Below are 142,982 nucleotides of genomic sequence, written 5' to 3'. Positions count from 1 at the left end.
AGATTTTAAAAATATTCAGGTAATTAGGCACTTTCTACTGTTTTTTTTTGAAAAGCTCTTTGTTAAAATTGGTGTTTAGTACCGTGATTTAGAATAATTAAAAATAACTGTAACAACAAACAACTAGTTCCTATTAATGTAGCCTTGCTGTTTTGGAATTGTAGTAGAAAGTATGGCTTTGTCTTTGTCTAAGCAATGTCCAAATAGTGTTACACTTCCGAGCCAGGCTGCTATGGGTGTTTTGTTCTGAGATAAAGTGCGTTCCTGGAGATCTGGTTCTGAAATGGGTCACTGTAAGGTGATCCCTCTTCTCTTTGGACATCAATAGACACCATCGAACGAGGGGATGAAGTTGGTGAGACATTATGTGTCTTTTTATAGGGAGTGTTGACTATGTGGTGGTGGTTTCAAAGCCTGTACTTACCATAGCACTGATTAAGCACTATCAAGGGGGAAGGCAAGAAATTATTAGTCTTTTTGCAAATGGGATTTTTAGATTTAATGTGTGCTGGCTTCTTTACCTCTCAATGAAGGTCACAGCTTAACAGACTTTTCCTGTCATGCAAGGATCTTTGCTCACTTGCATACATTTCTTTAGCTAGGACTTTAGGTAACTAGATTTTCAATTTTCCAACATGTCATTTGTTCTGTACACTAGGTGTTAGGTTCATATGTCTGAAAACACAGTCGTATTCTTAGGTCATATTCTCCTTCCCTGTGTTAACCAGGGGTCGTATTTCTGGTATCCTCAACTATTCTGTGCACCACAGACTCTCACAGGTGGTCCATGGAAAGCTTCTGTGTTTTACTTCAGACCATAATCTGGAATTCTAGTTCACTTTTATGATCTATTTATTAGAACTTTGCCTATCTGATAGATTAAAGGAATTTTAATAGCTATAACCATTGAGTGTTTTCTGTGTGACAGGCACCATGTGAGGCACACAGCACACACACATTTATTCTTTGAAATGTGTGCGGTAGGTGATTATTACCATTTTACAGAGGTAGCAGATAAAATTAAGAATGATAAAGTAACATGGCTCTGATCATATAGTGTAATAGTTTTTGTTGCAGCAGCATATAACCCTCACATTTCAGTGACTTAATACAAAAGGCCTTCCTTAGGTCTCAGTCATATGCAGCTCTTCTGGGCTCAGCACATCCTGTCCTGACTCCACATGTCTTGTTCTGGGGCTGAGTGCAAGGGGCAGCCACATTATTGGAGCATGCTGTTCTCAAGGCAGAGAGGAGCGGAAGCTCAGGGGGGCAGAGCCAAACCATATAAGCGGACATGGTATGGAATGTCCACTTAACGTTGCATGGTCAAAGCAAGTGTAAGGTCAAGCCCCAAGTTGGGGGTGGCAACTTTACTTACAGGGAAGAACGGACTGGTAGGGGCAAGGAGGGAACAAATAATTGTGAAAATATTAAGTGGTCGGGACAGAATCTGAATATAAAACAGTAGAACATAATGGGGAGGGGGTTTTGGGAGTGTCGTTTTAATATGTGAAAGAATGAAGAGAGACGAGACTAACAGAATGACAACAGTAAAAAGGAGGATATAGAAATGTGTCATAATACATAATTAGAAATCGATCTTGATAATGGGTCTGAGTCATCACAATTAAGATTATATCTGATTGCTGTTAAAGATAAGAATCCATAAAAAACTGTTAAAATCAAAATGCTTTTGGTTCTTCAAAATTATCTTAAAAATTAAATTAGAATACAGTTCCAAATGAGATGCTATTTGTGAAAGTCCAGTGACAAATTCGGGGGGTGGAATTTGTGTTTTCATTTATTGCTCTTACAAATGAAACTCTGGGGAGACTTGAGTTTTACAGTCCGTGTTAATGTGGAATAGGAAGACCTTACCGCTTATTGCAGTTACAAGAATGAAAATGAAGTGAGTTTTCTAGAATGTATTTTTAGGAAATGGGTTACTCATTTGCACATGGTTCATAATTTACAAAAGGGTGTAACAATGAAAAGTCTCCTCCATTGTCTTCCTTGAATGCAGCCAGCCACTGGTCTATAGGCATGTGGGTGTTTACAGACAAACTCATATTTAAAAGCTTTTTATTTTCTGATGTGTGTGTGGCATTTCATTGCATTAGATACACTATAATTTATTTCAAATCATTCCGTTAATGACCATTTTGCTTGTTCCCAGTGTTTTATTGCACTACTAAAAACAGTGATACAATGAATAACTTTGTATATATGTCATTTCACATATATGGATATTTTAAAGTAAATTTCTAGAAATAGAATGACTGGATTATTTGGTCAAGAAGTAAATACATTTATAATCAAATATACATATGTATTAAATCTACTTTTGTTATATGTTTTCCTGATTGTTTTCTTAATTGAAAATTAGAAAATCCAGAGAAATGAAAAAAATAAAGCAGGCCTCATCCTTCCAAAAAAGAAAAAAACAAAAATCAGTCATAATTGTGCTGATAGAGATTAACACTATTAATACCTTGATGGTTATTATTCTGGACTTTTTTTGCTGTGTGTATGTAGTTCTTTTATTCGTCTTGATGCCAAAACGAGGGCTGAGTACCACGCAAGAGAAAAAACAGGCATCTCCTTAATTTCATTTTTATTAAAAAAGTTTGAAATAGTAAATGCTAATAAGTTCATTTTGAATTTGAAAGATGGTTTTGGAAAAATAATGGCAAATGAGTTAAATGAGAAATAGGGGATAATACTTCTTTTTTTATTCTTATTTTATATCTGTCATATAAACTCATTCTTTGCTGCAGACCTGAGCAATTTCTTTTTAAGGCTCTAGATTTGATAAATAAGAATGTTAAGGGATGAAAATGGAGACAGCTGTACTTGAACGACAACAACAAAAGAATGTTAAATAGTTCATATTAGTTTTCATATGAATTAATTGAACAGAAAGTTTTTAAAAGCAGGTAAACTTTTAAAAATTTAACTCCATGTGTAAACATTGAGAATTTTTGTAACTCTGCTTGCAGAAGTCCCGTTATATCTGATCTAGTTTAAATTATTGGTTACTGTCACATCATTTCATTATTTGTTTTATTTTCTGAGACTCCAACTAGAAATGAATTCCATGGGCTCAGGATTCTCCCCTATTGGTTTTTGTATTTCCCTTGCCTGACGTAGACTTGGCATGCAGATCTTGAGAATGCTTATGGAATGAATGAAGTAACCCAGTAATCTAGGTACTCTGGATAGCTTTGCTATGCTGGAGTCCATTTTTGGGAGGAAGGAGGGTCTCCTGCTATCTGCAACAGCTACAAAAACACCAATTCCCTAGGAGTTTGTTTTGCAGCTCTTTACCATTGCCTGCATTACGAATCCTTGTTGTCAATGTTACCATGACTACCTTAATTTTTTACTTGCATGTTATGTGTCCTCGTACTAATGGCTTTTGTTCATTAATAAGTATGGCGTCTATTATCATCTGAGAAACAGGCCTTTCAGAATATTTCTTTTCAAACTCCACTCCATTTTTTCCCATTTGGAATTGACTTTTCCCCTTTGGGTAAGACGAAGAGATTTGAAATGACTTACCATTGAAATATGAGAATACCAAGTTCACATCCTGAAAGGTCTCATTTTGTAAATGTGTACTTTTTTTCAGGAGGAGGCTAAACAGATTCAGAATCTGCAGAAAGCAAGCACTCGTGGAGATTCCAGGGAGGATGAAATCTCTCCTCCACCCCCCAATCCAGTGGTTAAAGGCCGCAGGCGACGAGGTGCTATCAGCGCTGAAGTCTACACTGAGGAAGATGCTGCGTCATATGTTAGAAAGGTCATTTTGGTGTTTAAACGTTTGGGGCAGTGTTTTTGGGATCCACATGGTAGTTCTCTAGTTTCCTTTGATGAATGCATGCATGGTTTCGAATAGTAAAACATAAACTTGATAGGTCGTACACCATCCTGTGTGGTTCTTGGGTACTGTGATACCACGCCACCAGAGAAAATAACTGAGAGAGATTGTAAAACAGTGAATAACTGCATTTTGGGAGTCTTTCTTTTCCATGCTGTTTTGCAGTAGTAGGAGGCAGTATTCCTTTTTCTCTTGAATAAATGGTTTCAATTTTTTGACATCCTGTAATTCATGTTGTGGCTTTTTAACCTTTTATCCCATATATAAGCTTTATCCTAACTGGCTGTTCCTTAGAACCTGCCTGCCATTTTGAGTTATGCCATTAGCTTGAAGTGGGAAGAGAATTGTCCTGACTAGAGGCTGTGGAACTAATAGTACCTCATCACAGTTAAAAAAAATGGCTATCAAAAATGTCCAGTTTTATATTAGAATAATGACCTTGGTCAAGGTGATTTTGGTTTATTTATTTGTAGACCGGGAATCAAATACCATCCTTTAAATACCAGCCCACAGGTCTGGCGGTAGGCAAGGGGATTAATTAGTTGATATTTGTTGAGTACTTTATTGGATCAAAAGTAGTATGTGTGTGTTATATTGAAAATATTTAATTCAAGGTAGTCGTTTAAATATCATAATGTAGCTTTTCATTTAATTGCATGCAGGTTGCAAACATGAAATGTTATTTGACTTTCTATTCTTGTCTAGGTTATACCAAAAGATTATAAGACAATGGCTGCTTTAGCCAAGGCCATTGAAAAGAATGTGCTGTTTTCACACCTTGATGATAATGAGAGAAGGTAGGTACAGGTTCTTTGTCATACTGTCTTCCTGTATAGCTGTGGTCCCAGACTAGTCTTATCATTGTTGCACATTTTAAGGCTCATTATTCACCTGATGACAATCCCTGCTGAAAATCTAGGAGCTTGAATTTTAAGGTTAATGTTTGAAGTCCATAGAAGAGGCACATGAAATGTAACACGAGGCCTTCTGTCTCTTGCAGTGATATTTTTGATGCCATGTTTCCGGCTTCCTTTATTGCTGGAGAGACTGTCATTCAGCAAGGTAAGGGCTGCTGCTCTTGTGGCTTGTAGTATTATTCTGGGAGAGGAGACAAGACAGGAGGGTTTTTAAAAATGGAAGTTTGTTTTCCTCTTTCAGCCTGCCAGTTTGTGTTGTACTGCGGAATTTTTCTATTTTTAAAACTAAAATTGTCTGAGCCAAAAGACACACTTTCTCAAGGGACTAATATTTCCCTACCAAATACAATTTTGTTTATAGTAACTGTTAAAGGAAATTCTTGCATTTTTATTTGAATGTTGAATGGAATTTTAGAATCATATATCTTATATATTCTTTATATTATTATTAACCACTTACAAAGGAAATAAGCAAAACTCTATTTTCTTTATCATGTAGCTCATCTATTTATGAGGTTTTATACCTTCTAGTGATTCTTAATGTTTTTGCCTATGAGTACTAACACAGATCTAATCTTTTGGGTCTGCTCCCCAGCCCCCCCTTTTTGCCTTTGTTATATACTCTTGATATTTTCATGGGTCTTTATTACCCATATTATTTTCCCATTTGGGATAATCAGATATTTTGTTAGTTATAATTTGGGTTGGTTCTTATTTTGTTGTTATAGGTGATAGGCAGTTAATATTTTTATACACATACATGGCTGCTTTTTAAGTTACTTTTTAGAGATCTTTTTTCTTCATGAGGTGACTGAAAATTTGACCAGTTTTATGATTTTAAAAATATTGCTGGAGTTTTTTTTCCTGAAAGATTGTGTTAATTTATAACATATTCTCTTTTTCATAGCATCACTATAACATAAGTTTATTATTTGTATCAGTTGGATAGGTTTTTTTTCTTTTGTGTTTCTTTAATTTGTAAAATGCTTCTAACTTTTTTGCTCTCCCCTCCTTCAGGTGATGAAGGGGATAACTTCTATGTGGTTGATCAAGGAGAGATGGATGTAAGATTTAATAAGAGCAAAAATATGTTGATAATCTTAAAAGTCAATGTATTGATATTTATTGCCTTTAAGTTTCTGAAGGGCTACTATAGCCCTTGTATGTCAGATTTCATCAATACCTTTTGCCAAATATTTTAATGATACAGAAAAACTTTTTAAAGGTAATTTCTTTAGGTAGGAAAGAGTTCAGAACCTGCATGGAGCAGCGGTTAAGGCGTGTGTGCATGTGCTGTCGAGGGAGAGGAGTGGGGGAGGCTCTAGGTGCAGGCATCAGGGAACTGGTGCAGCTTTCTCGATTCTCGTAAGTTTTGCTTACAGATGAAGTGGGGATATTAATGGCATTGTTCTCAGGGTTATCAGACAGTTCTGTGCCTTACGCTAGTAAATCGCTTATTAATTAGCACAGTGCTCAGCCCAGTGCTCTGTAAGCATATGTGGTTTTTACCAATGCTTGGTCCACCTTTTTGTCCTGATCTGTCAGTACAGAGTAACTTTGTCCTGTCAGGTGATTAAGCCAGGTAAATCACAGACCTTCTGAATTTATTGAACTCATTGTCAGAAGTACTTTGCTTTGTACTGAAAATGTAGTATATAATATTTTAAAACAAAGTTCAGGGTTCTGACCCCTGAAAAAGATTTGTGGGTTTTTAATACTTAGGTGTTTATGTATGTAGAAGAAAATAATTCTTTGTCATTTGTATTTTAGGTCTATGTTAACAATGAATGGGCAACCAGTGTTGGGGAAGGAGGGAGCTTTGGAGAACTTGCTTTGATTTATGGAACACCTAGAGCAGCCACTGTCAAAGCTAAGACAAATGTGAAATTGTGGGGTATTGACCGAGACAGCTATAGAAGAATCCTTATGGTAAGACCATGGTTTTTGGAGTGTGATTTGGACTCCCTGTCTATGCCACTAGTATTTAAATTAAATAATATCACCAAAGTAAAACAAGAATTACTTTTAATGATTAAATGCTTTGCATTAAGCTCAGTTTAGCATTATTCATTGTACCATTTGAGACAGTGATCTTTTAAAACAAAAGTTGGGCCAGGACTAACATGGAAGACAAATGTGGTGTATACAATAATGGTCTGCTCACGTCTGGAACTCTCTCCATTTGCTGATTACAGACAGTCTCATAAGTGCTGCTTCTAAGTGCAAAAAGTTATTTAAGGCCATTAAGAAGTAATCAGCTTCCCTTAACTGAAAGTGGGTTATTGGTGTAATGCAAATGTCACCTTTCCTTTCGCTGAAGGAACAAACAAAATAGTAAAACCATTGGGACATTCTGCTGATATAGTCAGACTTTTGGGAACTTTGCAACAAATTTATCAGGTAGCTCTAGATGTTTAAGTCCCAGCTGATGGCATTAGTCATCTTGAATGGTTTTCTAAATTTGTGTGGTACCCATCTGGCTATTTGAGAATATGCAGTTAGATGTACTTTGAAAATTTTCTGTATTTGGGGATGGATATATATGTGCATCAATATTTATAAATATATAAATTGCCAAGGTAATTTATTGTGTAAGGATTTTTTATTAGTAGAGGATGATGTGGTCCCCTTTTTCTGCCAGACAGATGTATTGAACAAAATTTGCGGATAAGACAGCTTGGTAAAGCTTGGTGCTGTGGCACTTTTTTTTGGAAGGGAGGGTCTATAAGTGGTAGCAGTTTTTTTTTTTTTTTTAATTTGTGGAAGATTGGGGTAATGTAGAAGGACCCCGAACTGGAAATACATTCAGCTATAGCCATATATATTTATTTTATTTTTATTTAAAAAAAATTTTTTTTGAGAACTGATTATTTACTTTTTTTGCATCTCACTAATTGGTGGTGTGAGGAACTGTCTTTGGCCATGTACTTAGGGTCCCTTTTAGGAGGAAGTTGCTGAGAGCTTTTTATTGAGCTAACAGAGGGGCTTACCATCTTTACCATGGAGAAAAATAATCATGTATCAGGAAGCAGCAGCAACAAGCTATGGTTTCTCTTTTAATTTACTCAAAACTTATTACTCCACAGAATTATGTGATAATTACACATTTTTTTGACTCACAATGTATAACTCTTTTTTAAATAGGGAAGCACTCTGAGAAAGCGGAAGATGTATGAAGAGTTTCTTAGTAAAGTCTCTATTCTAGGTGAGTTTTGGAAGATTGCATGGAGAATTATTAAGCTGAAGTGTTAGCAGTACTTAAGCAGAATCTAGTGTATTTCATAAAAAGTACACTAGTTATAAATTCTTTTTTCACTAATAATGTAAAACTCATGGAATATAGAGTTAAAAATTTGATTAAGTTAGAAGTAATTTTAAAGTATTTTTAATTTGCTAGTATATGACAAACCTCTTGATTAAAAATGATTGGACCTGAGAAAAGCTTTCTGGAATTTTGTGCTACTCGTTTCTCCTGGAGAGACAAAGGCTAAAAGTGTCGTCCTTCTGAGTATGGACATTTACAGTCATTCCTCCTGTCACTTCTGTTTCTGGTGCTCTATCTGTGAGATTTTTGGTTAAGGAAAGTGAGTATTTCCAATAATGTATTTCCTCTGTAGAGAGATTAGGTGTCATTTGCTGGCTTTTTCTGAAAACAATGCTATAAGTTCTGTTGAAATTTTGGGGATAGTCTCTGTATTGCTAGAACCTGTTCTTCATTGAGGGAGGGGATAGTGATTTTTATGAGGTAGAATGTCTTCTGCCATTGTTTTGTTACAGTGAATTGATTTTATTCCCCCTGTTAATTGTCCTTTCTCTGAAATGGTTACATTTGCTTAGTGTCTTGAGTGTTAACTTTTGTTCCCAAAGGCCAAACTATTTTTTAGTTCTTGTTGGTTTGATAAATTAATTCAACTGAAGATTTAGATAGATAAATTATTTCTCTGAACCTCTGGAATAATATGGTTGGTGACACTGCTACGTCTGGGTTCTGTAATTGCAGGTTGAATTTACACTGAAGGCAGTCTAGGAATACTTAGTGACTCTGTTTCTGTATTCCTTTATCATTGGGCGTGGTTAGTTTAAATCTGCCTGGCCATGGGGGCTGCTGAAGTCAGGGTCTGAGGGTTGTCCGTTAGTAATAGGGTCTTGCTGAGACCAGAGGTCATTGAAGACAGGCACCATTTCCCACCTGAGACACTACCAGAGTACTGAATGGACATGGCTGTATGGTTGATTCTCTTTATACTTTTTGTTTTGCCAGTTTTAGCAATACCAAATAATGCGGAGAAATTCTTTTGATTCTTGCCTTTCAGAGTCTCTGGACAAATGGGAACGTCTCACAGTAGCTGATGCATTGGAACCAGTCCAGTTTGAAGATGGGCAAAAGATTGTGGTGCAAGGAGAACCAGGGGATGAGTTCTTTATTATTTTGGAGGTAAAGAACTCTGCATTTGACACTTTTTAAGAAGTCATGCACCGTAAGAGAAAAAGGGATTAATTCTGATGTACACCCGTAGATTTAAAGAATATCTGACAATTTTATTTAAAAATTACCTTTCACTTTGAAATGCTGCTGTTTGGTTCTCTGTCAGGCCAACACATTTTAATTAGTTTGAGTCAGAATTCTGGAACAGGCTATTCATAAAGAGCGAGCCAGAATCTGACCTACTGAAATTAATCATCCTCGTGCAAGCTAAACAAACTATGGCATAACAGACTGTAATGATTCTGCATCATCTTTGTTAAAATCATGTGCTTGGGCCATTTGGCAACCAAGGCTCAAAGGCAAGGATTTAAATTTTAAAAGTTACTATGTTTTATATCTTCACAGTCTGTGCAAATGTATAGCAGATACTCTTGACTGACAAGTAGATCCAGAAAGTGAATTTTCTATGACTGTGGCTCAGTAGATGCTAATTGATATTATTTAACCCAGGGGCAGGGTGGGGGAAATCAAAGGACTCTTTCTGTGAAGGGCCAGCTGGTCAGCAGTTGACCAGCTTGTGAGCCCTAGAGTTTCTGTCGAGAAGACTCAACTCTGTTGCCATTGTGCAAACACTTCGGTAGACACTGTAAAGGGATTGGTGAGTTGTTCTTATGAATTTACCCATAAAAATGGGTAGCAAGCTTGGACCCCGCCTCCTCTAGTTTGCTGATCCGTCTGAATCCTTCAGGTACAAGTACCAAGCACCTTAGCTTGATGTGACAGCCCCCTAGCAGAGGCTGCTGAGTAAAGAGGAATTAAGCTCATGCAGTTACTCTCAGCAGTCCACTTTTACCCTGTGAACACAGGGGATGTGAAATAACTGTGGAATCCTTGTTTTCCCAAAGTAGCTAAATTGTATAACATATTAAAATGCCACTGGTGATTTTATTCTAGGGGACAGCTGCTGTGCTACAACGTAGGTCAGAAAATGAAGAGTTTGTTGAAGTGGGAAGATTGGGGCCTTCTGACTATTTTGGTATGTAGATTTCCTCAGAATGAATATGTAGTTTAAGTCATCTTTCAGTGTGATACCGCAGTACCATAATTTGTCTTCTCTTCAATTTTATTTTTTAATTGCAATCTTTACCTTTTATAGAACTAGTGTGAAATTTTGACCTTTACTGAGTTAATAATTTAAGTTGGTGATTGTCTCATCTATCAGTTGGTTTATTTAAGCACAGGTGTGATGTGGCCTGTACTGAATTATTAAGAGAAATACGTATTTCTTTTCTCTTTCTCAGGAGTGAGGCTGTAAGGAAATGTTTCCCATAGAAGTGAGCCCCCTCTCACGCCCCTCTTTCTCCCTTCTCCAGGCGAGATAGCTCTGCTGATGAATCGTCCCCGTGCAGCCACGGTGGTGGCTCGTGGCCCTCTGAAGTGCGTTAAGCTGGACCGACCTCGATTTGAACGTGTTCTTGGCCCGTGCTCAGACATCCTCAAACGAAACATCCAGCAGTACAACAGTTTCGTGTCACTGTCTGTCTGAAATCTGCCACCTGTGCCTCCCTTTTCTCTTCTTCCCAGTCCGTGCTTCACTCTTGCAGACTGCTTTATTTTCCCTATTTGCAGCACTATGTGGCCACTGGCATCGCAGCTTCTTGTCTGTTTGTATTAAAAGTTGCTTTTATTGCACTGTTTTTAATTTGGAGCATTAACTGAATGCTCAGACGCAGTTAAATAAATAGAGAGTTCTTCGGAGACTTCGCTGTTACTGCTTCTCTCTGTGCAGTGTTAGTGTTCAGCCTGGGCAGTGTGTGCTGTGCCGTTTGGTGAGGGCAGATCCCGGCACCAAATGCATTACCATGGAGTAAGGGTGTAACAGTGCGAGATTTTTTAAGTGATATGATTTTCCAGTTATCATAAATATATTTTACACTGTGGTCATATATGCCATACTTGATAGAATACATGATTTCTCATTAAGCTCTAAGGTTTAGGAAAAACGGATATAGAATAACTTTAGAAAGCTATCTGCCTGTATTTAAACTAGATTAAGGGTGGAAAAATGCCCATTTTTGCTAATGATCAGATGGATATGATCTGTTACTTTTTTTCCTCTTTAACCAGATTTTTGTTTGTTAAGCTAATTTGCCTGGTATTGGTTATATCTTGTTTCTGCTCCAGTTCTGAAATCCATTTAGGGGTGGCTATCTATAGCTGCCTTTTAAGTTTGAAACGGAATCATAGGCTGCAAATATTGATTATGATTTAACTACATCTGCCTCAGCTCACAAATTCTGATTAGACCGTCATTTATCCAGCTAGTGCCAAATACTGATCATCAGATGCTGAATTGAGAATAAAAATTTAAGGTCTACACTCTTGGTTGTTAACTTGGAGCTTTTGGTCAGTGTCCACCTTTCTGTGGACTCCAGGACAGTCTCCTGTGTGCATTCAGCACTGACTCCAGGAGGCTGGATTTGCCGGCAGCAGACAGACTGTATGGAACAGACATCAGGAAAAGGGAGGTGCTGTTGCTAAAGGGAGAAATGCCGGGTGGACAGAGTTCATCGCTGGGGACTCTGCTCCACTAAATTCACTGGGGCAGGGGATTTGGGAAGAAGTTTCCTACTTTGGTTTGACCTTTCCCCCCGCTTTTTTTGCATCAGCTAGAATTTATGGTGGGTTGGGGGTGGGGTAGAATGTGTCTGTGTTGTTTCAAATTGGTCTAAAAGGCCACTCTGCTGAAAAGTTCTGCTTTCCTCTCTAGCATTTATTTCTCTGGCAGGCATTTTGTTTTTCTAAAGTAAGCTTCTGTTCTGAGTCTTAACTGTATCTCAGTATTTTCCAGCCTTATCAACCTTATGTGTTACATTATTCCATGTGCACCAATGATACCCAACAGTTTATTTTTATTATGTTACTTTTTTAAACAAAATATCACAGTTCTGTAATGTAGGCACTTTTATTTTCATTGTGATTTCTGTGTAATGTAGGGCTGTAGTTGGGAGTGACTTGCAAGCATTTTTCCGTTTACGCACCTGGCTCTGATTACTAATCCCTTCTCCTACCCTTTCCCAGGTTATTTAAATTGGCCATGGTAGATTTTTTTCCATAGATTTGAACAGTTTTTTGGGTTGTTACTACTAAGTTTGGAGTATAAATCTGGGAAAGAGGTTTTATCTACATCTTAGTGTGGGAGAGAAAGCCACCTTATTACACATTTTTTATGTTTAAAAATAATCTGTATTAAATGACAGTTTTCTGATCTATACTTTATGTTTAGCTACCTTTTTATATTTAACAAATTAAAAATAAAAGTTATATTCCTGTTAGCATAAAGCTTGATTTGATCTTTGTTTAATGCCAAAACTGTACTTAAGTGAGTTATTTAGAATGCCATAACTTGCGGTTTCATATATGTACATAATCATGTTCATGTATATTTAGATACAAACAATGCTTCCTAAATGAGTTTTGCTCTTAGGTCATTTGGCTTGCTGTTTACTCCCTTTTGTAGTTTTTAATCTACGAAATTTTAAGGCTAAATTTAAAAATTATCACATTTAAAGCTTTATCTTTGTGCAATCTGATTATATGTGAGATATCACTATTGGCATAATTTGTCTTAGTTGATAATCAGGACTTTAGAAGTCATCATTTCTGGGCTTGCTAAGTGAATTTCTCAGATCTGTTGTTCTAGAAAGTATAGGTGGCCAAAGGACCATTTTGTATTGTTGCCTGGTTACTAGTCTGATTATTCTGTGCGTGCTAACATACTCTATTCTTTTTGTTATAGATTGTCTTAATGGTAGGTCAAGTAATAAAAAAGATTAAATAATTTAAATTCTTAAATGAATTGGTTTTTATTTCCTTTCTCCTTTTCTTCTCCCTCCACCTCTCCCCTTGGGATCTGCCAATCTGGTGGGCAAGAATGAAAATCAAAAGATTTTGAAATTCAAAGTGAATTTTGGGGTTCATGTTTTAAAAAGAGTCAGTCATGTGTTTGTTTACAGTGACTTTCAAGTTGGTTTGTCCAAGACTGAACCTGAAAACCTTGCTTGAAGTGGAACTGAGGAGTCACAGCAGATCTGTCTGTTCCCATAGCGGTGGGAGGGAGAAATCAACTCAAAATATGTGGATTTCCTTTTTATTGAAGACTGGTTCTCTGGCTTTGGAACTTTCCCAGGCTTAATGGGGAAACATTATTTCTGGGTCAGCATACTCTAGTTTAAATTTAATAGTCCCTTAGATATGTAGGTGTGTTTATATATTTTACATATATAACATCTTATTCCTGACGTCTGTTCCACAGATTTCTGGGGAGTCAGATGATTAAGTTGTACTCACTAGTGTATTAATTTCTTTACATCCAATGAGTTGGAGATACGCTGTGTTCTAGAACAACCTTTAATTTGCATTGCTTTGTAACAGCTTGTCTGGACTCAGTAATCCCTTCCTTCAGTAATCCCTAACTCACTGGAGTGGGAACAACAGAGCCAACAGGGTACAACTAAAAAATTTCCTAGGTTGACCATACTGGTTATAGTTGAACTCCCTCTCTAAAACACTGGCTCACTGAGAATTGTTTTTTTGTTTTTTAATGCCTTAACTACTAACATTTAAAAATTGAAGTAACATGATGTCAGTTTTCTTGGTACTGTTTTATCTCCAACCACAAATTAATAGCTGAACCCTTTTGGTAAGCCGACCTTGAGCAGCAGTTGCTAGGTCACCATTCAGTACATCCCCCAAAGTAGCTATCATTATAGTTAGTAATAAAGGCTGTACATAGGAGAATTTAAAAGCGGGGGAGGTGTGGCTCAGTGCATTGAGCAGGGGCCTGCGAACCAAATGGTTATCAGTTCAGTTCCCAGTCCGGGCACATGCCTGGGTTGCAGGCTGGGTACCCAGTGCGGGGTGTGCGAGAGGTAGCCATACACTGATGTTTCTCTCCCTCTCCTTCCCTTCTCCTCTGTCTGGAAATAAAATCTTTAAAAATGAAAGGGAGAATCATAAATCTTTCTGCTTATCCTATTGAACTTTTACACAGACACCAGTGTTATGTACTGATAAAGTTAGAGTTTGCTTATTGGCATAAGTTCAGAGCTGTGACTTAACTCTTATTCTGCTGTGATTACCAAAACTACTAATGGGTATAATACTTCCCTTTTGTGAAAGTTATGCCAGTTGAACTCAAGTAGATATGTGATTTTAAAATTCACCACTAGATGGAGAGCTTTTTTGTCATTTTTGTTAATCTCAAAATGAGTTGCAGTTTATTCTTGTTCACAGATACTGTAGCGAATTGGGGGTGTTTGTCCATTTGGCTAACATTTATTTGGAACCCCGAAATCAGTGCTCACAGCCCATCACAGTCACTTCAGAACGTGAGCGGTGAAGACTCCGTCTCCCAGCATGCATGGGCCCCGCCGGGTCTGGCTGAGCAGGGTGATGCTCGGCCTGTTCGGGCTCTCGGACTAGAATCAGATGTCTCTTTCGTGGTCTATTTGGTGCCACATTTTTGCATTTTTGTGCTTTCTGTTGGTGATTTTGCTGTTTAAAATGGCCCCCAAGTGTAGTGCTACGGTGCTGGCCAGTATCTCACAAGGTAAGAAGGATGTGGCGTCCCTTACAGAGTAAGTGAGTGAGTTAAATAAGCCTCAGGCATGAGTTACATGCAGTGCTGTGGAGCACATGCTTAATGAGTCAACACTGTGTTAAGGTCTCTTTAACGTACCTTAACACATAAAACAAGATTATGTATTAACTGGTTGACAAAAATGTATCTGGAGGCTCACAGGAACCTAAACCTTCGTATTTTCTCTAGGGAGCAAATGGTTCAGTATCCATTAATTTAGTGTCTGGTAACTTCACAGATGATCCAACTACCACAAATAAGAGAATCAACTGTATTTTTTACTCTTCAAACACCAGTGTCCTGACTTAAAGGATATGTGAATTCTCTAAACGCCTTTTCTCCGCCAAGTGACATGCTCCAGAAGTCCCTTTCACTGTTTAGTTTGCTATCAGTAGTAACAAGAACAACTTTTACATAGAGACAGGAGGATTTTTACGTCATGGGAAGTTGAACAATGGTCCAGAAGGAACATGGTAGAAGAACTTGATAGTTCTAAGAAGAGAGTCATGTTTTCTGCTGTTTTTGACAAATGATAGAGCCTTAATTTTGCTGTTAGTGAAAACTTAATGGAACATTTAACATAAGTGGATAGTTAGGTATCTGGGTACTCTACAGATTGTGGTCAAAATCAGTTCTCTCTCTGTAAAGTACACCAAATTTGTATTCTAGGCCATTGGAAAACCAGTGTGTTGTCACAGGAAAGGCCCTGCGAGATGGAGCTGCAGCTTACCTTTATGAGGCTCTGCACTTCGGAAGTCCCAGACCACTGTGCTCTTCTGCGAATGTCTTGCATGGACATGGCTCCTCCTGAGTGAAATTCCCTGGTCCCTCCAAAGGGCATTACTGGCCTGAAGCAGGCAAACAGGTCATGACGTGGGAGGCCCTGGGGTGCAGCACTTACCTCTGTAAGGGAGGTCTCTGCAATTCAGGGTCCTCTGTTAATGAGCTGACTTTTGTTCTTTACATAATTTCAGCCCTGGCTGGGTAGCTCAGTTGGTTAGAGCATCGTCCCTATACACCAAGGTTGCCAGCTCGCTCTCTGGCCAGGGCACATAGGAGAATCAACTGATGAATGCACAAATGAGTGGGGCAAAAAATCGATGGGGTGTTTTTTCTCTCCCATCCTCTCAAATCCATCAATAAAAATTTTTTTTTGAAAGCAATACAACTTCATAAATTGGGCAAGACTCTGCTGGGTGTCTGTGTTGCCGTGGGAAGAACACTTGGGAGTAGGTGTGAGTCCTCGAGCTGTGTGGTTTGCATCAATCTTGGCGTGGTTTTCCTTCCGTGTGCATTGGATGTAGGGGACTCTGTGTGTTCGGGAGGACTGGGAACCTGCGTGTCCGTCCTCATGTGTGGTTGGAGCCCAGGGAGGGGTGGAAGAGGGACGTGAGGTTCAGGGGCAGTGTGCTGTGGGGCGTCAGGGTGGGGCAGAGACTCCCTGGTCCAGTCTGCGCTGTCTTTGGGCACACGGCAGAAGTGGAGGACTTCCCTAGCTCTTGACCTTGTACCTGTAAGTTGATATATAACCAGGAGTTTTCACTTGTTGACCGACTCAGCACTCCATAGCATGCCTACTTTCCTGGCATTTTGTGTTTTTAGTCATGGATTACGGAATAAGAAACAGCCTCCTGTTAAAGGAGTTTCAGACGTCAGCAAGTCAGTAGGTCGAATATGGAGGCGACAGGGAATCCCCGATAGACCCACTTCTGAGGGAGGTTTGCAAAGTAAGCTTGATTTAGTCCTTTTTGAGAAAACTGCTGGCAAGGGCATCTAGCCTGCCGGACCTCCAGATGGCCCCCTGCTGCTCTTGGGGGGCAAGTGGGGCACAATTCCGGGATCTTGGGGGGGATTGTGGTTACTGAGCTGGGGCGGGCCCTGGCCCTCCCCCGCCTCAGTCTGGGCTCATGTAGCTGCTGGGCCTGGGTCTGTGCTGTCCCACCTTCAAGGCCACCCCTGTTCCCTTTCATTAGAATTCTTCCTGTTATTGGGTGCTAATTTTGACATACTTGATGTTATTTTGATTGATATTTAGATAGTCTTCAGGTTGAAATATCCCTTTTCTGATATCCTGAGCAAATCCCTGTTACTTTTACCTCTTGTAATAACATTTCTTAGAAATTACTCTAGAGGACCAGTCAATAGTGATTATCGCTCTCAGGTTGGGCCACGTTGACTAGAATATAAGTAGAAAATGTGAAGTTTACTTTGAACCAATTTGAGAGTTAGTAGTTTTAGATTTCTTTGTTTGCTTGCGATATGCCAGATGCTTTATTGGGATTGGGAATTACCCTTGTAGGTACAAAGAATCTGGAGGTTTAGTTAGGTGTCCACTGGATGTCCTTTTATTTTTTTTGTAACAGTGAATACTCTCTTCTGGGAACAAGGTTTCCAAACCTTTCAAGCCTGCCCGTGTACCCAGATTTATCCTGATTTCTCAGTGGGCCCAGGAGCTGGCCTGTGGCCTTGGCGAAGCCGTGCTTCCTGAGCAAGAGGGAGCCAAGGCCGTCCACTGGAGAAGCAGCGTGCCAGGGAGGAAGGGCCGGTGAAGCCCACTTCTGCTCTTTCAGAATCATCCCAATGCCCCGCCTGCTTCCCGAGCTCATGCCCCAAGACCTGCCACGTCCCGGGGGCGCGTGAGCACGCAGTGGTCCACACTCAGGTCCACTGCTGGCTCCAGGGGTAGTACCTGCAGCTGGACGGGTCCAGCCCCTAGCTTGCCACATTAGCCTGGCCAGAGTCTGGGGCCGGCTGTTCTGCTGGGTCACTGGCTATGACGCTGTGTTCTCCGTGGGCCTCCACACAACCCTGCACTGTCCTTAGGATGATCTGGAGTCTCCGGTCCAAGGCGAGGAGGTGGGGCTCTGTGAGGATGGGGGCGAGCTGGTCCGCCAGCAGTGACTCCCGCATCACGTCGCTGAGTCTGTACTCGGCTTGAGCCAGCAGCTGCAGGTGCAGAAGTGTTTTCTTTTTTATCCTGGGAGGGCAGAGTCATAGGGACCACGTAAGTCAATGTAAAGAAAATAACTAACTTCCTCCACAAGAAGCCGTTGTAGCTGATGTTCTGAGAGCCTCTCCCTGAATGTCTTAAGCACACCTCAGTGGAAACCAGGTAAAAGGAGTGACTGAGAGATGACCCAGTATTCTGCAGCCCTTTTCCAGTGGCCTTTTGGTCAAAGGCCTGCAGAGCCATTTGTACTCTGCTGGTTGTGATGCCACCCAGTAATGCTGGACCTCGAGCATCTGACATTGCTAAGGAAGTCTGAAGTGATAATGGCTTTCCAAGGAGATGTAAAGCTACAAGAGGTTTCCTGTAGCGAAAGTGATGGCGGTTGCCACCTCAAAAGCCTGGTGACAGCCTCCCAGTTGCTTCTTGGCAACTTTATATACTTCTCGGTGTCAGATTCTCAAACCAGAGGGGTGAAGCGGGGGTGGGGCCAGCCTTGCCTTAAGGATTTTGATTTCACACAGAAACCTTACTTGGACTCAGAGGCCTAAGCAGCCTCGTCGTCCAATTTTGGTCATACACGGCCGGCCCTCCTCGGGAGGAGAGGAAGGGTGGCGGGAGGGGAGCTCCTGTGCGTGAACCCAAGAGTGGATGCAGACAATTCAGGCTTCGTTCTGAGTTCCAGCTGAAAGTGAATGAGATGATTTTGCTAAGTGTGAGTCACAGATTTCTAATGAGCTCTAACTGCGGCTGAGCAGCTGGGCAATTTCACAAGCCTGGTGAGACCAGGGAGACAGAGAAGTAGGTCAGAGGTCCTCCAGAGAAATGGTGGCCGAAGGGTTCAGTACTTCTTTCAGTCTGACATGGGCTTGTGGGACTGGAGTCAGAATTTTACTTAGCTGGTGATCAAGTAGTGATATTCATGAGCTTATGTGAGCACCGGGCGAAGCAGAGGACTGATTAGTCACACACAAGACAGGCTCTGCCAGAGTGGGTGATTATTATCTGAGTGGGCTAAGGATTAAAGTTAGTGATTGAAAGGCTTTTTTTTTTTTTTTTTAAGATCCTAATTCATCCCATGATGAAAGATGAAAGACTCTCAGCTGTCCTTGGGGAAAATTCCATCAGTGGTAATTCCTGTCATTCCACCCACCCATGTCCTAAACCAATGAAAACTGAGTAAGAGCCTCAGAACTTGGTTGCAAGCAGGATGGAGTGTCACAGTCATGACCCGTGCTTGAACTGAGACCTCACCTGCAGCACTGGGAGAGTGGCGAGAGGATGGAGATTTCGTCGTGGGAGTGTCGTCCAAACCTAGAAGACACAGGTTTTCGTGGGTGCCAAGCAGCACCCCCCTTCTGAATGGTTCTCTCCCTCAGGCTCTTTTTTGAAGCACAGCTCAGGGTAAAATGCCAAGGATCCTGGCAGCTGCCCCTGCAGCCCCGTCCTCAATTAGGTCACAAAATTCTCTGTCTAAAGGAATTGAAACCAAGCAGTCATTCACCCGTTCACTCATTCACCAACTGCAGAGGGCCAGACACTGAGGACCCGCCATGTGCTCTGTCTCCAGGAGTGAACCTTCCAGTAAAAAAACCATGGAAAAGTCCAATCTATTTCACTGGTGCTCTTGGGGTTGAGGAGACACAAGTAGTAGTTTACACAGATCAAGAGAAAAACAAGTGGGGCAAGGAGACAGGAAACATGACCACAAGCTCCTCATTCTCGGGCTGCTGGTTCCCCTGCGCAGCTGCAAGGGGTGCGGCAGGGCAGGGGGAGTGGTGGGACACTTACCCTCTGGCGTTGTCAAGGTGAATAAGGAACCCATCATCCCCAAATTTGGTGAACATCTCATAATGGTGACGGTCCATATTTCCTGTAAAGGAGGAGGACATTGGAGATGAGGCCCCTAGGCCAGGGGGCAGGTGCTCCTGACCTCCTGTTTTCTCTCCAGGGCATGGAGGCCTTTTAACAGTTCAGACAGGTGTCTGAACCCAGGGCCACAAGCTGTCATTTCCCCAGGGTGATCAGGGACATTGTTGAGGGAGAAGGAAGCTAAACAAGCCAACAAACCCTTGGGTGGACTTTGCAAACCTAAGGCTTTCACTGTTTTCCCCAACCCCCGGGCCCAGGACTTGAACACTCCGCGTTGATATTGGGTTTCCTCACCTGAGCTCCTCAACTGAGGCTTGTAGGAGGCAGACACAGTTTAACCTCCCACAGGGTGTGAGAGTGAGTGGGGTGGGGGCTGTGGGACTTCAGATCTGCACATGTGTGTGCTGGCTGCCTTCAGAACTCTGTCCCCCTAGTCTTCCCCGGTCCCCAAGGGACTCAAAGGCAGATGACCAGCCCCTTTCCGAGGCCTACCCACTGCCCCCGTTCATTGGGCACTCTGCTCTTTCCTTCCTGGTTTCCCCGCAGTTGATCCAGGGAATCAATGAGTTCAAACCTGAGGCCTAAACCTGAGGCCCGCTTGGGCCTGGCTGGCTCATATCTCTGCCTTTTGGGAGGAGAACATGCTCACTTCTGTCCTCTGGGACCTCTGCCACTGCTGTGGCCATGGGCAGTGTGGGGTTATTCAGTCCGCGTGGTCCGGGCTGCAACGTGCCCAAGGTCAGGGAGACTCCCAGACCCACAGCAGAGCCCACTCTGCCAAGAGCCCCGGGCAGGGGACCTACCGATGAGGAAGTCGAAGATGGCCATGTCGATGATGTTGAGCAGCCGGTTGCTGCTGTTGTACGGGTAGATCTGCTTCACGGTGTCGCAGTAAAGAGGATTGACCTCCCACCTGAGGGGGAGAACCAGTCCTGGGGCTGGAAAAGCCAAGATGGCAAGGTGTTGGGGGCCCTCCTCACACCTGTCCCCCCACCCCGAAACCCCTGCCTGGCTCACCCTGCCCTAGGCATGCAGACGGTAGCTGGGTACATTCGGGTGGACCCTGGGCAAAGACATGGGAGGCCGCAGAGTCCACAGGGTGAGAATTTTCTGGGTCCTTTGAGGACATGTTTCCTGAGTATCTGCTGTGCTGGGTGCCACACCGATGGCCAGCACACCACGTGCCCGAGGGGCGATGATGGGGCAGCCGGGGGCAGCCTGGCTACGTGTCCCTGACCTGCTTTCTCTGCAGCTCCTCTCACTGAGCCTTGGGCCCTACAGCTCTCCTGAGATATCCCTTGCCCCCCATAAGCCACTCTCTGTCTCTCTCACACATGTTCCTCTGTCTGGATCCACCCCACCTCCCTGGGCCATGGCCCTTTCCATTGGGTGGGCTCCTAGCCTTCTCAAGTCCCTTAGGATCTGTCCTGTCCTCCAGAACTTTGCTTCTCTGGGTTACTAATCCTCATGAATAGCACCAGGAACCTATTCATTCAGTCAACTACCATGCACCAAGTATCTACTGTGTGCCAGGGGTGTGCTAAACCCTGGGATGTGACAATGGGGTCCTTGGCTTCACGGGCTTACTCGGGGGGACCAGTGTCTCCTGTGGGCCCTCAGTGCTTCTCTGTATCACAGCAGGTGTTGCTGCGTTTGCAGAATCTGGCTATTCCTCTGACCCCAGCTTGACCACAGAGCTTCTTGAGTGTCTTTCATTTCTGTATCCCCCAGCACCTAGTGTTGGGCACATAGTAGGCTCTTTATAACTGAATAAATGAACTAAGGGGAGAGTAAACACAGGCCAGCTGGTTCCAGGATCTATATGCAATGAGGCAGAGGAAAACTGAGGTAGCTTTTGGGGTCCAAAAGCCAAGCTAGCCACAAGTCCTTGGTGTGGGAGACAGGGAACATGTCATTCTCACATTGCTGGGGTCACTCTCAGGGACTAATGTGTGTGGCCATGCGGCTGGGGGCCAACTCACTCCTCTTTTCCCGCCAGCGTGTAGGAGCGGATCCAGGGGTTGGGCACAGACAGCCTGGGGGCCAGGTTGAGGGACGGCAGGAACGCGGAGAGGGAGCCCTCCAGCAGGTGGGGGTTGCCACAGACAGCGTATTCGGTCTTGCACATGTAGGGGCACTTGGCGAAGAAGCACACGTTGCTGGCTGGAGCATGGGGCAGCGGAGAGGAGGCGTAAGAGAAGGGCCTCAGAGGCAGACCACCTTCCTGCCCCAGGAAGTCCGCTGGGAGGGCAGGGGACCCCCGAGCTTTTCCAGATGGCGAGTGCTCTTAAACCGAGCATCCTGTGCACCAATTTTCAAATGTCCCAGAGCAGAGAAAGTTCCCAGACCAGCTCCACTGCCTCCTGTCCATATGACCAGTGTGTTCTTTGTCCAGATAACGCCTGATTCCAGGGAGGTCGGCACTGTCATTAGGTGCCCGCCTGGTCTCGTTAGCATCTCATGTACGACCTTTTCCCACCCCCAGCTCCTCTTGTGTGAAGCTCAGGGGGACCAGGGTGGGATGCTGGATGGCGGCATATGCCCGCCCCAGCAATGGACGTTGCCACTGGCAGGAGAGACCGCTGCTGAACGCAGCGGCGGCCATGTTGGCCTGCTGTGTTCTTAGACCCAGAAGATTGCTTTGGCCAGTACTCTACCTGGGGAGACAAAGAAAACACTCTGCAGGATTTCATTCTTGGTGACCTCTAGGATTTCCTTGGTGACATTGACTAGCCTCCCTGTTGTTGGTGGTACCCGTCGGAAGTCCAGAATCCTGAAAGAGAGCGAGCCCTAGTCAGATCTGAGGGACAGCCAGGAGTTCAATGGTCACCCATTAAAATGGACTGGCATTTCTGACCACACTCAGCTGCGGGGGTCCACGCAGGGCTGAGTGGATGGTGTCCAGGGCAAACCTACATTGAAAGGGGTGGCAGAAGGGACAGAAGAGGATTTCTCATTCCATCAAGCCTTTTGGGCAAAACTTCTACCATCCAAGCTGTGTTCTAGGTTAGAGCTTCTCATATTCTAATGTGCATATGAGTCACACAAGATCTTGTTCAAATGCAGGCTCTGATTCAGTGGGGCCAGGGCGAGGCTGAAAGGCTCTCAGGTGGTGTTCACGAAGGAGACAAAGCGCCGGTAGGAAGACATTCCAGGGAGCTCCCACCTGGTGTCTTCCCCAGCATCCCTTCTTGAGACTGGCCCTCACTGTCAATGCCCTCTCCATGGGGCCAGACCCTACCTGTCCAGGTGGAAAGCTGCGATCTCAGCATTGTGTCTCTGAAAGTCAATGAAGTAGAAGAAATCTGCGGGTGTCTCCTCATCTCGCTGCTGTCTGAAAAGAAGGAAGGAATCATGCCCTGGACACAGACTTCACCTGGGAGCCCGAGAAGACAGCCGATGAGCGGGACCAGGGGGGAAAGGAAAGTGCACTTTCGTGCTTTGAATGTGTGCTAAGGTACACATCGTTGATGGAGTGACAAATCAGGTGTGGCTGGTCACTCCCCGAGCTAGGAGACTTGCTTAGTAAGGACCCAGGCTTCCTGAGAGACACTGCCTTATTGGCATCCCCAATACCAAAACTCCTTAAGAACTTTGGTGACAGTGGCTGACTGTTAAAAAGCCCAGCAGCTGAGAGGGAAGAAATACAGACCTTCTGTCTGCAGACAGAACAGAGGCGAGGGAACTGGCTAGTGAAAGCAGAACAGGGGAGACCCAGATGCTCAGGACTAAGAGAGGTGGGGTGCAAGACAGGGCTTTATAAAAGCAAAAGTGCCCTAAAGGTGCAATTCCATGACTGAGGTTTGAAGGACAGAGAGTTATGGGACTTAGGGTGGTAGGGAGGAGTAACTGGACTGTCTTGTCCCCTCTGAGACACCTCGCTGGGTCATGAGAGTTGGCCAGCCAGAGGGTTGAGGGAGGAGGCCGGTGTAGAGGATGTGGATTTATATACGTTTTTAACTCGAATAGACTCCTGAGAAGCTTCAGCCTGCCTGACCGTGGTGGGCCGGCTGGGCGTGTCTGATCAGGAAGGTCCTTCCAGTCACGAAGCGCATCGAGGCTCCTGGCCTCAACGCTAATAAACATGGAGGGATGATGATCTTTGAATAATTTTATAATCTACAGTTTGAGATGACACCATAGGTGCAAATGCAACTTAAATGTAAATAAACATAATGTCGCAGAAAGCTGAAAACAAGCAGCACCAGCCATGGGAACAGTGGAGTGCATTTCTGAGTGCTGGTAAACACAGGGAGGGGCTGCCCCAAGTCGGGCTTCTATTTTGAAAGGTGTGGCCACTTGTTAAGCCCAGCCTGGGCTGGACCTGCCTCTCCTCATCACTCACTGGTTTTGGACCAAAACTCCCCCAGGGCTGCCCAGGCTGGACCTGAGGCAAGGAAGGCAGTCACTTACCTCATGGGTTTGAACATGGCCTTCCCGAAGTCTGAGAACCTCAGAACCAGCTTGAGGTGGACCCCACTGGGTTTCACAACTGTCAGGGGGACAAGGGGGAATTAACCACGCTTCCGGGGCAAAGTTCAGGGCCCTGACCCTTTGGTCATTCAATAAACCCAACCAATTTCATCTGTTTTTTCTAAAGACTGGAATTTGCTTTTTGAGGCCTGCAGGGTAAATTCCATCCCATTGGGTGGAGGGGAGTGTGCCCAGGAGGTCAAGGCAATAGCTTTCCTGCTGCTATGGGAACAGGGCCGACAGTATGGGTTTTGCCCAGACAGGCACTCACAGAAAACCCCAGAGAATGTTTCTCGAAGAACTGACTCCTTCCTCTTTGCACTTCACTGGCACCTTGTAGCTTCTGAGTACGCCGTCTGCTATCTTGCATTATTAGACTAGTTTGTCTGTATATCTTCCTCTGTAAGACTGCACATCTGGGCTGGGACAGGGCTGGGGGCACAAGGCACCTAAGATGCCCTCACATGACCCTGACCAGTGCGAGTTGCCTCCTGACCTGTCGTGTCCCGGGCACCTCAATGGCCCACCCTGTCCCAGCACCACTGGGAGCCCTGTGAGGGTCACAACAATGTCTCACTCACCTCTATGTTCTATAAAATGGCAAAAGGTGATAAACCTCTGTCTTTCAAACCTTTAACACGTCATGACACACAGAGAAATGTCTGGTGTGTGTTCGGTCCACTGAGGTGAGTGGATGAGGCTACTCATGGCCGGTGGTGACTGGTCTGGGGGCCTCGAGGCCGAGGTCTGGCCTGGCCACTCTGGGGGCTGTGTGGTGCCCGGGCACAACTGTGCCTCCTTCATGACACCCTAGGAGGGGGCAGTGCTGCATTTCACACCTGCATTTGATTCTATTAATCATTGACCCCAGAGAGGGGGTGTCAACCTCGGCTGCATTAGAACCACTAGGAACGGTTTAAGAGGCTGATGCCCAGACCCCTCCCTTTGCAACTGAACCGAAACCTGGGGTGGAGGCCAGCCTTTGCACTTTGTAGACTCGCCAGGAGACTCTGAAACGTTGCAGGGCCTGAGAACCACTGTCCTCAACTGGTGTTTCAATTACTGCTTGAATACAACTACTTGTACAACTGCTTCTTGAATCTGCAAGTGCAGTCTACTCCCTTGAGGACTTTGTTAACATCAGAATCTGATTCAGAAAATCAGAGGGGGGCTGAGAGTTTGTATTTCTAACAAGCTCCTCAATGATGCAAGGATGCTGCCCAGACCACCCATGGAGCAGCAGGGACTTTTCTGTGGTGTGGGTGGGTGGGGAGAAATGCTGACTTCTCGGAGATTAGGCAGAGAGAGTCATGTCCCTGCAACTCCCAACCAGGACCCCCATGGAGGGGCCGATGGGCCCTTCCCATTGCTGTCAGGTCCAGGGCTCACACAGCTGTGGTCGTGAAGGGCTGGGTGGAGCCAGGGCCACATCACTTACTCTGGGTGCAGTCACACGCCCCAAGCAAGGCTTTCTCGTCCTGGCTGTAATCTGTGGAGGAGACGGGCAGTAAGAACGTTCAGCTGTGTCTAGCAGGGCCAACAACCTGGGGCCCTGGATTCTGGCCCAGGCATTAGAGGGGCCCTGTGAGGCAACCTGGGGCCCTTCCTTGCCCATTCAATAGGGGGGCTCCTGGAGCCTTGGCTGGCTGCCATCTCTCGCCTTGCTTCATCTCAGGTCCCAGGCTCACTAGCCCTTCAGTGGACACTCCAGCAGCACCTGGTTGGGAGCCTGATGCTGGCTGTTTCTCTGTCGCTTAGACTGTCACAGTGCTTGACTGCACAGACTGGGAGACGGCAGGCCTGTGTTTGAATCCCAGGTCCACTACTGGCCTTGGCCAAGTTGTTTAACCTCCGAGTCTCCGTTTTCCCATCAGTAAAGTGGCAACGATAATGTGCACGCCATAAGCTCACTGTGTAAGACAGTTGCCTGGCTGAAAAAAGCACTTGTGAGATGCTGGTGATCACCTTGCCTTATGTGGATGGACATCTCCTTATGGGCTGTGATAAGACTGTGGTTGTCAGAACTCTTTCAAAGGGAAGCGGTCAACGTCTATAGTTCTTTCTTCCTCCCTTCCTTTCTCCCTTTCTCTCTCTTTCCCTTCCCTTCCTGTTTCTTTTCCTTTTCTTTTCCTTTATCAGGAGTCAGAGTCAACCCTTTACTATTTCACCCCAGAGCCCAGGTGGTTTACCCAGCCTTTCAGGGGACAGCCAATCCATCCTGTGTGATCCTGGGGGACCTCACCTGCACTGATAGTGGGAAGGTGGCTCATGTCCTGGAGGAGTTTGCTGACGACGGGACTGGACCGGGGGTACAGCCCGTGGCGGTTGATTCCCAGGTGGAACTGGACCCAGCTGGCCTCGGGTCGGAACTGCAGCGGGGGGTCCAGGGAAGTAAGGTTCAGCTGCTGTCTGTATATCTTGTGTCGTCTGAAAGAGCAGGAGAGGTTTCTATTTTTTTAACTGGAGGAACATGAATGCAAAGACCTGCCAAGATACCTTGTCTGGACTCATTCATTCAACAAGAGCATTAAGCACCTACTGTGTGTGGCAAAACAGCTACATGGCCCTCGGAGAGCTTACAATCTAGGCAGTGAACAAGCTAACAATTAATCCAATACCATACACAATACAAAATACCTAATACAAATTGTGACAAATATTGTGCAGGAAAAGGGCAGATGTTTAAAAGTAGAATTAGGGACCTCATATAATCTGGGATCTCAGGAAGTGATCCTGAGTGTCTTTGTGCATTTTCCCATTAGAAAAGTCTCTATCTTTTCAAAAAATTATATTTTATTGATTATGCTATTACAGTTGTCTGGATTTCGCCCCCCCACCCTCCACCCAGCATCCCCATTCCCTCAGGCAATCCTCACACCATTGTTCAGGTCCATGGGTCATGCATATAAGCTCCTTGGCTACTCCATTTCCTGTACAGTACTTTACATCCCCATTGCTGTTCTGTAACTACCTATTTGTACTTCTTAATCCCCTCACCTCTTCACCATTCCCCTACATCCACCTCCTATCTGACAACCATCAAAATGCTCTCTGTATCCATGATTCTGTCTCTGTTCTTGATGGCTTAGTTTGTTTTTTAGATTCAATTGTTGATAGAGTTGTATTTTTTTTGCCATTTTATTGTTCATAGTTTTGATCTTCTTTTCTTACATAAATCTCTAACATTTCATATAATAATGGTTTGGTGATGGTGAAATCCTTTAGTTTTCTTGTCTGGGGAGCCCTTTATCTGCCCTTCAATTCTAAATGGTGTTTCCTGGGTAGAGCGATCTTGGCTGTAGTTCCGTGCTTTTCATGACTTTAAATATTTCTTGCCAATCCCTTCTAGCAAAGTTTCTTTTGAGAAATCAGCTGACAGTCTTATGGGAACTTCCTTGTAGGTAACTAACTTCTTTCCTCTTGCTGCTTTTAAGGTTCTCTCTTTATCTTTAACCTTTAGCATTTTAATTATAATGTGTCTTGGAGTGGGCCTCTTTGCATCCATCTTGTTTGGGACTTTCTGTGCTTCCTGGACTTGTATGTCTATTTCCTTCACCAAGTTAGGGACATTTCCTTTCATTATTTTTTCAAATAGATTTCCAATTTCTTGCTCTTTCTCTTTTCCTTCTGGCACCTCTATGGTGTAAATGTTGGACCTCTTGAAGTTGTCCCAGAGGCTGCATACACTATCCTCATTGTTTTTGGATTCTCTTTTCTTCTTGTCATTCTGATGGGTTGTTTTTTACTTCCTTATGTTCCATATCATTGATCTGATTCTTGACTTCATCCACTCTGATGTTGTTTCCCTGTAAATTACTCTTTATTTCAATGAGTGTATCCTTCATTTCTGACTGGATCTCTTTTATGCTGTTGAGGTCCTCACTAAGTTCCTTAAGCATCCTTATAACCAGTGTTTTGAATTCTGCATCTGATAGATTGCTTATCTCCATTTTTTTTTACCTCTTTTTCTGGCATTTTGATCTGTTCTTTCATTTGGGCCATGTTTCTTTGTCTCCTCACTTTGGCATCCTTCCTGTGTTTGTTTCTATGTATTAGGTAGAGCTGCTATGACTCTATGTGTTGGTAGTGTGTCCTAATGTAGTACGTGCCCTGTAGGGTCCAGTAGAACAGCCTCCCCTATCACCCAAGCTGGGTACTCAAGGTGTGACCTTTGTGTGGGCTGAGTACATCCTCCTCTTGTAGTTGAGCCTTGGTTGCTGTTGGCAGGTCAATGGGAGGGATTTACCCAGGCCAGTCAGCTGCAAGGGTTGGATGTAACCACTGACCACCAACATCTGCCCTCTGTGGAGGATCAGCTGTGGGTTCGTGGTGCTCTGTCATGGTCTGTAGCTGTCAACTGGGTACACTGGCCTTGGGGTTCCCAGGTGGTGCAGGCCAAGGTCAGCCCCCACCTGTGTTTTGCCCAGGGCCACCCGGCCTGAGCTATAAAGCAATCTGAGATGGCTGCTACTTGTGCTGGGCTTGGAGGTTCCCACGTGAAGCCAAGCTGTGAATCTGGGCTGACTGCTGCTAGTGCTGGGCCAGGGACTCACTGAGGTCAGCTGTTGCTTGTTAGAAAGGATTTAAGAAGTTGTGAAGTGGGAGCCCGAGACCAGCCATTCATATGGAAGAGCAGCTTGGGTGGGCCCATAAGTTGGGTGGGGTGGAGTCTCTGGGGATCTCCAAGTCAGGTCAGTGTTAGCCAGTTTGATAGAGTCTCAGATATGGCACCAGCAAGGCGGCTCTGTGTGGGGAGGGTTTAGGAAAGGGACAATGGCCTCTGTTTGCCTTGATGTCCGACTCTTCAGTTTCACCCTGTATACCACTGATGCCTTTCAAGCTGCTACCCCAGTGCTGGAGCTCAGAGGGAGTGAGTCTGGGTAGGTGAGTCCATGTGTGGGTTCTTTAAGAGGAACTGCTTGGGGCTCCAGAAGTTTCTTCCACTGATTCAATCCCCGCTGGTTTGCTACCAAAAGTTGTGGGGACTTATGTTCCTGGCAGTGGAACTCTGGGTTGGGGGGCCCAGTGTAGGGCTGGGACTCCTTGCTCCTGAGGTATCCCTCTTGAATTTTTATCTACCACACATGGGTGAAGGACCAGCCTGTTCCACGTCTGTGCCTTTCCTACCAGTCTGAATGGATGTGGTTTCTTTAATTCTGTAGTTGTCAGACTTCCATTAAACTCGATTTCTGATGGTTCTGAGTGATGGCTGTTCTATATTTTAGTTGTAATTTTGATGTGGTTGTGTGAAGAGGTGAGCCATGTCTGCCTACACTGCCATCTTGACTGGAATGAAAATGTCTGTATCTTCTATTTCCCAATATTTTCTGAACTAAGGAGTCAGGAGATAGGGGAGCAAAGCTAACTTGTGAGAATGAAAAAATAGAAGGTATGGATCCTTAAGTAGAGCTAGAAGCCGAGTTAGACTAATTAATGTGCTATATAGGAAAAGAAGAATTAATTATCCACTTACTGTTTGTCCCGCCCAGGAGCCGTTTCCACCAGGGGAAAAAGAAAAGAGTAAAAAGCAATGTCGCTGCCATTGAGTGACGTGGAGTCTAGCTTGGGAGACAAGTTGCACGTCTCTGACATGATCAGAGCAACATATAAGGCAGTTGTAAATCGATGGCTAGACCTGTGGTTTGGACGAAAACACCTTAACGTGTTTGAGAAAGGAAAGATAGTTCTATGACAAGACAGGCAGAAGAAGACCACAGTGGAAGAAGGTGGACTTCAGCTGGGTTCTGTGGGTGGTGTCTGCAGGGAGGAGGAGATGTGGAGGGTGCTCGTGGACAGGGGACAATCTGAGCGCTAGGAGAGGCAGGCCAGGGCAGGTGTATCTGAGGATTAGAGAGCAAGGCTGAATAAATGCATGGTTGAGGGCAAGACGGAAGCCACCTGACTAGACAGAAGGGAAACGAGCGTGATGCCCTCTGGCTGGGTAAAGCCGACGATGGCGACAGGGCTTGGGTGTCCCTGTACATCCTCACTTCTCACACTGGGACACCACCCCCCCCAGTCCCCCCACCCCGCCGAGGTCTGGGATGGAGCAGACAACAAACCAAACTTGGCCGATATACCTGGGGTGTTTGATTTTCTTATTGGTCGACAGTTTTTAAAATTACCTTTCTATTAAACAGACATGTTATGGGGAAGAAAGCAAAATACGTGATCATTTTTAAGATAAAACCCTAATTCTCAAAGAAAATTTCACTTGGTCACCTCAGGCTCCAAGTCCAAGAATCCAGACCCTCAGGGGTGGAGGGTGTTTTTTACCCTGCACTGCCCCTAGTGGAGGGGCATGGGAAGTGCTGAATATCGACTTGGCCCCTATGGTCTTCCCACTGGGGGTGGGGGGAGGTTTGAATTATTGACATAATTATTTCAAGTGACACATTTTAAAGTGCTTCAGACCTAGGGCTTTATGAAAATCCAGGGAAAGGGCAAATGGTTGACCAGGTCAATAGGCCTCCTGCCAGATTAAAAGACAAACAATATTAACACGTCTTTTTATTTGAAAAAAACAGTCTGCCAGGCTCTAGTTCCCAAGGCTACTTCCAGGCTAAAGCTCTGTGATTGCTGGACTCTCTGGGGAGTCTGATGGAAGGAATGCACAGTCCCGAGCTAAGTTCGTCATCCTGAACTGGGACAACACAGAAAATCAGGAGAAAGAGAAACAATTATTCTGGGGAAGAGGGTGGGGAGGGGTGGAGTTTCCTTAAGTGGAGCTGGTAGTCCATGGGTTCCAGCTACTGCAGCAGCTGGGGTTACAGCATCCAAATAAAAAAACAAGTGTGGCAAACTGGGTGTCCCTTCTGGATAAGAACCAAGTGCTCTTTAAGCGTCCCATGTCTACTGTTAGGTGCAGACATGCGGCTCTCTGGTGTGCTATTCGGCCCTTCCCAGAGCCGGTCACTACCTGGGGAGAGGGTGGGAGAGGGAAGGAAGGGTGTCCCAGCATCCTTCCCCCTTCTGCTGCGTTTCACACTGCACTGGTTTGGAGTGGCGGCGTCACCCCCCACCCTGCACAGCCCACACGCCAAGGCGGCGACGGAGCCCGGCCATCACACCTGCCCCTTGGGTTCCAGTCAGGACCCTGAAGTTTGTTCCCATGTCACAATTATTAAAAAAATTTTCCCATAAACAAACAAAACCACTTCCTAATCCCCTGTGAGTCAATAGGATCGACGCTTTTTCAATAACTGCTGTTATCACTCAGGGCCTTCTGAGCCCCTTGCTTCATGTCCAGACTGAATTAGAGTTCTTAGTTCATTTGTTCATCTTCTGGACAACCCCACTCTTTTTCTTAGGCTGTTTCTAAGTCTTCAGTGCACGTGACCGCAGTCCTCACCTGCGGGACTCCTTCAAGGGCCATCTTGAACGCCCCCATCTCCAGCAGGAGCACTTACTGCCTCTCCCAAATAAAGAATAAACAGCACAAAAGCAGAAGGCAAGACCTGTTTGTGTGACAGCGATGACAATGACAAAATTCCACTCCTGCTGAATGAGGTGAGCAGACACGAATAAGCATTGAGAAGCTGAGCGGGAACTAATCAGAAGTGCAGCAGTAGAAATGGACACAGACTTTTGTGTCACCAAGGCCTGTCCTGCCTCTTCCCAGAACGACCTTGGGGCTGGGGCCAGGTGCCATTGCCACACACACGATCTCATATGACCTGCCAGCCACCGCACCTGATACACACGCTTATGCCCAATTTGCAGATGAGAAGACCGAGGACAGGGCATGGCCTTCAGAGAAGTACTTTAACCCCTCTGAGCCTCAGTTTACCTATTGTGGAAAATGGGGATACTGACAGCTGCCTCATTGTGTTGTAGGAATTAAGTGTAGTAACATCCAGCCGCAGAGCGGGTGTCCAATAATGGTGGCTCTCTGCATTATTAGTGTTTATGAAGACCAGAGACCCGGTGGAGGATAGGTTTTCAGTGGGTAACCAGAAACAACCAGTTTTTCATGCCAGAGCAAATCCCTCTGGAACACCCCAGAAGCAAGGGCACAACACCTACGTCATGCTGCTGTGTTAGACGCCACCACTGCTGTGCCTTGGCCTGTCTGCAATGTCCGGGATCATCCAGGAATGGGACCTGGAATCCTGCTGAAGCTTGTCTGCGGTCTCTCCATGCACAAACTAAGCACGAACTGTCCTTTGAATGTTCAGGCAGGCCTGGCCTTGGGAGCATCTGCTGGCCTGGGGCGGGGTGAGGAGCCTGGAGCTGGGCACTTCAGCTGCTCCTGGTGGGCTGAGTGGGGGCCTGGGTTTTCTTCCTGGGATGTGGGGAGCTGAGAGTGTGTGGAGGGGGACAACCTGTGCCCCAGTCCCTTCTGGGATCCCGAGGGCAGAGCCACTGGGGTGCAGTGTTAATCAGCCAGGTGCTACAGGTAAGCCTGGCAAGGAAGTGGGGCAGCTGGACTCAGAGGGTTCCAGGAGGACCGGGTCCCCATGAGCCTAGTCACTGGAACTTACAGCACTGGTCTGAAAGCACTCTGTTCTAGAGAAAATTTAAAGTGCATTATAGTAAACTTCTGTGGGAATGGGCTCTTGAATGAAATCTGTACATCTGTTCGAGCCACCTGTCTGTTTTTATAGTCTTTCTCTTGACATTCATTTCAGAAGGAATATTTCTCGGAGTCGTTTTTATCACGGTGGCGATGAGTCTGGAAAGTTCCTCCTCTGTGATGTCTTCTCCCTCCTGTGACCAAGAAGGGTTAGTAGGGGACTGTTGCTTAAGCAGTTGGGGAGACCATTTTACAGAAACAAAGTACAAAACTACAAATACAAAATTAGGCATGAGAATGACTATTTAGACTGAGAGAAGATGTCAACAAGTTACTAGTGCCTTGAAGATTTCGGTCACTCTCTTCCAAGATTTCATACTCCTGTGGAAATACCCCGCCTACGCTCCCCGCCAGCTTCCCTCCCCACCCGACAGCACTCTGCACCCGCAGGGCAGGCAGAGACCCTGGGCTGAAGCGTTCGCAGTTTCATGGGAAATATGCCTGTGAATCATGCATTTCACAACCTGGAAATGCCTACCGAGTCCCCCATATGCCACTTTCAGGCCCTTTATTTTAGGGAAGTCAGAGGCTTTATCTCCTGGACCTTCTTGGTTCTCCTAGCTAGTGCCTGAGTATGAGGACGTCAGAACAGCAGCCCTGCGTGGACGTGACTGAGGCCGACAAGGATATGGGCTTTTGGAAATGCCTTTTCTGTTCACCATTCGGATGGACTTGATTTCTGACACCAAGCCCTGAGCTCCTGCTGGTGGCATGCGCTCACTACATACTTCTGTGGAACGGCCAGCTCTCCCCCAAATGCACCTTCACAGACTGGTTCACTCACCGTCAGAATCCTGTGGCTCATCATGAACAGGCCACAGAATGCTGACGAAGTCTCCCTGCCACTCTATCCCATGAGCTCAAAGGGCATGTCTCCGATGTCGTCCCTTTCTGTTCATCTGCCTCCTCATCCATTTTTACATCTGTGCCCTGGAGGCTGAGGGCAGCCCATGGCAGCTGTGAGGCAACGTTAGGGAGCCAGAGCTGAAGCCATCTGGCAGACATCACAGTGAGTTCCCTAATTGCTCCTCATTTCACTTCCCCAGATAGAAATAGAGTCACCCTCTGCCTCCTCACACTGCAGCTCTGGGCCGAGGCTCCCCTCTGACTTCCCAGGTTCCATTCCCTCGCCCCCACCCCAGGGAGAGGGACCTGACAGCCCAGAAATGCAACCAGGATGCTCACTCCTGGCAGGGAGAGCTCTACCGTAGACAGCGGTCAGACACTTGGAGGGTATCACAGAAGACGTTAGCTATGTGCAGCTGGGGACCTGGGGATAAAGTGACCCAAAATGTGATCATTTCTTTTCATGGTCTTAGCAAAGTGGCTACACTTGCCTTTTGCAGACTTGGTTCATTCTGGATGACCTAACAGAATGAACTGGATGCCCATCGCAAGCTGGGAGGGACATTCCAGGACCTGGGACTATGATCTCAGTGAGACACCTGCTTCTCTATCTCCAAAACAACTTCCAGACCAATTGCTGAAGATGTGAGTGGAATGGACACCCTGAAGAAGAAGGCAAGAATGATCCCTGGCCGAAGGGATCCCCAGAGTCAAGGCAGGGCACTAGCAGATGCCTCCTAGCTGGGCCAAGTTGCCCAGATTCTATTCCGGGGCATAGAGCTGAGCACAAGAAATGACTAACGAACATCGCTGGTTGCACGCACATAAATTTGGAAAGAGCTGCAAATCACAGGCCCTCTTGGAGAGTCACAGTTACATAATGGCAGTAAGGGCTCTGAGAAGTCCCACAGTCAGAGAGCATTTGTCAGCTTCCTTTCCATAGCACTTGTGGGTGTACCTTAGATTCTGCGTCGCACGCAGTACTTTTGGGAAACACCAAACATTAACACTGGACTGAGAGTCCCCTCAACTGAGCGCTGGTGTGAGGATCCACAGAGTACGGGTCCCAGGGCTGCAAATTGTTTCCCCTCCCAGGACAGCTGCCTCGCTAGTGTAGACCAGAGGTTCTCAAGTTGGGGCAGCTTCGCCCCTCAGGGGTCACAGTATTGAGAGACAATTTTGTGTCATAGTCAATGCAGGGAGTGCTCAGCGATGCTGTTGAACATCCTCCAATGCAAGGGAGAGCCCAGCGCAACAGAAAGGTATCTGGCCCAGGTGTCAGTAGTGCTGAAGCTGAGAAACCTGAGACTGATGAGCGAATAAAGCACTTATTGCTCTGAGAGTGACCTGGAAATGGCTATGATGGATTCTGGACTCTGCAACTTAATGGTTTCCATAGATAGCACGAGAGCCCTCCTCGGGCCTCCTAAGCTTTCTCTACCTTCAGCGCAGCAAAAACTGGAAAGGCGGCTTAACTGTTTAAAACAACAAATGTGCGTCACACTCGCTTGTCATCAGACCAACCTGACAAGCATATTGATAAAATGCAAACATGTGTTAATTGCAAATAATGTGATATCGATCCACTTAATGTCATAATTTTGGTTCTTTTCAATTCTCCAACTGTGAGCATCAAGATAAACATGTTTCACATGTGCACATGCCCACATTACACCACACCACACACATCACACATGCACACACATTACACACACCACACATATACACACACACGCCGCACACATACATACATATTGCACACACACCACACATACACACATACTCTGTCAGCAAATGACACTGGCGAATATGTGTCCTCTTTCTGACATACCATTTTCCCGAGTGTAGAAAACAGCAGCACTCAGGGTGGATAAGGAGGAGCTTTACAAATCCCGCCAAGGGTCCCTTAATAATCAAGGGTTTACCAGAATATACATATTTTTAGAAGCGCTTGAACTTTGCCTTGCTGCCTGTCATGCAGGTATGCACATTTGAAGGAGATCTGCGTGTAGAGGGATCGGAGTGCATGGGGTTGCGACAGGGGGTTGGGCTGGGGCACATATTTTCATGGTTTTTAGGCCCATTTCCTGGTGGCCCACCCGCAGATTAAATTCTTTCAGGTCCTTGGCCTGTGAGTTACTGCTAATTTGCATGGCATGATTTCCCCCTCTGATTTACAAACTGAATGATTGCAGATCTTGGCCCGTTTTCCTCCTCAGCCTGAGCAGTCAGCCACGGGGCGGGATGATTTACTGAGACATTAATGGCTGTTTTGTTCTTATGGAATTTCACAAACCCCTGTGCTAAGAAGGTAGCAGGTGTCTGTGTCTTGCTGCCTCAGAGGGTGTTTATGATCCCACACCGAGCAGATGTTTAGACGGGGTACCCTGCTCCTTCTTTGGCTTTGTTTTTTTATTCGTGGAAAGCCAACATGCTAGACAGGGGTTTGACAGACAGTAGGATGCGGCTATAGAAGCTCAGACTTTGGGGGAAGCAAGCAGATCCTCCAAGGTTAGGAGCGGAAAGGTGGTTGAGGGTCGTGTGTCTGTCCTGGAGGTGAGCCAGGGTGGCGGGCAGTGGCTGTTTATTGTGCAAATAACCCTAATCCTGAGCCTGAGGTTGGCATGGAAACAACAACGCCACCCCCTGCATGAGGCCAGGTGATGGAATGCGGAGAGAGGGTCCTCTTGGGTTGTTTTTCTACCTAACACCCTAAAGACATCCCCCCAGCACTAGGGAATTTGGGGGAAGGAGCTCCGGTGACGAATGAGATTGAATTTCCACCCTGCCTCACAGAAAAGGGGGTTAAGTGCCACTTGGTTTAATTTTAGAAAAAATAATCAATGTGATGTTTCTTTCACATCACTTGAGTTTGTGGAGTGAAGTCAGGTCCTGCTAGAGTAACAATTTAATCCTGAAATCTTAGTGGCTTAACACAACCAAGTCTTCTCTCATTCGTGCTATCTGTCAAACGAAGGTCAGTGGGGATTCTGCTGAGTGACTCAGGGATCCAGCTTGATGGACACGCCAGACTCCCAGAGTGTGGCCTTCACAGTCATCAGGGCAAGAAAAGGAAGACACTGGTTGAGTACCGGCTCTTAAATGCTTTGGCCAGGAAGTGAGGTAGGTCACTTCAATACACACCCTTGACTAGAGCTAGTCACGTGGCCCCGCCCTGCAGCGGCGTGCTGGGACACGTGGAATTTGGTGCCTCTGCCACAGCCTCGTGGTACTTATTTAATGTAGGATGCGTCTTTTTATTTAATGTGATTAATAACTTGTGTTTGTGTAGAGCTCATTACAGATGTCCTTGGGGGATTCTTTCCATGTGTTATCTTACTGGAGTCCCCTCCAGCCCTGTGAATAGATCATCCCTCAGATCCACAGGGGAGGAAATGAAGGTCCACACAGCGGAGGTGACCACATAATGAGTGAAAAGGAGGAACTAACAGCCAGAGTTTCCAACCTGGGTCTTTTCTGCTTTTCCACAGAGGCTGCTGAGAACATGATGCTTTGTCAAAGATTTATTTAGACTACTGATGGAAACTCCTTGAAGGTCAGGGTGGTGGTGCCATGACTATACCAAGATGACAGTGCAATTTTGCCAAATGGGCTGATTTCCCAACCCAGACTCATTTCCCTTCTGGTTGAAATACAATCACTTCCTGCCCTCGGAACTGCTTTCATGCTATGTTGCAAGAGACCACTTGTGTTCACTCTGGGCTAACTGAGTCCCAACCCCGTCCTGACCTCACAGAGTCACTGCTCTGGCCTAGCGGTTGAGTACGACCTATCCGGACAGTGGCCCGAGGGTCCAGATTTGGACTACTATAGGAGGAATGTGAAGAGAGACAAGAGAGCCAGTTTTCACCTTTTGACCTCAAAAATCATCTCTGGAAGAAGGGGGAGCTAAAAGTCTATCCATAAACAGACTAAAAAGAGAATAAATGAAGAGCTAAGCACTCGGCCCCAGGAGCGGACTGAGGCTGTGTTGTCTGAGAGTCAGGGAGGCGGAGGAGGCTTGACGAGGAGGCCAGAGGCTTTCGGAAGCTGGGAGGACCACCCCGGGAGGAGGGGGCCTGTTTCAGAGGCAGTTTTGCCTCTGTGAGTCTGCTCAGGCTGCCATAACAAAAACCACAGGCTGAGTGGCTTAAACGACAGGCATTTGTTTCTCATAGCATTGGAGTCTGGAAGTTCAAGATCAAGGTATTGGCAGCACTGAAGCCTCTCTCTTTGGCGTGCAGATGGCTGCCTTCTCACTCTGTCCTCAGACGGCATACGCGTCTCTGTTGTCTCTCCTTCTTCTTATAAGGACACCACCCTTATGACCTCATTTAATTTTAATTACCTCTCTAAAAATCCTATCTCCAAATATAGGCACATCCTGAGGTGTGCTGTGGGTTACACTTTCAATGTTTAAATTTTGTGGGAACACAATTCAGTCCATCACAGCTTTGTTAGATCCGTGAAGGGTATATTAGATTTCTTTCTCATTGACATACGGGAAGGGCTCCTACCACTAACAGCTGCCTGTCCACGGCCCAACAACTCACCGACATACAGAAGCTCCCTGAGCCTTTGCTTATAGAATAGTACTAAGTTGTATAGACCTCTTCCATAGCCACAATAGCGGAAACTCCCCAAATGGCTTTGATCTATTCTGGTCAATAACATGGCAGAAATGACATTTAGGAGGTTCTGGCTAGGACCTCAAGGGGCTGTGCACACTTCCACTCTCTCTTTGTAACCTGCTGCCGCCATGTGAACACGACTGATTAGCCAAATGGGGGATGAGAGGCCATGTGGACCTGAGGTCATAGTCTCAGTCAAGGTCTGGACATGGAACCCCATGGGAGGGAGTGCATCCTGGATCAGCAGAGCTCAGGCAGCAGCTGACCACAGATGCCTCAGTGAGCCCATCAGAGACCAGAAGAACCACTCAGCTGAGCCCAGCCCAAATTGCTGGCCTGCAGAATCGTGAGCTAAGTAAATGGTTCTTGTTTTAGGTCACTATGTTTTGAAGTGATTTGTTAGGCAGAAAATGTAAACTGTACTCAGGGTCTAAAAGATGTTCTCTTGTGTGCAAGGGGCCAGAAGCATGGATAGAGCCATGGCGGCGGGGAGCTGGTGCTTGTCCGAGAGTGCACCACACTCTCGTTGGTGATAACGGCTGGGGATGGGGGCCACGGGAGAAGGGGACTTGGGTTGTAGGCACATGAAGCCTATTCTATTTCTACACATTCCAAATTAGTGGGGTTTCTTTTTGGAGAAGCAGAACCTTCTTTTCAAAAGAAATCCTACACAGAATCCCCAATGTGTGTAAAATAGTACAATTTTTAAATTATGTCTACAAATCAAATTTAGATGACCAAATATGCAAAATTATTTTAAAAAGCTAATCAGTAAGAACAAGAGAGATAACAGGATTTTGAACTCAAGTATTCAAAACTAGGGGTCAGGGAACACAGGAAGAGTCTTGTTTTTGCACCCAATTAATTCCTGCACATTATTTTGGTAGCAGAGTGTACGCAATCCTGACCAGCACACATCAGTGGCTGGGGCTGGAGATGGTTTTTAACAGCTCACCTTGCCATCCCAGGATAATCCTCAATTGAACAAAGGCAGAAGGAGGAGAAGCCATCTGTCCCCACACGATACGCGTGGCAGGCTCAATGTGCTACCACGTGCATATCACAACCCAGAGAGAGTGTTCTCATCAGAACTGCCTGAAGGTACACTTTTTCAGGATGAAATGTAATCAGCCATTTGCACAACCCACGAAGTGCCTCCCAGAACCCTGTGAGTCCACGAAGCACACTTGGAAAATGTCCCCTATTTCCACTCCGACAGCCTCTGAAAAGAAATTCCGGTTGAAGACGTGCACAGCTTGAAAAACAGAGCATTAGAAGGCTTCAGGGGCCATGGAGTCTCCCTCTTAATTTCAAAAGGAGAAACAGGGTCCGCAAGAAGGAAAGTGCTGCCCTCGGGATTGGAACGTAGGCCTCTGGGCTCCAAGAGTCATCTCGTTTCAGGAGAAAGAGACGTGAGGTGAGCCCGTGAATGACCTGGGTTTACGTTACTGTCTTCTTTAGACTCTCACAGAGGGAGTAAAGTTGATTTAAGAGAAAGCCCCCAATAGGATAAAAATCTAAATGGTTGGTTTTAAAAATCTACACTTTAGAAATTCGTTATGAATGAACTTGTTTTTAAAAGGTCTTATTAAAACTCCAGAACAGTAGCTATTGGAGTCAGATACTGTGGCAGGCTATAAGTTGAAAAGCTTCCAAGCAGGTCACAGCAGTTCTGGGCACCCACCCAGGTTTTGGGGAAACTGCTGTTCCCCACACTGATCCACGTGGCTGAGTGGAGAACTGAATGGTGAGCTTCTAATGCCTGCACTTCCCTGGTGTCAGTGATTACTGATCCACTTCAAAGCCGGGCCAATCATAGCCTTCTATAGCCCGGCTGTGTTCCCACACATGGCCTATCAGCATCTTTGTAAAGGGTCTTTCTTCCGGGAAATTGGAGAAGCCCTTTGATCGCCTTGGTCCCAGGGCTGCTGGTATTTGGAACCATAGGAGGGATTAAGACAGACAGATAAACTGTGGAGGAGAGTAGAGACAGCTGCCCTGACTGAGTGTTGGTTTCTTGAGTCTCTACATTTCCTTCCTGCTTATGTTAGTTTGAGTTGGGTTTTGTCACATGAAACCAAACTATCCTGATGATGTAGACAATGCTTTGCAAAAATAATGAGAATAAACATATGCACAGAGAGCAAAATTTAAGGAAAATATAGACCTCATTACTTGAATTAAGTGAGATCCAATGTCCCCATTTAAAAAAACAACCCTACAATGAAACATCGGGGCTTGAGTTGCTTATGGGATAGTGGTTCGTCAATCTGACTTTGTCTAGTATCTCTAAATGCTCAGAGGAGCACAGAATGTGTAAATAAGCAGCTACTGGTTGTGCATAATTCTTTTTTAAAAAATGTATTTATTTTTAGAGAGGGAAGGGAGGGAGATAGACAAAGAGAGAGAAACATCAATGTGCGGTTGCTGGGGGTCATGGACTGCAACCCAGGCATGTACCCTGACTGGGAATCGAACCTGCAACACTTTGGTTTGCAGCCCACATTCAATCCACTGGGCTACGCCAACCAGGGCTTTCATAATTCTTAACTCAGTGAAAAAAACGAGCTGAGTTGGGTGTGCAGACAAATACACCTTCCCTATGGGATTTGTAACTATTCAGCCACGGAAGAAAGTGAGCCAGAGATATGAAAATCCCATTTGAGTGAAACTGAGACCCCCATGGGACACTTGAACTGGCCAGGAGAGACCCTTTGTCTCTCCCTGTGGACTCCATTTTGGTCCGCATCATCATTATATTGACTCATGACACCCTGAACTTGACCCAGGCATTGACTGCTGAAGGCAAGTTTCTTACAGGAGAGTTGCATTTGACTTCCCAGGCTAAACTGCTGATTTTTTTTTTCTGCCAGGAGAGCTCTTTTATAACCCATCAACCTTGCCCAAGTTTTTGAAAATCCCATCCCTTCCCAGGTCACCTTGTATTTTACAGTCCAGCTTCTCCGTCCACGTGTCCCTGTGCCAAAGCTCCCTAAGGTTTCTCTTTTACTTTCCATTTTTTGCTGAATTTTATTACAGGTTCCTGGTTTTGTGGGAACTACAGAACTCTACTATTTTCTATTTCCTGTGGCTCCCCAAATTTATGTGGTTTATTACTAGTGAACCCAATAAAATAGGCCATTTGCTGCCTCTTAACTTTGCCTCTTGCTCAAGCCAAGTTCTGTTGGCTGTCTCCAGGCCTTGGCCTCAAGGTCAGGCTCTAGGGAGGGCTGCCAGCCACTGCGAGGCACTCCGACTCAGTTCTGTCCTGATTTCACATTTCCACCACAGGACATCCTGCTGGGTGACAGGCCACGGAAAGGACTGAACCTCCACAGCCCTCCCCCGCCCTGCACCCCATTCTATGGTTTTCATTAGATTCTTACATGTGTGCCTGCTTGTTATAACAGGTACACAGACGCTCCCTGCCTGGTGATTTCTGCTCCACCACCACTGTGGCTCTTTAGAAAGCTCTCCCCATTCGGCTTTCAGCCGTCTGCAAGCTGGCTTCAGCAGAAGCCTCCAGCTTAATGAATAATCCCAAGGAAAACACAGGCCAGCACCTGCCCCCCGGGCAGGGCAGGGAGTGCTTTGGTGAAGTCAGGGTCTTTGTGTTGCTCACTTTTCTTCAACACAAGCCCTCTGGCTGCTCTTTTTCTGAAAGCCCAGGGAAGCCTACGAAATTTCCTCTTGTTGGCAAACAGCACCTTCTCAACTTTCCTTTGGGGCATTCTTCTTCTTCTTCCTTTTTTTTTTTTAAATTGATTTTATTCAGACTACTGCAATGGGGAGAGAACTCCAGACCCAAATTTTAGAATGTCTCAGGAAGGTGGTTTCGCCTCACATGTTCATAGGGAGCAATAGACAAGTTACAGGTGGGGTGATTTTATAGAGGAATTGTTTTTGTGCAAGGCTTTTGCTATAGGAGATAACAGACCATGGGCTGACAGCTACCCCCTGTGCCCCAAATCCTGACGTCATCTGTTCCCAATTATTTGTTCCACAGATACTTGCTTTGTCTCTCCCCAGTGGGACGGCTCGAAACAGATGTGTCAGTACGACCACATGCAAGCTGGGGGCTTTTCATGCGAGGAGCAAGTGGCTATTTATTGTCACCTGAGGCTCCAGGCAGCTGCTATGAAGCTGGACAGTGCATGGTCATAAAAAGCAATATGGTATTTTATGGAGAGGGTGCGTCCACCAGGGAGGGGTGGAGGTAGTCGGAAAAGCCTTTCCAGAAGAGGAAAAGTGAGGGCCTGTGGACACCAGAGGATGCCTGGTGGTGGAGCCGCTGGTTAGAGCATGGATTCTGGAGCCAGACGCTCTGGGTACAAAGCCTGCCTGTGGTTTGCTTGCTGCCTGACATTAGAAGGCCAATTATATAACCTCCTCCCTAGTTTTCTCTATAAAATGAAGTAAACAGCAGTACTGTATTTGTTTTCTATTGCTGTGTAACAACGCACCGCAAACCTAGTGGCTTAAAACAACACCCACATATTAGCTCACAGAGTTTGTGGGTCAGAACTTCTCATGTGCCTAGGTTCTCTGCGCAGGGCTGAAGGCTGAAGGGAAGCTGTCAGCTGGGTTGAGTTTTCATCGGGAGTCTTGGGGGTGGGGGGGTGGAAGTCTGCTCATCTCTATTGTTCGCAGAATTCATTTCCTTGTCATTGTAGTACTGAGGTCCCTGTTTCCTGGCTCACCACCCTTGCCAATGTGCCCCTTCTGTCTTCAAGTCAGCAAATCTTTATCATACTTTGAATCTTTCACTTCCTCTTCTCCCGCCAGCAGGAGGAAACTCTGCTTTTAAAGGGCTCCTGTGACCAGACCAAGCACGCCTGGATAATGCCCCCACCTCCAGGTCAGCTGCCCTTTGTGGCAGTATCTGGATCAGCATTTGATTGGATGCTCAGGAGACCAACTTGGAATGCTGTCTACCACACACACCTGCTTGTAGGGCAGTTGTGAGGCCCAGTTAGCCAGTGTAGGTCAAGTACTTAGCACATTTCTGGTATGTTTCAAGTAGAGATTTGTATGCAAAGAATTAGCCAGTTGAGTTCCCAGGACTGATGAGAATCTGGCTGGGGTGAAAGGAGAGGGTAAGGGGTTGGAAACAATGGGACAGCTGAAGGGCTTGGCTGAGGGGCTTCATTTCGATATATCTGGAAATAGGAAGTGCCTGTCCCTCTGGGGTGAACAGCATGATACCCTCTGTGGTTTTGCTGTGGTGATGGCAGTGAGGATGGGCTTCAGAACGATGGACAAGGGGCTTCTGGACTGGCTGCCTCAGAGACCATCTGCTCAGAGACTTTGATTTTCAGAAGAGTAAAGACGTTCCCTCCAGCTATAAGTCCGGGGACTCAGAAACCACTAAAACAGCAGCGTTTCCCAAACCGGCCAATAAAGATCTGACTGGGGGAAGTGGGAAAGAGGAGGAGAAATTCCCACTCCCTCTGCTAACCACACACAGGTCGTGGTTGAGGTCCATCTGAAACTGAAGAAGGCCATTTCCTTCCTCAGCCTGGTGTCCCTGGCAGAAGAATCAGACAATGGACCAAGACCCCGCTGACCCTGGGGAAAGGCTGACCCCTGAGTAACATCTGGGCTTTGATCCGCTCTGTGGGTTGAACTGCCTGCTCCCAATAAATCTATGTTCCGAATGGTCTGGGGCCAGCATGAGATAAGCAGGGAAAAGATTAAAAAAAAAAAAAAAAGAAAAAGAAAATGGGGCTGAGGGGAGGATGACGGGGTGAGAATAAAAAGATTGCATTTTTCATTCCAAAGAAGCTCTTCTTTCAAAAATGCCTCCACTAGACAATTCCCATTTCCAGCTGGGTGTTTTTCCCTCCCTCCTGGCTCTTGCTCCCCCCTCTCTTCTATCTGCCTCCACTTCCGGATCTTCTCAAAGCTCCCTCGGAGAGAAACTTGGGCCAGTGTACACCCCGTGAACAACTGTCATTTTTGAAAAGCCGCCCAGTCTCTTTGCTGAGATTTTGAAAGACCGACTCCGGGTTAGACTTTCTTTCAGTGAGAGCAAGGAGATAGCAGCAGAGGGAAAGTCAGGGGCTGCCGATGGTAAGAAAAACAGACACATAACACAGACATTTGTGACAAACGCTGGATTTGTAATTGCAGGAAAATACAACTTTCCTGGTCCCTGAGGAAGATGTCAAGAAAACAAAGCAGAGAGCAGGAAACACATGCTTGTATTGTAGCTGCTGGAGTTTCTACGTCAGTGAGGCGTGACCCGGTTTGACCTTGCCAGTCAAGACCTGAGGGATCCAGAGGTGCCAACCAAAGATATGTGAGCAAAATTGGCCAAGCTGGCCGGTTTTGATACGTCAAAGGACGGATGTCTTATGGTTCAAGCAGCCTGTGGGCAGGGAAGAAATCTAAAGGTCAGCCTCTGAGACGCAAGGATAGCAACAACCTGGACGGTTACCTGTGCTCCAGGCAGGCCCTGCCTCCCATCAGCACTCTGAAAGGAACAGGCTTGGTCTGGCTGGCTGGTTTATGGCCCGAAACAGTGACAACCGCGTGTCCCTTGCTCACTGTGCTCTCTCTCGCCTCTGCACTATCCAAGACAGGTGTCATTGTGCGTGACGGAGCCTGGTGCCGGCTCACCCACCGTGATCAGTGGCCGATGACTTGACAGAGACACTTCCCCTGATTATGTTTTAACCCGGATTGTGCCACATTTAGCTACACTGTGAGGAGGAAACAGGAAAGGAGGGAAGGCCAGCGGGTTGAGGACGAAGGCAGAGAGCCTGAGTGTGAGACAGCACGTGGCTAGCCCACCCCACGCACGACGTGTCTTTTATACTTTGACCTCACTAGTTATTGACAGCCAGTGAGCAAACATTGACTGAGTACCCAAAACATTCCAAACACTGTATAAGCTCCAGCTTCCACGGTGTGAAATCCATAAGGAATGACCAGGGGAAAAAGACGGGCCATTACCTATCTCCCATTGGTAATGAGCTGAAGTTACAGAAAGATAATTTCCACTTTCAGCTTCATACCATTACTTATTAGAGTGATGGTAAAAAAAAAAAATCACTCAGACTAATGGTCTCTCCTGCCAGTGGTGAAGAATGCTGATTTGGCTTATTTTACTACCTGCGCCTCTTTTGGTTTGGCAGACGGTTTGCTGATAGGATTATTTTGGAGAGCAGTTAACGTTAGGTAATTATTGGCATGGTAGCCTCCACATATGTCTACCAATCCCTGGTGTTTAAATACTGGCTGTGTTGTGGCTACAAACAGGGACAGTTTGTGCAAGAGATAAACAATTAGCAAAGCCATTCACTGTGTCTTCCTTTGCTGTCCGTTCTAATTATCTGTCTACACTGAGAGCTGGAGCCTTCACTGGCCCTGCCTGTGACAGCAGGCATGTGGGCCTCATCAGTGCCTCAGGTAATGAGCGACGGTCTCTCCCAACAGGGCTCCGAGGGTGACTCCGGTTCACGCTGGCTGATGAGTCTTCCACGTTCCATTTGTAATCTCGCTCGCTATACGAAACAATGCACATGCCTACTAGTAGCATCCCGTGGATGTTTACAATACAGCCTCTGAGTCCAGTCTCAGGGCTACGGCCCGCAGATCTCACTTGGATCTCAAGTATTAGAAGGAAGTGATGACTAAATACCACAACTGTCACGTTAAACCAGCCACGCCAAACTGCTCTGTTCCTTCTTAACACAGCAAGGTCACTGGCCTCCCCCATTGATCTTTGGCTAAATGACCAAGACAATTTCTGATCAGGAAATGTTTTCGTGACACATCCCAGTGTAGAAACAAAGCTCGATAGTGATTGTTGGACAGATGGTTGAGAAAGAGTTTTGCTTTTCTGCTAAAATACTCCTCTGGGATTTCCTTCAGGACCAAAAGAGCATGCGGAAGTTTAAAGCCACAGCAATGAAAGCTGATCTACACTCACAAAAACAAGCAACTCTGCCCAGAGCCCCTCATTCTTAAACCTGCAACAGGCAAATTTTCTAAGGGCAAATGTGCTAGTTCACTGACCCAGACCCCCGTGTTATGAATGCAATAAGGGTAACATTGGAAATGACAATCAATGTCTGAGAAGCAATCACAAGTTGCCTTTTTTTTTTTGCACACAATTAATGATGGAATTGAGAGCCACTTTTTTTTTTCCTAATAGAAAGTCATCAGCCATAGAGTTGCAATTGAAATTCACCACAGTGATGTCAGCCAATAACTCTCTTTTTAATTTCTGGTGGTTTGTCTCCCCCAGGCAGTCGCAGCGCTCCAGAATAATGAGCAAACAGTTACACTGGGCGAGCACTCAGATTTATGGTCTCCTGTGCTCCGGAGGGACTGTTTCCCTGATGACATCTCATTCTGAAATCTCTTGTATTAAGAAAATTGATGGGTGTGGTGCAAAAGTGAACTCTGGATGTGAGTGACATTTAGACAAGTCCGTACTTCAAAACAGAGTCCTCACTCACACAGCAGCTTTCTGCCATTAGCTGGGGATCTTAGCTCTGGCCATCTCGTCTTCTCCAACACTGCCCTTCCCCTTGCCCTTTTACGAAAACATCCTTCTTAACTGTATCCTAAATACGTTTGGTATCTTTTCCTTCTACATGCTATCTTGGGTTTTAAAAACTCTCAGGTAGATTTTTATCTTCTGTGAAAGCATCAAGCCTCAGGTCCTAGTAGACCCAAATCACCAGGGTACTAAAACTGCCTTCCCATCATAACACGCAACAGAAACGGACAAATCAGGTTTTAAATAAAACAGAGCGGTGACCTTATCAGGGAACTGAAGGTTGCCTTTCTGCCCTGGGCTGACCTCTCACTGGGGCACAGGAGTAAGTAAAGGGAAATAGCTGGGTTTTCAGGGAGTAGGCTTGCTTTCTGGAAGGCGCCCAGGTCCGCCCAAAGAGCAGAGTGCCGAATTCGAACCAGCCCCAGAGTTACTGTGTTTGGAAACCTCATTCTGGAAAGCCGAAGTCCAACAGTGGCTTTCCGCATCAGGGCAAAAGAAAGAAAAGAGGGCGGAAATGGACCAGGGACAGAAGTTGGACTATGCAGTGAACAGGAAGCTCAAGGGGGAGAGGCTGGGAAGATTTCTTGGCGATGCTGCTCCATAGAAACTTTTTCTTGCACTGAGCTCTGTCTACTGGGGCTGACCTCAGAGGTCCACAACAGGGAACCTCCGAGGTCCCTGGTGTTGTCTGGGTGCGGAGCGTACTCCGAGCCCAGGGACAGGGATTGTGAGCTGGGTGAAGCCGCCAGGGCCAGGGCCAGGCGGGGGGCAAGAGGGCGCAGGGAGGCCCGGCCGCACAGGCGCTATCCTGCTTGGCGGGTGGGGTCCTTACCTGTTCCAGCGGGCCACCTTCCTCCGGTAATACCGCAGCGTCTCCGGGCTGGCTAGCAGCACGTCTTCAGGTCCAAGGACAGGGGGCTCCTCCGGGACGTTGTACAGCGGGTGGGCGAAGAGGGCCTGCAGCTTGGAGCCCGGGCCACTGCGGCCACTGCGGTCCTGCTCAGTCCCCGGCCGGGCTCGGGAAAAGTTGTGCGCCGCCGTGTGGGGGTCCGAGGCGGCTGCGGCGGAGTTCAGGTCCAGGGAGGAGGCGCGGCGGGCGCACGGGCAGCCCCGCGGACGCTCCCGGGGCCGCAGCTGGCGCTGCACCTGGGGCCAGAGGTGGAAGTAGAGGTCGGCCGACAGCAATGCGCCCAGCAGCAGTAGAGTCAGTAGGCGGTCCCGGCGCAGTCCGGGCATGGCCCCTCCGGGCGCGCGGGCGACTCCGGGGACCCAAGGGGTCTTTGAGCGCGGAGGGCCGCCTGCACTCCAGCGGGCCGGCCGAGGTCACTGCGGTCAATAGGGCTGGAATGCTCACCACGCGGGATAGCTCCGCTTTTGAAGGGTGTCGCTCTTGAACTTGGGGACCCGGTGCAGGGGCTCGAGGTGTCGGTGGGCGTCCCTGCCCTGCGTGTAGTGGAGAACAGGAGATGATGTCTCCCGGGTCCCTGTGTTGCGCACCTTCTCCCCCCCGTACCTGCCCGCCCGGGAGCCCGCAGCAGGTGAAGGGCCGGGGGTGCTGGTGTGGCTGTCCCCGAGAGTGGACGGGCGGCGGGGGGGCCCCAGCGGGCAGGAGCGTGGGTACGGGTGGCGGCGCTCGCCTTTGGGAGGAGCGAGACAGCCGCGGAGCCTGGAGTGTCTCTTCAGAGGATGCTGCCACCCCGTAGCTGCTGTGACTGTTCCCGGGGCTCCTTCTGCGGGCGGCGGGACGCCCGTGCCCCCAGCTCCTCCCGCGAGCTCGTCTGCGCGCCCGACTCCTAGAGGCAGAGGTAGTGCCGGCTCCCCCGCCTGGCCTGGCGCCCGCACCTCCGCCCACTCCCAGCTGGCACCTGCCTCTGGCGCGGCTCGCCAGCCAACTCCGATCCCTCAGCCGGCTCTGCCCTTCCACCTTGTCACCCTATCCTCTCCTCGCGCCCATCCCCCTCACCCCAGGCCTCCCGCTTTCCCTGCCCTACGGTTCAGTCCAGACCATTTGGGGGACTCAAGTGGTGTGTGTGAAAAACCTTTGATATTTCCTTTTTTCTTTTCTTTTCCTTCTTTCCTTCCGTCCTCCCTCCTCCCTTCCTTCTTTTTTAAACAACAAAGACTCTTCCGAAAGCCTTTCTCCTGTGAGATCGATCAGGGGTGTGTGTGTGTGTGTGTGTGTGTGTGTGTGTGTGCGCGCGCGCGCGCGTTTTTTGTCTTTTCTCTGTTTATTCCCACAGGGCACACACTAGATCCATAACAACCACATGTCACGTGGGAGCACAAAATGGGCACTGAGGAAACACCCACTTAGTGAATGAAAAAGTTTGACCTTTACAAATAAGGCACGAGTTTACCTAGAATCTTGGTGATTTCCTGCCTGTATAGAGTTTGATTCCAACTGGGCCTGTGCTTCACAAAGAGGAAATTTTTCCTCCACCCAAGGAGGGAGGGCCCCTTGATGACCCCACTCTGAACTTTTGTATGTAGCGTGGTGGGAAAGTAGTCCCCACCAATGAATCACTGGAGGACACATGGTCGGCTCTCCTGGTCTCCTGTGCAGGAACTTCTACTCCCTACCCCATTCTCCTTTTGAGAAAGAGGGAGGGGGAGGGGGGAGCCCAGCCCCCAACTCCTTGCTCTTGTCCTTGATGACTCAGTAGGAGAAGGAAGGCTCAGTCTGACCGCGTTGGTGGCCCCGCCTTCCTGAATGTTCAGGAAAATAGATCTTTGCCTTGAGCTGCTTGTCCAAGTGGCGAAGCTTCCCATGCGTGTTAATCCCACTTTTTCCCTCCTTCTCTGGCTGGAGGCAAGACCCTCAGACACACTTGCACTGGTGCATTCAGACTAGAGTTCTTCCCACCTTGGGTTCAGTGAGGGATTCCTGTGGCCTTCGCCAGCCCCTCATCTGTAAAGGAAGACAGCAACAGAACTTTCTCCACAGGGTTATTGTGTGGCTTCAATGAGTTAAAGTATATAACTTGCTTAGAACAGCCAGCCCCAGAACAGTGTGAAATGTGTTTGCTAGAAATATGCTTACTTCTTGGTTTCTGTAGTACACAGCAGTAGGACAGACTGTTCATGAGTGGAACAAAAACAGCAAAGTCTGGGAAAGGAATATACCAGGAAGGGACCCTTTTCAGGAGCACATCGTGGCCTGACTGCCAAGTCCAAGTGCAAAAGCCCAAGATGATAGGCTTGCCAGCTGCTCCATTCAGCTGGGTATAGTGAAGGGCATCTTCAGGGTTTCTTGAAACACTTCCTTCTTGTCATCTGGAATTAAATTTTAACTGGTCTTTAGTATCTTTTCAGCTTCTGACACGTCTTGGCCAATGAATGAGGGAGTCAGGTATTGAACTAGGTGGTAAACGGACTTACATTTTCCCAGGCTGGCAAAGGACGTGGATGTGAAGCCATCACAAGTCTTGTGACTTCCATTCACCCCATCCCTGGGGTTATGCTTCCTGAGTGGACTCTATTATCTGGGCTCAATTCAGGAAAAAAATATTCCTCACATTTTCCCTGCCTTCTAAAGGTCAAGGGCAAAACTGTATGTGGAAGTCAGATATTAAGCGTGAATGCGGTTGGGGTGGGAGAGTGGAAATTCTAGAGGCGGGATGGGCCAGTCAGATGCCACGCTCCTCAAGGTTTGTTTAAATCTCTCCTTTTCCCCCCAAGAAAGGAGCCTTTCCCTTCGGTCCCTGCTCCAACTCCTCACATCTTGGCTCCTGGCTTCTCTGCCGGGCTCCTGTACACACCCTCAGTTCACACCCTGGTTATTCCTGGCGGCTGTTTCCTAGGACCCATCATTCTGCTTCAAGCCTCCCGTTGCAAATTTGTCCCCCTTTTGCTCTTGAATGTCCCCAGAGCCCCATTTCTTTCTTGGACTCTTGCGAAGAGGTTCCTAACTGGTCTCACATACAACATGTCTCCTGCCTACCAGCATCTTTTATGGTTGTTAGAGAAACAAAAAACTTCTCTGTACCTATGAGACAATTAAGAAAAAATACCAGGTAGGTCACTGAGCTGATTAAGGATCTGTGGCACGCAGGCTTTCATGTGTTTTCAAAATGGTCCACTTCAGTGCCCACCCTGTGTTCTCATATAATCGGAAGTCTTGCCGGGGTGACCTTCGCAGCATTCAGGTACCACCACGATGTTCTCAGGGCTGAAAAGTCATCATAACTTCTCATTGCCTCTGGATTAGTCACTCCTGATGTGACTTTCCATGGTTTGGCTTTTGTCTGCTTTTCCAGCCTCATCTCCCACACATCCTTTAAATGACCCCCCAGTGTCCTCCCCATAATACTTCCTGTACTTCCCCAAGTGCTTTATATTTTCACAGATGTGCCCTTAACCAAAAGCTCTCTCCTATTTCCCCATCTGGGGAATGTCCATGGTCTACACAAGCATTGGCCACTTGTCCCATTTTCTCTGACACTCAGTGTGATGTGTGGTCATGAACCCTCACAGCTGTTTGCTCGCCCCCCTGTAAAGTATTGACTGTGTTGTGACTAGATGTTTGTATGTGTTATGGGTTGACTTATGTCCCCCCAAAATGTACATGTTGAAATCCTAACTCTTAGAACAGAATGTGATCTTATTTTGAAATAGGATTGTGGCAGATGCCATTAGTAAAGATGGGGTCATACTGCAGGAGAGTGAGCCCTGAATCAAATATGACTGGTGTCCCTATAAAAAGGGGGACGTTTGGACACCAGCATATGCACACAGGGTGAAGTCCCCCGTGTGAAGATGAAGGCAGAGACCAGTGACACTTCTGCAGGCCAAGGAATGTCAAAGATTGGCAGTGACCCCCCCTGAAGCTATTGCAGGCCCCTGAATGTCAAAGATTGGCAGTGACCCCCCTGAATCTATTGCAGGCCCCTGAAGCTAGGCAAGGGTCCTGCAATAGATTCTCCCTCAAGACCTAACTCGGAAGAGACCAACCCTGCCAACACCTTGACCCTAGACTTCCAGCCTCCAGGACTGGGAGACAGTACATTTCTGTTGTTTCTGCCACTCACTTTGTGGTGCTTTGCTGCAGCAGACTTTGCGACCTAACACAGTGCGCATGTCTGCCTTCCTCCCTGGAGAATGACCCCTTCAGTGCGGGGGGCAAGTGTTACTTACAGCTCTGAGGACAGGCCCTATCACCTGGGGAATGCTTAAGAAATGTTAGCTGAGTGATTGGAGGGACCTAAGGCCATCTCTGCAATGGTAGCATCTTCCACAGGGTCTTGTACACAGTAGGGGCTTAACTTTTAGTGACAATAAAATAACATATTTTGGACCTTGGGGGAGACATAGAAGAAATAAACAACATGCTTCCTGCCTACCAGCATCTTTGATGATTATTAGAGAAGCAAAACCTCTCTGTACCTATGAAACAATTAAGAAAAAATGCCAGGTACGTCACTGAGCTGATTAAGGATCTGTGGCACGCAGGCTTTCATGGGGGCAAGTGCCAAGGGCACTCACTAAATATCATGCTCTCCACCTCCAGGAATCCGAACACAAAAACAACAGAGTCAACAGTCAAACACAAGAGTTCCTCAGTACATTCTGTTTTTGTCTTGAGTATGTTCATACGTTGCTTAAAAAAGACCGTTTCTTGTTTGTGCAGTTGGACTGAAATTCCTCAAGTACAAGGCCAGCAGGCTTTCTCCTTCTTTTTCTTGCTTTCCTAGGACCTTGTACACAGAAAGGTGTACCGCCAAGAATAAACAAATTTCTGCAGAGTAAATGGTCTTTGTGTAGGTGGGTCTATGTGTGCTCATGTATGTGGGGAGTGGTTTAAGAGGGGTATTTAAAATAGAACTCTAGCCCCAGATAAGTGTTAGCTATTATATTTAGTTAGACTACCCGAACCTTAGGACTTGTAGTGGAGCTGTGGAAAGAGCAATGGGTAAGAGACATAAAGTAGAATAACCGTGCTAATTGCAGGCAGCTCTGTTCCTCAGGCTCTGTCACTGTATGGATGAGTGTGAGGGCAGTAATGCCTTTCCCTGCTGGCTGTCTCGGTCATGAGTGGGGGAGGCAGGAGAAGTTCAAGTACCCTACGAGACAGATCCTGGACGGAGTGCAATGCACAGCCTCATATGGATTTAGTGTTATACTCAGTCTCTTCTCTTATTCTGAACTAGAAAGTCCAGAAGTTTCTAGTCATGAGCAAAACATGATGCCTGGACATAGGCCAGAGGTGTCTCAAAGCACTGTCTATGGCTCTGAATTACCAGTTTATAAAAATGCAAATTCCAATGTCACACCCTGGATCTAGTGAATCAGAAGCTTTGGAAGTGGAGCCCGGAATGTGCAATTTCAACATGCAGAGTCTTATAAGCTTATGAGCTTCTGTACAGCCTGAAGTCCAATTATGATACACACGGAGGATTGGGAATCACTGGTTGAGAGGATAGTGCTAAAGAGAACAGAGTCATAGATTTGGTTACAAATTGTCTAGCTAGGATCCAGTGTCTAGTTCTGACTTGTGTCATGAGGTCATAACAGGGCTCGAGAGAAAATGTGTGTTTGGCCTAGCACAGTCCTCACTGTTACTGGGGAGAGCCAAACAACTCATCCACCAACAACCAACCAACACACAGCCCTGCCGTCTGCTCTTTGCAAATGGTGGGTATACAGCGCTGTCTTGTACAGGAAGCCATGGCTCCACGTACCAGTGCCTTCCCTGGGCCTCAGCTTCCTCATCTGAAACACGACTGATCTCTAAGGTCCCTTTCAGTTCTAAAAAAAAAATGATCATTTGCAATTTTTTATTGTACTAGCATGTAATAACCAAGCTTGTTTTGTACAACTTTGTTTCCAGCATAACCCACATGGCTGAGATTCTGTACAAAGTGTAAGAGCACTGACTGGGAGTCGGGAAGCTGAGACCGTGGTCCTGGCTCCGTCAGGAACCAGCTTGGTGACATTTCATGTCTCTGCCTTCATTGTCCTCACACGTAAAATGAGTCCTTTAGGCTAAATAATTTCGTAGTCCTCTTCCAGAATAAATTTCCTTCAGGAATAAGGATGAGATATGAATGAAAACTAAGGGATTCTTTGTCAGCAATGAAAGATATGAATACTTATGTATGACACGTGTGTGTGTGTGTGTGTGTATAGCAGTATAATACTATACTGGTAAATTTCAAAACTGGCAAAATAATTGTTGGTATTTTTTTTTTAGGTTTTATTTTTAGAGAGGGGAAGGGAGAGAGAAAGAGGGAGAGCAACACTGATGTGAGAGGGACACGTTGATTGGTTGCCACTCATAGGTCCCCGACTGGGGACCGTGCCAGCAACCCAGGCATGTGCCCTGACCAGGAATTGAACCGGCGACCCTTCAGTTTGCAGGCCAGTGCTCACTCCACTGAGCCACGCCAGCCAGGGCTGTTGATACTATTTATGGATAAGTACATATGTGGTAAAATTACAAAAACCTGCATGTGAATGGTGAACACCCAGTTCAACACAGTGGTTGGAAATGAGGCTGAAGTGAGAGAAATGGGGCTGTTGACTGGACACGGGCTCCAGTAGTGTCTGCAATGAATTATTTCTTAGAAAAGCGATCTGAAGAATATGTTACAAAATGTTAAAATTAAACAAGGTTGGGTGGTAAATACATGGAACTTGGTTGTATTATTCTCCAAACTTACAAGATTTCATTAAAAATGATTCAATTTAACTTGTGGTCTCATATCCCGGCCTCATAGTCTGTCTTCTTAAAGAGATGATTGAACTAACGTGTTGAGCCTTGCTATTACGGTGAGGCAGGTTAATAAAGGTCAGCAGCCAGGAAATTTACACGCCCCCCCCCTTTTTGAAACAGGATCTCTGATAGAGGGCAAAGAATATGTATAAGAATAACCTTGACTTAAATAAGCTGTATTTATATTTTGAATCTGAAGAAATTCTTACACTCACGTGTAGCTGCTTTCAAATGATGTAATTCTTCTTAGCAGCACTCTGTACGTGTTATGTGAGCTTTATACACTAGACAAACAACTGATGGGTTTTCTTTGCTTCAGTTTTTACTACCTTGACAGCACGTCTACTTTCAGAAGGTGGGAAGCTGGGATTTTGGAAGTCTTTAGAGTGTCATGTCTTAAAGCATTTTAACTGTTGTGTAGCAACTCATAATCTGGTATACGAATTCATAGCTAGTGGGTGAGACAAACATTAGGCAAATGTTACACAAATAAATATCTTGGCCTGGCTCAAAGGTCAGTCTCAGAACATCAATACAGCTAAAATAAATAGAAATGACTCCAAAAAGCTTTGAGAATTAACATAGGTCTTGACTTCAAAGTGGGTGGGGAAGTGAGAATTCTTTTAGTGAGGTGTGTGATGACCCTCCACCTTTCTGAACATCTTTAATAACATCTCTCTCTCTCTTCACAGAGTCTTTGCTTTGCGGTCTCACCTTCTGCCTTTCTTCCTCTCCACCCCCACCCCACCACTGCACCCCACCAAACTCCCTCCTGAGTCCTTGCCAATGTGGGGCAATCTGTTCTCCCCCTGCTGGCTGCCATCCTCATTCCCCCTTCATTTCTTACATAATTCAGCTCAGCAGAGGTCAAGTAGCTGGCTGGTAATTTCAGAATCCTTCCTTTCTAAATGGAGGATTTTGAATATCTGTGATACACTATTATAATAGTTTAGCCCCATCAGACCAAAACAAACAAACAAAAAACCAAAAAAACCCCAACCAGTTGTGATAAGTTCAATTAACTTATGTCTTCATGCTGCTTTTGTTTTTTTAATTTGGAAGTGAGGATGAAAGGTGGGAAAGATGATTCACCGTTCTGAAAACAAGGAGATGACTGTAGCCCATTTCTGTGGCCACGCCCTCTTGCCTCTGGGTGAGACTGAGGCCCGCACTTCACAAGCTCCAGCTGTGTTCACCGGACAGTCAGGAAAAGGCAAAGGGCCACTCTCCTTCAGTTCTTCCCAAGACGTATGGTGACCATATTTTATGAACTAAAAATCTGAGCTTAGGATCCAACTCGTGGTTCTACACGTGCTCTTACAATGAGGAGGGGCATGAAAGAAAAGCATGATTCTCCTATCTCTGAAAATACAGGACCAATAGCTGCCACGGCCAGGCCCATATGCCAAGTCCCCATTTCCTTTCGGCGTTCTAGATGCAGCCTTGGAGAGATGAGTCAGTGATCAGGACTGGAGCCTGTGGCTGTAGGTCTAGATAAACCATCTCCAGAGGTGAGTGCTCAGCTTTGCTGAAGAAGGCAGTGACTCTGACTTGCAGATCTCCTGTGTCATCAGAGAGGGCTCAGCTGCACCTTACTTTCACGATGCAATATTTAATTACATAAACAATACACAAATATTGTATAATATTTGGGCAATATGCAAGGTTTAAAGGAAGAAGTGGAAACCCTTCCCTTTTTTCTCCCTCTTTCTCATTCCTTCCCTGGAGGTAAATACTGTTGGTTGGATACAAATCCTTTCTTATTTTTTCCTTTTTCAAAAATTACATTTTATTGTTTATGCTATTACAGTTGTCCCAATTTTCTCCCTTTATCCCTCCACCCAGCCACCCCCAACTCCTTTCAATATATTATCTACTTGAATAGTTTCTCCTCTACCTAGCCAGAAATTAAAGAAAAGCAAGTGAAAATAATTGAAAGGAGTAATTTCTTTTTATCATATTTTCATTGCTGCAAATGAATAAAAATATCCAGAATTCGCTAGGGCTTGAGAAGGAATTTTAAATGGGAGCCTTGGTTCTGAAAGTTAATTTGGTATTGTAAATGCATTTAGATTTTATGTCAGTCAGGGTCAGTCAGGAGACTGAAAACACACCAGTTATTTGAACAAGAAAATTTTAATCAAAAGAACTGTTAACTAATGAAAGTGATAAGACACCTCTAGAGGATCCAGAAGTCGCATGTGCAAAAAAGAAGCTCTATTTTTAGGCTGAGAAAAGTGGACAATGAGGAATTAAGGACTCAGGGGCTTCCAACATCTTCAACCCAAGGCTGAGATTTAGACTCCTTTGAAGACCCTGGGTCCACCACTGGCAAGCCCAGCCACAGGTGGTGGAGAGACGTTCCACACGGCAGCCACACTGATCTGCAGGTGTGCCCGTGGGAAGGGGAGACATGCCGGAGGCAGTGGCCAGAGCTATGGTGGAAACAGCTACAGGGTGTGGGGGGTGTGGCCCGAGAGTGTTGTTGGAGCGGGTCCGTGAGAGCTGCTGGGCTCCCGTGCTTCATAAAAAGATGGAGGACTGACCGGGACCTACAAGGGATGCAACTTCCTGCCCCCTTTGGGTTGCACTGTTCCTCCATTGCCCTCTCTTATCAAAGCCTGTCGTTGTGCAAACACGCAGAGGAGAACTGTTTGCAGCGTCCAGCTCCTGGTTCACAGAACTGGGAAGGAAGGGTCAATTTGGAGCTGAGAGACAATAACTTGGTAACTGGCATGGACTTGGACTTCAGAATTCCACTTTTAAAAATGTAAGGAGATAATTAAGGGTGTTCATAAGATTTAGATAAAGAATTGTCCTTGCGGTATAGAAAAAATGGAAACAGCTCAACGTACAACAATTAAGAACTGCTTGAGCGAAATGTGGTCATCTACGAGACAAAGCCAGACTCATTGACTATTATATTATTAGGTGAAATGTGTTAATAACTTTTACATTATGACTCATTAAAATATATTTGCACATATATTTCTTTCTCTTTTTTTGTTAAAATACCACTAACAAGGTTAGTGGTACTTTTTAAAAAAGATTTTATTTATTTATTTTTAGAGAGGGAAGGGAGGGAGAAAGAGAGAAAGAGAGAGAAACATCAATGTGTGGTTGCTGGGGGCTGTGGCCTGCAACCCAGGCATTTGCCCTGACTGGGAATCGAACCTGCAACACTTTGGTTCACAGCCCGCGCTCAATCCACTGAGCTATGCCAGCCAGGGCCCTGTACATATATTTCTATGTGTGTGAGGAAAGACTTTGAAAGGCATGGTATCTTATTCATCAACGCCTTGGTTTAATACACGGCTCATTGTTATTCTATAAACATTTACTGAACAAAGATATTGCTTCAGCTTCCCAGGGCTGCTGGAACTCACTTGGTAGCTTGAAATAACAGAAATTTATTCTCTCACAATTCTGAACGCCTGAAGTCTGAATTCCAGGGCCACGCTCCCTCTGGAGGCTGTGGTGGAGAATCCTCTCTTGCCTCTTCCATGTTCTGAAGGTTCCAGGTTTCCCTTGGCTTGTAGCTCCGTCATTCCAAACTCTGCCTCCTTCTTTCATGGCCTTTTCCTCTGTCTGTGGGTTTTCTTCTTATAAGACCTTTCATCATTGGATTTAGGGGCTTCCAGATAATCCATGATGATCTTATTTTTGAGATCCTTAATGTAATTACATTGGTAAAGAAGAGCCTTAATGTAATTACATGGGACAAAACTTTTAAGGGGGTGGGTGAGCCCCATCCAACCCACTACCTGTATGAATAAATACATGGCAACATTTTGCAATGGCTTCCTGGTGTGGTAGGATTTATGGACAATATTAATTTTGTTTTTTCTTTCTTTCTTTTGCTTGCCAGAATTTTTACAATTTTATGTAAACATCTTTATATTCTTTTTGAAATATAAAGAAAATTAAAAAGTAGTTGGCATATGAAAAATGGGGGACTACATGGAGAAGAACTCTTTTTGTTGCCTTGAAGATATAGCTGAGACCATAGCTCACACGACCCCAGATGACTGTACCTGTTTAGAGAAGGAAACAGTAGAGAAAATAAAGAAGCTCAGGAGGAGGGGCCAATTCATCACATGAGACCGGTGCTCCAGGGCAACCTGAAGAGTTCCCAGATGAAAGCTGGGCACAGGGAAGCTGGTAACCGGAAATCCACGCTTAGGCTTCTGGGCACCCGTGTGGAGCAAACTCGTGGCCTGGGTAGCCCCACGTCTGGAGCGGCAGACCGTCTGGAGGCTCCTTGTGTCGTTATTCAGTGCAGGCCTCCTCCTCCTCCCTGCCTCCCCGTTCACTTGCTGCAATTCATTGGTGAATTCCTAGGAAGTCGCTGTGCACTAACCTAGGCAGGTGTTGTATAAAATACGAGGATGAAAAGCATTTTAAAAGCTATAATGTCTTTTTATTTAGAGAGGTGATCTTTCCAAAAGGAAAGAAAGGGATTCATAGGATCCAGGCATAATTATCTTTTTATTTCTCTTAAAGCTGTAGATGTTTTATGTTTTATTTCCAGTCTCTTTTGAGGATTAATTTTTTTTTGGTTGTTGTTGTTGTTCTAAGGCTGGAAGTTGAAAGCTAGCCTGAAACATGGGTAGGGGATAATTAAAAAAAAAAAAAAATCACCCTGGCTGGCGTAGCTCAGTGGATTGAGCGCGGGCTGGGAACCAAAGTGTCCCAGGTTCGATTCCCAGCCAGGGTACATGCCTGGGCTGCAGGCCATAACCCCCAGCAACCGCACATTGATGTTTCTCTCTCTCTCTCTCTCTCTCTCTCTATCTCTATCTCTCTCTCTATCTCCCTCCCTTCCCTCTCTAAAAATAAATAAATAAAATTAAAAAAAATCAGGTTTACTAAAAACTAGTGATCACCTATTAATCAAAGAAAAAGGAGAGCATCCGTTAGTATTTTTAAAAATCACTGCTGATTTCAGATTGACACTTATTAACAAGGATGTTAACATATTAAGATGTCAGTCAAAATGTTATGAATGAATAACAATAAATGGATTAATAGAAATGTAAAAACATACCATTCTTTTTAAACTAAGACAGGAGTTGGCAAATTTTTTTCTGATAGTATTTCAGACTTTCTAGGCCAGATGGTTCCTGTCACAGTGAGACAACTCTGCCGCTGTAGCATGAAAGCAGCCACAGACAATGCATACACTGACAGCGTGGCTGTGTTCCAATAAAACTTCATTTATAAAAACAGGTGGTGGGCCAACTTCAAGTCCACGGGTGGTAGTGTGCTGACCCTTGAAAAAACCATCAGAAAGTTGCAATAGTGTCCCAGTGATACGAGCTCTCTAGTGTTGGGGCAAGCAGGTTTTTCATCTGTTTTGTTGTTTTTCTTGTAAGAAGGAAGTGACAACACATTTGCACATATGTATACTTTTCTTGGAAGATTAATTTGGGCTAAATGATCGACATAAAAGGAAGTAAGAGAAAAAAAGCCTCTGTCTTTGTGAAAGAAATGGTTAGATTCTCAGAAACAAGAATCTTTTCAATTAATTCTATTTGGCAAGAATCTATACAATTAATTCTATTGGCCATTATGTTCTGGGAACAGGTTTAGCACTTGCTTTATGAATTCATCTTATTATACAGAGTTTTTGCCATATGGAGTTATGTGTTGAATGACTGTGGTTTATGCTATAATCTAGCTGAATCTGGAAAATAATCAGTAATGACATACACAAAGGAGCTTGTTTACTTTTTCCTACATCATATTTGATTACAAAATATAATTTAACAGGAAAGTAAGGCAATAGAAATGGAGGATATTTGGGAGGGGCTGTTGATGAGATATAGTTATAGTCTGGGTTGACTGAAATAAAAAACCAGGAAGGACTGAGCACATTCATTGGGAAGTGAATTGCTTTGGGTATGAATACCGGCACTTGGTAGTTCTGTTTTGTATCTGGTAGTTTTCACTGAGGAAACATCAGCCTCTTACCTCTTCCCTGTAGTGCTTAGTAAATGCTTATTTAACCAAATCAAATAATATGTGTTAACTCAGGCAACCTTGTAATATCCTCTGCAACAAGCTGGGTCATCTGGGAAGCAGATGCTGAAAAGGAGTTAGCTGTGCAAATGATTTACTGGGTTGGGCGGGGCAGGGGGGTCTCTGACTGCTATGCAGATCTGATCGGCTCTATGAGCCCAGTGGAGGTTCTGGAGCAGAGTGCCTGCCAAAGGAGCCTTGTGTTGGTGGGAATTGTGTACCGTACTTTGCTCAGTCATTGGCAGAGCTGCCCTGACAGGAAGTGAGCTACCATTGCCCTACTCGGTTAACCGCCTTACAAGTTGAGATGGACCATCAGGGAGGTAACAGCTAGAGACTGTCAGCCAAGCCCACTCCTGACACAGTGCGTCCTTTCTTGAAGGGAGGTCTGGGTGGCACAGTGCTAGGTTTGACACATTCTTTCAATTTTCTGACTCTTCCTTTCAAGTCTCACTACCTGACTTGTCTTTCTCTGTCCTTTGCATTGAGGTTCTCCAGAAATCTCTTTTTATTCTTCTCCTCCATTCTATAGATTTTTTAAAGAAGATTTCTTCTACTTCTATAGCTCTTATGTAGCCTCTTATTATCTTCTATTCCAGGGTTTACTTATAAGTTGGTAATAACTTGATGTATCAGTTAAGTTTACATTTGGGGACATAAAATATACAACCTAAATAACAACTGTTTTACTGTAAAACAAACCTGGATGGCCTCAGCCTAGAGCTGGTATGGTGGTTCCACGTTAATCAGAAACCTAGGATCTTTTTATCATTCTACTCTAAAATCCTAGTGTATGGCTTTCATATTCAAGTTCACATCATAGCCAAAATGGCTGTCACAGCTCCAGCTATCATATCCTTGACCTTAGCAGAACAAACTGGAAGACTGGAAGATCAGATATATTCCCATTTGAGTCATCCAAGTTAAAGTGGTTTTCCTTGAAGTCCTGCATGACATTTTTATTTGCGTCTTTGGTCACAACATGGTCACATGGCCACACCTAGCTACAAGGGAAGATGGAAAATGTAGATTTAAAAAAAAACATTCTAGCAACTGCAAGAAAGAAAAACAAGTATGAAGAAGATTAGAATGAATGTCGAGCACGCACAGTATCAGTCATACTCCCAAATCTATGCTTCCAGGTCGTGTCTTTCTTCCAAGTTTTGGAAACATTTTCTGTCTACTAAACATTTCCACTTGGATGTCCCAAAGGCAACTCAATTTGAACATTGTGCCAAACTGAACTCCATTATATTAGCCCTCAGTGATCATCATGCCTCTCCTTCTAAATAATTATTCCATCAGCTACTTGGTCAACCAATAGCTCTTATTTCCTCCTCTTCTCTTTCCCTTACTTTTCCAGAATCAGCCTGTCTCGTAGTCTTATAAATTATTTCTAATTATTTTTCAACAGTACCTTTTTTTCCCCCATTGCCACTGCCAGAATTCTGGTTCAGGATCTCATCATTTTTCAGTTAGAGGATTTTTATGCTGCTTTATTTACCTTTTGATCCATTCTTCATGCTGTAGCTAAAGCTATTTTTTGCAAAATGTAAATCTGATCACGTTCTTCCACAGCTTGAAATCTTACACTATCCACACCATAAAGGTGGGACTCTCTGGGGAGGCATGTCTCCTGTCTGATGACTGCTCCCACTTTGCTTTGTCTCTGACCACTTCCTGCTGGGTCTCATCTGTGTTGTAGGTAGAGACCTACATGCCATTGTGAAATACCCGGCATACCCAGATAAGCCTCTTTAAGTCATAAATATTAAATTCTGTCTTACCTGTCTGCACAGTGTTCCCCACGTGGGAGCTCTAGCTAGGTTGGTACTCATGGTCTTTTACTAAAGCTTGAAGAGGATCTTAATCTTTATGAAGATGACAAAAATTTGGCTGATTTTAATGGGGAAATGATGGGTTTGGATTTCAATATGTTGCATTAAATGATGGTATGAAATCTGAGCGCAAACATCTAGGGTGTGGGGAATCTGGGGGAGACATTTGGAGATAAGAGTTTTGATGAGATCAGCATATATATATTCACTGGGATTAGATGAGGTAGAAAATTTTGGAAGAATGTGTCAATGTTTTTTGGCTGCATGTGATAGCCTTATGGGCAATAGTTGCTCACTTACTCCTAGACCTGTCGTTATTCAAGACTGCATAGTTGAAGCATTGGCAGTTTTTGTATGTCAGGGAGTGATCTTGGCTTGTAGGCTCTGTTCTTGACCTTCACTCATGCTGGTAAGATGACATAGCTCAATGCTTCAAAATCTTATGTGATAATGTTCCAAGAAAGATGAGATGGGTAGGAAGAAAGGATTTTCTCCTTATGTGCTTCTTTTCTAAGAAGTAAAATTTTACCCTGAACTTCTTGGAAGTCTTCACAGGCCACATGCCATCTCTCCCCGAATCACTGTCAAATGGAATTAGTTTGCCATGTCGGGTTCAGCACTTTGTTCTGTTAATACGATAGAAAGTGAGAATGGCAACCCTAAGTGTTTGCCACAGAGTTCATTAAGACCTAGGACTGAATTACAGTTTGGAGAGAAAGAACATGAGGTGAATATAGGAAAAAGACAGATCAGTAAGCTGGGGGTGTTGGTCGGGTAGTACCCTTACCATAAAAGCAAGGGTAAGAAAGTGGTCAATAGTGTCAACTATAGCAAAGAAGACAAGAGGCATGAAGACAGAATAAAGACTGAAGACTGTAGCAAGAAAGAAATTGTTGGTGAACCTGAAGAGCAATTCTTTCAGGTGAATGGTTGGGTTGGAGGCAGAAGGTCACGGCACCATGGAGCAATCCGTGCTGTGGAAACACAGGCAGAAGTGCGTAATGATGTTTTAAGGTTTTGGATAGTTAGTGGATAGCAGGTGACCAGGGAAGGCCGCTAGAGGTGGACAACAAAGGGAGTAGAAAGGGGGAGGTTTTTCAAAACAGGGAGATCAGAGTAATATTGAAGACAGGTGGGAAGAGGTCAGGGGAGAAAAAGAGGCAGGAAAGATGTGAAAGCACTGGAGAAAAGTGGGGCTCCCATCTGCTGTGGCTGGTAGAAGTGAGAAGTTCACATTTAGAGGAAGCGGGCCAAGAGTCAGAGGCTGGAGGGAAGGATGAAAAAAGCTGGATATGTTGGTGGATATTTTGAGATGATAACAAGAGAAATACAAAAGCTCAAAAGGAACCTTTGAGAGGCAGCGGGTTTTCTATGGAACTCACCGAGGAATAAGAGCACAGGGTGCAGGTAGTGGGAAGAAATCGGTTGGAAGTGATGAGTAAAAGAGAGCAAACAATCCAGAATATTAGGAATTGGGAAAATTTTTACACATTTAGACTAGAAACATAAAAAAATTCTCCTGGGAAATTAAATTTGAGGACCAAAGGGAAAGGAAGCCGGAAACCTACAAATTTCCCAGAGAAGGGAAGGATTTACAGATGAAGAGAAATTTAATATGGAAAGTCCATTTTTGGCTTTTCCCAACCTCCTGCTGTTTGTGAAATAACAAATGGTGTTTCCCAACCCCTGAATGTTTCAATTTCCTCAGTAGAAGGATGCCACATCTCTGTCATACTATTTATAAAGTCAGGCTTTGTTTGCTCAGTCTTAACTCGGAATGAGAAAGAAAATAAGTCTCTAGGACAGAACTCAAGCCAGTGAAATCAAGACACACACCAGGGGACACATCACAGGGGGGGACACATCACCCATAAGGGACAAGAAACACTAGGTTCTGAGAGGCCTGCTACAAGTGGAGGAAGCCGCCCTGCACATCAAAGGAGACAAATGGAGTGTGTGTTGCCTCTCCTAGCAGCAGCTCAAATACTTTCCTGTTCAAGTCATTGCAACAACGTCTAATGAGTGTGCAGGGAGGTAAAAAGCACTACAAAGGCAGATGATAGTAGTTGTAAGAGTGGAGGGAGGGGTTCCCGAGTCCTGAGGGTGGGTTATCGTGCCCTAAGCCGAAAGAAATGCCTATGAGCTGTGTTTATGAAGTGGTCAGGTCCAAAACACATAAGTATTCATGTCTTAACAATTTAGTAACCATTTTAAAAAAAGGAATACACATAAATAGAAGACATTTTAATTTTGTCCTTAAAAATGATTACTTGCTAATACAAGGTCTGTATAGAAAAAGTCCAGCCATTGTTAATATAATGAGAACGGTTTGTGTGACATTGATGTAACCTGGCAGCCAAGGAGGGTGGACTGGATTGAGCATGTGTGAACAATAATGGCTTCATTGTACTAGTCAGTGGGGGTGGGAGATGCTGTTGAGTGAGCATGTGTACTGTGTGGCTGTTGCATTCAAAATGTCTGAGCAAGTAGAGCAATGAATCTGCATCAAATCTTGCATTAAGCTTGAACATGCCTCCATGGAAACTATTCAAATGATTCAAAAGGCTTTGGGGGATGGTGCAATGAGGGCAGCACAAATACAAGTGTGGCACAAACACTTCAGAGATGGTTGAGAATCTGTTGAAAGTGACCCACATTCTGGACGGCCTGCAACAAGCAGAACACCTGAGAATGTTGAATGTGTACAGGCTGCTTCTGGCTTTTCCCAAAACTAAAATCACCTTTGAAAGAGAAGCAATTTCAGCCCACTGATGAGATTCAGGAAAATAGGACAGGTCAGTGGATGATGATTCTAAATAAGAACTTTGCAGAGTGTTTTGAACAATGGAAGAAACACTGGGAGCACTGTGTGAGGTCCCAAGGTGCCTACTTTAAAGGGGACTGAGGCATCACTATCTTATGTACAATGTTCCTTGTATCTTCTTCAATAAATATCTTATGTTTCATGTACTTGGCTGTATACTTTCTGGACAGACCTCGTACCTGTATGCCTGCTGGTCACTGTACAACTTTTCAAACCTGAGGACCACATGGGACACCATTGCCCTCATGTTCTTTTCCACACTGACTTTCATGTGGTGGTATTTGCCTTTTAAAAAAAAATCACATCAAATACTAAAAATTCAACTTTGCTCAAATTTGATGTCATTAAAAGGAAGGTAGTGATCTGATGTTGAAACTGGGAAACACCTTGAATCAGGAATTCTCAGTGTCCAACAGATGTCAACTGCCACTGCGTGTCCCTTGAAATTTGAGATATCCCAGAATGCTCCTTGTGAGCTCCCTGCAGTGCCCTGGACCTCAACACATCGATCAGTGATGTGTGTGGGGGGTCAAGGAAGTCCTCTGGGGTGAAAGGAGGTTTGAACCAAGACATCAACAGTTAGAAGAAATAGTCCAGGCAAAGGGGCGCCTGTCACAGCCTTGGAAACAGGGCAATATCTTGTGAGAAAGTCTCATTCATGGGGGAATGTGGTGAGTTTGAAAACTTATTTGCATTTTAAAGCACTTATTACTTTCTGATTCTATGTATAATATACATACACGTGTATATTATAAACAATGTGTACTCTATCTATCCACTATCTACGAATGTACACGCACAGACAACTGTTTTCCCACTGCTGCCAGGGGATGGGCAAGGTTGTTCACTGGACAAGAGCCATAGCAGGTGCCCAGCTGAATCCTGGATGCAGCAGAACCACTTGGCATGGTTTTAGAATTTCCTCCCAAAATATTTGGCAGTCTGGGAGCAGGAACAGAGAAAATGGATGGTTGGCTCTCTACAAATCCCTGATTTGTAAAATTCTGTGCTGATGCAGGTCTCTGCTCTTTCAAACCAGAGGCTCTGTTCATTCTGATGGACATGTATTTTCTCCCCTCTATGTTCTGTTTGGAACTAGAACTCCTGACCCTGTTATGTGGCTGATAGACTTCTGGACAGACCCTTTCTCCCGTGTCTCTGTCCCCTCCACCCAGTATTTTTCATCGCCTTATCTCTATTTGTTTTCTTTCTGGGAAAGAAACCAGGATGAACTGAATCTTCAAGTTTATCCATGGAGATTTTTATTTTTGGTGCTCTGTATTTTTTGAGAAGTCATCTTTGCTCTGATTAATAAATTCTTGTTTATGGATACATTATCTTCTCATATCTCTTCAAGGATGTTATTTAACATTTTAAAATATCCTGTATTCTGCCCTGGCTGGTGTAGTTCAGTGGGTTGGGCTCCATCCCAGGGACCAAAAGGTCATCGGTTCAATTCCTGGTCACAGCACATGCCTGGGTTGTGGGCCAGGTCCCTGCTTGGGGGCGTATGAGAGGCAGCCAATTGATGTTTCTGTCACACATTGATGTTTCTTTCCCTCTCTTTCTCTCTCCCTTCCCCTCTCTCTGAAAATAAGTAAAACATATAAAATATTTTTAAAAATGTATAAAAAATCCTACATTCTCTTCCTTCTCTCCTCCTCTCCTTTCTTTTCTTTTTCTTACTTTTCTTCCTTCCTTCCTTCCTCTCCCCCCTTCTTCCCTGCCTCCTATCTATAAAACAGGTTGTTATAATATTTAAATGTTGTAATACATGTAAAATGCTCAGACTGATGTCTGACACATAGTGAACATTCAGTAAATGTTAGCTGTCATCATCCTAATCTCATTATCTTTTTAGTACAGTTTAGGGAATTGTAGGATTTGAATGCAAGCATTCTATCACCATCTTTCTATGTGGTCTTCACAGTTCTCACTTTTACTGGTGTTTCATCCCGATTGTAATTTCCATGAAAACAGGGTTCTCTTTTCTTATGTTCTTTACTGTGTCCATTGCACTTCGCACAACACATAGCACACTGCAGCGATTTTCAACCTTTTTCACCTCATGGCACACATAAACTAATTGCTAAAATTTTGCAGCAAACCAATGATATGTGTTTTTGCTGATCTGACAGAAAAGAGGTATAATTTTGATTGGTTTACAAAAATAACAATAGTAATTACCTACCCTTTTTGCCCCAAAGTGACTTGGAGCAAAAAATCAGGTGCCTGTACTTATATACAAGGATTTCTGGTACCAATAATTAACCAATGACACACAACCTTATTATGCCACGTGACCAATAAAATACAGCTCTATTATATGACCTATATACTTATGGGTCAAGACAGGGCATTCACACCAGATGGCTATTGTTGTTGGCTGTTGTTATTATTATTTTTTGACAATCTAAGGGAAAAGAGGTCAGTGCTCCTAACTAAATATTCAGGTATTGAATGTTTTAAAAATTCCTCTTGTGGTACACTGGGTGAAACTCACTGGCATACTATGTGTACTGAGGAATGATTGGCGGGATGAATCAATGAAAATTTCACTCATGATACTCTTTGCATAAGCCATCATTGGAAATGAATGCAAAGTGTTCCTTTGAATGTATGTGTCATATTTTACTGGTTTAATCCTCTCTCTACTCGAGGGCTTTTAAGTGCTTTCTAATTTTTCTCTATTGTAAAGCATGCAGCAATTAGCACAAACTTGGGTAATTCTGCAGACTGTGGCTGCTGGCTAGAAGGTATGCTCGTTTACATTTTGGTACTTACTGCCAAATCGCCCTGTAGATATGTTGCCAACCATTGGTTCATTTTTGTGCAGTAAGATCAATCTCTACTTTTTGTTTTTTTTCTATGACTTCAAATGTTTGTAGATTTTTTTTCAAAGACTTGGGATTTTTCTATAATTTGATTAAAAAATAAAACTTTAATCTGACTGGAGTTCACAGGCTTTTTGATTTCCACTTTTATTAGAAATTAAGTGACTATTCTTTTCTTCATGTCGATAGATGAGTACTTGAGGTAGAGTTTTTTAAAAAATAAATTTATTTAAATTTATTTTTCTTATTTATAGAAGTTATCCGTGGCTCATTGTTGTGGGGCATGCAAAAACAAAGCACATGGAAAGAGAGCAATGAAAAGCCCCTGCCCCTCTCCACCCCCCTCTCCACCTTCAAACCCGTCCCTCTCCCCAGAGGGAACAAGCTGGGTTTGTCACTTGGGTGCGTCCCCTTCCTTTCACTTTCTTTTGCATTTTGCATATATAACATTGGCATATGGAAACACATAGATCTGGTGGGTATTTGTTTTAATATAAATGTGATTATACATACATATCTGCAGAGTGCTTTTTCAGCCCAATAAAATATGACACGGAGGTCTCTCCCTGTCAACTTCTCTTTTTCTAGATTTACCTCATTCTTTTTAACTGACATGGTGTCTTATACTACAGATGCATCGTAGTTTAACCATTTCCAATTGATAGGCATTTAGGTTGTCCTGCTATGTTAAAAGATGATGCCATCATCAGCTTTGTAGACACGCCTCTTTTGCAGACTCCTTCTCTTGGAGAGATGATAGAAACGGAATTGCTAGGCTAAACAAGAAGCACACTTGAAATACAGATTCATTTATATCACTGTTTCTGTACCATGTTTCCTGTTATCCCGTACTAAGAAAAAAGTTCAATTAAACTTAATCACTTAAATTAATTAAATTAAATAAAAATTTCCCTAAAGAACAAGATTTTGTTGGGTAGAATTGAGCATTGTAGTATCTAAGGTATTTTCACCTCCCAGAACTGTTCCCCTCCTAACCCTGCCTTGGGGGCAATACCATTGGAGAATGGAGTGATTTAGATAAGGACAGGTTGAAAACTTTTTCATTGGCCAGTTCTGCTACAAAGACATTCCTCTTTGGTGACAGCAGTAAGAAGTGGGATCTACGTCAGTAACCCTTGCAGCACCTGACACTTGCGGCTTGCCTGGAACCCTCAGAAGTATTTTACTGAATTGACCTGAATGTTGATAACACAATGTCCAAGCACATTATTATTCTCACCCTAAAGCAGAGCAGGGAGACCCCCCTAATTTGTCCTCCTTCCTCATACATTAGTGTTGTCAAGGCTCACTAGAATATTGCTACATAATTCATAGGGGGGAAAAAAACATGGGAAATAAGTGAGCCAGCGGCTGTGCCTCATGGGAACTCGCTCATGCACCCCTTTTGTAGCAGCCTCCCATGTTTAAGGGGAATGGAATCTGGCCTGTGAGGCTCTCCTTTGAAATGCGCTTTGTGACGTGTGGGAGTGCAGGCACATCAGGCTGTTTCTTTGGTTATGTGAGAAAAACCTCTATATCTCTCAAAGGAACTGGGCCCCTCTGACGTTGGCAAACTGCGAAATGAAAGCCATGGCATTTAGAAGTGATCACCCGCAAGCCTTGCTCTGTAGTATGAGCTCAGTGATCGCACAGATGGGAAAGGAAGGGGGCTCTAAACAGGAGCAGAAGTCCTGGGGCAGGGGGCACGCTCACAGCTGTCTCAGTGCTGCTGGGTTGGGTGGGGGAGGAAGGCTGCTTGCCTTCTGTACATGGGCAACGCTGTGATCCAGTCCTTCTGCCCTGCACTGTGTTATCTTGGGCAAATTGTTGGGTGACTCTGGCCCCCGGCTGAGCTGGATGAGGAGAAAGCCAGAAGGTTTTGCTCAAATCACTTGGGGGGCAAGAATTAATGTCAGAACACTTAGAGCTACAGCTGAGAGCTAATAAGATGCTAATGTAAGAATGAAGGGACTTCCTGGAGTTCTAAGAAATATTTCTGGGTGTTTTTATTTCCACAGTTATGGTTTCACTTTAATAAGGATTAGAAAAACAACTCACTCATCAAACTACTGATTTCATAGATACCATCGATTCCTTATGAAGTGGGTTAAAAAAATTCATTGGTTTACGTAAAAATGACACATGCAAATTATATGTGGAAATGGTTTAAAACAAAGGAGTGAAAATGTTTCTGGAATGAATAGTTTGATTCCTGCCATTCCCTCCTAGAACTGACTACACTGCCCACACTTAGCATGGACACCTCAGAAGCAGTGAGATCATTCCTGTGTCAAAAAGAAAGAACATGGAAGGAATCTCCAAGATTGTTTCAGAGCCTTTGTTAGATATTCAAAACACAGAACACTTCCTCTTTAAAATACTAAAAGCCAGTATTTATCATGGGCTTAGTTTACCAGGCACCATGCCAAAAGTTTTGTTTGTGTTGTTTCATCCAATCCTTCTAACAACCCTGGGAACGAAACCAACCATGGTCACCACTGTCCCATTCTACAGGTCGGGAAGTCGAGGCCCGGGGAACACGTTGCATAAGGCTAAGCAGTAGCGTCCACTGGATGTGAGCTCAAGCGGTCCAGCTCCCAGGCCTGCCCTCTTCTCCGTGCCCACCGTCTGGTTTTCTGTTGCACGTGGGTCACCGGCCAGCAGTGACCACGGAACGCTGTGGATGGCTCGACGATAAACACGCGAGAAAAAACAACACATGCACAGAGACAGACTAGTTTCTGTGGGGAAGTAGGGACAGAATGGCCACCCCCCCTAGTGGGGAGCGCACTGATTTACCATCCATACCTGCTTTTATTAGGCTCATTTTGCATAATAATTCAGGTAAAGTACAGTACTCATTAGGGGAAGTAAGGAACTATAGAAAACAAAGAACTCTGCCCGTCTATTGAGTTGGGGGTCAAAGAGCTGTAAGACTGAGGAACAAACTAACTTCCTCCTAAGACCCTTCTCATTCAACTGAGAGCATTCTAAACAAAGAAGGTTTCACAGTAATTTACATGTTCTTTCTTAGGCCTGATCACCCCGGGAAATCCGCACTTCTCAGTACCGAGCTGTACTACCCTGTCATTGTTTCAGGCTTAGGTGGAGCAAGGGAACTAGGTAACCAAGAGATAAGGAGATTTTCTCCCAGACGATGAGAACTCAGACTTTGTCAAAGCCGAGGAGTGAGGGTCCATCACCCCCTTTTGCTGCAGCCCCCCAAGTCCTTCTTTTGGGGGGCCTCCCAAAGTGATCGTGCCTGGCTTAGGTCGTTCCCCCGTGGGGAATCGTACCCGTCTTTGGCTAACCGACCAAGCTTTTGGGGGGTTCAGTCATGAATAAAGCAGCAGAAGCAGCATTCCTGCCAGGAAGATAAGCTTTTGTCTCCTTGCTGGCTTACAGTTCCAAGGGCGTTCCCTTAGCCTTAGCTAGGCGGGGGTTTCAGCCTCTGATACCAGTCAGGGCGGTTCCCAACAGTTTTCCGCAGCTCCCGTCACAAGGAATCCTGCTAGAGCTGTTGGGGACCTCTTTTTAATTTTTTTAAGACTTTATAATATTTTCACAGAAGTTTTAGGTTTAAAACAACATTGAGGGGGAGATACAGAGGTTTTCCATGTACCCCCAGCCCCCACAAGTGCCCAGCCTCCCTTATTATCAACATCATTCACTAAACTAGTAGATTTGTTCACAGTTGAAGAACTTATGCTGACACATCACAATCACCCAAATCCACAGTTTGTCTCAGGGCTCACTCTCGGTGTGGTCCAGTCTGTAGGTCTGGACAACTGTATCGTGACATGCTCCCATCATTATAATATCACACTGAGTATTTTCACTGCCCTAAAAATCCTCTGGGCCCAAGGTCCAGTACTTCTGCCGAGTGCCCGGGTGATGTTACCGTTCCTGCGATCCTTGGACCTCACTTTGAATAGAAAGACCAAGAACCTTCAGCTATTGCAGGAGGCACCTCTCTTGCCCTTGGCCGCGCTTGTGCTGTCTCCAAGGCATCCGGCTGAGTTCAGAGTGAGCATGAACTTGGATACAAACTCATGGCAGTGAAACAGCATATTTGGCAACGCCAGGGAAACTGATTCAGTGCACGTGTGTCCATGGGTTTCTCCCTTCCCTCCTTCGTTGGCTAAAAAGGGAGCATCTCCAGACGCTCTCAAAGAGAAAAGCGAACAGAGACATCATGGCCACAGAGCACAAGGCACAGCCTGTTCTTTTCAGGGAAACAGGGTTCCTAATTCACTTGGAGAGGGCTCAGTATTAGTCTTGGGCCTTGGGCTGCAAACTAGTTTTTCACTTTATGTAACATTTTGGCCCCTTCCCTAAGAAGTGTTTCGAAATTGTTTGATGTCCCTGCTCTGGGATGTCTATAAAGAGAAAACTTGTCCTTGCATATGAGGTGACCTGGCAGCGAAGCGTGGCCTGTCCCTTTTGCTATCCAGAAATCTCCCAAACTTGCGGCCTGTGACCAATGCTCCCTTGCTTCACATTCAACTGTATAAATGGTCACAGGCGTGAATCTCAGCCCAGGGGCTTGAGTGTACAAGAAAAATAACCAAGATTTTTGAAATTCAGTATAGCTTCTACTTCAAGCCCCACTTCAGCAGGGTGGTAAAAATTTCATTTCAGTTATTTTGAGGCTGCTTCCTGCTCTGGGACTGTATTTAAATGGTGGAGGAACTAGATGTCCCCTGAGCTTATTTACTCTTTAATGTAACCTGGTTATAAGGGCATTGGCTGGGCCATGTACCACCCAGTTTGGTCCTCTCTCATTGGCCCGAGCCTGTCACCATAGAGACTCCCTTGTTCCTGTTTGTATGGCTTTCTTCTTATTCAAGATGTTTTCCAAAAAATATTTATCTAAGTTGAGAGTCCTTTCCAGGCTGCTAACATTCTAGGCTTTTAAAACTTTAGAGCCAGGAAAATATTTCTTTTCCCCTTTGCTTCCTTCTTTACATCATACCCTGAACCAATAACCATAAAATAGCTTTGCTGTTAAAAATAGAAGAAGAGCCAAGAAACAGAGGCCATACGTAAATATTTGAAATACATTACCTTGCTACAAAATCTAACACCCAGATGAATTTCCCAGATGCAATTGGTGTAGATCTGAGTGTGTGTAGACACTTTCCCACCCTGTGCAGGTTTAAGAGATGCTGTTGTTCCCCTAGAAGCTACTCCTCATATATGTTCCCTATTCAGCTTTATCCATTCTCTGCCAAACAAGGATGGAGTTGGGAGGGGTGGGAGATTTGGAGCTGGAGAGAGAAGGAGAGCAACAGAACACACCTGAACACTTTGCTGGGTCATGGTTTTGAAAATGTGGCTCAACTGATGGCCACCCCATGTGAGTTTGTAGGGAGGTTGTAACTCAGTTGTTGAGATCATACTGCCAGCAAGTTCATTTCACTATGTCCTCTAGGGTCGTGGTGAAGACATCAGCTTTGGAGTGAGAAAACCTACTTTCAGTTCCTGACTCTGGCACTTCCTGTACTGCTGACCTTGGGCAAGCTACTCAGCCTCATCAATTTTTCCAATGAGAAAACAGGAATACATGGTAGGATGGTTAAAACATTTGAGTGAGATACTATAATGCATGTGAAGAGAAGGAATGCCTGACCTCTAACATACTTTATTTTGAGCATGTTGATTTAGCAAACCTAAGACCCTGGTTTTAATACTTAAGATTGGAGGCATGGCCACTTGTCAGGTATTCCCGAATGATTGTTTTGGGAAGACTAGTTCAACTGTACATGTCCAATAACAACTGGACTCATCCAAAAACCAAGACACATGGTTTGGAATTGGCCAAGGAAAGGGTATTTTCATGCTAAACACAGTGCTGCTGTACATCAACTGAGGATACTCCCAAGTTGCAAAGCTCCAGGCAGGTTTTCATAAGCCCGTGGGCAGAGACTGATACCACCTGCAGGCCTCTACACCGAACCTTATCGTTGGAGAGTTCATGAACATGGAGACAACTCAGCCCGTTGTCACCTAGTGTGATTCCTGGGCCTCTGTGCCAACCGTGCACGATCCTTTTATCTAGGAACCTAAGCTTAAGAATGGGAAGCATCTACCAGCCTCTGAGTTCCAACTGAAGATTGGCTGTCTATTGTGTCACCCAGCTAACCCCGTGAGGTGTCTCCATGGAGCCTCTCTTCCCATCTGCAGACTCTCCTTCGCCACTTACACGTTTCCCTCATTCTCTCTTCCACCTTTGCTTTGAAGTTTTATTTATAACGACAACAACAACAACAAAAGCTGGAAATAACCCAGATGTCCATTGAACAGTGAATGGACAGACTGTAATATATCCATTCAGTGGAACCCTCCAGCAATAAAAAAACCCCAAACTATTGATACATACAATGACGTGGCTGTATCACAAAAGGCTATGATGCACGAAAGAAGGCCAAGTGACTACTGTATGGTTGTATCTGTATGAAATTCTATAGCAGACGGAAAGCACTCTACGGTTCCAGAAAGCAGTCTGTTGGTAGCCTGGGGCTTCGGGGAGAGACAGACAACTTTTTGGAGTGAAGGAAATGCACTGTATCTGAACTGTGGTGTTTTTCAAAACTCACTGAACTGTCTATTAAAGTATGTGCATTTTATGATATCTAATTCTAACCAAATAGAATTGATTTAAAAAGAAAAAATCAATAGCAAAAAATTAAGAAATATACTTCTAAATAAACAATAGGAAAAAGAGGCTATACGAATATAGTGGTAAGAATCACTTAAAAAAAAACACTGCCCACATGAAATGTGCTTCCTAGTGGAATTCTAGAGTAAATTTTAATGGAAAATAAGATTGTTTCCAAATTTTCACTGTTATTGTTAAAGTTGAGCAAAAGTCAGAGGAATGTGAATTGGAGAAGAGAGGTGCTCCTAACTTTCCAAATGGTTGAGCCACAGATAAACCGTAGTTCGAAATGGAAAGACTCTCTTACCCTACTCGCTTTGAAGCACCTGCGCCTCTCCCTGAGGTCGTAGCTCTGTCAGAACAGGCACATCATAGATCCCCGTTAACTCTTTACATTTCTCTCACGGATCCTGGCTTCCAGGAAGTGAGAAGAGGGAATATTTGGTTCAGCTTCTAATAAGAAGCTATTGACCCTTGGGGAGAAGAAGGCTTGGAGGCAGGGTGGCAAAACTGCCATCCTCTGCCCAGGACAAATGTCCACTGTAATTATTCTGCTTCTTTAAAATGTGTCTATCCCTACATTTATGATTGTAAAGAACATGCAGCAACGGGGAAAACACTCATGATATCTTATTCATTAAAAAAACAAAGCATGTTACAAAATCAGATAGACACCTTCCTAACAACTTGAACTGAAACAGATGCATGAGGAAAAGAATGGGGAAAATGCACCAAATTCCTAACACCAGTAGTGCTAGGCTAGGCTCATAGGATTTGGGGTGATATATATTTTTTATAAAAGTAGAGAAACCACCAGCAGGCCAATTCTGTGCAAAGGCAGGACCCACTTGGCTTCCTCCATTGCAGAAATGTCTGTGAGAGAGACACGGTGGGAGGGGAGACTGGGCTGGCCTTAGGCTGGCTGGGAGGACTGAGGCTCATCACTTGTTTTCCACCTTTGAGTGCACAATCTAATAACAGGGGGCACCAAGGAGTCACCCTTTTTGGCCTCGAGTCTGTGAGGAGAGGCACCCAGAGCTCTGGTTCCCTAAGTCCTGTCTCATTGACCTGCCATGACCTAGAGATTTCTGGGCTGTGTCTGGGAAGGAGGTTCCAGTTCTGGCTGGAAAAATGGGAGGAGCACTTCCTCACAAGGGAGCAAAGGAGCATTGTCTCCTTAGATAACTTCTTGCCCGGAACCAAGAAGGAAATCATCAAGATGGTATGACCTGATAATTCAGGCTGCCTGCTCTGAGTCTCCTCTCCCCACCAGCTCCATGGAAGGAATGTGGCTTTCGGAGTCAAACATACCAAGGGGGAGGACCGCTTGACCTTGTGCAAGTTACTGACCTTCATTGAGCCTTATTTTCCTCATTGGAAAAGGGGGCAGGGGAGAAGAACCATCTATCTGAATTACTTAGACTTCTTTTGTTACAAATATTGGAACCTCACTCAAGCCAACTCCAGCAAAACACCAGGGAATTTGTTTTTTTAAAGACTGTTGGAGCGTCTCATGTAAGTTAAAAAGAAAAGGAACCAGGAGCAGGAAAACCGTCAGAAACCCAGAAACAATGATTCTTCTTTCTCTTCTATTTTGCTTTTGCCAGTTTCTTCATTCGTCTCCAACCCCACCCTCCAGGCTGTGGCTTCAGCTACTCATTGGGGAGGTTGCTAGGATAGGGAGGCTGACACATAAACTTGGCTGTGAAAGTCATTATTTGAAGATACTTGTTTGGGGACTTTACATATTGGTGACATAGGCCTCCCCCCCACCCCCCTGCCACACACACACACATTGGTTCTCATATTGACGAAGGGCCACATGTCACACAGCTTCTGCTGGGTGTTTGGTGGCTGTAAAAAACCTGCCTCCAGCGCACCATGTTCTCCGTTGTATCCAAGGGCACAGTGGGCCTGGGAAGTGATTTGTCTCATCCTCTGCGTGCTGTTCTGTCCACTTTTTCTGCATGCTGTTTTGCCAGCCACAGGCTTGTTTTATTGGCTTATAAAATTTCAACAGATGGTGGAAAGTGGGGAGTGTGGAAAAGAAAGCCTACTATTGTTTTTTTTTTTTAAACTTGCACAACAGTGGGGGAAAATTGTTCATGACGCATACTAATGTTTTGTGAATTTCTCTTCCTCTTTGTTTATTGCATGATTACAAAGAGATTGACCAGGGACAAGGAGGGAGGAAGGGAGAGAGGGAGAGGAACCAAAGTCAGAAATTGGTAACGAGTTTTGATTTGAGTTTCACCTCTACTGTTAAATTCTATCCTGTGAGTTTGGATAGGAGTCGATGGAAGACAAAATACTATTTTTAATGACCGTAAAGAGGAAGGTCGTTGTACCATTTCAGGGTTAAAGTTTATAGCATCAGTCAATAGAGTGGCTGACCTTTTCCAGGTTCCTAGAAGAGACACTCTGATTAGATCAGCTTAGGCAAACTGCCACTTTCTAGACCAATCAGCTGTGTCCAGGGAGTGGCGTCACGGCACACAGATGGCTTCCGGAGGTCCACAGCTCTGGCTAGAGGGCACGAGGGCAGGGTCTCGGGATACTGAACCTACACTCTGACCAGGGTCCACCACACGTCCTCAGGAGGTGAACTGAAGATTAGATTTGTGTTAAAAACCCAGCACCATGTCACAGACTGAAACAAAACAAGCATTTGTTTTCTTTTCTGAAACAGAGCCCTGTTTCCTGCCGGCTCAGGATGAGTTCACTGTTCCGGTTACTCTTGGCTCTGCTGATGTGTCTATGGCAGGGATAAGTAAAGTAAGTGTTTCTAAGAACCTGAAGAAACTGTTTCCTGAAGGAAGCTATTAGCTGTCACAAGTACCTTTCAATTTTCATTCTATTGAATAAAATACTCAGTCCTGAAATACTCCAGGCGCATATGAGCTAATGAGCGACCTCTTAGGTGATGCCATTAATCCTCACGGCAGTCCTTCAGAAGGGCAGGCGTTATTAGTCTCATTTTGCAAACGTGTTAATTGGAGATCAGGGAGGTTAAATGACTTGTTCAAGGTGATGTGAATTGTGGGTGCACTTTAACTTAAGTCATCTAATTCCTAGCTTAACGTCGTTTTCCTTAGAGTGTGAGGTCATTTTAGGGACCTCACACTCTCCTGTCTAGCTGGAGATATTTACTCCCGTGAACTTGGTGTTTGATGGAGGCTTGGGAAGGTTGGTTCACTTCATAAGCACTGTCAGGCACAGGCTGGGCATGGGCTCTGCGCCCAGAGAGCTCTCAGAGCAGTGGCACAGCTACGATATTGTTAAATGAATAGTTATGAGGTTGTTTAGTTGCTTTCACCCTAAATCCTATGTAGAAAATGTACAGGGTCAGGGGGAAGTGGTGAAATAGGCCAGAGAGAAAGAGAACTTAAAAAGCTTCCTGCCCTTAACCAAGAATTCTACTTTAAGATGTTTCTAATTTTTTTTTTTTGCCATTAAAACAATTCTGAAGTGAACATTTTCTTATTCCTATCCTTGCAGTACTGGTACTGGTATTTTCGGAAGATAGCATCTTAGATGTGGAATTTCTGATTCCAAGGGTATGGACATTAATTAGTTAATTGATTACCTAGTGTTTATTGGGTGGCAATCATATCAGCAGTGTATAAGAGTGTCTGATTTTGCCTTCTGGCAAATAGTGGGTTTTATCCATATTTGCTAAATATTTGCTGTAATATCTATTATCTTTTTAGAGTTTAAATGAGGTTTAGCATATTTTCATATATGCTCATGATTTGTATTTTTTTTTCCCCTTGGAGTCTGGTCTTACCCTTCACCTGGTTTCATTTGTTTGTTTTCTATTGAGGTGTTTGCCCATTTCACATTGACTTGCAGTCACTCTACATTCTGGATATTATTTTTAATCTATTACACTTGCTGAAAATATTTTCTCTCAGGCTGTTACGGTTTGTTTTGAACTCTGTTGCGGTGTCTTTGTGGCACAGACTTTCCACTTCTGTGTTGTCACAGCTGTCAGAGCTTTTCGTTTATGCCCTCTCCGTGGTATGCCGTGCTGAGGAAGGCTTGCTTAGCCTTAAAACTAGGAAAGTATTTTCCTACATTCTTCTAATGCTTTTGTTGCTTCATGGTTCATCTTTTGATGTTTAACCCCTCTGGAATTTGTTTTGTATATGGCATGAGGGAGAGATCTAACTCTTTTTTCAAAATAGGAAGACTCATCACAACTGTTGAATATTGCTTCTTTTCCCCTCCACCTTGAAACTGCGCCATCATATACCATATGCCCACATATTTATTCCTCTGTATTTGGGCTGAAAAGAATTAATTCTAATCTATAATGGTCACCATATCAATATTACTTATCTAGATGTGCAGTTTCCCAATATGGAAATTAAACTAATTTTCCTGCAAGGAACAGTTCCTCCAGACTCGGATTATTCTTTTGCCCCTCATACCTTCCACCCTTGAGGCTGATTTTCTTTCTTCTGTTGCACATTATTCTGTGTTATCCCTGGAACATTTCACCATGTGAATAGACTGGATTTCCTCAACAAATGGAGGCAAGTCTGGTAGCCTTTCTTTTGCACACTCCCCAACAGCATTAGGTTGCATGTGGAGCACTGAACTCAGCCAGTTTCAGGACACGTTGCCTTTCCGTTGTGCTCTAGGGCTTGTTCTTGTTTGCTTCCAGGAGACATCTCCATCTCCTGGACTCTTAAGAGTGGGAAGAAGTCACAGGTCATCGGAGTCACATACAGGGTCTCAGGTCCCACCCCTAAACTTTCTGATTTGTTGGTTTGAGGGTTAACCTTAGAATCAGCACTCTCAAAAAACCAGGCCTTTGCTCTCCCTGCAGGCTAGTCTCTGACTTGTAAATAAGATGAGAGCTGGGCAACCAGAGCTGTGAGAACAAAACATCTGGGCAGCCAATGATTCTCTGGGGCTGCTGTGTCTAGTTTCACAATAAGAGATGCTACAAAGGAGCTCTTGAGTCGGTTTACTCCAAAGGCCACTTGGACATTGACTTCAATGAAACAAGCTGGAGGTATCTTCCTAAAACTAGCCAGTAAAACAAAACAAAACAAAACAAAACAAAACAAAATAAAGTAAAATAAAGTAAAATAAAATAAGGAAAATCCAAAAACACTAGATCATAAATATCTGTTGAGGGTCTTGCGTCCTTTCAGAATAAATGGGGATTACTCATTAACCTCTCCCCCAACTTCTCTCTTTTCTAAAGACATTATCAGAAGGAAGATTTCAATGCTAACATCAGTCAGTTGCCGTGGAAGCTGACCCAGAATGAACCATTGCTTCTTCCTACCATCTCTTCTGGAAATTATTGAGAGCTAGATGCCAGAGACTACAATTTGGGAGAATGCCAGGAGTTTGTTTATTCTGATCTGCTTCCTTAGAGATGCAAATGCATAAAGGAGTTATGAGCATGATGGTTGGAATCATAATATATGAGCCTGCCATTTCTATATCAAGGCCTAATGGGTCTTGCTAAAAAAAAAGAAACAACCCCCCCCAAAAAAAAACAGAGAGAGACAAATGGGTACTCTGTCTGTCAAGAGAAGAGATTTCAAGAACTTTTACTTCTTATAATTGAAGTCCGGACTGAACAACTAGTTCATATATAAAGGATTCTATTTCTCAAAGCCAACACATATGCAAAAGGTACCCTGTCTCAGTATAGACAGACACACAAATGCACACACGTGAGTGTTCATCTTCCTGGTTGAGAGACAGCTGCTACACCTAAAACTGTGTTCCTGGTGTAGGCAGGAAGACAGTGGAAGGGCAAAAGGTAGAGAGTCAAGACAGTCCAGTCTGTCCTTAAAAAGGGCTCTCCTGGAACCCCTGCCCAGCCACTTCCCCTTCCACATCAGCGGTCAGCTCCAGCAGCAGGGTAGCTGGGGATATGAGCATCACAGTTGGGCATAAGTCTACCTCTGGCAAAACTAAGACTCTGTTGGTCTGTGAAAGGAAAGAATGAATACTCATACCGGCGTGCCTCACTTTTATCACACTTTGCGTTGTTGCCCTTTGCAAATATTGCTTTTTTTTTTTTTACAGGTTGAAGGTTTGTGGCAACCGTCACTGAGCAAGTTTATCGGCGCCAAAAAGATGACGACTCCCTGAAGGCCCAGAGGATGGTTAACACAGTTAAGTAATGAAGTGTTGTTTCATTAATGTGTGTACATTGTTCTTTTAGACACAGTGCGATGGCACACTTTATAGACTGCAGAACTGAGGAAGCATATGTCCTGAAAACCAAAACATTTGTGTGGTTCGCTTTATTGCAGCACTTGCCTTACGGTGCTACTCACGTAACTGCGGTGGCCGGGAACGCAGTCCGCAGTATCTCCGAGGTCTGCCTGCAGTTAGGTAGCAATGCCTGTCTTGGCACACCTCCAGAATATTTCCCGGAGCTACGCACTTTCCTGGCTTTCCAGCCCCCGCATCTGTGTTATAGCGCAATCCACTATCACCTGGATTCCCTTCAAATGGGTCTCCCTACACAGAAAATGCTTCTCTCTTTTAAAAGTATTTAGCTTTATGTTGCTCTGCTGCTTAAGACTTTAATGACTACCTATTTGCATTAGAATACAAGCCACTTATTTTTCTAAGATCCAAAAGGCCCACATAGTTGGGTACCTCCCACTGAATTTTGTCTTTTCTTCCTCCTTGGTTAGCCCAGGCCTGTTGGCCTCCCTGTAGTAATTTAAGCAGGCCATAATCTTTCCAGTAGCAGGGACTATATACTTGTTTTTCTTTCTGCTTGGCATCGCTGTCTCAAGTTTTTGTTCAAACTTTTTAGACTGCCCCATCCAGAACACTTTGACGTGTCCAGTTAGCTTTTGCAGTGAAACACGAACCCGGCAGCTGCTGTGGAAGAATTTTGTAAGTGTAATTAATGCCCATGGTCAATTTAAAGACAGGAAGTTTATCCTAAACAATCCAGTAAATAATGCCCGATTCAATCATCTAACGGGTTTAAGAGCAGAACTGAGACTCCCATGAAAAGGAACCCTGGCCCTGGCCAGGTGGCTCAGCATTGTCCTGTACACCAAAATGTTGTGGGTTTGATCCCTGGTCAGGGCACACACCTAAGTTTCAGGTTGATCCCCAGTCGAGGCATATAGGGGAAACAACTGATGGATGTCTCTCTCTCGCTCTCTCTCTCTCTCATACACACACACACACACACACACATACACACATCAGTAAATGTACCCTCTGGTTGAGGATTAAAAAGAAATCCGGTCTGTGGATAGCAGCCTCCACCCTTGCGCAGATGACCAGCCTGCCCTTGCCGACTGGCTGCCCTGTGGGGTTGTTGCGGAAAATAACTCACACGCGGGAGAGATGGCGGAGCACGATCCTTTATTAGGCTCTCGGGCTCAGAGGAGAAACCCAAATTCTGAGCCCCGAACTTTGAACTCTCAGGGTCTAAATAGCCCCGGGCTTCCTGCCTAGGTGTCGAAGCAAGGTTACAGAAGCCCAAATGCGGAATTTAGATCTAGTTACCTTATTTGGCTAGGACAAAGAACAAAGCACAGGGGCTCCACACGGAAGCACAGGAGCTCAACACGGCGGTTGCCCGTCACAGGGTTGGGACTTGCCTCGCCAGGCCCCACAGTCGTGTCAGCCGATTCCCTGCAATGAGCGTCCTGACCTGTATCTGCTCCTGGTCCCGCTTCTCTGGGCGACTCTGGCTCATGCAGCCCTCTCCCACCTCCGGGTCTCTTCATCACACAACCCCATTTGTGTCCTCGAAAGCGTGGGGTCCTGTCTGAAATTAGAAAATAGGGTGTATTGAGATATGAATAAAGTCTCATTAACTGCCCCAGGCTCAGGCTCCTCTCCTCTGTGCTTCCAAATTTGAAATTATTCTTATTCCCCAAATTAAAAACACAAATTCTTGTAGAATTAATTTATCAGTTGGTGGACTGAATGGATAGTAAACAGCATTTAAATTATTGGTAAATGTCGATGCCTCTTTTGCTGGTAAAACAAAATGTTCACTATTCCATATTGTTATTGTTATTTTTCCCCAAACCAATCTGTTGGTTGTGGATATTGAAAATTCTATAACTGATGGTGGCCATTATTGTGCTATTATTTTAATGTTTACGGTTATTGATAATTTTAAATGCTTCTCTGTTACGTAACAATATTATCTAAACTTTTTATTATCTGCCGGTGCTAAGCTCAATACAAAGAAAAATGTGTCTTAGAAAAATCCATCGCTGGCATGAAGCCAGGTGCAGTGAAATGCTCCGCAGGCTGCGATATGCAGGAAATGCAGCTTACAAGACTGCTCCCTGTAAACCACGAGTGCTTGTGTTGAGAGAAACAGAACGCAGAGCAGCACTTTGCTGTGGGTACAGCTTAGGTTCACAAACAGCTCTCTCACTGGACACAGTAGTGGGGAAAATTAAAAATAAAACCGATGACTACACACCTGTAAGAACGAAATTGCTTGTAGCTTTCTGTGTTTGGAGAGCATATCTGCCAAACTTTCTTCTACATGTTGCTACAGGACAATTGGTCCTAAGATGTAGGAATTGAAGAATCACATTCCTTGCATGAAACGGGACAGCCTCTGGCTGGAAAGGCCCATCTGAGCTGGGGAGGACGAGGGGCAGGAAGGCTGAGTGGGCTGGTGAAGCGGCGAGTGGTGTAGCTCGGTGGGAGCACCGAGCAGAGGACACTGAGGCTGGGAAGGATTTAGGAGCATCCGCAGAAAGTCTCCCATTCCCAGACAAAGCACTGATGCTTAGTTTGGGAGGCAGTAGGAGGGTAACTGCAAAGTTTTTGAGCAGGGCAGTGATACTATACCTGACTTTGTAGGTGTGCTCCTCAAACCTGAGTATTAAGTGAATGACCGAGCAACTGTCTATTGGAAGTCACCAGTACCTCTACAGGGCAGACATTACGGGAGACGTATCCAGGTCCGAGATGCAGCAGAGGTGTGCTCCTGAAATTCCCCTGTCTGCCAAGGTGAAGTGCGTTATCTCCCTCTCCACCCCACACCTGCTTCCACAGAGCGAGCAACGACAGGGGCTTGCTCTCGATCCCTGGGATCTCAGGATTCTGAGGAACCAGGAAAAATGTCTCTGAAACACATTTGGTCCATATAAATGAGGACTCATTTTTTTCTTCTAATAAGGGTTTGCTGCTGGCAGAGTCACACAGCTGTTTCCTAAATCAAAGCATATTTTTTAGATTATTTTTTATGGATGGCATTGGGGTAATTGCTTCTGTTAAACATCTGTTCTATAATTAGAAAACAAACTATTCTTTGCCCCAGTGGAGTATAATTACTTTTGGGTACCAGAGGGAAAGTTTTAGGGACATCATCAAAATTCAATGAGGATTGTTTGCAGTAGAGTTTTTCTATCTCTTTCTAAATTAGCTAAGAGACTATAAAATCTGTGTTTATTAGTATTTTATAGGCTGTAATAGAATAAAGCAAAACTCCCAAATCTGTAAAAGGGTTTTTTACTACAAATGACTCCAGTGAATTACACTCCAGCAATTCAAAGGAATTTCATTTTGAAAAAAAGAGAGGGCCTGTCAGAGTTAGGGGTCTTTCCAGGCCAGCCCCTAAATAGTTATAATTCTAGGGCATCATTCACACCCTTAAGTTTAAGTTCTGCATTTGAAAAAAAATGACTATTATGGATGCCCTGGGCTTGCTCTGATTTGCTCCTCATGACTCTGTACTGTGGACCTTGGCAGGATCCCACACATCCTGAGAGAATGGCACCATGACATCTGGTTGTCAACCTCGTGCTCTGCTTCCCAGTATGTCACTTCCGTCGTACCTGCCACTACACACCTGTACACCCTGAATTCTCCATTATCTGTGGTTCTCCCCACATCACACCCAAGCCCTGATCTTACTCTTTTCCTTTGTTTTCCATAGAACGAGCTTCCTTGAGCTCCCCCATCCCAACCCTGCTGTGATTTCATCAGTTTCCCACCTTCATCCCCATTGCATTTCTCACTGCCACCTGGCAAGTTTCCCAAAGTCGACGCCTTCCTGGAGCTAGTCTAACAAGTGTAAGGTCATTTGTTCTCCTTTCTTTACTCGCCAAGCTCCTTGTCCTGTGCAGGCCCCTCTTCCTCTGACCAGGAAGATTGCTCCTCCCTACAGCTCCGTCCCATGCTCTTTCCTCACTCTGCAACCCTTTCCCAGGTGACTTCATCCTAGCCCTTTGGTTACTGTCTGTTTGTTGTAAACGTGCAGTCCAAACATTGGTCCAGCTCAGTCTTCGAAGCTCCAGGTCCATGGAGCCAACCACTGAATGTCTCCTCTTCCATGTTGTATTAGTTTTCCAGGGCCTCCGCAATGAGCTCCTACAGGCTGGGTGGCTGAAAACAGCAGAAATGGCTAGATAACAGGGAAATGGGAATTACTCTTATTGGTGAAGGCAATAGTGTTTTATCTAGCATAGCAACTGTTAGAAATGAGCTCTCATTGGAGAGATGAAGGTATTCAGGTTTTGTGTTTGGCTGAAATGTTTTGGAGACAGACACCTCTTACCTTCATGACCAGGGAATGAAAAGCTTGCAGGGTATAGCCTGTACTCTTCAAGTGGGCCTCTGAGGCTGGGTCAGTGAGTGATCTTGTGTTCAGCCTGTGACATATCTGGTTTCCAGAATCAGACTGGGAGTAACTGAATCCTGCTTCTGGAATGTTGCTGTTTTTCTTGACTAAGCCTTTCCAATAGAGGTGGTGTTCATAGCTCCCAAAAGACAGAGAACTGGGAATTCATTCTTATCTACAGAACCAATTGTATGCAGTGTTTGTGTCAGTTTATCAATTAATGTTCGTTGAACAAATGTTCATGTAACAGGGAGAATTTGGTCTGAGATTTTCTTTCTTTATAAACTGCCAGGAAGGTTAGGAGAGAATAGCTAAAACTTCCCGCTTCTAAACATTTTTTTTTTAGTAGCTACCATTATCTACAAAAAGAACTCACAAGGTGCGCATGACTCCTAGGCCAGCTCACAACATTAAGCTCATGTAGAAATAATAGACCAATTCATTCATCAATTTATACATTGAAAAATTAGACTTCAGATTCACAAGCACAAAGTCCTTTATCTGGACAACTTCAATTTGTTGTTCTGAAGGAAAACTTCTTTTAAGCCTCAGGAAATACCTAGGAGAAGGTGGAAGAAGAGTAATTCAAACATTTGGGTCCAAGAGAACAAGGACTCGGATGCCCACTCTGGGGAGACACCATGCAGAGACTGGCGAGATGCAGGCCCCTGGAATGCAGTGGCCAGGAGGGAAAGACTTTGGTTGGGAAAAACATGTCCCATTGCAATTATCTCTGCCCATAAGGATTTGTGCCTTATTTCCTTCTCTTAAATCAAGACCAGACCAGGCCCAAATGCCAGGGAGTTCATAACAGCAGTGACCTACCGATTAGTAAGACAGTAGAATTAAGGACAGACTCATCCGGCCTAAGGAAACAGTAGCTAAAGATTCAAGCCCAGCCTGTCATTGTCTTTCCTTCAGCATTTCCTTTAGTCTGAGATGCGAGGTCAGCATCTAGGGGACCAAAAGGCAAGCAGCACAGCACCCACGGGGGGAGATTTTGTTTGGGGCTGAACATTGTCTTGACTCACCGAATATTTATCTCAGTATTTCAACCTCTGGAAGGGGTAGTGGTAAGAAAGGGAGGTGGATAAATGAAGGAAGAGTATATGTTCCTCTCACCCTTCCCCACTTTCGATTTTAAATGTTACTAAACTGATTTCATATTGACTTCCCCTTACTCCAAGGCAAACTGTTCTATTTCTTTTTAAAAAATGTTTATTTATTTATTTTTAGAGTGAGGGGAAGGGAGGGAGAGCAACCTCAATCAGTTGTGTCTCATATATACCTCGACCAGGGACCAAACCCATAGCCCCGGCTTGTGCCCTAACTGGAAATCAATCTGTGACCTTCTGCTTTGTGGGACGACACCCGACCAAATGAGCTACACCAGTCAGGACCAAACTGCTCTATTTCTTATTCAGTCTTTACAACGTACTGATCTGTGACACACTTCGGAGTAAGTGGTGTTGGCAATGTCGGGACCGGGGGAAGGTAAGAATTAAAAAGAGACTGGCCAGCCCAGAACAGAAGGAGGTAGGGGCAGTGTAAATAAGTTTGATAGACAGAAACAGAACAAAATAAAGCAAACAAACACCAGCTGGCCAACCTTCCTGAAGGCTGTGACTGATCACTTTCCAGAGGCTAAATTCTCCATCTCAGCAAGATGCCCAGAGAAGTAAGACGTGAGAGTGGGTCCAGGCTGGAGACGAAGCAGCTGGGTGATAGCGTGATTATGTGATAAATGACGCATACGCTGGCCCTTCTCTGCTCCCGCGTCTGTGGCGGGTCAGTCGACCTCTTCACACGTGGCATGCTGGCTCTGGAAATCTGAGCACCTTCCAAGCCTTGAAGGTATTTCCAGAGTCTGGTGATCCCAGACTAACTTTTAAAAGAATGAATTCCAAAAATGTTCTAAACAAACAGCTAGAACAGGAACAGAATCACAGAAATGGAGATCACATGGAGGGTTATCAGTGGGGAGGGGTGAGGAGGAGAATGGGGGGAAAGGTACAGGAAATAAGAGGCATAAATGGTAGGTACAAAATAGACAGGGGGAGGTTAAGAATAATATGGGAAATGGGGAAGCCAAAGAACTTACATGTTCAACCCATGGACATGAACTAAGGTGGGGAATAATGGTGGAAGGGGAGGTACAGGGCACAGGGGACTAAAGGAGAGGAAAAATGGGACAACTGTAATAGCATTATCAATAATATATACTTAAAAAAATAAAAGAATGAATTCTAGACCCAGAGGGGACCTTAAAGGAGATTCATTGCAAGCCGCCTTCTCACTGTGCATGAGGACAAACTGAGGCCCTGCAGAGGGAACGTGACTGACCCACGGTGACCATCCCCGAGGACACAGGCCCCGCTCACCCCTGTCTCCTCAGGGAAACAGCGTAGTTTCAAGTCAAGTCCTTCCTACATTGAACACAATGGCAGTTTGCTTCTCTGAAACTTCTAGAAGAGTTTTCAGCTCCTTTGCACTCAGGAGAAGGTCAGGATGATCTAGTTTCTTCTATATGTGCAGAAACTCAGGGCAACCACGTTAAAATTTTTTATTGTGGTAAAATACACATACCATAAAATTCCCCATAGGGACCATTTCTAAGTGTACGGTTTGGTAGCATTACGTACACTTACATTGTTGTGTGACTGTCACCAGCACCCGTCTCAAGAACTTCATCCTGTGACACAGGAACTCTGTGCCCACTGCACACTAACTCCCCGCTTCCTCTGCCCAGCCCCCGCCACCTCCATTTACTTTTGTCTTTCTGGTTTCTGTCTTACCGTTTGTCTTTCTGCTCCAGGGGGTCTCACGGACGTGGACTCTGCCACGTTTGTTCTCTCATAACCAGTTTATTCCACTTAGCACAATTTCATCCAGGTTAATAAAGCCTATGTCAGAACTTCCTTCCTTTTGAAGTCTGAATAATATTCCATGGTGTCTGTGAGCTGCATTCTCTCGTCTGTCCATCCTGGCGGACACGCGGGTTGCGTCTCCACTTTAGCTGTCGCGAATAACACTGCTCTGTACACACCTAAGTATCTCTTTCAGACTCTGCTTTCAATTCACTGGATACACACCCAGAAGTGGAATTGCTTGATCGGACAGTAACTCTATTTTTAGTTTTGTAAGGAAATGCCTTACTACTTTCCAAGGTGGCTGCACCATCTTACGTTCCCACCAAGGCTGGAATTCACAAAGGTTGAAGTTTCTCTGCATTTTTGCTAATATTTGTTCTTTTCTTTTCTTTTCTCTCTCTCTCTTTTTTTTTTAAAAAAAGAGTATCCCTCCTAGTGGATGTGAGATGGAGAGCAACTACATTTTAAAGCAAATTTGTTCTCAGTTGGACAACCTTATGATAGTATTTCACCCATGTGAATGTAAGTAAGGCTGTTTCCCCATTAGTATTCGGTTATGATGGTGTTGTTACGTGAGGACCAGACAGGCAGGTCCAAGCAGAAGGGCTTGGTCGGGCCACGAGAAAACTGAGAAGAACCCAGCACAGTGCTTCCTGAGGGGGCGAGAGAAGCGAGGGCAAGTGGGGACAAGGCCCAGCTGAGTCGGTGAATGCCAGGCTTGTCAAATTACACCTCTTGGACCAAGATCCTTATTAAGGACCTGCACCTCGGAGACATTGTGGCCACCGAGGTGCATCGTTAGGGTAGACTGGGCATGATAATAGTAATTGAAATAAAGTTAAAAGAACGGTCTAAATTAGAACAGGTACTCCCGTTTCCACTTCTCTTGCGGAGACTCTGTGGGTTGAAGAAAACTCACCCCAGGACTCATGGGCAAAACAGTCTTCGGGAGGAGCACGTTATGAGTCCGTGAGCGAGGTTTGGAAACGTTTGCACATCCCCTGGTGTCAAGGGCTCTATTGTTTCCTTCCAAGTCATTTCATTACAGAACAATTTCAGCAGCAGCTTGGTCTGCCCTGTGACTCAGTCATGTTCTGCTAGGGCTTTTCATCATCTGCAGCTGCGTCCCTTCCAGCACGGTCATTGCTGCCCAGCTACACGGCTTCCTGCAGCGGGGAGTTTCACAAGGACCCTCTTGGGGAGTCTCAGGTGGAGGACGGACCACTGTTTCTGCACTTGTCCCTAGCTGTGCTCCTGTAGCCTTTCCCATAGTCTATACCCAGCGGGGTGACGATGAGACAGCTTCATGGGAGAAAAGGAGGAGGGAAGCGTCATTTCCCCGCTGTACTTCATAATCCCCAGCAGAGGAAATGCATGGCAGAGGTGTGGGAGTTTGGCTGACTTGTGGCAAAAAATAAACGTGGTTTCCTGTCTGCCTCTTATTTTCATTCCTAGGTGGTGAGGAGTTGCTGGCTCTTCCTGTCAGAACCAACATTTTCTGCAGTCAAGGAAGGTGTCATTGAAGGGCCAACACCAGTACCTGCAGCCTTCCAGAAATTCTCACCTCTCACTCATTAGTATCATTCCTTAAAGTAATATTGAGTGTTTTAAATTGGGCTAAATCATTGCGCTACATGAAGTGTTGGAAGGTTGACACCTTGAAGCATGATAACTTTTTCATATGTCTGATTAGTTTAAAACAATTACAAGTTCAGAGAATACTTAGTTGTCTGTCTGTTCACCTATATACACCCATAACCATCTATCCATCTATCCACATCCACCCATATCCATCTGTCCACCCATCCATCCATCCTTGAGGTGCCTCTTTACTCCTAGCTAATTTCATCAACTCTAACAGTGATCTTATATGGTCCTGTGACATCTAATAATTCCATATGTATATATCAGCTTTTCTAGTGTGACTGTAGCCTCCTGAGTGGAGGGACAACATCTAATACTTAAAATGTCAGGAGAGCATAGAGCAAAAAGCCAGGTATGCAGTAGATGTGCAATAGATTGCTGTTAAAAGAGAATGAGACCTGGGAAATGGTTTGCCCAGCCTGGCGAGGGAGAGAGGACCCCAAGCAAAGCCCTCCTCCATGTCCCTGCAAGCCTGCTACAACGTGCCCGTGGCCGTCTCAGACTGTGATTTACAAGGTGGGCGAGCCTGCCTCAATTACCCAGAGCGCACCGTGCTGCCCCAGGGAGGGCCTGCCAATTGCAGGGCAGTCTGCCGGCATTCCTTTTTAGTTCTTGGAACTTTCAAACATCCTGTTCGCCCTTGGTCACAAGCACACTCACCTCAGAATCACCTCATGCTCTCCTTCGCCTTTCCAGTAACATCTGTCACATTAGTGCAAAACCACACTTGATTTTCCAAAGCCTGGCTGCCATGTTTTTTTTTTTTTTTCCGTTCATCCACTTCTTTGCCAGACATTTAATGAGTAGCCATTAAGTACCAGACATCGAACTGGGCTTGGGGGACTACAGTGGTGAATAATATATAATTACTGCTCTTTAGGAAAGCAGGGCCCTCAAGACAGACAACAGACAACCACCATTCATTGTGATAAACATTATAACAGTGGAGCAAAATAGAAGGCACTAATTCTGCCTGTGAGCTGGGGGGCAGCTTCACGGAGAAGGTGCCTTTCCAGGTGATTCCTGGGAGTATGCGGGAATTCCCCAGGAGCTAAGGAGAGGAAGGACAGTCGCAGCAGAGAGAATATCATGGGCAAAGGTAAGAGTGTAATAATCTAGGACAGCCAATGATGAAGAGAAGCTGGTGTGAGTGCAGGGGCGTGGGTGTGAGGGTGTGGAATTTGAAGACGGGCCTGGGAGAGTCAGGAGAGGAGGCTGTTCCAGAGGAAGCAAGCTAAGAATTTGAGCTTTTCTTTTGTAGGGGCAACGGGGGAGCCATTCAAAGTGTGGAGAGGCATAATCATGTTTGTGCTTAGGAAAAATCTTTCTGATGAGGAGACCGGTTGTGGGGCTATTATAAATGTAGGTGAAGGCTAAAGCTAAGACAGTGGAGGAGGATGGAGAGGAGAGATGTAATTAACATGAAAGATGCTTAGAGGTAGGAGCAACAGGTGGGCCACACACACATGCACACCCTCACTCACAGAAGGGAGGAGAGAGAGAGATGTGAAGACTGATCCTAAGATTTCCAGTTCCAACAGCTTGGAAATGGCAGCTTCATTACATGAGACGGGGCAGGTGGGGTGGGGGTGGCGAGTTAAGACATCAGAGGAAATGTGAAGTTGTGGGTTTGGGACACATTGCACTCAGAGACCCCCAGGCAAGTCTAGAGCTCAGGGGGAGAGCAATGCAGTTACAAACGGTGTTGTTTCAGGGCCACAGGACATCTCTGCCCTTGACTCTCAGACCAGCAACTTTAGGGTAGAATGGGGAGATTGACCTTCCTGAACGTTAGATAGGCTTGAGTTTCAAGTTCTACCAGCATCATTTACTAACGGCCTGACCTTTCACGGGTTACCCAATAGCCTGCTTGCACATCTGAAAAATGCAGGAATGTAATACCCGTCTGCAGTGTTGCCATATCAGTCTGTTGGGCTGTGTGCCAAGGCGCAGGAGATGCTCTGTAAACAGCAATCAGCACGGCACAAAGTTCTAACAGGACCATGCTCAGCACTCAAGGAGACTCTGCGCAGACTGAGCTAGTCCCAAGATTTTCAACAAAACAAAACAAAACAAAACAAAACAAAAAAACCCCCAGAAGATCATTCTGGGAAATGCTTCCGAGCCAGGTGCAAGCTTCACTTGGCTTACTGAGGCCCTCGTCCCCCCTTCATTCCTCCTGGGGGAAGGACCCTGGGGCCCGAGACCCAGCTCGAGTGCTCCCTTTCCTGGCAGTCAAAAAAAATTGGAAAAAAACCCCAGAGCTCTCTGTCCACACAGCAGCCCTCAGCGATTACGGCAATTGCTCAATTACATGGTTATTCACAACGTGCAGATTACAGGGTTACTTAGTTGAAGGCTCGGTGCCTCCACCAGATAAAACTAAATTAAAAAAAACATGCAAACGTTGGACATTCTCTGAGCATATGGCAGCATTTAGTTCTAGTCAGCAAGAAATAAGAACAAAGCAAAACAAAACTGGAAGTTTTTGTTTGTTTTGTTTTGCTTCTTAAGGGTATGGATGATCTGAGACCCAGACCTTGTATAAAGCACAAGCCTTGTTTGAAAATACCTGATATTAAGAAAATAATCAAAGTACAGGCTATGTGCAATTTTGATGTGAGCCCAGTTCCAGTCGTGTGTTGCTAGGTCTGTGTCATGGGCCTTGGAGTTGTTTTGCATGCAGAGGGTGGTCCGTAGGTCTCCAGTCCAGCCAAGACAAGCCATCTTATTCTAGCAAACGGCACCACCATCTGCCCAGTTGCTCAAGCCAGAAATCGAGAAGCTATTTTGGAAACCTTTTGCTCCCAAGGCTGTGACGTCCCCTCAGATATAAGTGCTGCCGGTGTCCCCCAAACTGTGTCTCAGACCCATTGCCACCCTTCCCTCTCTTCTGCCTTGGCCAGAGCGTCAGATCTCTTGCCTGGACCAGAGCATTAGTCCCTGGACTGGTCTCTTATCTCTGACACTCTGCTGCTCTTTCCATATGGCAACCAGGGTTGTCCTTTGGATAGACAAAACGGCGTGGCTCTCCGGGACTCAAAACCCTTCAGTGGGTTCCCAGTGCCCTTGGGGTGACATTGAAGTCTTTGCCGTGGCTTCTGAGGTCGCCCCACCCCATCGCCAGGGGCTGGTGCCTTCTACCCTCCTCCGGCACCTCTCTTCCCCCTTCACTGTCTCCCGCTCCTGACACCCGGGCCCTGCTTTTTGTTTCTTGAAAGCATTGTTCAAGTCTCAGGGAAAGGTAAGGGAAAAACAGTGACAGCTACTCATTATGTTGCAGACATGACCTTGTTGTGAGAGGCTCGCCACAATGCTTTCTCCCATGGGAAGGACCAAAGGGCACTTGGGGCAGGAGCTCAGTGAGCTGGAGCAAGCTCGACTGTCAGGTGTCCAAGCGGCCGATTCCAGCAACGAGTCCAAGCTGGAAGAATCCAGGCTTTGCTCTCTTACTGCCATGGTATAAGCATGGGTCTAAAACTGGAGAAAATGCTGACTCCCCTGTTGCATTTTTCCCCGTGCTACCCCGAGGGTCAGGAGGCTCAGTGTGGGCGTGGTCTCACTGTGGAGCGGAGCCCCTATCCAAAGGCACTGGCAGTTCTATGGATCTTGAAGTTGAAGGAGAGGAGAGGGGAAAAAGCTGGGAGTGGAAGTGTTGGGTACCAAGTCAGGCTGGGGACAAATGTCTTCAAGGTTCTCTCTCATGCCCTCCCTATAAGGACGCATCAGCAGAGACACCTAGGTCTCAGACCAGGACACCTAGGAAGCAAGGTGTCTGAGCTAGGAGCACAACTATGCAACTGTCACTGCTGGCCAGAGGGGCCTGAGTCCTTGACTTGACCTCCCCTCAGAGTGTGCAGTGTGTGGTGGTCACCAGGCCCGGTGTGGGGAGCGCAGCTTTCCCATGAGACCTGCGCGAGACAGGGGAGGGACTGCATGTGGTCAGGCCTGAAAAGTCCCACAGAAGCTTTCACCAGGGGCCGGGCTCCTCAACATCCCCCAGCACCTTCCCCGACGTCCCACGGTCATAAGTGGCAGAACTCGAGCCAGCCCTGAGCTTCTCACCATACCAGAAGCCTTCCACCCGTGCCCTGCATTGCTTCTAACCTGTTTCCCATGGACCCTGCCCACCCCCAGGCTCCAGCCTCTCCCTTGCAGGGTTCTTGCCACTGAACCTGCCTACCCTGCTCGGCTGCCAGGAGGTCGATGTTCTCACTTTGACAAGTAGTGACAAATGAGTCTGTTAGCATCAGTCATACACGCATGGGTGGTTTTATCAGGAGAGCTAAGAAGACGGCAAAGGATGAATAAACCGTAGGGTGGAATGGGGTAGGAATGTGTTTGGTGGTTCTGAACAGGGTGGAATACACTCATAGTTGTGGCTTGTCAGGCTGTTGGGCACAGGGCAGGCCTGGGAAAGCCCATCTGGGATGCAGAGCCGTCCGGTCAAGTGCCTGCCGGAGAGAGGGTGCAGGCTCGAGACAGACGGCACTGGTATTGGCTCTTGAAACTTCAGTTTCCTCATCTGCAATAATAGTGGATTAGGACAGGGGAACCATAGTGTAGATTAATGAGGCAAATCCACAAAAGCCTTTAACACAGGGCCTGGAACAGAGTAGCTGCCCAGGGTGTGGGGGCTGCTGTGATTGCTATTATTTCTCACCTGTGAGTCTTGCCTGGCTCAAGTCCTAGGGCAGAAGAAAAGCTTTGTCTATGCAGATCTTGCTTTGTGCATTAATGGACTCCTGCCAAGATGTGTGTAAATCAGGTTTATTGCCAGTGGTGGGTTACATCTACAGTTATTCTTCAATGCCCCGGCATGTGGCCTACGTGTCAGAAATCTCTGTGAGTCTCCAGCTTTCATCGCCTTGCACTGTGATTGTCCGGAGCTTGATCTCTGCTTGGGTCTGGGGGTGGGGGGTGGGGGGGCTATTCCTTGTTTAAAAGAAAACATGTCGAGGTGAAGTGGCACTGATGGGTGCCCTCCCTGGCACCCCTATGCAGCCTGCCCTTCTGTGTGACCCCTCTCCCTGCACCCGAGAGTAGAAGCAGGTGAGAAGGAGAGGCTCATGGTTAGAATAAAAAGAAAGAAAGAAATACAGGAGTTTATCCACAAACTGCCAGGTGATGCAGAAGATGTGCAGGATGGTTTCTTAATCCAGAAGGCAAATCTGCCTGTGGGCAGGGAGAATAGTGACAGGGATGGTATCAGGCAGCCGGCTGCCACAGGTCCTTCTAGGAAGGGAACTGAGTGAGTTCTTGACTTCTTTTGCTGGCAGATATTACTTTCCACCAGCCATTGTCCTACTTTCCTTTTCTGATGGTAGAACTTGCCTCCCAGTAAATACCCAATATTGACTTTCCCAGCTTCATTTGGGGTTATGCTATGGGTAAAGCACACCATCCTGGCCAAGGATAATTGCTGAGAGATCTGATGAGTGGTTCTTGGGAGAGGTTCTCTTTCTGGAGTGTGTGTGTAGTGTGAGTAGAAACTTCAGCCTTCTAGTATTTAGTGTGCTCATGTGACAATGTGGTATTTGGTGCAGTGGCAACCATTTTGTGACCATGAGGAACTAGTCCCTGGGCTAGCATCCAACACTCTGGGGATGGTAGACCAGAAGGATAGAAAAAGCAGTGTCTTTGATTTATTCAACTATAACCAACCCATCCCCATCTTTTTAGACTGTTGAGAAAAGTATAGTTAGTGAAGATTCAGTTCTACTTGGGTAGTACATCTTCTAATTGTTTCACCCTCCCCAAAATGTTCACATAGAGGCATGTTGGTGGAATTCCTTAACTTATCCAAATGTTAAGTCAGGTTTGAGAATGTTTCAGCATTCTCAAGTCCATGGGATTTAAGCAATTCAATGCAAAGTCTGGCAGCAAAGGGTCAGAACATAGTTTCATAATTTTTATTATTTCATGTTATTATACTTTGTTGCTTTATCTATTGGAGGAAATAAAGGCGTTTTAATAAGACGTGCTGATTTCTCTTTCTCATGGTTGTTGTCATCTTTTCCTAAGCCCAGCTCTGTGGAAGACAAAGATAAATCTTGGAGGTTCCTTTCGTTGGTGCACAAAATGCCCATTTTGCGCATGTGCGGAATCATGGGCAGGACTCGGGGACATACCAGCCTTTGCATCTCCTAGGAGGCAGAGAAATAGGCAATGAAATAACACGTGGGGCTCGGGAGCATCTGTTCCAGCACAACAGGTTCATCCTGACTCCACCGCTGACTGATGATAATCTTGGGCAAGTTACTTAACAAGTCTCATCTTTTGCTTCCTCACTGATAAAATGAGGTTAATAAGGTGAGGCCACGAGGATCAGGATTGGGGAAGTCTTTAGCACTATGCCTGGCACGTAGTAAAAACTCAGTACATGGGTGTGATTGCTCCCCGTACATGGCAGATCTGCTCTTCCCAAGTGGCACCGAGAGTTCAGAGGGTGTTCTGAACTGCAGACTTTGTTCATCCGCAAGACCTTGGGGGGTGGGATACGGCAGAAAGCAGCTCAGATTTGGATAGCACTCAGCTCCTTCTGGGCCTGCCAACTGATGAAGCCGTTCTGATTAATGTTTCATCGTATTTGTGTTTGCAGCATGGTTTGGCTCCTATCTTGGTTTCCCTAATAGACTAGAAGCTCGTTGGGAGGATAGGATGGAGATTTCCATTCCATTCCTGAGATTTCCGTTCCTTTGGAGTTCTCAGTTCTGGGCTGTGCATATGCCTAAGGAATGTTGGCCAGTGAATGGATAGATTGGGGCTAGTTTCCAGAAAGTTCAGAGAGCAGCCGTTCTAAACCTGGCTATGCATGAAAATCACATGTGCATAGGATGACCAACCATCTGGTTTGCACAAATTCCAAAGACTCGAGGCTTCCAGTTTTAAAACCAGAACTGGGGGGTTTCCTGGGACTCAGGACTTTTAGTGCTAAAATTGGGAAATTCCAGGAAAGCATGAAAGTCAGTGTTGGGAAAACTGTGTGGGTTAGTCATCTTATCAGGAGAGCTTTAAAACCTGCTGGTGCTTGGGACCCACCCCCAAAACCTCTGACATCTTTGGCGTGGGGGTGAAGCCTGGGCATTCCCATGGCTAATGAGCCAGGAGGTTCTGAAGTTCAGGAGAGGATGAGAACTGCGGGTGAGTGAAAGGTGCGCCCTGGAGCTGTGAATGGGCTACAGGTGGCCCGAACGACCGACCCCCTTCAGACTTAGGGGTGCTGAGGATGTGAATAGGGTTGGGGAGGCAAAGGCTGAGCCACAATGCATGAAGGTGGTGGAGAGAGAATAGGTTAGAAAGAAAATTCCAAGGCCTCGTCCAAGACCCTTGGAACTGGGACCCTACATTGGAGTCAGGATTCCCCAGTGATTCCTATGGGCGCCCAGTCTGTAGAATCATGAGACTGTATAGTCAGAACATATCACGAAGACATAACAGTAACAGTTTCGAGGAAATGCATTTGGGAATACTCAGTCCCCCTTGAATTGATGTGGGCCCAGAAGGTAAGAGGTGAGATGAAGGAATGGGAACCAGAACCATCTTTAAAAATCCTCTCTTTCTCCCGGATGTTTTCCTCCCCTTGGAGTGGGCGTTTCTGAACACCACAATGGTGACCCTCTGTCTGCAGATCTTCCCTAAACCTTGAGTGCCCAACCTTCAGGTAGGCCACAGTCAGTTTCTCGTGGCCAATGAGATTACTGTTCTCAATTCTCTATTCCCTCCTCCCTAGGAGCCTACCGTAAACGAAAGGGGACCGAGGCTATTTCTCTGCAGACTAGCCAGTGAGAAACACGGATGCTTGTGATTGTAAGCCGCTGAGTTTGGGGTGGTTGGTTGGGCAGCGTTTGTGTGGCCAGAACTGACTTGTCACCGATCTCAGCCAAGGACCTGTGAAACCCTTTTCAGAAGAAAAGCTTGCTCACCGTGGTGGCGAGGGCCTGGAAAGGGGTGAAGACCTGCCCCAGCTGATATCGTCTGTGCACATTGATGTCTCCATAGCGACTGCGACGCTCCTTCCGGCAGGTCAGTCTCTTCTCCGCTTTCATGTCCAGGAAGTTCCAGAAAGGGCCCTGTGGGGACAGACGGCCACGTGTGCCTGCGGGGCCCCCCAGCTCACACAAGACAGGGTGAACTGTTTAAAACAGGCAGCTCATCTGCGTGCCTCTCGTTCACTATGGGGACTCCATTTGCCTTTCTGAATTTCCTGTGGCCTTGGGAGGCAGAGCAAAGGGCCATGCCTGCCACGAGCTGCTGGGGCTGCACAGGAGATTGAGGGTCAGGCCACCGAGTTCTAGCTGTGACTGTGCCACGCCCTCAAGGACCTCGACCCACTACCCACCTCTAAGGTGGATTAGTGATGAAGGGCCTTTCCAGCCTTGGAATGGCATGATCCATCGAACCTGGCATGCCATCAAGAATGGCGTCAGTTGAAGGCCATCCTTGCAGAAAGCAGGATCCGATGTGTGATTGTGCCATGGAGGGACCTCTCTTGTGATTCTAATCTCACTTCTATTAGAGACAGAGGAGCAGCCCCGCTGGCTTTTCACTAAGGAGAGACACTGACATAGGGTGCCTGGTGGACTCCCCGAGGCAGAGCCTCCTTGCACAGCACCCTCCTCACTTGCCATGGAAGGCACCTCCTGCTGGGTGCCCACAGCTGCTCTGATGCTTACTCTTAGCTGTGTTTCCCAGTTCCCGGGCATCCCACCCTCCCCTGCTTCCTCTCTTCTGGCCTCGCCTCTTTGCGCAGACAACAAAGCCCCGCCTTCTGCCTGTGTATCAGTTTCTTCTCCAGAGCTGCTACCTCTTCTTGCTCTGTCGGTGTCTGGCCAGAGGGAGAGTGATGGCCAGCCTGGATTCTACACCACAGGGCCCACCCCAGACATGCTCGGCTTCCTGTTGCATGAGGGGGGGCTCAGCAAATGCTGCCTCTCTCTCCAAATTGATTCTTTTACCCTTCCTCCCAACCCCCATCCTCCACCCCGAGACAGGGTTATGTTTGGCAAGGTGGTGGCGAAGGATGGATTCCAGCTGCTGATGGCCGAGTGTGCCTGCCTTTCTGGCTGAGACACCTGGGAAGTGAGAGTGTGCTGAGGAGTGGGCGGCTGGACACCCCGCAGGAACCTCATCCCAATTAGGGGGTTGGGCCATTTCCTGCCTCCCACGCGGCAGGAAATGAATGTGTGTTATTTCTTCCAGTGTTGACTGTAAGGGTGCCAGACGGGCACCACGGTAGCAGCTCTGGAGGCAGGCGGGGACAGAGGAGCTGACCGAAATCGGAGGTCACTAGGGATTTTACAGGTCAGTATCCCACATCCCAGATGGAAAAAGTGAGACCCAGCAAGGTGAGAGGACTTTCCCGAGGCCTGTGTCACCTTCTCTTGCATCCAGTTTAAACTCACACATGTAGCTTCAGGGTGGCAACTCTGACCCTCGGAAGGCGGCTCCCCGAGTCCACCTTGAAGGCAGATGGATACCAGTGGACCTCACTGGGGCCAGGCCAGCCCGATCCCCCAGATTGGGCCAGAGCTGACCAGGAGCAGAGCTGGATCTGCGGTGGAAGGTGAGGGAATCCTCCTTCCCTGGATTCTTCTGGAGCTTTTAGTCATATTTTCCCTGACTTGTCATGCTGCCTGTCTTCAGAAAGGTCATCGTCACTGTCATCACCATCACCATCACATTTTTAATAGGGGAGCCAAATTTGCAAGTGCTTCCTTTTCTACCTGGACCCTGTCCCCCTTCTGTCCCCTCCTGCCTTTCTGCTCGTCTTCCAGCACTCGGATTTGGCTCCCAAGGAAGGGTCACCTCCGACAGAGGCCTGTCTGGCCCCCAAAGTTAGCCCCTCCTCCGGGTTTCCAAACCATTTACCCCTAGGGTCTGTTTCCCCCACTTGACTTGCTGAAGGTGTCTCTCCACCCAGTTATGTCCCCAGTACACCCTAGGGTCCTGGAACGCAGGGTCTGTGTTTTACCTATCTTAGATGGATGACGTGTCCTGTACAAAGTGCTCAACAGAGGGTTGTCACACGAGTGGGGAATTGTTTTGAAGGCCACTTCTGGGTTTTAAGAGAGTAGGGGGGAAAGATTAGATTACCACCAAACATTCCAAAAATGTCTCTTTCCCACAAAACAACATGAACCTATTAACTGGAGGGAGAGGTGGGGTGAAGACTCACACCTCACACAGTGGAGATGAAGCAGTCGTTGAGGGGGACGTGGGCAGGAAAGGACTGTTTGGAGCATCAGAAAACTGCCCGATTTTGAGGATATTTTTCTTTTGGGAAGGGCTGATGAGAGTCACAAGCCTTATGTACGACCTGTGTTTGGGGCTATTCCTCTCTCTGCACGGGTCTCACCTGGAGGCGGGGGCTATGGGAGTGGGAGGAGGTCAAGGGTAAAGAGAAAGCATCTACTCCTGCTCCTTGAGTCTTTGCAGCCACAGCACCTCATTTGCTCAGCTGACCCCTGAATGGGACAGAGTCTCACTTCTCAGCCTGCAAAGGATAAGGGGAAAAGGGGGCCCTTGGAAGACTTACGTTGTGTATCCGGGAGCTCTTTGCAATGGGAGGAGACAGTTCCCAGCTTCGTCCCCCAGCTTTGGTGCTCACACTTGAGACTGGTGGTGGATAAACAGGTCCCAGGGGGGTTGGTAGCCTCCAATCTGTTCAGAGGAGACAGGGAGAGAAAGGCCACATTGTGGAATCCCATGCACAGGGCTCGCTTCTTTCTGGCTGGGCCAGGGTGGATTTCTCCAGGTTTGACCCCAGCATAACAAGGAAGAGGCTCGTGCAGAAGGAAGCAGACCCTCAACCCAGGGCCAAGAATGGAAACTCTTGTTAGGACATAAACGGAACCCATAGGATATTCTGACTTGCTCTTTCTGGAAGCTGGAATGTGATGTGCATGGTGGCCGTTCTCTTTGCCAGGTGCAGTATTGGTACATTGTTTTGCTAAGGATGCGTGAGATGAGTTCATTTTTACTCTGGGGGGTTAATTGAGAGAGAGGATCGTTAGGGGCTCCAAATGGTCATTTAATTAGGTTAACTAAAGAATGAATTATGTGACCCTCCCATTTCCCTGCATTTGTGCAGAATTGTTCTTTTACTTTCATGCAGAGGTCATAAAACTCTCTGTAAAGGGTCAGGTAGTAAATATTTCAAGCATCGTGGGTCACGAGGGCTCTGTATGCAGAAATGGGCCGGGCTAGAGCACAATAACAGCCGTAGATGACATGTAAGGGAGTGAGTGTGGCTATGTTCCAACAAAACTTTATTTATGGGCACCATAAAATTTCACATAATTTTCATGTGTCACCCAATGTTATTCCTTTGATTTTCTTTTCAACCATTTAAAAATGGTTTAAAAACCATTCCTCGTTTCCAAGCCATCCAAAGACAGGTTGCGGGACACTCTTGGCCCATGGGCTGTACTTTGACCCCCACATTAGCGATGCCCTGATATGCCTCCTGTCGCAAAGAGGCAGGTGCTGGTTTCTAGAATGGAAGCGAGCATTCTGAAGTTTCCTCAGCAATGGCAACATCCATGTGCAAGCTGGACATCTGGACCATGATCAAGCCTTAACCAAAACAAGCCCAGGCTGGCTGGCCTAAGTCAATTACAAAATGTAGCATTCCAACAGACTTTGAAGTCATCCAGTTCATATTCTACATTGGAGGTATGACCACACTTCACACCAACCTGAGGATAAAAGGCTCCCTTCTATTAAACGAGAGAGAGAGAGAGAGAAAGAGAGAGACAGAGAGAGACGGAGAGAGAGAGAGAGAGAGAGAGAGAGAGACACGGAGAGAGAGAGAAGGGAAGAGAAGAGAAGAGAAGGAAGGAGGGAACGAAGGAAAAGGAAGAAAGCAAAGAAGAAAGAAAGAAGACAAGACCCAACTCCTAGAGTAAATGGAGTTATCATTGTCTCTCAATCACTTATTTTCATGCTGACTGACTTTTGGGGTGTGATATAATTCTGCCTCAGTTCAGTGTTACCTAACTTCCCGATGTTGTCAAACAGAGTTCTGTATCTTCCCCCATATGTACTGAAGGAGTAAATATTGGCAAGAGGCATCTCTAGGTTTCCTTTGAGGTTTTTATCTGTTAGCTATGACCTTGGGTGGAGCTCATTTCCTTTTCACCAGATTTTAGGAGCTGATGCAGAGGAGTGCCGTGTGGGGAACCTGGGCGGTGTTTGCTGATGTGGTCCCCGAAAGCTCCCAGCAGCCCGAGGTGAAGCATTGCTCTTCTAACAGAATTTAAAAACAGGGAATGGAGTACGCTTCACATAGCAGTTTCCCTAGGATGTCAGAGAAGGCATAAAAAAATAACTCAGAGTGACTTTTTCTGGGGTCAGCCAAAACACTTTTTGAGATCATAATGGAATTCTGATGCTGTAAAACTTTCCCTGGTGGGAGCGGGGCGCTGGTGAACCAGCACTGCCCAGCACGAGGTCTTGAACAGGGCGGACTCTCGGTGAGTGTTTATAAAGCAGGTGAAGGGGGGCGGGGGTTTCAGAGAGGATTTTGTCTGAACAGGAACTTGGGTTTCCTTCCAGCTGAACCCTCTCTTGGGTTGCATCTCAGGGCTTTGGAGGAGCGTGTGACATTCTGGGGGAGAAGTTTCCCTTTAGACCCAAGGCGAACCGAGTCCAGCCATCAGGTTCCAACACCAGACCACACGTGGCTGTCTGTCTCAAACAGCTGCCACTGGCTCAGTGTTTCCTTAAAAGAGGAATCCCGCTTCCCTGGGCTTTGCCAAATCCCCCTCAGTCAATAGCATCTGCTTAATGCTACATTTGCAATCACTTCTCCAGCAGGGACCAGCAGGCAGGTAGAAGAGGCCAGCCCCACCCAGCTCAGGATGCGGACCCCTGGGTCGTGGGGCCTGCATGCCCCTCGGTAGTGGGGAAGGACCTGGGGGTTGGGAGGCGTCAGGGAAGAAGAGGCTGCTGCTTCCTGTGGCTCTTTTTTTCCTTGTGAAAGAATTATGGCATTTGGGCAATTTTCCCGTTGTTATCCTTGGTAATAATTTTTCTTTTAGGGGGGTGGTGGTGAGGGGGAGAAGGAAGGGATGTTGAAAAGAGGCTGCTCTCTGGAAGTGATTAAACCCTGGAGAGAAATCTCCATAGGCACTGAAGACTGAGAAAGCTGTAAAACTGATTATTCATAACCTAAAAACCAGCTCCATGCCCTCCCTCCTGAAAGCACTTCTTTGGTGCAGGAAAAGGGCATCCTTGCATCTTGGAATTACATGCTGAGCTCTCAGAGGCGCGGTTTGTGTTCTACTGATCTTTGAAACCCCAGCACGGGGCAGGACGCTTGGCACACAGTGGGTGCTTAATACAAGCAGGTGACAGAGTAAACATTAAACACGGAGCACCAGCAGCTTTCTGAGCTACGTGGGCATTTTAATCTTTTCTCAACACCATCCCAGCTAGTAGGTGAGCTGCCTGCTAAAACGGCAGAGTGGCTTGAAAAAGTATGACATGTGTTGAATTTCAATTTCTTTGCTGAAAGTCAGTGGAAACGTGCTTTATCGCCGCTCACATCTCTTTGGCTTGTCAAGTCTTCAGCGGTTTCTCTTTAAGGGGAATTTAGCTTTCAGGTCACTCTTGTGTTGGCTCCAGCAGCGGCTCTCATCCCTGGTGGTGTGTTGGAGACTCCTGGAATGTGGGGTTTTAAAAAATTCCAAGGTAAGGGCACGCCCCAGGCCAAATGTATCCAAATTTTGGCAGATGGGACCTGCCCCGGCCATCTGGGGGATTCAAACGTGTGCAGCCACGGCTAAAAGCTAAAAGCCCTGGGTGGGGGACAGTTTGACTGCACTGGTGCTGAAGCAATAGCTGCTTCTCTGACTGAGAGTCAGCAGTCACGGCAGGCGGCTGTTAAGGGTCAGAAGGATAATCCTGTGGATTACAGTATTTGATGGAAGTCAGCACTTTTTCTTTTTGACAGCGGCTTTTTCACAAGCCAAGAAATCTCCGAGTCTTTGTATCCAAAAGCCATTTAGTTGGATTAAAGCTTTATGTCCGTTTGCCAGTTTTGCACGGGGCAGGCAGGGGCGGGGGACTAGTAGTGTGCGAGAAATGCCAGGATTTCTTTCAGAGCAATGTTGGCGTGATTGTCTTCCAAATTCCCGACCCCTACTATGGGGCCAGCCATGTAACAGATGCTCAAAAATGCTAAAATAATTACAGCAGCTACAGCTTGCTGGATACGTACTGTTACCCTCTCAGTCAGTCTTCAAGGCAGCCACCCAGCTAGGTCCAGAATTCTTAGATGGCCCCAAGGTTCTGCCCTGATTATGCGTTGTTGCCCGTATAACCTCCCCCTCTTGTGTGTGGGCAGGGCCTATGAACATGATGGAGTTTCACTCATGATTATGTTAATTGTGGCAAAGAGAAAGGAATTTTGCTGATGTAATTACAGTCTCTAATCAGTTGACCTTAAACCAATGAAAAGGGAGCTTATTTTAAGTGGGCCAGACCTCATTAGGTGAGCCCTTTAAAAGGGGGTTGAGAGGTTACATCCAAGTCTTGCTGGAAAAGCAAGCCACTGTCCGTTCTAATGCTGCAAGCAAAGGATTCGATCAACGACCCTGAGCTTCAGATTAGATGCTGAGCAGAGAGCCCAGCTGAGTTGTGGCCAGACCCCTAACTGCTAAGCGGGTGTTGTTTTAAGCTGCTCTATCTGTGATAATTGGTTACATGGTAATAGCAAACTAACACACCAGTGAAGGAATCACGGCACAGAGAAGCTGAAGGACTTGGCCCGGGACCCACATTGGGAACTGGTGCAGCCGTGGGTCAGACCCTGGCATTTCTGATCCCATGCTGTTTAGCCCTCTACTGACACTGCCCTCTGTTTGTGAAATGAGGCTCATCTGCACTGGCTCGCGGGTTTGCTGGGAGCCGTACACTGGGACAGAACCAGGGTTGGCTCCAAAGCCTGCTGCTCTGTGAAGTGGACTAGAGGCAGGAGGTGGCAGCATACCTCACGCACCATTTCCTCATGGACCGTTTCCACACGCACCGTTTCCACACGCACAGAAGAGCAGAGCCAGAGGCGGGGGAAGGGTATGTCTTTAGATCCACACTCCCAGCTGCCCCTCAAGTTGACACCTATGTGAGTTGTGCCCAGAAGGGCTGAGGAGACTCTTTAGAAATCAGGACTTGGAGCACACAGGCCTGTCTTCTGAACATCAAAGAAAGCTCAGGAAAGAAAGAAACATGCTCTTGGTCACACGGTGACACCTGTCTCCTTTGTTCCCACTGAGAGGATATTGGCCTATTTTCTGACCACATCCAGAGTTTAGACCATCATGATTATTAGAGGCATCCTTCCTTAAAGAAAAGCTAATGTTTCCTTCTAGTAGTAAGATACATTTTAATTCGGCTTTCCCATTGTGGATATGTGTGAATGTTTATTGGAGGGTAAGGGGGTCTTGGAAAGTTATTGCTTTCTGGTGCACCTGGGATGTGGGTGTGATGCACAGAGGTGAGCAGCCATCCTGAAAACATGAGGATTAGGGGAAGTAGAAAGCTATATGACTGGCTTGGGTCCCTGCTGCCATCATGGAGCCACCTACCAGCTCTGCACTGCCTTCCTCTGGACACTGTGTCATGTGAGGGAAATACATTTCTCTTTCTGTTGGTGAATTTTTTTTTCTTTCTATTTCTTCAGGTCCAATGCAGTTCCGTCTGATGTAAAAATCTATATCATAAGGTATTTGAAAACACTTGGTAAACTGTCCAGTGTTAACAGGTGCAAGGAAGAACTCAGCATCTTTGCTACAAGTTAAGAACCCTTTCTAGAGTTGTAATCAGTGTGAGGGGGAGGACGGGGATGCCTCCCTTCAGTACCGACTCATGGGAAGTCTGGGTGGTGGTGTAGGCTCAGATGTAGGGTGGCCGAAACAGAATTTAACCAGAGCAGCAAATCACATTTGGGTCTGATGTGTTTCCTTTTGTCTGAGGCAGGGAAGACCTGGTAAGGAGCCGCTTTCTGTCTCTGAGCACCCCTTACCCAAGCACCTGTCTGAGATCTGAAACAGTACGCCCAGGTTTGGGGTGCGCTGAGCCAGTGCGTGAGCCAGGATGGCCATCTTTGGTGACAACAGACACAGGATCTGGAACACCAAGGGGACAGACCTACACTCTTTCTTTCTGGTCCAATCCCAGTGGAATCCCTGAACTCAGCTCAGGGCATATGGACAAAGTGCAGCTTGTTCAGAGAAAGAGAAAAATGATGAGAATGTTTAGTTTTAGAAAACTAACCCCCTGAAACTCTGTTATTTGGAGCGTGACTAAAGGAGGTGGGAATAGTTAGGCTGAAGAGGAATGAACCCTATGGGGGACGTGGCAGTCACTCCCGAGTATCTGAAGGGCTGCATTGTAGAAGAGGGTGGAACTGGAACTCATGATGGAAGCTTCTGGGTGGGGGCCAGATCCGTATTTGTGCTTGCACACAACCCTGACAGCCACAGCCACCAAGGACAGAGTGGCCCATCTCAGCAGGTGGGCCAGTTGCAGGTGGTATTTAAGTATAGATCGAACTACCATTTGCAGGGGGATCCCAGCATGCATTCACATGTGGGTTCCTTCTCTCAAAGACTGCACGGATGAATTAAAGAGGTATTTAGCGCCTACTTTGTGTAATGATCAAACTATGGCCTCTAAGCGCTCTCCCAGCTTGGTGATTCTTTGATCTCTGGGTAGGATGAGCTCCATTTTGCAAAAGGGGAAAAACCGAGGCTGAGATCTGGGACGAGATGCACAGAGCCACACACCATTTAAGGGGCAGAGCCTTCATTCTTCCTGAGCCTTTGCTCTATCTACTCTACTTCCTTTTTCAATCATTTGTCCTTTGCAGGAAACAACAACAACAACAACAACAACAACAACATAAAATCACACTCTGCTCAACCATCTAGCTGTGGTGAGCATGTGCTGTCATGATGCTCAGTTGTTCAATATTGGTCTCAAGGAGGTGTTTTCTGCCTCTGACCGATGGGAGCGAGCCCTCCCTTTGATGTGCAACCGCCCGTGTCTCCCCAGATACCCCCGAGCAGAAGCGGGTTATAGGCAAGGGCTGTTGTTCACATTTCATGCAACATATGGCTTTCTGATTGGGGAGTGGCTGTGGCTTCTGAAGATACAGTCACCCTGCTACTCCCTGTGCTGAGATTCCAAAAATTGCTGTGGAAACCACACATTTCTAAGCAAGCCCATTTCTTCTCAAACATTTCTGAATCTCTCTCTCTCTCTCTCTCTCTCTCTCTCTCACACACACACACACACACACACACACACACACACACACTCCACCACTCCACTGCCAACCTCTACATCTTACATGTCTGGATCTTTCCTGCCAGGATCTCTTGCCCAGCACAACCTCTGTGGGTTTAGGGTTGTTTCATTGGGCAATGAGGGCCAACTTCACTTGTGCAGCTGGGCATTCCACGCACAAGCAGGCCCTTCCAGCTCAGGCTGCCTTTTGACTTTGAACGCACCAGGCTTACAAGATGCAACGAGAGCAAATTGGCAGCTGTGTAGGACTGTCTGACGCTGTTGGAAAACTTGCTTTGTAATTTCCTGAGCCTTTCAGGGTCAGAAGTGGGTAGAAACCCCCAAATGGAAGAAAATCCTAATCACTTTCAAGTGGAAGGAAAATAAGAAACAGATGAGCTCACATGGGTGCAGACTATAGATTCTGAGGCTCCCAGGATAAATGTTCCCAAAACCTCCAAAGCCCCACCTTCGCAGGAAGCCAGCGCTGACATTCTGAGATGATTTACTTGGCCCGGACTGGGCCATCTGTGGCTGGGAGTGGTGCTCCAGTTCACACTCCCCCAACAGTGCTGGAGATAAGTTGGAGAATGGAACAGGCCCCTGAAACACATTCACTGTGTGTCTTTGATCATCTTCACCCATCTGCTCAACCCAGGTACTCTCAGCACCTGGAGCAGTGCCTGACGCAGAGTGGCTGCTCCACAAATTCACTGAATGAACAAATGATTCCATTTTTTTTGTATCCTGTGCACTGCTGAAGTTCTTGTCGCTTAGCTGACTTTGCATAAATGGTTACTGCAGGAGACTAAGGTAACAAAGCCTTTGACCTCTAAACAGAACTGAGAGGAATATAAATTGAGAAGGCTGGAAGAGTCGGGAAGAATCAATACAGCTGTGAGGTGTCTGCGAAAGCCGTAGGTCATGTGCGGACCCTCAGAAGAGTCTGAGCTGGGGGCAGCAGTAGCCAGAAGTTTCTCCCATGAGCATTTGAAGTGTGTGGCTCATTCTGAACTCCATCTGCAAGGCAGACTCCCCTCTCTCGCCTATTTTGCTGCATCTTTTCTTACCCTACAATTCTCCTTAATTTACTAGTTTTAGTCCTGGGGAGTAAGACCAGGCTTTGCAAATGACCCATTTTCCAAGCTCTGTCTTATCCAGGTGACATCATCACAGCTTTCATTGGTCTGAATGCGACTCAAACCAAGAAGACTTAGGGAATTGAAGCTGTTGATGATCAAAAAGTGAGCAGTGGGTATGTAATTAGATACCCTTTCTGATTCCGTGAATAGGGCTCTCAAGGTAATTAGGAGAATTGACGTGTCCCCTTTGGCAACTGCCATTTGTCACTCTGTTTCACACTTGGAGTAAGCGATAGCTCTATGTTAATGGCCAGAAAGGATTGCATCTGCCACTTAGGAAATGAGGCTTAAAGATAACTTTTCACCCAAGAAATACCCGCTTGCTTTTCCCTCCTCTATCAATGACACCCACTTAGCAGAAACATCATGTAGATATATTTGCAAAAGGTTCGCTTTCTTTAGCTAGAGAAGCTGATGGAAATGCAAAGGCATCTTGCCTCTATGCCTTCCCCAGCTCTCTGGGCACAAACAGGACAAGCTAGTACATACGGTTAACTCCAGGTTGGTAAACTGGAGCCTTGGGAGCCACCCTCAGGGCTATGATTTGTTCCTCGTACTTGGGATACCTCATTGGCTGGTGGCTGTTCCCTGTGTTAATGGGTTGGGCCTGGGGCTCAGGGGTGTGCTTTGCTGGGCTTAGAAACCGAGCCCAACGTGGAAGCGCCCAACTCTGCAGAAGTAAAGGCAGTGAAGGGGGCGAGGGGTTGTGGGCCCCTGGCCAAAACCAAGCCACCCCCTGGAGATGGTGCTCTCCACGGTTCCTCCCAGAGTCAGTTGCTCTCATGGAAAAGTCGAGGTTGACCCCCTGGGACCCAGGACACAGGATGTGGCTACTGAGCTCATTGACATGCACAGCCTTCAGTTTCACTGGAAGCAGTTCTTGTTGGCCCAATGCCAGATAATATTAAATATGGAAATAAGAGCTTTTGAGCCAGAAGTTGTCCTAAGTAGCAGCAGCTCTGCAGAACTGCTACTTACAACCTTCACTGTTTCCTGTCCCACAGGATCTGCCCTTGGCCCAGGGGGTTCCAGCTCCGGGACCCCATTTCATAAACCAAAGGGTTCCTGCAGCTGCACCAGGACTGGGTCTGTAGCCCTGGCTGGCCCTACCCTTGGTGTCTGTTCGAGGTTCTGTTTCTCTGAGAGGAGGGCCTTCTTCAGTAGACTCGTCCCCTCCTGCCTCCTTTGTGTCGTCCTCCGTGCTCTGGGCACCTTCCCCCTTCTGCAGCACCTGGCCACGAGGCCGGGCCTGGCCTTCCGGCAGCTCCTCAGGCCTCATGTTCTCCTTCTTCCTCTCCCAGAGAGCTCTAGACATAAAACAATAAAATTAAAACAAAAAACATACCATCAGGTGTGACATTTTGAGTGATTCGATAGCCTCGGAGGAGTGACCCAGCAAGTGGTCAGAAGAGGAAGGAACTGAAGGGGGTCCCCCAACTTCACGAATGCGTATTTAATCTGGGAGGAAAATAAATGGATGCTTTCCACTTATTTTTTGCACAGAAGGGTGGGAACAGCTCCCAAGGAGCAGGACAAGTGGAGAACAGGTGTTCCACATATAATAGTTCCAGTGATGACCCCAAAGAATTAAACGCATTCACACACACCAGTGCACACACAGACACACGCAGAGACAGAAAGAAAGCCATTCTTACAGGGATGAAACACAAGAGGTCAGGAAGCATCTAAGAGCTAGTATTTCATTTTTATGGGGTAGGATCGATATACTTCATGTTAAATTGTGGTTTCTGTTTCTTTTTTCCCATTTGCCATCATATCAATTATTTGTTTATATTTTGGGTGGGTTTAAACACAGTTCTTAGGTGACCCTCAAACATTCAAGTCACAAGGTCCTTCCTGATTGGACCCTGCTCACCCCTCCACCCTCCCCTCCACGCCTCCCCTAGCAGAACCAGCCCTGTGCTCAGGACATGCTGCGGGCTCTCAAGCTTCTGTGCCTTGGCTTGGGTTTGTCCTTCTGCCTGGAGTGTAGCGCTTCCCTCCTTCCCTCCTCTGCTCCCCTCGCCTTCTTGAGATCTCCTATGTGTTACTTTATTGTGCTTGTCCATGACGTCCCCCAAATCTCATCCTTAGACTTAGATCTGCCCCCTCTAGTCCCCATAACCTTTAGGATATCTCCATTTTAGTCATGACAAATTGTGCAGTAAATGGTCCATTTTCATGCTTATATCCACTATTAGATTTTATGTTCCATGAGGCCACAGACTCGATCTTGTTCACCAGTGTATCCCTAGCAGGTAGGACTGTGTCTGGTTTGACCCATATTGGATGACTGGATGGCTAGGTGGATGTGCGGATGGATAGACACGTGGGTGGATGTGTGAATGGATGGAAGGAGAGATGACAAAGTATTTGGTGAAGGTAGAAAGGGACAAAAGACAGCAGATTCAAAATATTAACCATGTAGAAGGGAGAGTCGGAGTTGGGGGGGCAGGTTGAATCAGCCCTAGATCCACAGTGATGACCAGACTCAGGAGCAGATAGTCAAGGGGATGCTTCTGTACCCATGAAGGTTGCATCTTGGGTTTGTCAAAACTCTTCTGCTGCAATAAAGACTCAGAGAGCAAGACAGGATTTTGTTTTGGCATTTTGTGATCAGCCCATCTGAGAAGCGCTAAGTGATAACATCATTGGTGGGTTTCATTTTTTCCCCTGAACAGCAAAGAAACTTAATCTGAAAACCAGCATCCTAGAGGTGATAATTAAGAAAGATCTGTTAAGGATTTAGAAATAACAGCATCACTCAGTGATGCAGCTGTCCTCTCCGGTAAGTTGGACAGAAACCTGAGATTTTCCCCATGCATACAAATAAAAACTAGTGCATCATTTTTCTTTTATGAATTTAAACTGGATTTCTGAAGGCTCTATTCACCTCTGTGTTTCTCTCAGTCTTCTCAAAAGATCCATCTTAAGCAGTCTGTGTGCCAAGCAATTTTTTAGAAAACAAAACTCTTCAGCTTAGAACATCTACTCTGTGTGTGATCACCGATACCTCCAACTTATCCAGCAAGCTGTCTGTCACATTCAAACTGACAACCCTAAGGCATATTTTGGCACATTAAGGAAATCTACACTCAATAAACGTTATGATACATGTCTCTAGTGCCCTATTCAAGGATCTTAAAGTGCTCTGCTCACTTTGAGATACTCGTTTATAAAGTTGTAGCTAAGCATTACCATCTACTGGACTTAGGCTGGTATGCAAATGAGTGTGGGCCCAGGGGACTCACTTAGCCTTGCCTTGTCAAGATGAACAGGGCCATCAAGTGACTGCTGGGGAGCCGTGGATGACCGCCACCAGAGCACATTCTGGGGTATAAAAATTACATTCAGATAATGTTGAAGATCACAGAATGCTTTGTTAAAGGGCCCAAGTCAACCAACCAGCGGGGAGCTGACCAAATTTCCACCTGTTTCAAATTAAATGTGTTTATTATCTTTACTTCCCAGCTCAGCATAATCAGTTAGAAAATATCTCCTGTGATTTTAGCTGAAAGCATATTTTTGTAAGTTTAATGGGCTGTTGGCTTTCACAGCAAGTCAGTGACGTCTCTCCCCTCACTTTGACTCTGAGGTGGGCTTCCCTGGAGCTGCAGGGTGGTGTTGGTGGGCTCTCCTCCTTCAACCCTCATCATCTGTCCAGGGGTTTCAGGGTCTCAGGGTCTCAGGGTCTATGCCGAGTGTTAGGAGTAGAGTGGGAGCAGAGAGTCAGTTGGTATATATATGAGATAAGTAATTGCAGATCTGAAGGGAAATAAACAAGGGAGACAGAGTGAGTAACTGTCAGGGACCCCCTTTTGGATTGGGGGGGTCAGAAAAGGCTTTTTGGGCAAATGAATCAAAAGCTAAGACCTAAAGGCTTAGAACAAGCCATTCAAATAGAAACTGGGAGATAAGTGTTCCAAGCAGAAGAAACAGCCATTGCAAAGGCTTTGAGACAGTCAAGGGCTTGTAATATTTGAGCAAAGAGAAAACAAGCCAGTGTGGTGAGGGCGTGGGGGTAGGGAGAGCGAGAGAAGAGAAACATGGGATGAAGCTGGAAAGAGGCCAGATTCACATCAGGCAGGGCCTCATAAGAAATGTTCAGGATTTTAGATTTTATTCTTGAAGCAATGGAAAGCCAGGAGAAAATGCCACAGGTAGATTTGCATTTTATGAGGATTAATTAGGCTGGATAATCTATGATGAACAGATTGGAGAGTGCGGAGGGGGCAGCCGGGAGGCCAGGTGGAGGCGGTTGCATCCAACCAGGTGAGAGGCGATGGCGGCTTGCCCTGGGACAGCATCACTGGAGACGGAGAGAGGACGGTGGGAATGAGGGCTGGTGGAGTTGGAGGTAGGCTTGGCAAGACTTGCTGATGCATTGGCTAGAGGGGACAAGGGAAAGGGAGACTCAAGGGACCCGCTGGTGTTTTGACCTGAGCAAGAGGGTGGATGATGGTGCTGCATGCAGAGATGGGGGCTCTTGGGGGAGGAAGGGCTGTTGTGTGGGAAGGTGAGGTATGAGAGTCCTTTTGGACTTGTTAATTGGGGACACCCACTACTAAGCCCTATGTAGATACAGAGAAGTCTCTTGAAAGGTGCATTTTAATGTATTGTTTTCACTTTAGACATCATGATAGAAACCTTTGGAAGACGTGAGATGGAGGCTGAGACAAGTTGGGAATTAGAGATGATTCAGGGGTTGGCGGTAAGTCTGGTCAATGACATACATAGCACACGGAAATACGTAACCATGGATTTTCTCCTCTGCAACGTCTCCTCCGACCAGACTTTATCCCTGCATGGGGATAAAATTGCTCAGCCAGGTACGGGTGCAGGGAGTCTGAGAACTGCTTGTGCTGAGAGGGATGGCAGAAACTTCTGGAAAGGAGGGCAAGAATTACGATGCAAAGAGAGAAGGAAGTACTTGGGACTTGCAAGGCATGCTTAGGGGATGATACAATCTGTTTATTTACTATTTTCCTTTTGAGTTTTAGCAAATGGAATCCATTTTTTAAAAGCCACTGTTAAAATGACATTTCTCTGTAAATCAGATATGAAGAAAATGAACTGAGGCACCTCTTAGCATTTCCTCAGCTGAGTATCTGCCTGCCTATTAATTTTCAGCAGATTCTGTTGGTTTTTCCACCAGCCTGCCTCTCCGAGCACACACTGCCCCACTCCCTGCTTTGCTTATCTCCTCTTCTGTTTGATGTTCTAAAGGTGTCCAGGGTGCTTTTAGGAAGCATAACATTTGGGTACCTGGTGAATAGCTTGCAATGCAAAATGCATTATCTCAAGGTTATCACTGGTAACTGACTTGGAAGGATAGATTGTCCCGTGGGTTTCTGGTTGGCGTGCCTAGAATCTCAGGGTTATACAAAAAAAAAGTCACCTACTTTTGATAGAAAAAGCTTAAGTGTTGCAGTCAGAGAAGGCTGGGTTGAGCCCTGAGCTCTGCTGTTTTCTATTTGTGACTCCAGGCTTCGGACTAAGGTCTTCAAACCCAGTGATTTCATCTGAAAGTGTGGGTAATGATATATATGTAAATTGCAGGGTTGTTGTGGAGATTAAATGATATGACACGTGAAGTTCTTAGCATGATACTTAATTCATGCTGGGATCCACAATAGTCCATGGTGTTATTACTCCAAATGAGTGCACACAATGGTTGTTAGTTGGACAGGAAACACACACTCATGGGTGGAGGCGTGTTGGGGCGTGGGGTTCTGGGGTGGAGTTTCTCTGTTACTGTCTAGGAAAGGTTGCAGACTGGAAGCTCCTGGTGTGTTAACTGTAACTCAACCATTTTTTAAATTGAATGAAAATTTTAAATTGAACAGTTAAATTAAAAAATAGTGACCTTCCCTATGCAGACTCTCTTGTAGCACAGGGCTCCTTCCAAGCCAGATAGCCACTGTCACCTGTGACTGAGACCCAGGGCCCAGTCTCAAGAAGACCTTTTGAATCCACAGCAAGGTACAAATGAGGCTTTGTGAAGAGAGGAAGGGTTTTCTAAAGTCCTTAGAGGTTTCTTTTAGCATATAAAGGAACAGGCTAGGTCAAATAGGATCAAAGCCATAGTACAGAGGCCCTGGCTGGGTAGCTCAGTTGGTAAGAGGGTCGTCCTGTTACACCAAGGCTGAGGGTTCCATCCCTGGTCAGGCACATGCAAAAATCAACCAATAATTCATAAACAAGTAGAGCAACAAACTGATGTCTCTCTCTCCCCCTTCCTTGCTTTCTAAAATCAATAAATTAAAAAAAGCTATAGAGAGGGCAGAGGAAAGACTGACTGGCGATCTCTACCAGACATGAAAAGGAAGCAGAAAGCATTGCCATGGGATAATGGAGGGCATCTCTGTGGGGGTGGAGCCAGCAGGAGTGTCTCAGCGTTGTCACTGGGAAGTGACCGCCTCTTCCCTCCAGCTTCCCCTTCTGCCACCCCACCAGGCTTAAGAAAGATTAGGGTCGGGGTGCCGTGGCATTAGAATCTCCCATAGAAAACCCAGCAGGTCTGGGGCGAGTCAGCACATCCTGGCTCACCCTCTACTTCCACACTGTGGACCACGGTTTGGAGGTGGGGGAACAGCCAGGGCAGAGGGTCTCTCATGGCCCGGAGTTCCTGTCTGCTCTGGTCAGGGGACGCCAAGGTGTGGAGAGCAGCAGTGTCCTGGCACAGGCCTGTGGTCAGGAAGAAGGCAGGAGGCCACAAAGGCTTAGGGACCTGATGATTTCAGGGACCGCAGAGACCTTAGTTTTCAGCAGCAGCAGCAGCAGCAGATACCAGCAGGATGAGAATTCACAAAGGACAGTGAGGTCAGCTACCCTCCAGTAAACACCAGCCCAGGACATTTAAGGACAAGACTGGTTTGCTGCCAAGGCCTCCAGGGACCCCTGCTGCAAGGGTGTGCCAGCTCCCTCGCAGCCAGATACCACGTTGCGAAGGAGGAGGGGACAAGTGACCCCCTGGAAGAGGGAAGAAACAGCCTTGGGTTGACTGGGTATTTACCCAGACAAGGCTGAATTAATCTCAAAGTGAAATGTTCCCAACAGGAGCAGAGTGAGTTACCCTTGGTGGGCAATTTTTATTTCTCTCTGCCAGCAGGAGGAGTGGGAGCCCCAGGATGAGAGAGGAGTGAGACACGAGCTTCGTTTTTTCGACACCTCTGCGGGTTCTGTGTAGACTGTGATGCTTTCCCTCCCTTGACTTCCCCACGAGGTGGGCTCCTTCCACTGGCTTTCACCTCCGAGCCACTAGCAAATTAGGGGGTGGTGAATGAATCCAATCTAATACAATCATTACTTTTAATCATTAGATTATTTTTAATATGATGACATAAAAGGAAATTAGTGCAGAAAGAAAAATATCCATATCCCCTCTCCCCTATGGCAAGGACATGTACCCTTGTTTTTGGTAATAATTTCCTTATCGATGTTATTAAAATAGTGGCTGACAGTTTGGTCCAACCCTCTGCCTAAGAAAGACCGTGCTGCTGACACTCAGACCTTGTCCCAGTCACATAAAGGAAAAGAGAGGCGAGCCGATTACCTGACGTTGTCCCACGGCATCAAGGTTTTTCTTACTTGGCAGAACTTCCAATTAGTGAAATGGGACATTCTTGGATGGCGTTCAGACTCAACAGCCTTGACTGGATTTCACTCTTTGTGTCCTACGACTTGGCCTTTGTGCCCTTACACAAAATCCCAAGATTCGTGGGCCTGTCCCTTCATCCTTTGTCTGGGATCCCAGACCCCGATCTGGGGCTCCAGACTCCTTTGGGATGTTGACATTATGATGTGCCTGGAAGAATGTTGCAGATGGAATTCCTAGGTCTTTCTAACTGAAGTCTTGCAGAAGGGGTTTTGGCTTTGCTTACTTCTGCACGTTTTCCCCCTGTGCGTCTAACACACGTGGCATTTTAAGGACGTGTTTGACTTGGACTGGGAGTGAGCAGTGAAGCAACACACATTCCCCTGCTCAAATGTGTGCGGCTCTCGCCTGAGAGCAGATGCTGTTCTGAACAGTTGCTCGTCCCATTTCCTCGGAACTCTAAAGGGACACGCTCAGGTCTGCTCCTCTCCATGGGTGGGGAGATGCCTAGTTCAACAGGACTGCCTACCAGGGTCAGCCTAGATGTGAGATTACAGGTTGCGGAACCTCCTGTGGGAAACAAAAGCAGGTGATATTTTGAGATGACATTCGGCCACCTCTTCAAATATTCCCAGGGGCGTGCCCTCAGCAGTCCGGAGTGTGCAGGTGGGTGATGGCGCCTTTGGGCCACAGGGGAAGTTTCTCAGCCCTGGGGGTCAAGCGCCTGTGGGTTTTCAATGGTGAAGAGGAGCCCTGGGGAGTAAAATGGAGGAAACACTGAATGACATCCAGGCACAAAATTCTATGGACAAATAGGTGAAGAGAGTAATTAATTAGACTGCAGTTTTTTCCCCACTAAAAGCTAGGCTTTTTGGGGGTTCCTGATGTCCATGATATCAGCTTTACTGGCATTACCAGATGTTAAATCACACCGGCTGAATAATATGGGAAAAATCAGATCATGATAAACCATCTTGACATTATTTCTCATTTCTATCATGACGTCCTCTTTGACTGATGAATGCTTTGGAACCATTTTTAGTTTCCAAATACACAAAAATATTTTGGGCTTTTTTTGGGGGGGTTGAGTTTTTATTTTCATATATTGTGGTCAAAGAATATAGTCCGCATGTTTTATCAATTGTTTGATATTTATTGAGATGTCCTTTGTGGCCTAGTCTGTGCTCAGGTTTTGAAATGTTTCCTGAAAAGAGTGTGGATTATTGAAGAGCCGAGATAAGAATTCCAAATATGTGGGTTTTGTGAAGTGTCTTAATCATGATGTTCATAATAGCAAAACACATTCCCCAACATAATTATGAATTATTTGATCACTTGATCAATCAGCTTGTAACAGATGAATGTTAAAACCACACTTTCAGAAGTTTAAGTTTTCATAAATCTATTGACTTTTACTCTGCATGAAATGACCGTATTTGTAGGTCAGTCAAGTGTTGACAACTTCACACAGCCCAACCCACTGTTTTGAGGCTCTGTTGCTGGTATTTATCGTCTCTGGTTTGTTATGCTTTTCTAGTTTATTATGGGATAAACTTTCTTGAGCCTAAATAATATTTTTTCCTTTAAAGTCTATTTTATTTGACATTTATATGACTATAACATCTTTATTTTGATCAGTATTTTTCTAGTATATGGCTATCTATCTTTATCCTGACTAAGAGCTATTTGGACCCATGTCTGACATATTACTTTTTCTATTTATTATACTTTTTTCTTTGCCCCGTCCCTTATTCCTAACTTCCTTTAGTGAAGTAAATTTTCTTTAATGTTCTTATTCCCTCTCTCTGCACCTTTGGGAGTTATATATTCTATTTCTGTGATAGTCCTACCAAGACACTCAACTCTGGTGACTTCCTTTTTTTCCCCAGGCAAACTCGCCCGAGCTCCAGGGCATGTTCTAGTTGAAAATATCCCACACGTGGATAAACCCACCGGTTTCTCCAGAGTCCAGGGTGCTGTTTATTGGTCACTTGTCAGCCCAAACACAGATACAGGTGGTGGAGAGGAATATAAAATGCCCCTGAGTACAGCGAGAACCAGGAGAAGCATTTGGTTAAGTTACAATGCGCCGTTCTCACCGCTGCCCAATCTTTTGTCTTACTCAGATCATGGTTCTCAAACTGGGGTGCACCCAGTCTCCAGGAGGGCTTGTTACATATAGATCTTGGGCCCACCACACCTTGATCCTGGGATATAAATGGGAGTCTGCCTTTCAAAGAGGTTCTTAGCTGATATTAATGCTACTGCACTTTAAAAACCACCACCAAGATTAAATTAAAGGGACCTTCTATACCAAGTACTGATACCCACCCCTTATGTAAGTACAATTCGCCTGGCCATCAAATAAAGACTATAGATTTCCCCCTGAGGGGCTTTTAACTCTCATTATTTTGATTCCTTGCTTAATAATTCAACCCAATCCCCAAGGCTGATGAGGTTTAAATACATCGTTCCTGAATGATTACTGAGCGAGCAGCGAGGAACGTCTCTGGTGGTGGAATTTAATAAATCGAGCCCCATGAGTTTACCAGTGTTCGACTACTTTTGACTCACAAAAATGGAATTTCATGGAGCTCAATCCAGTGTTTTACTTCTTCACAATGTTAGTTATTTTTTCTACATTGCCTCTTTACACCCTTTCTCTGTTTTCCATCATGGGTCTCCTCTCTCTCCCTTCTCCCTGGCTCACCCTGTCTCTCTGTCCCTTTCTCTAAAACTGTACAAAAGGAAAGACTGGGACTCAGAAAAGAGGGCACGTGTGCCGTCACTGCAGGGCAGTGGTCACCAGTGTGGCTCTGTTGCCAGACCGCATGGTGCTAACACTTTCCATCCGAGTAACTGTGGGTAAGTTACATAACCTTTTTGCACCTTGGTTTCCTTCATGTACAAAATAGGGGTTATAGTTGTACCTGCCTCATGGGGTTATTGTGAAGGTTAAACAAACTAATTGAGTTAAAGGACGTAGAAAAACAAAAATTAGGTATTTGATAAATATTAGCTAATATCCCTGTATCAAAATTTCCTTGTCTTTGGTTTGAAAGGATGACAAGTAGAAAGATGCTGGTCATATGTTACTGAGTGAAAAAGGGCACAGAACAATAAATGCAAGATCATTTCATGTTGTGTAAGTATTATCTACAGGCAAAGGAGATACATAGAATTTCCTGGACTGTGGGTATTTATATCTTCCTTATACAAAATCCCTTGTACTGTTTGAATTTTCTAGATTTTCTAAAATAAACATGTATTACTTCTGTGTAACAAACTACACTTTAAAAACACATCGACTACGCCTATTTTCATGCTATATGCAGCAGAACCTAAATTAATGCATTGTCACATAGAGACTGAGTATGCATGCGAGAAACCCTCCCATCCAGAATCTCAGTTTTTCGGCCAGAAGTCCAGTCAGGACGGGCCCCTCGGACGCAGAGCCCGGGGCTGCCAACCGTGACAGGACAGCGAGGGCAGGCCTGACTTACTTCATCTTGAACCATCTGCGTCAGACTATTACAACAAAAGCCTTTCTCCCGAGGAGCCTTAATTGCTCTAGGAAGTGGTGATTCCCTCTGAGTCAGACTGGATGATATTTGAGGTCCTTTAAAACCCTGAGTTTGAAGAATTTTTTTTCTTTTTTAAATACAGAGAAGGAAGACTTCAGTTAATGATAGAAGCAGACCTAGAATTTTGGTTTCTTGATTATAAATTCACTATTCCAGCATTGGAGACCACCCTTAGAGGGCCCCCCTGTTCTCCGCCCCCACAGTTCACTCTCATGCCTTGGGGCCATGCTTGTCTTGAATGATGTCTTGCCATATTCCTTTCTCTTCCAAAGACAGTGCATCAGTGGAGGGACCCTGGTGGGAGCTTCGTCACACTGCAGCCTTCCTTCACACTTCAGGAGGAATGGACAGAAGAATGCTGGAAGGGTGATCTCTGGGGCGCTGCAAACTGCACGAGACTGAAGACGGACACTCGAGAAGAGGCTTTAGGAGCAGTACTTGCTCTGGGAGAGAAGCAGCTGAGCTGCATCTGTTTGGGTTCGTGAATTCGGCAAGGTGGCGCTCCCCGCCAAGCTGCTGGTGCTGCCTGTGCAAGCTCGTGACCACTTGGTCCTCCTGTCTCAGTACGGAGATGGATTCCAACTTCAACACAACGTGTTAAATTAGACACAAGATGACTTCATTTAATTTCCTAACTCAGACGTTGTAAGTATATAGGTGGAGAAAGGCTGATGTTTGCCTTCGTACTCTTTATGTATAAAGAGAGAGAAGGTGTGTGAGAGAGACACAGGAACTTAAACTAAAATAGCATGTTTTTCTTGTACTTAGAAATATCTATTTGTATAAGATGATTAATATGCCCATTAAATATTATTACTTCCTCTTCATTAAAACAAGTTTCCAAATGATAACTACTTGAAAACAACTATGAGCTCTAATTGACATTACTTCACATATGTATGGGAGAGAACCACAACGATTTTCTTGAAAGAGTAGTAATTCATGGACTTCATTACGTGCTCAGATGATGTCATTCATTCATCCAGGGCTTCCACAACAACACAGCGCGTGCCAACCTGCACTGGGCCGGGCGCCATCCAGTGCAAAGCAGGGAAGTTTCGTTATGGAATGGAACAAGTAAAAAGAACTGCTTCTCTGGAATGTCTTCTTTAAAAGTCACTTGGTGGTTTTACTGATTCAGGAGAGTTTAAGTGCAAAAATGAAGAGGGAAATATGGAGGGAATGACGTTTCCTGTCTCCAAAGACAAAATGTCCCTTCACGGTTGGAGTGTGATAGACTTGAACTAAAAACGAATCATCTGTGAAGTCCTTAACAAGCTCTACTGAGAATCATGGCAGGAGAATGCGAAGCCCTGAGTGTGTTTATTTGACTTAGAGAAGGCCCACTGGGGGGCACATGATGTGGGGTGTCCTCTTCTTCAGTGACCACAGACAAATGATTCTTCTCAGAACAGGAGACACAATCCCTCCTGCAGCCTTCAGGAGGAAACAGGGTGCAAGTGACATCGTGGAGATTTCGGTCAGACCTTCCAAAGAGGGGGAGAATGTGACTGGTAAAACTGGGGCATACTCAGTGTGATGGGGCAACTGCGCCCCTAGAGAAGTGAGAAATTTGGGAAAGAAGAACAGCATCCAGGGACTTTGGTCAATATCTTGATGCTGAAAAGGTTTGGAAGCTTTTCTTCAGATTGATCCCCTCTAGAAGGGGAGACAGGGACGTGATGTCTCATGAGCATCTGCCACGCGGCTGTCATGGTATGTATTGACCACACATATGCACGCACACACATGCATGCACACATGCATGTTTATCACAGGCACGTGTGTTAGATTATACACATTATGTAAATGTATATTTATACTTAATATTTTACAGAATAGATCACAGTAATTTAAAATGTAATCATTGTCATAAACCTGTGGTATAAGTATTACTTGTCCATTTTAATGACGAGGAGTTGAAGGAGCAGAGTTACCTGAATAAGATCGTATGTGAGAGGAATGACATTTGTGCTGAGGCCTACTGAATTCCAGAGCCCTCTATTTTTTCTGCTCCATATTGATGCCCGGAGAATAAGTCCATTGAGAACTTTAAAAATCAAAGTGTTTCTGGTAGACTCGTTCACCTACTAGGAGTGTGACTGGGGAAAGTTCCTTAAGCTCCCTGGGCTTCATGTGACCATTTTGAGAAATGGGGATCACAGCAATCTTACTGCCTGTCTCAAAAGGTTCCTGAAAAGTTCAATGAAATAACAAAGTCAAAGTAACATACAAAATATCGTCATAAAAGCACTGCACAGAAGTAAGGACCCGTGTCTTGTTTTTATGACTGTGCAAGGCAACCAGAGGAAATTACCTAAATTTAGCCCATGACTTAAACAAGATCAAAAAGAACAACAAAGTATGTTTTATTGCAATTTAAGGAAAATACAAATGAAAAACTTCTTTGTTTAGAACAATGGAATGTTGCTGCTTATTTAAGCTGAGTGCTGGAGAGAAGGGATTCTCGCTACTTAGATGTGTTTGAAAATTTCCATCAAAACAAAGTGCACACAAATACTTTCTTGTTTGACTATGAAGATTAGATAGGATGAGGGCTAAGAACAAGAACTTAGTGGCCATAATGCCTGGGTTTGAATTGTACTTCTGCCACTCGGTAGCTGTGTGACCTCGAATAGTTTACTTGACCTCTCTGTTTGATGGCCTCATTTATAAAATGAAGATAATCATAGTACCTACATCAAGGGCTTGTTAGAATTAAATAAGTTGATATTTGTTAAGCACTTAGTAAATTATGCATAAGTATTTGATAAATGATATAAAAATCTTTGGTTTCTGAATAGGTACTATTATTTACAAGGAACATGAAGCTCAGAAAGGTCAAGCAACTTACTTAATGTCACAAAGTTAGTAGGTGGCTGTGCCTGGGTTTGATTCTGGGTCTGTCTGATTCTGAAAGCTCGGCTCTGTGTGCTGTGCTGTCTCCCATGGGGAACCTAGTGTGGATAGGCCCTAATCTGGCAAATGATAACTACTGTATCTGCCATGATAGATGCTGCATTTACCCTAGGATCGAAGGGTGTCTTGGAGACCAGGAGAGTTCCTGAGGTAGCTCTAGGCATGGGAGGCCCAAAACTAAGTCCTTCATAAGGGCCACCAGGAGGCACTGTTTGTGGACCCCCAGCCCTCTCCGGAAGGGCTTTGAAGGAAGTCAGAGTTCCCCAGGGGGTGGAGTCGGGCCCTGAAAATTGTTTGGTGGGATGGTTATTGGGCCCCCACTTTACCCAAGGTGATCAAGGGGTCAAGAGCTTTAGTAAGAAACATATGACAGGCTAGTATGCCCCGACTCCACATCAATCCCAGAAAAAACGACCACACACACGATGCTTCCTATGTTTCAGACCATGTTCTAAGTGCTTCACACACTCAGCAGTGCATCCGGAGAGCAGAGAGTAATGGATCCGGGTTCTCTTAGACGGCTCACGCAAGCTCTGGAAGCTTCAGTGCTCCTGCAGATTTACTGCCATTATTTTGAACTATCTTTGGCTAATAGAATTGCCATTGAGCTGATTTTATTAGCTCCAGAGTGAAATAAAAGAAGTAGACGGATCACGCAGGCTGCCTCAGTCATATGGAAGGGGGAGAATGTTATAGGTTTGCTGTCATCTAGTCAGATGTAATGAATGTTCTTATTCTTTCTGAATCAGGCCGATCTGAGCTCATTCCGCATGTAAGAAAAAGTGCTAACCTCACATGATGTCAGGAGGAAAAATGAACGTGCAGGTGGGTTGAAACTCACCCTATTCCTTAAGGAAGAATGAAGAAAATGTTAGCTACTTTGACACAGTGGGACATACTTATCACTAAGAACATTCATAGCATATAGATCACCCAGGAATCTTTCAGTCCTTATCAGTTTGACCGAAGTACATTTCTGAGGCTCAAAGCTAAATAGTCAAATGCTGCACTATGAAAACTTGATGTAAGCAGTGGGATTCTGCTGATGCCTAGATTTAGATTTTAATGACCTCTCAGACCTGGTGGCCAGTCCCCTGCAATCATGATGAACAGTACTGTAATTAACATCAGTACACCTCCTTCGCAGAAGACATTCATGGGCGTTTTCCCGTGTGACCTCTTCAACAGCTCTGTAGGAAGAACTGCACTTATCTCCATTCTAGAAGTAGGAGACACTGAAGTCCAGAGACATAATAAGACTTGGGTACCACGGTGTACCTGGTTACTGGTGGTCCAGGTTAGGAGCCCAGGGATTTACCTAACCATTGGGGATGCTTTCATTCTATCCCATAGTTTCTCATCAAAAAGTAACAAATGTATGGTAGGAGAGATTGCTTGTCTCAGGCCTTTTGTGCTTCTATGCCAGAATAGCCTAGACTGGATGACTTAAAAACACTATTTCTCAGAGTTACGGAGGCTGGGAAGTCCCAGATCAAGGTGCTGGCAGATTTGGTGTCTGGTGAAGACCTGTCTCAGATCGTAGACTGCCCTCTTTTTGCCATGTCCCCACATGGCTGTGGGGACAAGGAGCCCTCCGGGATCTCTTTCATAAGGGCACTAGTCCCATTCATGAGGGCTCTATCCTCTTGGCCTAATCATCTCCCAAAGGCCCCCACCTCCAAGCGCCATCCCATTGGAGGTTAAGATATGAATTTCAGGGGAACACAAACATTTAGTCTATAGTGTGATATTCATAAGGACAGATATAGCACAATATAGAAATTATGAGCTTGTAAGTAAATGCCAAAAAGATAATTAGCTCACGAAATTATTTAATAAATAACAACCTTAGCTCCTTGGGGGATAATATGCAGCCCTACTTTTCTACCAGCCCCTTAATTTTTTCCCCCAAGCAGGTAGGCAACTATTTGCAAAGCTGCTCAATGAAATGGCTTCATTCTTTAAGAACAGGTTTTCCAGTTGTTGCCCAGATGCATCATCTGACAACTCTTAGGACAGTCAGACATAGGAGGGGAAGCCTCCTGATTTCCCAGTCCATTAAGGTGACATTGCAGGAGGAAGGTGGTAAGAATTGTGTGACATGATCTTTCCTGAGATTTATGTGAAAATAGTGAGTATGAATGGTTACAGGGAAGATAGCCTATTAGTAGAAAAGTTCATTTTCCACCTAATCACCACTTAACGTAACTTGGAGGGAGGCCGGCATGGTCTCTCCTAAGCTTCCATTGTTGTTGCGCATCTCTCTCTGAGAGGGACCTGCAGCGGCATTCTGAAGCAGCAACAGCCCAGCTGAGCCCCCCGGCCCCCATTCTGTGCAATGGTTTCTCCACCGAGGTGGGAGCAAGGAGATCAAGGGATGGATGGCCATCCACAGCTAAAATATATCCCGTGTAGAGCTGTCTTCCCTTCCATGAACAGTAGGTAACCACACAAACACTCTGCAGAGAGCCACGGAGGAAGAGACAAGTCCATGTCCCCAGAGAGGGTAGGTCACTTTGCACAGTGGGCTGGGTGGATACCGACAGCCCCACATTCCAAAGTGAGCTCTCAGGAATCAAGAGCAGGGCCCTCTGGTCCCCTAACGGTGGACTCTGTGCACGTTGAGGCCCATCTGACTGCTTTCTGGGTTTTCTTTTCTGGCTACTAATGACTGGGTCAGCCAGAGACATAACACGCAGTCTGTTCTCTCACCAGTGATCTTGTGGTTCGTTTCTCCCACCTTACCCATTCATTCTTCCCCCTCAACATACTCTGGGAATTACTGTCTTTTTCTCTTTGTGTTTATGTTGATTACATATTTGTCGGTCTTGTCTCCCATACACCCTCTTTGAAGGCTGGGGTTGGGCCTCTTCTCAACTATTATCTAAGAGTGTCTACTTACAGGCCTTCATGCCCCCAGGGGGTGCAGTAGCTGCTGGCTTACCAAGTCCCCAATTTCTCCACATGCCCTCTCTGCTACTATGGGAGCTAGTCTGGCCAAACCTTCCATCGAGTCTGGCCAAGGCAGTCCAGGTCAATGCCACTTATAGGTAACAAGTTCCTCCCATGCCTGGAGCACCAACTGAGGCTCTTTAAATAAATAAGACATAGCTGGTGCCTTCCGGAGCCTTTCAAGCCAGGGGATGCATTAATACGGCACTTCTCTGACTTGCTGTTAACACCCTCTCATGGGTCCAATTAGCTGTGAAATGTGTCATCAGTAATTTCTTACTAGTAATAAGGTACTGAAGGGGATGACTTGTTTTTTTAAAAGTAAATTTGAGTGACTTTAGAGTGATTTTTATAATAACACTTCATAATTTATGTAACATTATTTATGAGTGTGAAACTTGGTAGTTTTCAACTTTTTTCTTCTGGTGCCCATACCCTGCTCCCCCCATGCCACATGGGTGTGTATATGTAAGAAGTTGCCGCTTCATTTCAGCTGAAACATAGGTAGTGGTTGGTATGTATGAGGTCTGTCCAGAATGTGTCCAGCCATGTAAAATGAAAAATAGAGACATTTATTAAAGATACAAGATACAAGAAACATTGTGCATAAGACAATGACACCTCAGTCCCCTTCAAAGTAGGCACCTTGGGACCTCACACAGTTCTCCCAATCACCATCAGCTGCCCCATCATATTTTCCTGGATCACATAGATGTTCTGAAATCTCTTCCCTTTCAAAGGTAATTTCAGTTTTGGGAAAAGCCAGAAGTTGCAGGGTGCCAAATCTGGGCTATAGTAGGGCCGAGTCACCTGGGTCATTTGATGTTTTGCCAAAACCCCCTGCAGAGACGTGATACATGAGTGGGTGTGTTGTCATGACAAAGCTGCCAATCACCAGTTGCCCATAGCTGAGGCCTTCTGAATCATCTGAATCGTTTCCATGGAGGAATGTTCAAGCTTAATGCAAAATTTGATACAGATTCATTGCTCTATTTGCTCAGTCATTTTGAATGCGACAACCACACAGTACACATGCTCACGCAACAGCATCTACCACCCCCACTGACTAGTACAGTGAAGTTGTCATTGTTCACACATGCACATTCCTGGCCACTCTCCTTGGCTGCCAGGTTACAACAATGTCATGCAAACCATTCTTGTTATATTAACAATGGCTGGACTTTTTCTGTACAGACCTCGTATGTGAACCAGCTTACCAGCCCTAACCCCATGCCTTTCTCTTCAATGCTAGAGAGCTTATCTGACTGCCAGTCATCAGTGGTGACATTATTATGTCTCTTGTGGGGAGAGGGAGATAGATTCTGGTTAGGAAAGAAAGAGAGTGGGTCAAGTTCTTGGATAGGGCAGATCAAAGTTGGGTCTTGAAAGTTGAGCACACCTTGGACAGATAGTTCCGGAGCAGAGGAGCCACCCTGCAGTAGGAGGGTTTGGATGAGTTTCAAAACCTGGGAAATGTGGAAAGTGTTCGAGGTTTCATGAATTGTCCAGTGTAGAAAGAAAGACAGTGAGGAGGGCTCTAGACTAGGTTGGGAAAAATCTTAAGGTCTACAAGTAGACAATGGAGATGTTACTCCCGTATATTATGCAGCAGAGGTCCATCCAAGTTATTCACACTGGGCACATTAAATTGTATATTTCCATGGGCCAGGCACACAGAATAGTTCTTAAATAGTTCCTGAACGGGTTTAAACACATCTGTTCAATTTTTAGGGCTTTAAAAACATTATTTCTGCATATATGGCAGTTGAGTCCTGGATCTAGAGCCAGTTAATTTGGGTTCAAAAACTGTCTCTGTCACTTACTGGCTGTAGAACTAGGAGTCATTGTGCCTTGGTTTCTTCATCTGCAAAATGGGGATAATGAAAGTGTTTATTTCATAAATCTGTTACTAAGTATTAAATGGGTTCAAGCATAACTTAGCATGGAAGAATAATCACTCAGTAACTATTAGCTGTTAATACGATTACTGTTATTATTATTTTTGCTGAGTGACCAGGTAGAGGCTCCCTGGCCTTTCCCTGTGGGTGAAATATGACAGACACACCATGAATCAACTCCTATTTGTTGAGTGATCATTTCAGTCACTGCATCACATTCTCAGAGGGACATGGAGAAGTAAGTCGTGTATACAACCCTTAAGGATGTTCCCATCCAAGGGTGGGAAAGCTATACAAGGGTGGGAAAGATATACAAGGGTGGAAAAGCTAATCAATAGCAAAATAAAGTTGATCAGACAGCCCAGCCCAGCGCCAGATGAAATTTAAGACAACACACTTCTCCAAGGGTTTGGAGAAGGACGTGATGGCCTGTGGGTCGGAGTGCTTCGGGAGATCTTTAAGCATTGAGGAGGAATTTGATGTGGGAATTTATGGTTGAGAGGAACGAGGGGCCTAGAGAAGAGGATGCGGTCCCCCTGACGTCCTCCTGACAGTTTACCAGTCTCGTGGTCCTTGGCACTCTCTGCACCGTTTTTGTTATTCACTGCTTGGTAGCTGAAGGTATTCTCCAAATTTTCTCATGCTCCATTGTGTCTGTGTTTCTGTGCCTTCTTTAGCTTTAAAGTGCCTTCCTGGCCACCACTGCAGGGCTCTGTATAACAGGGCACTCAAGAAATGATCCTTCTCCAGGCCCATAGCTTGTAAATATGGCCGTCACATGTATGTCTTACACATTTATGTCTTAGAGATCAATTGATTTGCACACACCAATCCTTTCACGTTTCTAGTTTTGAGAAGCATTTTTTTCCTCTGCTCAGATCCTTTTTATCTGTTCATTGGTCAGTAGGCAACAGATGACATAGAGCTAATCTCCATTTACTCCACATTTTTTTTTTAAGTGCCTGAAAAGCTTTGCAAAATCAACTCCACTGACTTGGCTAAAAAGGGGAGAATCAGGGCAACAGGAACCTGGATGAGATGCCCTTTGTTCTGTTTTTCAATAACAAAGACCAGGAAGCCAATTATAAGAGAAACAAAACTCAGAAATATTTGAAGTGGGTGATCGACAAGAAAACATTAAATTCAGTCTTCGCTCTTTCTCGGGATAAAGGCCATGGAGGGAGAGACAGGGGGCCTCGAGTGTGAGCAGATGTGGACTGGGTGCCAAGACCAGCAGAGGCAGGGAGCGAGGCCGCGGGAAGCGACAGGGCATTGCCGGGAGAGCAGCGGAGAGCAACGGGAGACACGTGCGGAAGGTTCCACGAGCACGCCCTCTGGGACGGGATCTTCACTCGGCAGGACACAGTCTTTCCGTGACCGAGGGCCAGGGCGCAGCAAAAGGAAAAGACAGTTGTGAGAAGCAGGTGTTAATGGTTTAAGAGTCAGGACCATGATGGGGAGGAAATTATGTTTATTAGATCACGAGTGTGTGTTGGTGGTTGTGATGGTTAATTTTATGTATCAGCTTGGCTGGGCCATGCTGCCAAGATATTTGGTCAATCACTGCTCTGGATGTTCCTGGGAGAGTGTTTTGGGGTGAAATGTACATTTAAATTGGTGGAAAAGTGAAGCAGAGTGTCCTCCATCATGTGGGTGGGCCTCAGCCAATCATATGAAGGCCTGAGTAGAACGAAAGGCTGACCTTCTTGGAGCAGGAGAAAATTCTCCCAGCAGACTGCTTCTGGACTTCATGAGTAACGTTGCCTTCTTCTGGTTCACCAGCAGGTGGCCTCTGGACCGGAACTGCAACTCTTTCCTGAGTCTCCAGCATGCCGCCCTCCCCCACCAGATTTTGGATTCGTCAAGTCAACAGGAGTGCGTGAACTAATTCCTTCAAATAAACCAATCTCTTTCCCTTTACGTGGGTGTGCGCGCATGCATCCTGCGGGTGCCCTTTCTCCGGAGAAGCCTGACTAACACAGTGGTGCGGTAGATACTGTATGCCTACCTCACTTCATTCTTAAGAGCACTATTCAAGGTCACACAGAGTAACTACTCTTGAAACAATTCTTAAATCCAAGTCTGCTGACTTCAAATCCCATATTCTGCTCATCAAATTACACATCTTAGGGCTCAGGAAAGGGCTTTGGAAAAACTAAAACTTGAATCACGGACTTCATGTTGGAGCGAAGATTCTAGGGGAACTTACTGGGGGACTGAGTGGAGAGTCCAGTCACTGGGCTCGCTGCCTCCCTGGGCTGTGCTGTCCACCATGCGGCTGGCCTTCGAGGCTGAGAAGACACAGCCTCAGGTCCTTGCCAGCACAGGCTGGCTGGACTCAGGGTGACCCGACCCTCCTGAGCCGTTCGGCTCCAGTGGAAGGAGAGGTGATGCTTCTTTCCACCCCAGGTGCCTGGCAGTTCAGCTGGGGAGTCCATTATCCCAGATGCCCCGCGTTCCACCCCTTCTCAGTCTTTCCTGGCAGCCGCTGGCCCTTTACTCCAGCCCCTCTCCGTCTAAATACGGGACATAGGGGGCACAGGGCGGAAGGAAGTGAATTCGGGCCCGTGATACAGGACAAGGACAGATGACACGGCTCTCCCTCTTCATCTCCCCCATTTAGGACCAAGATGCAGAAGGCATGCAATAAGCAGGTAATTTTCTCTGCCTTTGGCGGCTCAAGCTGCAGGAGTGCAAAAGCAGAGCAGCTTTTTCCACCAGCTCTGGGCAGCCGAGTGGGTCCCCAGTGTCACATGCTCCAGCTCTCACTTCAGCGAGGGCCAGCTGCTTGACAGCCAGCAGCTGAGGAATGTGGGGGTGCCAGGAGGCGTGTGGGAAGCGTAAACACCCTCCGCCCTAACTGGCTTTGTGTTCTTTCAGACACTGGGGGGAAAGGGAGGAGGGGAAGAATAACTGTTTTTCCCCCTTTAATGGTTTTAGTTCAGAGGAATCTATGATGTAACTATAAATAAATGAGAACGATCTTTGAAATGTTCAGAATACCAAAAGTTATATATCCCAGTGGTATGAAGCATATTAAACCCTACTGATGTAGTCATCTTGATCAGACGCTTATTTTAAACCCCTGCTGGGATGTGACTCCTCTGTAGCTGGTTCTTTGCCTCAGAAGACACGTGTTAAAGCGCAGACACTCATCACAGAGGGAACAAATGAAGATCAGTCATATCTAGCATGTCAATAATTATAAGTGGCCTAAATATCAGAATTTTAAAGCAAAATCCAATGTAAGCTGAGACAAGAGACATATTTATAATAAAGCAACTGGGCCCTGGCTGGTGTGGCTCAGGGGACTGAGTGCCAGACTGAAGCAAAGGGTCGCTGGTTCGATTCCCAATCAGAGAACATGCCTGGGTTGCAGGCCAGGTCCCCAGTAGGGGGTGCACAAGAGGCAACCGCACATTAATTGTTTCTCTCCCTTTCTTTCTTCCTCCCTTCCCCTCTCTGAAAATAAATAAATAAAATGTTTTAAAAATAAAAATCAAAGTACCAGGGAGCAATTGAACATAAGGAATGGGTGAAGGCACGCCAGGCAAATGTAAGTTCAAAGGAAGTATGATCCTCATCTTAGTGCCCAGCAAAGTTAAAGCCAAGGTAAAGAGCATGAAATGAAAAAAGAAGGATATTTTACAATTGTGAAGAGAACCACATTTAAGGGCTAACAAATACATCCCATGGTCTGTGGCACCTGGAAGATAATTTTTTTCTTTTTGTTTTCATTTTTATCCAGTGCTTTAGTGAAAAAAAAAAGTAGAATTTATGGACAGACTTAAAAATAATGCGATTTCAAATTTTAAAAATTCCCTATTTCCAGTTTCTCTGGTGCCACCAGCCTGCAGTTTTATGAGGCATCACAGTCATCCAGGCAGTGGCCTGTGGGCCACAGCCAGCCCCCTCCCCCTCCCGAGAAATCCACACCACAGAAACCTATGCCAGGATGGATAGCCATAAAACTCCAGAAAAGTAAAGACAGGAAAAAATCTTGAAAGCAGCAAGAAGGATATAACACCTTAACTACAATTTCTTATTGAAAACCACAGAGGCCAAAAGGAAAAGGCATAATTGTTCCCGTGTGCTGGAAGAGAAGAGTTGGGAACCCGCAGTCCTACACCCGGTGGAAAAACCCTTCAGGAAAGAAAGGAAAAGCAAGACGCATTCAGATGAAAGAAAATGAGAGAGTTTGTCTCCAGAAGACCTTCCCTAAGGGGATTGTCTTAATAAGGCACAATCCAAAAATAGGTAAAAATAAAACAAAAATCAGGTTCTTTGGAAAGATCAATAAAATGGACAAATCTTTATCAAGACATACAGGAAAAAACAAGTGATTTAAAAACCACGAATTATCAATACCAGAAGTTAAACAGGGGATATCACTGCAGACTGCAGACATCAAAAGGCTAGTAAGAGGACATTACAAACAACTTTACCTGACTAAATTTGACAACTTACATGAAATGGACCAGTTCCTCAGAAGACACAAGCTACCACAAAATATAAAGTAGATCATTTGAATAGCCCTATAACTATTAAAGGAGTTTAATTTGTATTTTTAAAACTCCATAAAAAGAAATTTTCAATTCTAGCTTATTTTGCTGAAGATTAGTACCAATGTCTAAAGAAGAATTAACACCAATTCTATACAAATCTCTTCCTGAAAATACAAGAGGAAACACTTTAGATTTTAAGAAGTCTGAGATGATTCATCAGCTTTCATTTTATGAAGCCATGATACTTAAACTTGACTAAGACAAGAGGGGAAAATTACAGCCAATCTTCTCCTGCAAACAGATGTAAAAAATTTAAAGCACGTATCAGTAAATTAAATCCAGTGATGCATAAGGATAGCATGTCACACGCATTTGCATTGAGGGATGCAAATCTGTTTCGAAATTTGGTAATTAAATCATGGAAATCATGATAACAGAATAAAGAGCAAAAACATACGGTCATCTGAACCAATGCAGAGTAAACATCTGATAAAAGTCAATCCTTAGTTGTTGAGAACTCCCCACAAACTAGGAAACAGCAGAAACTAACCTGATAAGATTTATCTATAAAGGGCCTAGAGCATCCTCTTCAATGGTGAATGAATGAGTGTTTCCACCCGAGATTGAAAATGAGACCAAGATGCTTACTTCTACCGAAGGTCAGTGCAGTAAAGCAGGTATAAAAAAACCTCTAAAAATTGGAAAAGAATAAATAAAACCATTATTATTTGAAGAAGCCACATGCACATACAATTTATGAGTAGGTAGAAAATTCAAAACAATCTATAAGTAAACAATTTTAATCAATAAGTAAATTTGGCAAGGTTGCTGGCTATAAGGTTGGTTTGGAAAATCAAGTGTTATTTCCATGTCGTACTGACAGACAATGAGAAAATAAAATTTTGAAAGTGAAAGATTTTATGCTAGCCTCAAAACACAAAAATAGAGGAATATTATCTAACTAATGTTTTAATATATTTACATTAAAAAATAGGAAAACACTACTGGATTAGTTTCCTAGGTCTGCCATAACAAATTGCCCCCAACTGGGTGGCTTAAAACAAGCTATCCTTGTTAAGAGACAAAATCTAGTCTCCTATGGGCAGACGTTTTTCAACCTGGGTTCCCTGAAAGCATTAATCCCTGCAGAAAATGATCTGAGTGACTGTGTTCTCCATTCTCCCAAGGGTAGGACAGTATAGAGTTAGGACCACTCTAGCTGCAAAAGAAAGGAGTTAATTCATTCCATACAATAGGTGTTTTAGGGCATTGGGTTTAATTCCCGGCAGGATCCTTAGCTGAAAAGGGCTGTAAGATTAGAGTCCCTCCTAGAAGTGTGGTGGGAGGTGGAGAGGGGAAAACTCAGGATGGATATCCTACCCAGATCCCAGGCTGCCCCCTGACCCTTTTAGCACGAAAGTAATTTTTTCCCAGAGTGAGTTTTCAACACCTAAGAAGTAATTGTGTTATAAAACATAATTGTGCACTTAAGAACTTCTTTTTTCCTTCTTTCCCAGAATGGACTCTTCGAGATATTTTTGTATTGGTTGTATTGACTTTGGATTTCTTTTTCTCTACCCGATGGTACTCACTCCTGCCCGGGGTATCTTCTATTTAGGCATCGCAATGGAAGAATGGGTCCCGTCTGCTTCCAGGATCTGCTGTTTGAGCTCTTTAGTGAGGGCAAAGCTCAGGAGGTAATCACTAAGGTCTTAGTGTTTTGCAGAGCAGATAGAACCCTACTGCCAACTGCCTGTGTCTGGGCACTTGTGGACTCATTTGAGGATGGTATTTCCTTCTCTCTCACCTCACATGTCCTTAGTTCCACTGCTTAGGTCAGAAATGGCCACAGTGACTGGGGAGCAGGCTAGAGACCAAATCTGCCCTTGCCATAGCCTTTGCATGTTACATCAGCATGGCCCTAAAACCCCAAGACCTTTCAGTCACAGCGTCTAACATGGTTGTAACTGTGGTTGTACAAGACTCACTCAGAGGGGTCTTGGTGCAGGTTGGCTCTTTGAGGAACCTGAGCAGACCTCCTACACAGTACAGAGGACCAGAGGAGGGGGACAGATGGCCATACACATGGAAATGGGGCATTTCCCTGCTCCGGAGGGAGGCCCAGGGAGATGTACGACTCCTTCTGCACAGTGGTCTGCAGAAAGAAGAAAAGCCATCATTTCTACAGGGCTCTGGACAGTGATGACGTCAGAGCATTGCACACATGTCAGTCAGTGTTACGCAGATCAGGACTCTGGTTCAGCACCCTGTGCCAAGGGCTCCTGCGCTTAAGTTCTTATATCTGAAGATCCTACCTCGCTTCTATGAGGCTTTGTAACCACAATGCCCTGAACATTAAATATATAGTAGTGGGTTAACTGTGATTCATTTTGATGACAGTACTTTTAATTTGATGGCCAAGATATATGTGTGAGATGGGGATAATGGCTTTGGAACCAGCCTCATGCTGGGGGTGGGGAGGTGCCGTTTTCTCTGCTAAGGGAGCACAACCAGAAGAAAACACCCTACCCTGTCTTCACTGTGGGAGGAACACCAGGCACGTTCCATGGATAGCAAGGGCCAAGGAAGACAAAGCCCATGTATTGCAGCCTTGGAATAGCTGGAGAGTCTGCACGTGAGCTTCATAGATGGCGATCCCAAGAGTGTCTGTGCAGGATCCCTGGAGAAGGGCTGTTGAGGGACCGATGGTGTAGAGACTCCACAGCTGCCCAGGGGAGCTCAGGGATTTGCAATAGTCAAAGCACGTGACCCCTGGGAGAGTAAACACCACCACCACACGGATCTGTGCAGGGATATGTGGATGAAAACATGGACCAGAAGAGTCTCGTACTTTCCAACTAGCTTTTATTTTATTATTATTTTTAAAGGTTTATTTTTTATTCTCATTTGAGAGAGAGAGAGAGAGAGAGAGAGAGAGAGAGAGAGAGAGAGAGAGAGAGAGAGAGATGTGAAAGAGAAACATGGACTGGTTGCCTCCTGCATGTGCCCTAACTGGAGTTCGACCCTGCAACCCAAGCATGTGCCCTGACTGGGAATAGAACCAGTGACCTTTCAGTGCATGGGATGATGCTCCAACCAACTGAGCCACCCCAGCCAAGGGTCTCCCACTGGCCTTTTAAAGGTATTTGGGATAGATCTCAATCTCATTCTTTTAACACTCCTTTTGCAGTTTTTCTCCTTCAGCCAAGCATTCCAATGTCATGATTACTCTGGAGGCTGGCTGAGAATGGAACCATCTGGTTCTCTGAAATGGACTGGGCTGGGAAATGGTTTCATGTGGAGACTGGGGATGCAGAGATAGCTTAGGATGTGGCTATGCTTTTTCATGTCCTGGGATGGGGAAAAAGAAGATGAATAGTAAATGCTACTTTCTATTGAGAGCTCACTGTCTGTTAGGTCTTGCACACAGTGCTTTGGATGCATTGTCTCCTTTAACCTTCATGACAAGTTTGAGATAAGGGCTGTAATTATTTCCATTCTGTGGATGTGGAAAACAAAACTTCAAGAGGCTAAATCACTTGCTTGCAGTCACGCAGCTAGTCCATAGTAGAACTGGGTCTTGAATGAGAATCTCTGATGCTGGAGGCTGTGCTCTCAGCCACTAAGCTAAAAAGTTGTGACTTTTAACCCAACTTAGAGAAATATTGGGCCAAGCATGCTTTTGCAAGAGCAGCACCTACATCTTTGATGGGCATCCTTGGCTCTGACTAACCTTCCGTAGCACAGGGCTCGAGTCCCATGGAATTTAGTTTTTCTGCAGCACGGGGGGTTGGCCCAGTTAATAACCAATGAATGTGTGTCTGTTGAACTGACTGAACAGATGAGTTCTGTGGGATGGTTTCTGAAAGGTAGATTCACCCAGTAAGAGGTGTTGCCTCTTACCGCCTGACATTCTCGTACAAACCTGTCCGCAGGAGCCACACAGTGAAGACAAGTCTTACTGATGGTCCCACCGTGGGATCATCACCCTTGCCCAGCAATTTTATTTCTTCTAAGTCAATGTGTTTTTCTGAGATGACTCAGGAAACTTCTACAGAGTTTTAAAACTAACACATGCAGTTACATTCAACCACATGTCACTATCATGTAGGGTCATTTCTATGAGGTCTTTGGCCCCCGAAAGACTTCAGACTAAGTATGTGACTCCTGCTAGCTCCCATGGGTATGCAAGACTCCCAGGGCGGCATAGAAACTTCAGCTGTGGTGCAAAGCTGCCCACTCTTTGGGACAAATGAAAGGACTGAAGGGTGGATTGCTGGGAGGGATTTTACCATTATATATACATTAATTTAACAATATATATAGATGAATGACTGCCCTAGGCTATGGCTTTTGTTTGGAGAGCGATGGAGAACCAAGCAGTTTTTAGGAACACCCCAGTAATCAGGTTGACTTTCAATTTGTCTTCCCAAGGACTGGAGGTGGCTGGAGAACACGTCCAAGGGACTGGGAGTGGGAGGTCCCCCGATGCCACAGATGGGACAGCGGGAGGGGTCCTGGGTGGCCTTGGGTGGAGCTGCCTGTGTGATGTGGGAGGGATGGAGTAGGCCCGTCAGAGGGGGGAGAAACTACTATTTCATCTACTCTCTGTGCCGTGATCTCAGGCTTGGGAAGCTGCCACGAGACTTGGCTTTTGCCAACCTTTGGGATGCCCTGGGAGACCACAAAAATCTGACTAACTCTAAGACTAACTCTGTAAACTCCGGAATTTCTCAGCATAGCAAGTGGGGGTTGTTGCCTACGCACTCAACCCCATCCCACAAAGAGATGATAGTTTTATCCAGCATTTCCAAATGATATTCCAGGGGCTCCTGTGGGGAAAGGTCAAGTACATTCAAGCAAGTTTGAAAAATATGTGGTTAAATAGAAGTAAACTGTTTTCGACAGGATTTCTCAGGGCTTCTCATCTGCTGTCCTGAAGCGTGTATCTCGAAGAAGGAGACTGTGTGTGTATTCTAACAGTCAGGTTCTAATGTAAAAAAGGTAGGTGATGCTTCTCCTTACTTTAGGTCACACCAGCCACACAACATCGTGGGCACATGGCTAAAGCTACCGAAACACGACATGGATTTGTGTCCTTATGTGAATGTGCATACTCTACAGAAGAGCCAAACAAATGCCTACGTTCAAGGAAAGGATGATGGTTGTGGTGGCGGGAGGAGGGGGGCGAGGTGCGGGGGAGAGGGAGAGCTTTTGTGGCAGAGACTCAGAAGAGCCGCCCCCCTGACCGAAGGCCAAGTGCCCCTGACTCTGACTCTGAATCGCTGGGTGACCTTCTCAGGGTCACTCAGCATAGCTGGCTCTGCTTCCTATGAACAAAGTAGAAATTTAAAAAGTAAAATCTTCTCCAATTTTCTTACAAAATATTACAAGGACTCAACAAGCCCATGCCGTTCAAATGTTTTGAGCTTGTGGTCGGGTACACCGCCTAATGACAGGGTCGGGTCTTGACCACGGGCAGGGTTAACAGAGGGGTTTGCGGAACAGGCACAGAGGGAGAGTCTGCTCCGCCAGGACTGTGGGCAGCTGCCACCCCGGGGTCCGGGTGGGTCAGGCCCTGTGTGCGCCCCTCCCTAAGCCAGCCAACCCTGGAGACTTGAAAAGAAAGAAAACCTAGAACAATGGACAGGTGACCTCTTTTAGGTCACAGACAGAAACACGACACATTGGCCAGACAACCTTCAAGCACAACAGTGCCCCTTTTCCTATTAGCCCAGGGGTGTTCCTATTTATTGGGGGCTTTTTGAGACTGCTCAAGTGACTAATTTGGTCAGAGCATGCTAAATCCCACCAAAGACACGGGACTTCCAAGAAAGCACGCCTCAAAAAGTGATTTTTGTGATGGCAAGCTTGTGTGCATGGGGCATGTAGGCAGTATCCTTTGTCCAAATTTTACGCTTCCTCCTTGGCACTGCTGAGTCACTGCGTTGTCTAGAAGTCCGAGTTAAAAAGCCAGTGAGGCGGGGCCTGCATCAGGAAACCTCTTTTGAGTAGAGCACGGGCGCCACCTGGAGTTCAGTGTGAGTGCTGCAGACCCCACTTGGCTGATTTGCAGCTCTGAGATGGAATGAGTGGGGCTTGTTTCCTTTTGCACGAAGCAATACAGTAAGGCCCGGAATACCTCTGTGACATCCTGAATTGCTTTTAGCAAAAGGTAGTGCATCGGTCAGGGTTCTCCAGAGAAACAGAACCAACAGGGTGTATATGCATACCATCAAGAGATTCATTTTAAGGAACTGGCTTTGTGAGGTTGTGGAATCTGACCAGTCCCAAATGGGTAGGCTGCAAGTTCAGGCAGGAGTTAAAGTGACCATCTGGAGGCAACATTTCTGCATCTCCAGGAAACCTCGGTTTTTGCTCTTAAGGCCTTGAACCAACTGGGTGAGGCACATTAGCCCATTAGTTGGTTGTGTCCCGGTTGCATTCCTACATTGAAGTCCAAACCCAGACGCCACCACATGACTGTACCCAGAGATAAGATCTTGTAAGAGGTGATTAAGTTAAAATGAGGTCATCAGGGTGGGTCCTAATTTAACTGGACTGGTGTCCTTCTAAAAAGAGAAGGAGGGGAAAGGCCCCTCGAAGAGAACTCTAAGTTCCCAGAAACAGGTCTGAGAGTAAACTCTCGGTTGCCCCGACACCTTGGTCTGGGATTCCTGGCGTCGGGAATTGTGAGCAAATAACCTTCTGTTGCACCACCCAGCCCATGGAGCTTTGTTCTGGCAGGTCAGCAAGTCAATACGCTAGATATTTCAGTCTTTCCTAAACTTAACTGTGCATTACTTTTTTTTTCACGTGGGTAGAATTGTCGTCTAGTTGATGAGAATTTTGATGATCTGCTACTTAAAATTCTCCCAGGTTTCCAGGATGATGACATATAATGCCGTTTAATAGGTTTCAGTGTGCATGGCCTTCATAGCTTTCTGGACTGCCCGTAGTAATGAGTGTGTTTAAATTATTACTAATGCACATACACCCACAGATACTGTGGAAATCAATGTTTCTGAAACTATGCCTTCCTGGATGAAGGACTAGCCAGGATGGCGATTGGAAAGAGTGTGCGTATAGCTAATGTGCCTGTAATTTGAACTGCTGCTGCTGTGCAGACAGGGGTTGGTTTAGGGCTTCCTTTCATGTCCGTTACTGAGATACTTCTGTCCTGAACCACTGAGTTTGCTATCACAGTCCACCACAGACCGGGTGGCTTATAAACACCAGAAATGTATTTCTCACAGTCTGGAGGCTGGGAAATCCAAGACCAAGGCATCAGACCATTCAGCATGTGGCAAGGCCCCTCTTCCCAATTCACAGATCATCATCTTCTTGCTGTGTGTCTTCACAAAGCAGAGGGGCAAGGGCGCTGGCCGAGGTCTCCCTCAGAAGGGCACCAATCCCACTCATGCTGGCTCCACCCTGGCGACATAATCACCTCTGGAAGCTCCCACCTCCTACTTGGGCACTAGGAGTTAACAGATGAATTTTAGGAGGGCACCACATTCAGTACCGAAGAGATCCTTTGACTTTACTCAACTGAAAGGATATGCACAACACATATTACCATTAACAGTTACTTGAAGTGTTTTAAAGAATGATTAAAACTTTGAAAAGTGATGGTGTATTTGACGGCTGTGGTTGTTAGCATAGCCCCAGGCAGGCCTGAGGGAGGCCCAGACAGACCATCGGAGATGCGGGGCACGGACTTGTGTGTCTGCCTCTCGTTTTGAACCTGAGGATTCCACGTACCTTTGCTTTCAATTCCCTTCTTTTGCTCCATTTTGGACCTTTCTCTATTTGTCAGACCTTGTTTAAATTTTTTTCTTGACATCCTGTCTCCTTTTATACTTGACAATGTGTGCAGAAGTGATTCTAGTCACCAAGCTTGTCACTGGCTGTATTAAGCTTAAGTAAAAGAAGAATGAATAATCTATTTAAAAAAAAATGCCGTGCTTGTTAATGGTTGCCTGTAAAAGCCCGAGACTGATGTGTCCTGTGGAGGGCACTGTTTCTCCTTGCTGAAAATGCTTTTACTATTTCAAGCACGTCGATAAAGCAAAATAGCTAAATCCAAGGAGGGCAGAAATTAAGAAAAACTTCTGGGCTCCGTAATGGCCACAGGTGTCCAATGGAAAGAAGGATTCATTGATATTACACTTGGCTATTGCTAGAATTAGCTTCCTGGGGCCTGAGCTGAGAGTTCATGTTAGGAAAGAATGAGGTGAATGAAGATGGGGAGAAAAGGCAGAGAGGCCTGTAAGATGAAGGGGGTTTTCAAGGGAGAGTTGTGAATTCCAGGTCTCCAAAGGCCAAGCGACTACCACACTCTCCATTTCCGGCTGCGTATTGCCCGCCCCATCCCTGGACCAGAGTTTTCCTCTTTTAGGATGCCTGCCTCATACTCAATGCCAGCAAAGGGTTACATGCACATTCGAAGGAGAATACCTCGATGAAAAGGAACTACGCATGTTTCTGTGCTTAGAGCCCAGGGGGTGAGACAAAGCCTTCTGGAACTCATGGAGAACTGAAATTCTAGGGAGAATGACATGGCCAATTCACTTTGGGAGACCTGTGCCAGAGGGCCTCCTCAAGCGTTCCACCGCTGGGGTTTCTTCAGGATTCTCGAGAGGAAAACAAACTTTGCCTCCACGCACAGCAAACGACTCAGGTCTGACTCCTTGGAGGCTTTTCTCTTCACCACAATCGTAGGAAGGAACTAGAAGAAGACGAGTGATGGCCAGAATGGCAGGGGTATGGTCAGGTGAACCAGCACATCCACCCTTTAGAGTGAGTATCTGTGGTTGTACTTGTCCCTGGAGGTAGGTGGGGCCTCCATCAGATTGGCGGGGACACCTTCGGAAATGTGCACAAGGGCCTTGAATACAGAATCTTACAAGATTCACAGAGTTATAGATGCTAATGCATGTTCTTCAATAGGGGGTCCAAGGTAACATCTTTGAACTTGGCCTTTTTATTCCCCCTTGCTCCCTAGCTGCATAGGACAAGTCTCCACCCATGGGCCACTGATGGCTTTCAGAGCGACTGCAAGTGTTTGAGAAACTCAGAACCAGGACAGCAGATTTTCAGGGCATGGTGCTTAATACCTTTTCCCCTGGAACTTCGGTCATTATCATGGACAAAACTTCCTGAAGAGAACCGAGTCGCCGCAGAGAAATTCTCTGTGGGAGACAAAGGTCAGGTGGAAGGGGAAATGTGGCCTGTCTGTGATTTATTACCCTTGGGAAGCAAAGCAAATCACATTTCTCCGGGGAGGTTTGCTTAATGCTCAGCAAGCTGCAGTCAGAGAAAGCCATCTGCGAATCCCCAGACAATTATGGCACACGCTTCCTCCTCCCCCTCCCCCCGAACCACAATGCGCAGTGCCCTGGGACAGTAACCCAGAAATAACGGGTAGTTATGTTTGGTATGAAAAACATACAAAGAGGTTCCTTGCAAATTTAAAATGCTAGGGAGGCATCCGAAAGGGGGGGGCATGATGGATTTCCTTTTTGCTGTTTGGGAGCGTTAGGAACTCTTAGAGCTGGAGGGGCCTTTACATGTGACCCCAGTCCTTGCAGTCTCTTTTTATAGAGAGTAAACAGAGATCTAATCATTTTTGCAAGAGTGAGACATAGAGCAAGAATTCCACGAGATTTGGTGGAGGCAGAATATTCCAGTACTCACGTTAGAAGCCAGCTCCTCAGAGAACACTGGGTGGATTCACTGCCTAAGTGGTTTATGGGGAAGATGGTTTTGTTGTTGCTGTTGTCATAACAACGAGCCACGCTGTCATTTCCTGGAAGTTGGATCCTTATTACCCTCCAGGCTTAAGGAGATGATATAGATGGGCCCTCAGCAGCTCAAGGCCCTATTGGTTCAGTCTCTCCTCTCTGTGCTCCAGCCTCAGTGTTGTTTTCCCAGTCACTTAGCAACCATGCACCGCCCCCCTATTGAGTCTGTCTCTCTTGGTTCTGGGAAATCAACAGTAACAGAAATCTCGCACACCCATTTGTTGAAGGGCCAAGTTTCCTGCGATCTGTTCCTTAGGGCGCTGGTCCCTGAAGATCCAGTTAGATGTTCCTGTATGTGAGTACTCCTTGGCCAAGGCAGTGTGAAAATGGATTGAAGTACATTCAGTTTGTTAAAAAATGTTCCTTCGTTTCAATCAAATGTCTCAGATTCTTTTTTTAAAGATTTTATTTGTTTTTTTTTTAGAGAGAGGTGAAGGGAAGGAGAAAGAGAGGGAGAGAAACATCCATGTGTGATTGCTTCTTGCATGCCCCCCACTGGGGACCTGGCCTGCAACCCATGCATTTGCCCTGACTGGGAATCGAATCCGTGATGTTTCTGTTTGCAGGCCCGCACTCAATCCACTGAGCCACACCAGGGTAAATATCTCAGAGTCTTCATAAACTCATGTACCTTGTGAATCTCCTCGAAGGCAGATGTAACAGTGTTTCACCTACTTGTTTGAGTTCAGATGTCTTTTTCCTAAGCATCAGGAGGGAAACATTCTTGGGGAAATGTAGCATTATTTCAACCTGTTCCTTAAGACCAAGTGTTCCTGGTAGTTATCCATTCCAGAAAAAAGCAAAACTACAAACTGAGGTTTTCACATACAACTTTGTGAAGCAGTTCACGGACCCAGCCCAAGGACCCACAACTCAGGTATATAGTTCGGCCTATGCACGAATATGTCTTCACATCATGCTCCCTTTTCAAACCATCTTTGATGTGTTTCATAGGGAATAAACAATTCAGGCTGCTATTTTTCCTACTATTTTTGAAAGTGTATGTGTTTCTCAGAAAGCCTGAGTCAGTTTGGGAGCCTGTGTCTCACTGCGGACCGAACCTCCAGTCGCTGCGCTTCGACTGTCGGAAGGGCGCCGCCTAGGGGCAGCACTAGCAGTCAGTGTGCATCACAAGGCTGACCGAGGTCGGACGCAGTGCGAGCGGGCGAATTTTGTCCTGGTGGAAGCTGCCCGTCCCAGGAAAGAAGGGAGACTGTCCCAGCATGCTGCTGTCCTCCACCCTGTTGTCAAGAGGGCCGCTGAATGGGGTGGGGGAGGTCGAGGAGGGTGAAAGGGGCATAAGTGGTGATGGAAGAGACAACTTGGGGTGGTGCACACACAACGCGATATACAGAGATGTATTGTAGAATTGTACACCTGACACCTGTATAATTTTATTAACCAGTGCCACCCTAATACATTCAATTGGGGGGGGGAGAGAGAGAGGAAGAGGTCCACTGACTAGAGGCCGTTTTCAGGCACCCAGGGTTCCAGAGATGGGTTGAAGCTGCAGATGAGACTGGGCCGGGCATTGGAGCCCTTCGGTTGGGATGCAGAGCTTTGG

General features: G+C 45.7%; 3 protein-coding genes and 1 long non-coding RNA gene across 7 annotated transcripts in view; 2 read left to right on the top strand and 2 right to left on the bottom strand.

The window, feature by feature from the left end:
* The window catches only part of PRKAR1A (protein kinase cAMP-dependent type I regulatory subunit alpha), a 17,596-nt gene extending 4,518 nt beyond the window's left edge, over positions 1 to 13,078 (top strand). For all 3 annotated transcript variants that reach the window (XM_045836578.1, XM_045836577.1, XM_045836579.1), the window contains exons 3-11: positions 3,632 to 3,802; positions 4,586 to 4,677; positions 4,881 to 4,942; positions 5,815 to 5,861; positions 6,568 to 6,726; positions 7,942 to 8,002; positions 9,111 to 9,232; positions 10,178 to 10,259; positions 10,597 to 13,078. In XM_045836578.1, coding sequence (XP_045692534.1) covers positions 3,632 to 3,802; positions 4,586 to 4,677; positions 4,881 to 4,942; positions 5,815 to 5,861; positions 6,568 to 6,726; positions 7,942 to 8,002; positions 9,111 to 9,232; positions 10,178 to 10,259; positions 10,597 to 10,769 — 969 coding nt within the window. In that variant the 3' untranslated portion in view covers positions 10,770 to 13,078. The remainder of the gene's footprint in view (positions 1 to 3,631; positions 3,803 to 4,585; positions 4,678 to 4,880; positions 4,943 to 5,814; positions 5,862 to 6,567; positions 6,727 to 7,941; positions 8,003 to 9,110; positions 9,233 to 10,177; positions 10,260 to 10,596) is intronic.
* Positions 13,079 to 17,186: 4,108 nt separating this feature from the next.
* FAM20A (FAM20A golgi associated secretory pathway pseudokinase) lies at positions 17,187 to 48,572 on the bottom strand. The gene is made up of 11 exons (XM_045836631.1): positions 47,553 to 48,572; positions 26,399 to 26,583; positions 25,595 to 25,645; positions 24,097 to 24,175; positions 22,925 to 23,017; positions 22,341 to 22,456; positions 21,666 to 21,846; positions 20,487 to 20,596; positions 19,603 to 19,684; positions 19,066 to 19,125; positions 17,187 to 17,841 (listed from the first exon to the last, which is right to left on the bottom strand). The coding sequence occupies exons 1-11, from the start codon at positions 47,954 to 47,956 to the stop codon at positions 17,577 to 17,579; spliced, it is 1,626 nt and encodes a 541-aa protein (XP_045692587.1). The 5' UTR covers positions 47,957 to 48,572; the 3' UTR covers positions 17,187 to 17,576.
* Positions 48,573 to 77,090: 28,518 nt separating this feature from the next.
* LOC123817561 lies at positions 77,091 to 89,788 on the top strand. Of its 2 annotated transcripts, XR_006785453.1 has the most exons (7): positions 77,091 to 77,210; positions 77,299 to 77,384; positions 80,667 to 80,755; positions 81,412 to 81,494; positions 83,448 to 83,597; positions 88,502 to 88,601; positions 89,535 to 89,788. It is a non-coding gene; the product is annotated as an uncharacterized LOC123817561 (long non-coding RNA). The 2 variants fall into 2 exon arrangements; XR_006785454.1 differs by lacking the exons at positions 81,412 to 81,494; positions 83,448 to 83,597.
* Positions 89,789 to 95,638: 5,850 nt separating this feature from the next.
* LOC123816638 lies at positions 95,639 to 141,410 on the bottom strand. Its single transcript, XM_045835653.1, has 5 exons — positions 141,312 to 141,410; positions 109,268 to 109,464; positions 100,261 to 100,385; positions 97,649 to 97,795; positions 95,639 to 95,869 (listed from the first exon to the last, which is right to left on the bottom strand). The coding sequence occupies exons 2-5, from the start codon at positions 109,434 to 109,436 to the stop codon at positions 95,639 to 95,641; spliced, it is 672 nt and encodes a 223-aa protein (XP_045691609.1). The 5' UTR covers positions 109,437 to 109,464; positions 141,312 to 141,410.
* Positions 141,411 to 142,982: the final 1,572 nt, after the last annotated feature.

The sequence above is a fragment of the Phyllostomus hastatus genome, unplaced genomic scaffold (assembly GCF_019186645.2).
Source record: "Phyllostomus hastatus isolate PE091 unplaced genomic scaffold, TTU_PhHast_1.1 phas_contig_210, whole genome shotgun sequence".
Classification (NCBI taxonomy): domain Eukaryota; kingdom Metazoa; phylum Chordata; class Mammalia; order Chiroptera; family Phyllostomidae; genus Phyllostomus; species Phyllostomus hastatus.
The sequence above is the reverse complement of the archived record's forward strand: the minus strand, read 5'-3'. Positions and strand labels throughout refer to the sequence as shown.

Coding starts and splice junctions, on each gene's coding strand:
- LOC123816638 (XM_045835653.1), bottom strand. CDS start 109,436: ATGAGGCCTGAGGAGCTGCCGGAAGGCCAGGCCCGGCCTCGTGGCCAG. Junction 97,796..100,260: donor AGAGCTCCCGGATACACAAC/GTAAGTCTTCCA, acceptor CTGTCCCCACAG/GGCCCTTTCTGGAACTTCCT. Junction 95,870..97,648: donor TCCAGGCCCTCGCCACCACG/GTGAGCAAGCTT, acceptor TCTGCCTCCTAG/GAGATGCAAAGGCTGGTATG.
- FAM20A (XM_045836631.1), bottom strand. CDS start 47,956: ATGCCCGGACTGCGCCGGGACCGCCTACTGACTCTACTGCTGCTGGGC. Junction 22,457..22,924: donor GCAGCTTTCCACCTGGACAG/GTAGGGTCTGGC, acceptor GCTCTCTTTCAG/GATTCTGGACTTCCGACGGG. Junction 17,842..19,065: donor CCACTCTCCCAGTGCTGCAG/GTGAGGTCTCAG, acceptor CTGCCCTCCCAG/GATAAAAAAGAAAACACTTC.